Below are 144,179 nucleotides of genomic sequence, written 5' to 3'. Positions count from 1 at the left end.
AGCTCCAAAGAAAACCCTTCGGCAGTACAAGAAAGCCAACTGGGACGGTCCCAATAATTTCTCCAGGATCTTTAACTGGTCGCTATGTTTCTTCGGTAGCGTCGTAGACTCCAGTGCAGATATGATTTCTAGTATGATTCATCTGGGACTGGAAACGTTTATCCCGAATAGGGTTAAAAGTATTAAACCCAAGGTTAAATCATGGTTCGATTCAAACTGCAAAGAGGTTATCAAGGAAAAAAAGGTGAGCTTCCGGTGTTTTAAAGCCAACCCAACAGAGGAAAACCGGACAAGGTTTAAGCAAGCCAGTAAGGCTTGCAACGCCTATATTCGAAATACCAAATTTGTACATGACCAAAAATTACGGCGAAAACTGCAATGTCCCAAAGGCAGTAAGAATTTTTGGTCATTTGTAAAAACCAAGAGGATGAAGCCGACTAATTTGCAAAGCAGTTCGCCGAAAATTCCACCTTAACAGATAGTGTCATGACTCCCCCAGTTTTTGATTCTATGGGACCAATCTTTTTTCGTACTGGAACTTTGGCGTGAGTTCTTAAAGATCTCAAAATTCATAAATCCGCTGGCCCAGATGGTATCCCCACAATTGTTCTGAAGAGGTGTTTTTCCACGCTAGCAAAACCACTGCGTAAGCTTTTCCATCTATCCTATTCTTCTGAGCTCGTTCCGAGTAGTTGGCATTTGTTCAGCCAATCCCAACCAAAATGCGAATCTTCTTCTCCCACAAATTACCGACCGATAGCACTTACGTCCCTTCTTTCTATAGTGTTGAAAACGCTGATTAATTATCAGCTTAAGAAATATCTTGAGGAACGGAACCCCTTAATGTCAGTACGGCTTTCGTAGCAATAGGTCCACTTGTGATCACATGGTTCATCTCACATCTCACCGAACAGTAGAATAGATCTTTTCATCGTTTTGGAGAAAGTAAGATTATTGCACTTGATATTTCAAATGCATTTGATAAAGTCTGGCATCTTGCTCTCTTATCGAAAATACGTGTTTTCGGTATCGACGAATCTCTTCTTCGTTGGACTAGAAGTTTTTCTTGGAACCTTTCAATACAAGTTGTTTTGGACGGATTCAAGACTGAAACTCATAAACTAAATGCTCGTGTGCCCCAGAGCTCCGTTTTGTCTCCGACCCTCTTCCTCATTTCTTATAAATGATCTCCTGTCTGCTACTTCTAATCCAATACATTGTTTCGCTGACGACAGCACTCTTAGCTTTTCATATTCGTTTCCAAACTCACAACCCTGTTCTTCGGATGTGGAACTGCAACGGCAAAATATGATTAGCTCATTAAATTCCGACCTACGCAGCATTGAACAATGGGGAATAAAAAATCGTGTGGAATTTAATGCTTCGAAAACGCAATGCTGTCTTGCATCGTTAAAGCGAGATAAACCCTCTTTGCCACTATCTATGAGTGGCACTTGCGTCAACGAAACGGGAAATCTTGACATCCTCGGAATGTGCAGCAGCAACCACCTTTTGTGGAGCGATCACATACGCGATGTTGCCAAAAATGCCGCAAGATGTCTAGGTTTTTTGAGACGTTGCAGCAAATTGTTCTTTCCGTCTGATATGGCCACAATTTTAAAAACCTTATATACGTCCGAAACTTTAATAAAACTTTCATCTCTGGGCTGGTGCTCCAGTAACTTATTTAAGCCTGTTGGACAGTATTCTAAAAAGAGCTTTGAAAATGATAGGTGACATTAACATCATCAACTCGTTTACGTTACTCGAACATCGACGCAAGGTTTCTTGCCTCACCCTTTTTTACCGCTATTTTAACGGACTATGCTCTAGCAAAATAGACAGTTGCATTCCTCCACTTAAACAATTTAAACGTAATACCCGCGCTTCTATTAATGCCCATCAGTTTACCCTTGAGCCCAACTTCAGCCGTACAATGAAGTACAGAGATTCTTTTTTTAGCCGTATTACGCGAATGTGGAACGCCTTGCCACGCTCTATCTTTCCCTGTCATTAATTAATTTGAAATCAATGTACACCGAAACCTCTAACCCTTCCCTCTTTTCCTAATGCTCACACTGTGTCTTTGGCATATTAAAGGTATACAAAACCGTTTTAGTGTTCGCTAATTATAAAAAAAAGTCGCTTGGCAATCATTTAAATGATGTAGTGTTTTATTTACGTTCACTTTTTAAACCGCAAAATGGATAGCCCTGTATAACTTGTCACTTCACAGATATTTCTGAAAAGTTGTATTTACTCATATAGAGTAATTTTTTGATACTTTTGATAATTTTGAAACATTTTGAAACATTTTTAGAATTTACCAATTACCAACCATTTTAGCAAATGCAACTTACTCAAGACTTTACAGAAAATGCAAGGTTAACCAATCTGACAGTGACTATGACGTCTGTGTCATAGAAAACAATTTGGCGCCGAAAACATCAAAATGAAGCTACCGAAATTCGTATCTCATCGAATCTTATCACATTTTAAAATGTTGTCGCTACCTCAGAAAGTCTTGACACATTTTTTCCACCAAAAATAAAACAAGATTTTCGTTTCTTCTTAATTATACTAAGTTCTTTTGTCTGTACAATTCTTTTTGCAAAGATGTTTTATTTTCTGCACCAAGATAATCAGATTTTGAGATATTATGCCACTGAAATTTTAGTCTTATAAATACTTCGATATGGTTTGAGAATAGTCAGAGTCACCTTGTGAATTCTAAGAGAAACATTAGTTCCATTCATCAATATGCAAGGTTTGTTCAAAATAAACAAAATCTACTAATACTATTTTTTGGAAATTTCTGACATAACTTATTTCCTTGTAGGTTTTAAGATTTTGATAGCATTGTGCGTTCTTGTTGGCCTTGCAGCAGCAAGAGATGGAAAAGTAATTAAGCCAGATATCAGTTATTATCTTTTGACTTCAATTTATTTCTCTATTTTTTTTTCAGCTCACCTTTCCAAAACCCCAGAAGAAGAATATTTGCTCGAACAAGGAAGACGGTGTTTTCCTTCCAGTTGCTGGAAGTTGCTCAAAATACGTCATCTGCTATCAAGGAAAGACCCTGGAAAAGGACTGTGGTGAATATCATTTCAATTCAAAGATCTTAGTGTGTGATGTTCCTGAGCGTGCGGGCTGTTCTGTTCAATCGTATGCAAAATCCACCACTCCCTCGAAGGTTGTAACTGACAAAGATGTAATAATTCCCTATCCAACACTCCCAACCTGCTATGCAGTTGCCAATGGTATCAGATTACCGGTCCCTGGAAACCCAAGGCAATACTACATCTGCATGAATAACAAAGCATTCCTCAAGGACTGTGGAAACTTATATTTCGTCGCTAAGTACTCAGCTTGTGCTGTAAGGCAAGACAGCTCGGATTCATCGAACACCGTGACTCCAACAAAAGCCCCATCAAACCAAAATGGAGGTGAATCATCGGTTTGCTATGGCAAACCAGATGGCGCTCGTATACCCGTAGCAGAAAACTCACGCCAATACCACATCTGCATGAATGACAAGTCATTCCTCAAGGATTGTGGCAATAAGATGCTCTTCGATACTAAATACTCTGTTTGTACCCTGGCTTCCTCCAAGCCCGAAGAACCCATCCGTCCTGCCGAAGAACTAGAGCAAACGGATGCCTTCAAAGAAGTAGCCCAGAAAATGTGTGCAAACCGAATCTTTGGAGAAAGAATCAGTTTTCCCGGATATTGCTCGTTGTACATCGTCTGCACAATTAACTCTGGGTTCGTCAAAACTTGTGGCTGGAGGGAATTCAACTCGAAAACAGCATCCTGTGATTTACCCCAGAATGTCAAGTGCGAGTACAACAATCAACAACAACAAACAACTGCCAAACTCCCCGAAATCCAACCAACCTCAAGACCTTCGGTCGGCACATTATCCGATCGTATCTGTCTCAATCAAAAAGATGGCGTCTTCATTGCATCACCAGGAGTCTGCTCAGAGTTCTTCTTCTGTTTGAAGCAAAAGGGCTATCGCAAGAATTGCGGCAAGGATCGTCATTTCAATCCAAAATCCATGATCTGTGTGGATTTGAAATATTCAAAATGTATTGACATCTTTCCGCTAAAGAAATCTGAACGTGCCATTATTCCGAGAGCTGTTGATGACTCAAGTTGTATCAATAAACAAAGTGGAACTTTGTTGAATAGTTCAGAGAGTTGTGGAAAATTCATAATTTGTGACAATGGAGTTGCAAGGCAAATGGATTGTCCAGCTGGATTACATTTCAATTCTGTCGACAATATTTGTGATTGGCCAACAAATGTACAGTGTTCAATATAATTGTTGACAAGATAAAGTGTGCGAACTTATGAATTTAAAGAAATGTTTAACTTACAATTTCCAAAACACAAGAATTTTCAATCATAGGCTATTTTGCGAAAGCAAAACTGTGATATAATTTTGATGTGAAAATAAAATTTAAAAATACACTGAATCCAATTGTTTTTGACTTGGAATCTATTTGCGTCGATTGTTTGACATAATGAATGCATGTTCATAAAGGGTTTGACAGATGAACCTAAGTATCTTAATGTCGCTACATAAAGAACATATTTCTAAAGAAGTTAGGTCCGAACATACTCATTTGTCTAACCCACTTTACATCGGGCGCTTGGTCGAGCACATGAGTATTTTACGGTGATTATACTTATTCAACAATTGACAGAACTGTAATTTGTAAACCATTTTTAAATGAATTTCATCTTACTGTCAACTCTGACAATTAAATACCAATTAGTAACTTTGACAGTTGCTGCAAAAAACATAAGAATTGGTAAAATTTATCATCAATGAATGGTTACTCTAACAGTTGAATACCAATTAGTAACTTTGACAGTTGCTACAAAAAAAAACATAAGAATCGGTAAAATTTACCATCAATGAGTGTCTACTCTGACAGTTGAATATCAATCAGTGACTTTGACAGTTGCTACAAAAACATATACGAATTGATAAAATTTATCATCAATGAGTGGTTAATCTGACAGTTGAATACCAATTAGTAGCTTTGACAGTTGCTACAAAAAAACATAAGAATTGGTAAAATTTATCATCAACGAGTGGTAACTGTGACAGTTGAATACCAATTAGTAACTTTAATAGTGGATACAAAAGAAAAACGTAAGAATAAGTTAAATTTATCATCAATGGGTGGTAACTCTAACTGTTGAATACTAATTATTAACTTTGACAGTTGCTACAAAAAATCATAATAATTGGTAAAATTTATCATCAATGAGTGTCTACTCTGACAGTTGAATACCAATTAGTAACTTTGACAGTTGGTACAAAAAAACATAAGAATTGGTAAAATTAATCATCAATGAGTGGTTACTGTGACAGTTGAATACCAACTAGTAACTTTGACAGTTGCTACAATAGAAAAACGTAAGAATCATTAATGGCTGAAACACATACACGCTTCGGCTTCGTCTGCGTTACGTTAGGCTTGCTTCGAGGTTGCTTTGAATGACATTTCTATTATTTCATCCCTCCAAAGAGCAAATATATTGTTTGTTGACATTTTTTTACTGCTGATGAGCTGTCAGACAAAGCAAATGTTCAGAAAATGGAACTAGAGCTTCCGTTTGGAGTCACATTACGTTACATTACAGTCTTTTTCTTACGATTGTCAAACAAAACGTGAGGTCGAAGCTACATTGTGATAGCATGCATTGAATTCCTATGGCTGAACTCGTAAGCGTCAGGCGAAGCCGAAGCTGAAGCGTGTATGTGATTCAGCCATAAAATTTATCATCAATGTCTATTTACCCTATAGAACTTAATAATCATGGATTTTTATTTGACTTCCTCAAAACTGATGTTTCACTTAAAACCACGTTATGAAGTATTAAGCATCATTTTGCGTGATTTTAACACTTTGCGCAAAAACACAAAAGATTATAGCGCACTATTGAAGTGTGTATGACAACTGATTAAATATTTATAATATAATTATGCAATGCATTGTCTAAGGCGCTCTAAAATACAAATCTAAACAAAAAATAATAATTCGCAAGTTTTCGTTTAAACATTAAACACAGGAAATGATTAGCACGTTTTCGTTCAAATTTGATTTTGGCTATTCAGACGGTTTTAGTATTATTCGATTTATCGTTCCATTTTGACGTTGCCAAAGTTTTTTTTGTGACTGGAAAAAGATTTTAGTATGACAAAAGTTTTAAGATTATTGACATTAATTTCTGTGATAGTGAGTTTTATAGATTGTGCTTCCATGTTGAACCAAGTCAAAATATCTAATAATGGTAAGTTTTAATGAATACGTGTTAAACAAATATTTCATTGGGCCTCTCGAAAAATGTTGATCGAATTAGGCACGTTCACATTAGGTATAATCTCTTCATAAAATGTAACGTAAGTAAGAGCAAATAATTGACACTAAATTGTGAGTCCTTCAACATTTAAAATAGGAGCCAAATCTAAATTGTAATATTCCTCGAATTAGTATGGTAAGTACGTAGGAATGTCTTGGAAGAGGTTTGGATTCAATCTCTACCCGTACCATCTAAAAGACTTAAATTGACAAAATCCTCCAAGTGTTATTCTTGTCAGTAAGAGTTCTTTTTCATATTTTCTGTTTGGATTTGGCATAAAAATGATAGGTCCATCCCTGACATTACAATCACACAGAAATGGTTGAGAGTACGAGTCACTATATTTATGATTTTCATACTATTTTTTCTTGACTAAACCGAACGTAGTCCTTGGTACACCTTAATGGCTTAGTTATGTTAGTCACTGCACTAATAACTCAAGAGCGCCTGGAAAAATTCCGATTATAAGTATCAATTCAAATTGGTCTCCGGCCAAACAAGAACAATACTGAAGAAAATTTCCAAAAATAAAATTATGAACGATATTAATTTTCCCAAATATTTCTTTTGAGTTCCGAAAATACTTCTTAACACCTCTACAACACCACTTAACACTCAACTGTCACTATTTCCATCTGTCAATTTACTTGTTATTTTCTTCTACAGAAACTAAAAATACTTATAATCAATAATCAGTGTTTTTATTAAGTGCTTAAAGAAGATTCTGAAAAAAGGAGACCCTCTAAACAGCACCAACTATAGAGGTATCTACTATAGTTGGTCTACTTAATATCTTACAAACTCTTCTTTGTCGTAATATGTAAACGTTTAAAGCCCATCGTCAACAACCTGATAGGTCTTTATCAGTGTGGTCTTAGACCACGAAGTTCACAGTCGATCACACATTCACATTACGTCAGATCCTGGAAAAAACCCAAGAATATCAAATCGACACCCACCATCTACATCGATTTCAAGGCCGTATATAAAAACATGTCCGCCAAGCTCTTCCGTTGGTATAGGATGACCATGAAGAATTCGCGCTGCTTCATAAAGGTTAAAAAAAAAACTTAACAAAATCTTCGATGTCAAAAAAGGCTTTAGAACAGGTGATGAGCTGTCATGCGATTTTTTAACATCGTACTTGAAAGAATAGTAAAGAGCTTCCACGTCAACAATGGAGGAACTAACTTTTAAAAGCCTGTCGAACTACTAGCATATGCTGATTCACATAATTGGAAGAAATAAGTGCGATGTCAAAGGAGCTTTTGTGAGTATTGAGGCAGAGGCGGCAAAAATGTGTTAAATGGTTAATGAGGGCAAAACAGAGTACATGATGTCATCAAGAAAGGCCCTGCAACAGCGGCGGCGTCTCGGTTACGGACTTTGGCTACTTAGACTCCACTATGAACACAGAGAACAATACCAGCGCTGAGATAAAAGAAGAATTACTCATGCTTGTCGCTGTTTCTTTGGGCTACAAAAGTAATTGAGTAGCAAATCCCTCTCTATCGACCCACCAAAGTGTTGTTATATAAGACCCTCATCATCCCCGTCTTACTATACGGTTCAGAAGGTGAGTATATGAGAAGATGGAAGACTAGACCTAGCAAGAAGGGTAAAAGTCCAACGACTGAGATGGCTGGGTCAGGTAAAGCGCATGGAAGCCCATGCTCCGGTCCGCAAAGTCTTCAAATCCACACCTACAGGACAGCTCAGTAGGAAAAAAACAGTGGATCATGTGGGCCGTACCAGTGAAAAGTGACCTCAACCAGCTTAGAGTGCGACCCTGGAGACGTCTAGCTAGCGGCTGAGCTAAATGAAGAAGTTTGTTAGGTGAAGCTCCAGTTCACACAAGACTCTAGCGCCACCTTCTGTAAGCAGGATAAAAAAGTGTCTGTGAAAGTGAGCACGTTCAAACCGAAAAAGCAAAAATAAATTTGAAGCTCTGAATGTTCCAAGGTAAAAAAAAAAAAACAAAATTGTTGGACAGTTCAGGCTCTGCGCTGAATTGAAAACAGAAATGCCAATCTTGAAAGAAAGATCTTACGACCAGGTAGGGTGCTAATGCATAACGTTATGTTTACGTTACGTTCTGATAATTGTTTGTGGCAGTTTTCACCAAATTTGTGTAACAATTGCATTTATAGAAAAAACTAATGCCGAATTATTTCGGAATAAGAATTTAAATAATATTTTCACTTAGTTTTCTTAAATCGTCAATGATAATTTTTTTGTATTCAAAACAATCTTCTGATTACGATATTATTATTGAAGGATGTGGTGAAATATGCTGCCAAAAAATAATGCCGACAAAAAACTTAGAATTCCTGAACTAGTTTCAATTGCGTTTAAAAGAGTAGAATAACACCGAACTCCATTTGCCATCATTCGCCCTTATTGCATTTTATAAAATTAAAATAACAAATGGATGTTCAAGTGGTAGACATGTGCATTCAAGAGGACACATAAGCGTCCACAGGTTTTTCTCAAAACCCACCTCTGTCTATCAACTCCTACTCTCACATCCCCGTGGTGAACATCGAGTGCCTAGTAACTCAAATGGAGATTGAGTTCTAACCCCAGGGGAAAGGTTTTGGGGGCAGAAAACGAGAGAGGGGGAGGTGTTTCCACTAAGGCACCTCACTTTATCCAGACGGCAGCGGAGGAATTTCCGAGATGGAATAAACGGTGGCGTCTACAGTACCAGTAAGGTTGAACTACTTAGTGAACAGCTTATAGGGCTTTTATGACTTATTCCGAGGCCAGGCCTATAAGGAGCGGATATATCCGGCTCCCCGTCTTTGGAGTTATACTAAGTAGCTGACCCTCCAGGTTGGGGGTTGTGCCGTTCGGGGTGACTAAACCGCTGCAAGGCAGATATTACCGCCATCCAAGAAGTGCGATGGGATGGACCGGGCAAACGGGAACTAAAAGACTGCGTTGAAGCGCATAATGATAATCTGCATCAAGGCTAAATTCGCCAACATACACCTAACATGCGCGCATATCCCAACAAAGGAGAAAGATGAAGACACCAAAGAAATATTATTCGAGGTCTTGGACAAGACTTATGAGCAGTACTCTGTCTATGATATTAAAATTATCTTAGAAGATTTTAACGCCAAGCTAGGAAGAGAAGACATCTTTGGTGGCACAATCGGGAGATACACCCTGCACGACACTACCTCCGATAACGGAGGTAGGCTGATCGATTTCGGTGCGGGGCGAGACGTTCTGGTAGCTAGTACGCATTTCACACATATCAATATCCATAAGGGGACATGGAAATCTCCTAATCAATCAACAGTCAACCAGATTGACCACATTGCTATCGACGCACGACACTTCTACAGTATCCATGATATCCAAACATTCCGAGAGGCCGAGATTGACTCAGAACACTACTTCGTTGTAGCCAAGGTACGGCTACGGATATCCCGGTCCAAGCCAAAACAAGGAAGTACTGTGAGAAGTTTCAACATAAGAAGGCTACAATGGCAAGAGACTGCCATGTCCTTTTCCGATCGAGTCTCTAGTAACCTCGTAAGGAGTCGTATGTTGCCTGCATTAAGCATTAAAGACCAGTGGCAACATTGCCTTGCAGCCATATTAGATGCCGCCTCTGAAGTGCTAGATTTCACACGGCCACAACAGCGAAACCCCTGGTTTGATGACGAATGCCGAAAAAACAGGCATACAAAGCGGCGCTACACAGGAGGACCAGAGCTGCTCGCGAGCTCAGAGGAGGAGTGAGGAACACGCTTCTTAGATGGACAAAAAGAAAGCATGAGAAGCGCGCGATCAAGAAGATAGAGGGATGTCACAACAGGAATGAGGTTCGTATGTTTCAACAAAAGGTAAAAACAAAACCTCTTACCAGCCATTAACCGAAGCCTGTAAGGACGATCAGGGGAATATCGTAGTAAAACCGCAGTCTTTGTTGAAAAAGACCACTTCTCCAAATCTTATAACGGCGATGACGAACCGAATTCCCCTGTAAGGGAGATAGAACCGCTCAACCTCGGCGACGCAGATCAACAATTCCGCCTACCCGACCTTGACGAAGTGAAAATAGCTATATCTAAACTTAAGTGAAACAAAGTTGCTGGAGCTGACGGCATCGCTGCTGAACTATTCAAAGCAGCAGGCGATGACTTGGTAGGGAACATGCACACCAACTGATCTACTAAATATGGTCGGAAGAAAGCATGCCCGATGAGTAGAAGCTCAGCATAGTTTGTCCAATACATACAAATGGAGACCCTCTAAATTGCCCCAACTACAGAGGCATCAGTCTCCTTAACATTGCATCTAAGATCCTTTCGGCTATATATTATATGAACGTCTGAAGCCGTTCCTCAACAACCTGAAAGGTCCTTATCAGTGTGTCTTCAGACCTGGAAAGTCCACTATCGACCAAATATTCACAATACGGCAGATCTTGGAAAAAACCCAGGAGCTTCAAAGCGATACCCACTATTTTTTTATCGATTTTAAAGCTGTGTATGACAGCATCCATAGGGAAGAGCTCTACAGAGCAACGTCTAGTTTTGGCATCCCTGTCAAACTTATCCGTTTGTGCAGAATGACGATGGAAAATGCCCGCTGCTCTATCAAGGTCGGAAAAGATCTCACCGATGCATTTGATGTCAAAAAAGGTTATAGACAAGGCGATGCACTGTCATGCGACTTCTTCAATATCAGTATGGAGAGAGTTGTACAAAACTCAACCGTCAACACTAGAGGGACAATCTTCCAAAGGTCCATCCAATTACTCGGATACGCAGATGATTTTGACATAATTGGAAGATCAAAGCGTGATGTCAGTGGAGCGTTTTTGAGCATTGCGATGGAATCGAAAAAGATAGGTTTAGTTGTCAATGACTCCATGACCAAGTATATCCTGTCATCAAAAAAGGACACTGAACAACGACGTCTTGGACAAAACATCACCATAGTCAGCTATAACATTGAGGTAGTTAAGGACTTTGTCTACCTAGGCACCGCTATAAACACAGACAACGACACCAGTACTGAAATCAAACGAAGGTGATCTTTTGCAAGTCGCTGCTTCTTTGGATATAGAAGGCAAATGAGAAGCATCTAAATCACCATCTATAAGACACTCATCACCCCTTTTCTCATTTATGGCGCTAAGGCCTGGACCCTGTCAAAGAAATATGAGAGTGCCCTAGGATGTTTCGAGAGAAAAATTCTTCGGGTGATTTTTGGTCCCGTATGCATAGATGAAGAATGGAGCAGAAGGTAAACTACGAACTGTACGGGCTGTACAGTGACACTGACCTAGTTAACAGAATTAGAGTCCAACGGCTTAGATGGCTGGGACATGTAGAGTGAATGGACGTCAATGCTCCAGACAAGAAGGTCTTTAAATCCGATTCCAAGTGACGCGGACGGCGGCGCAGTAGGGGAATACCGCGACTCAGGTGGCGCACCCAATTAGGGGAGGACCTCAACTAACTTGGCGTGCGAAACTGGAGACATCTAGGTATGGACCGAGCTAGCTGGAGACGCATGTTGGTTGATGCCCAGGTCCACCCCGGACTGTAGCACCACAAGTAAGTAAAATAACGAATTCAAATTTTAAAATAACAAAACTGAATTAAATGAATTAACGAAAGAAGAAAATCGCCTTCATTTCGCATTAAGGCCAAATATTATTTCACTGGATGAGATTAATTGCTCATTTTAGAAACAAAGCTACGGTGCGGCGTGTAAACAAATGATTATCCAGCTGGAAGACATATTTTTCAGCAATTTCATCATGATAACATGAAATTTCCTATAAAATATTGAACCATAATATACCCGTTTATCAATATTGCTACCATTGTTATTGAAACATGCTGTTTGACGTATCATAATTTTTAAATCTACTTTTCACTTATAATACTTGACTTTATTTAGGGTCAACTGCTTTTTTTGAACGTACATTTTGCCAAGGAAGCGAGAGTTTTTTTAAGTACTTTACATCACTAACTTCTATTTTCAGTACATTGTACAATAACTTTAAACAAACATTATCGTCTACAAAACCACGCAAGCTGCAAGTCTATCAAGACTGTATTTTGTATTGCAAAAAATATTACACATTTAATATGGATTTGTGTAGAAAATAAATAAATCAAACAGAATTAAAAAATAACTTTAAGTTCAATGGAAAAACATGATCATCTGTCATGTTGACATAAATACTTTCCAGTTTTTTGGCAGCTGGCCAATCAGATACTAGAAACTTGTCTCACTTTCAAGTTCCATTTGCGACATTAGATTCAGAAGTGAGAAATTTAATCGAATACTTCCAAATCAAGGAAAACCAAAATTCGAAATTTTCCTCTTCGGAACGAAATCCAAATAAAAAAATATTTCACCTGATTAAATATTCAAAGTTGAGTTTTCGAATTTTTTTTCCAGATCCGATACGAATTTCGAAAAAATCAGTTTTTAAATAAATATTAACAACTTTACATGCCTAAACACACTCTTTACAAATAGTAACTGAATTCATAACCTAAATATTTTTAAATTGTTGTATTCTTAATAAGTGCGTCATATTTTGACAGCAAAGAGAGAAACAACTATATTTGCTCATTCAATATTTACTTTTTAGAAAACGCGCCTTGTTTGTTAACATATCGGGTGTATTGAAAAAGTGTGGACGGCTATGTATATAAGACGGTAAATGACTTAGGTTTGCGCAGAGCGCAGATACATAAATCGTAGGTACTTAATATCGATATTGAGTTTGAAAACAAAAATGACAACTGATCAAATAATTTACCAACAATGTCTCAGCAAAAAAACAATATTGGAAAAATTTAAGTATATTAAGACATAATATAGAACCTCCTCTGGGTTTTTGGTTAATTCAGAAATTTCAGTACTATTCGATCTTTTGTGAAATTTCGACGTCTTTTCAATGATGATTGATAAAATTAAAATTTTGTTGGTGAGTTTTTCACTAATTGTCAGCATTGTAGATTGTGCAGTTTTGGATCGAAGTAGAGTAGATGTCAATGGTAAGTTTTGAAAGATACCTTACTTGAAGAGTATAATGTTATTAAAATAATCCCAAGGAAACAACGGCTTGAATGTACTAGAATCTACTCAGAACTCAGAAAGTATTAGCCCATCACAATTACCCACGATTATTAATAATACAAGTTCAGAAAAAGATTCCACAAGTGAAGAAGATGAAAAACCAGCAGAGGACCTTAATAATTTGGCATCGATTATAATTGGTGAAATATTGAAAGGAATTTCAAAATCCACTAAAAATAAAACTGTGGAAAGTTCTGATTCCGATGAAGATAAGAAACTAAATTCTGATGAAATTCTTATTTTTGAACCAGAAATTACTAATAATGATGAAATTGAAAAATTTGGAGTTGATAATTCATCAGATGAAGAGATAACAATTTCTGAGAAAGATATTGAGGGAGATGATGATTCAAAAGAAGAAGAAGATTCAAAAGAATCAACTGAAAACTCAAATGAATTGACAACGTTAATAATTTCTCAAATTTTAGATGAATTTTCAAAACCTCGCATTACACGAAATGCGTCAAACGATGAAGATGAATCCCTTACAAGTGATGATCTTGTTGATAATGATGATGATGTAGATGAAAACAAGCCTGAAGAAGAAGTCGAAACTGAAGATAATTCAGAGTTGGCATCTCCTTTGGAAAATCTAGATGATGAAGAATCTTCTCAAAAAGATGACGAAATCGTTTCTAACATTGAAGAATTTTCAAGAAAAGATGGCTCACAAGTTGAAACAGAACCATTAACTGAATATGAATTAATAGAAGAAGAAGATTTCGACAATAATAATGAAGAAGGGACCGAAAGTGAAATTAAAGAAACCGTATCAATTTCAAATGAAGTTGATGATGAATAAGCAACAAGTGCTTGGATTTTAATTTTTGATGAAACATGAAAATAGCATCAAAAAGTTTCAAGTCCAGTATATTTGGATTAATTGCAAGTCCAGTTTTTGATTAATCATCGATTTTAGCTACTGAAAAATCCAATTCACCAATAATTTTTTCTGAAAGTCACTTCAGGACAAATTTTTCATTTTTTAACTTCAAAGCATTGTTCTACTGATTTCTTCTACATCTCTAATTTTCTGAACAACATTACTTTTAAAGAATTTCACATCTCCGAGTATTAATTAAATGCCAAGGCTGTTGGTTCTAATAATTAAATAGTCGATGTTTAAATATATTTTTTCAAGAAGCTGTTAATAAACTTAATCTATAATCAAGTTTAAAAAATGTTTTTTTTTTGTATTGAAGATAAAAGAATAATCGGTGGAGCAATATTCACATTAGGCTATACATTTTTTTTCTAGATTATTTACTTCCCATAGGAATGGGTCCAAATTGTCAAATTGAAAATTTTGACATTTCTCGACGTTTCAAGATCCCTAGAGTCGAAATAAAAGATTTTTGGAAAGATGTCTGTGCGTGCGTGTGTACGTACGTTTGTACGTCCATACGTCCGTACGTTCGCGACGTTTTTTTCGTCGTCCATAGCTCAAGAACCAGAAGAGATATCGACTTCAAATACATTTTGTTATACAGATAATAAGGCAGAAAGATGCATAAAGGGCTTTCAAGAAAATTGCGTGGGTGTTTTTTTTTACCACAACAGTTTGAAAAAAAGGTGAAAATTTTGGTTAACCCTAAATATCTTACGAACCAAAAACGCTAGAGACTTGAATTAAATTTTATATAATATATTGTAACGTGATACCAAACAGGTATATTTTTTGAAAAAAATCCAATATAACGGTTTTTTTAAAAATGATTAAACTGAAAAAAAAAATTTGATACCTTCAAAATTTTACGACTGGAATATGATTTTATCTCAAAAACAATTTTGTGCAACGAAGAATAATGTTTTTGACATCTGATAAAATTTTGAGAAAAATTGAATGGACAGTTTTTTCTTTTAAATAAAAACCTAAAAAAAAATGTATAAAAGTTGGTAAAAATTCATTTTGGACTCAAATATTTCTTCAAAACTTTTAAATATTATCTTCAAACTAATTTTATCTTATAAGAAATATTGTTTTCAACATTTGGTAAAATTTTAAAAAAATCGAATTGATAGTTTTTTTTACAAAAAATGAAACTCTAAAAAAAAAAAAAACAATACTAAAACTTCGTAAAAATTTACTTTCGATTCAAATAGCTTTTCGAAACTTAAAAATATTGGCTTGAAACTTATTTTATTTCTCAGAAAGTATTGTTTTCGATATTCAGTAATTTTTATATAAAAATCCAACAGTCCGTTTTTTAATAAAAATTAAAATCTACAAAAAAAGTCCGCAAATTTAGTAAAAATTGATACGATACATATAGACAAACTTTTAAGCAAGACAAATCGACAGACGGGATGGGAAGTTATCAGTGTGGGTCGCGTCCCAGCCTCTTTTTTGATAGGAAATTTACTTTATTCGAAAAAAAACGATTTCTCAAATCACATGAAGGAGCGTATAGATCTAAGAGTGCTAATAAAAAAGGACAGTTTATGTGATGCGATAAGAGTTCATGAATAAAAGTTATGGCATGCATACATCTTCTTTAGGTTCTCCAGAGACTGAATATCAATAAGTTGACATCTTACAATGTAAGAAGGTATTTTAATGTTGAATCTTTTTTAAATTGCTTCTATTCTACGGTTATCAGTGTTTTAAAAAGGTTTCTAAATAATGGAGCAGTATTCTAGAACTAACCTAACATAACTAGTAAAAGGCTCTTTAACATATACGGAATACGGATTATGTAAGAGTCAACAGTTTTGATTAATTCGTTTTCTTCATTAAAAATTCTATATTTTTGTTGAAGTTCAATTTACAGTAAAAAATAACTCCAAGATCTTTTAGTGTGGAATAAGGGCCGATCCAGACTTTGCATCAGGGGGGGGGTGTCGGACGCTTAGTTGAGTTTTTACTCACCGCTTAAAAATATTTTTTTTTAATGTTTTGTAAAGGAGGATAACAAAATTAAAATAACATAATGTGTACGAGTATCTTAACCTAAATTTTACACATTTCAATTGCTAAAATTATAGTTTAGTTATCAAATTATTTTAGAATACTGTTGTACAGCAAGTTACTCTGGATGACTCAATACACATGAAAACATAACTAGATTCCGAAAGTTTTCTTAAGATGCCATATTTAAGAGCTAAAAGACAATAGTTTAGGGGGTTTTGCTGCAATTCACGCAGAAATGTCAGAAATTGTTTTGAAACGTAGCTTTTTTCCAAAAATAAAATATGCTTTTCTTGTATCTATTTCTATTTATGCTAAGAACGCTAAAAAAATTAAAAAATCCAGAAAATGAAGAAATTTCGGTCTTTTGTTGATGAAGTTTTTTCGAACTCAATTTTCAGGAGTCTGTAATTACTATCGCTTACTCGTCGATCTTAAAGAAGTCAAGAAAACTTAAAGAGAGAAAAATGTTTGGTTCTTGAATTCAAGGAAATATGTGCTTTTAAGTAAATAATTTCTCTAAAAATTAAATTAAATTAAATCACAAATTACACGTTTCAGAATCTCTTTTCACTTCAAATCTCAAGAGATTCAAAGCTTGTATATCAATAAATATGACCCGTTTATTATTTTGAATTAGATATTAGTTTAACAAAAGTGTAACTTTTGCTATTTTTAAAACTCGTGCTTAAATGTTAGTTCTAGAGCATCCAAAGCAAATTACCACAAATGTAGATTCATTTAATTTCTTAAGATCTTTTGTGTTCAACAGAAAAACAATTTTGAAATAAATACAATGCACGACTGGGTCGCTAAAACTTGATAATGCTTTTCCAAAAAGTCTGTTTAAATATATTTCCTATATTTTAAGATTTATAAATGTACCTGCAAAATAACTTAAAAACTAAATAAAAACTAATAAAAGGAAAAAAGCCAAATTTCACAAATGAAAGTTTAAGAAAAATCACATGTTTTAACCAACAAATACGTATGGGGACTGTAATTTTTCGTATTAATAAAATGAAAAAAACGCCTTACGATAATCGGCTGAAAACCTTAATTTCAATCAACACAATTGTTTGGACTGTAGGAGCCAGGAAAGACCAACAGACGATGAAATCGGGGTACCAACATCTCTAGCGTCGTAATGTCATATTTGATTAAAAACTCTAGTTCGAAATTGATTACTTGCCATATAGTTCCTATAGGTCGCCAGTAACAATCACTTCAATGCTCACTATTTATGTGTCAAAAAAATTTAATAATAAAATTGAAGGCTAGTTTAAGGAATTTAAAGGCAACTTAATATAAAATTGATAATCTTTTATCCAAGGCTTTTTATTAAGAACCTAAATATTTGCTCTTCTTCTTAGAAACAGTTTTTATGTAAATAATTAAAAGCATTACTAAAGTTTTTTTTTCAAATTTTAAATTGAGTGAAAACAAAAATGTTAATTGTTTTGAACAGCAAACCACTTTTTGGCGAATGTCGTTAACTTACTAATAAATCTATACATGAAGTCTTTACTTATACAACTTAACTGTATAAGCTTTATGGCTCATATGATTCCCCCTGGCGAGTTGATGAATTATGCTGAATTTTCGATCCATATTATGTTCTTGGTCCACTCCTCAGTTAAAAGTAGTACTTTTAGTAATAAAGTTTAAGGAAGTAAAATATAAAAATTTTGTTTTCATATAAAAAAAAATAAATAATTTAAAATATAATGGGGGTCATATCCATTGACACAATACAATTAGTTTTGAATTGAAGGGAATTCCTACGAAAAAGCAAACAAATTATATCCCAGGGGGGGGTCATGACCCCTACGACCCCACCCCCCCTGGATCCGCCATTGATGTGGAAACGATTTGAAGTGTTTGATTTCCAAAGTTATAATAATTGTATTCAATGAATGATTGGCGGCGATTAAAAGATAGGAATGTTTGTTCTTTGAATACGTCAAAAAATGTTAGATTATCTGCAAACAGAAGACCCATTGAGTTTTGAAGTAAGTTGTTATAATTTCACCCAGTTAAGCATATTTGAAGGTACACCCATTCTTTAATGTTTTTTCACCAAATTATGGTAATGCACTTTTTCAAATGCTTAGCAAAATCTGTGTAAATAACATTTACTTGGTGACCCTTCTCCGTTTTATTCAGTACATAAATTAAAATTGCTGAATTTAAAGAAGTGTAACTACCAGATATCAAACGAACGTCTTGTTTGGACCATTTTTAACTTCCCATAGGAAGTTATTGAAGTCGGTCCGATTTGTCGAATTGAAAATGTTTACATTTCTTGACGTTTCAAGGTCCTTAGAGACGAAATAATAGATTTTTAGAGAGATGTCTGTACGTCCGTAAGGTCGCGACGTTTTTTCGTCATCCATAACTCAAGAACCAGAAGAGATATCGATTTAAAACAAATTTTGTTATACAGATAATAAGGCAGAAAGATGCAGAAAGAGCTCTCAAGAAAATTGCGTGGGTGTTTTTTTTTACCATAACAGTTTGACAAAAAAGGTTAACATTTTGGTTAACCCTAAATATCTTACGAACCAAAAACGCTAGAGACTTGAATTAAATTTTATATAATATATTGTAACGTGATGTGATATATATGAAATATATATTTTGAAAAAAATCCATTTAACGGTTTTTTTTTCATAAATCAAAAAAACTGAAAAAAATAATTTGTCACCTCTAACATTTTATGACTAAAATATGATTTCATCTTCAAAACAATTTTGTGCAACGAAGAATAATGATTTTGACACCTGGTAAAATTTTGTGAAAAATCGAATTGACACTTTTTTTTATAAAAAATAAAAATCTAAAAAAAAAACATTACTTGAATTTGGTAAAAATTGAATATCGATTCAAATATCTTTTCAAAAACTGGAAATTTAGAATTCAAACTTATTTTATCTTATAAGAAATATTGTTTTCAACATTCTGAAAAATGTTAAGAAAAATCGAATAGACAGTTTTCTTACAAAAAATAAAAACCTAAAAAAAATAATAAAAGTTGGTAAAAATTGATTTTCGACTGAAATATCTTTTCAAAAATTTGAAATATTGGCGTCAAATTTATTTTATTTCACAGAAAATATTGTTTTCGATATTCAGTAACTTTTATATAAAAATCCAACAGTCCGTTTTTTCATAAAAAATAAAATCTACAAAAAAATAGTACGCAAATTTGGTAAAAATTGTTACGAGTTCAAATAGACAAACTTTTAAGCAAGACAAATCGACAGACGGGATGAGAAGTTATCAGTGTGGGTCGCTTCCCAGTCTCTTTTTTCAGGATTTAAATGATCCTTGAAATGGGAAAGCAATACATTAGAAGACAGTTTTGACCAGGGTTCCAAGTTAAGTTAGCAAAGAAAACTCTTTGCTGAGATCATTTACACTCAAAACAATAGATCAAACAATCAATAGTTATAAGTATTTTGAAATAGAAATAGGTTAACTTTAGAACATGAATTGCACTTTCAAAATAATCTCAAGAAATATACAAGAAAATATAAGAAATTGTCTCGAATTCATTATCACTTAATTTAGTACAATCCTTGTGTAAACAATCACTAAAATATTCACATTAGATGTATTTAATATCTTTGGACCATTTGTTATGGTAAATTTTACCGCAACGAAAACAAGCCTTTGGCTGTCTCTTTTCCCTAGTTGTGGCTGCAAAATATCGGCAAAGTTGAGAGCAACCCATGGTCTCATCAGCCACAGGTGTACCTAGCCTTTATTTTGCAAAAGCAACAAAAGCAGGTGATCAAGTACGAGAACGAATTCTTTCGACAAGGTCGAAAATGCTGGCGGATGAGCCGAAGAAGTATGTGGTCAGGCGGACCCGACTTAAACAACAAGAACAACAACATATTTTTTTTAATTCAACATTTGTAATTCTTAACGTAGATTTAGAAATTAACATTTAATCGTTTATGTACAAAAATGGGTTTTAAAACGCCGCGTTTTTAAAGTTGCTTAATTTCATTTTTGGTACAAAACTCACAACTCAAATCTCGCGTGTAATTTTAATATAGTAATAGGAAAATGCCTAGTTTGGACTTCTTCACGATTTTTGTTTTTCTTTGAACTTTCTCGAGAAATAAGAATAGTTGGGAAGGGGTCTGAACTAGCCATTATGTTTCGGCAAGTTTTGGAAACTCATCCAACAACTTGTCGAAACCGTGTTTGTGTGTGTGAAAGTAAAGTTTCGCTAAGAGTCAACAACGGTGGCTTTCCTGATGAGCGTAAAGCTTCCAGGAAGCCGTGATGCTGTGACCTACAATCACGAAAACGAATGTTTGTGTTGTATGAATGTGTGTGTGTCTGGAATGGTCGAGGGAAGAAGAATTAGCTTGGAAGGCACTCTAGATAGAGCCTTAGGCCTCGGCCACGCAGTAAGCGGCTGAGCGGCTAAGCGGCTGAGCGGCAAGCGGCTGAGCGGCAACTCTAAGCGACGTATGGCCATGCACTAAGCGGCTGAGCGGCTGAGCGGCAACTCTTGCGACGTATGGCCAGGCACTGAGCGACTGCTTTTGAGCGATTAGTAGTTAAAATCAAAAACACTCTAATAAAGATATAAATCCTTCGTACGTATCACCCTCCAAAACCCATTTGTTTACATTGTTGTATTTGTAATGTGGACGAATTCAACGAGAAAAATTGACGTGTTTTCACGCATACATAGACACACTTACTGAGGTTTTTGGGGAAATTTAATAAATTAGAGGAGAAATTACACGCATACTATGAAAAAGTTTATGAGGCTGATTTCCGGTTTAGCTTGTAGGCAAACCAAGATGTCTACCGGGGATTTATATCTTTATATAGAGTGTTTTTGGTTAAAATGCCGTTGTCAAGAACAGTTCGCCGTATTTTACTGGCGGAAAATCGTTTGTTTTTGTACAAATTACTTAAACGTTTACAAAAAAGAAGACGATTTGGTGTTCATCCGATTAATCAATTAAGATCGGAGTTTGAAGAATTTAATCATTTATTTTTAAATCTACGAAAATTTCCAGATAGATTCTGGCAATATCTACGTATGTCTATCGAATCTTTTGATTTGCTGCTTGAAAAAGTGCGTCCTAGATTAATAAAACAAAGAATTGCTATTGCTATTGCTCCAGAAAACAGGTTTGGTTGCTGAGCGGCGCCGCTTAGCATTAAAACAGGTTTGGTTGCTGAGCGGCGCCGCTTAGCCGCTCAGAATTTTGTTTCGCCGCTCGCTCATTGCGTGGCCGCTTCTATGTGATTTCATATGTTTTATATTTTTTTTTCCGCTCAGCCGCTCAGCCGCTTACTGCGTGGCCGCGGCCTTACAAGCGATAAGAAACAGAGGGAAAAAGTGTTCGAGGATTGTGTTAAGGACAAAGAAAAGTCGAGAAGGAGGAAAAAAATTGGAGGTTATCGAGGAAATCGAGAAAAATAAAAAAAAGGAAATTGGAGATTCGAGGATAGAGGATCGAGTTGTGAGGATTTTGAAAGGAGTTAAATAGAAAAAAAAAATACAAAAGATAAGTAGCTATTTTTGTTTTGTTCTTTGATATTTTTCTCGGTACGCGTCCGGTGTTAAAAGCCCATTTTGCTTTGCCATTTGAATTTGTTTCTTTGTTTAATTTAAATTTCAATTTTATTGTACTTTCTCGAAGTTTTATTTTGAAAACATTTTGGGTTTTAGTCCAGGGATCTTCAATTCCACGGTTTCACAAGTAAATAAATTCTTAAATTAAAAATTAAACGTTTGTTATTTTTTTTAATCGCTTCACTCATCATAAGAGTTTTGGAATTTTCTTCTTCGGTTTGTTAAAAAAAATTCCTGGCGCCCACTTTTATTGCAACGTACCCCACTGTAGGTACTTGCAATAACATATTTCCAAATTATAGCAATTTGATTAATTATTATAAATCGATCAATATTGTTATAATTTTTATAAAAATAATTCTTCCAAAAGAACCCAGCCCAGCTGAGCAGCCGCGGTTACAGCTTCGTCAACGAGCTGTATTGTTGCACTTTTTTTTTGTTCTCAGCTTTGTGTCGCATTCGGTTGAGTGCGAGTTGCTTGAATCGTTTCGTGAGTCGTCGTCGTCGCTGCGCAGCCGTCGTCGGCTTTGTTTGTTTAATTGTGATTTTAATTAATAATAATAATAATAATAATAAAAAGTGTAACTAATAATAAGAGCAACAAAAAAAAGTGTAACACATTCTATAGGTTTATCGAACTTGGCATAACTTTTATGGCTGAAACACAAAAATGCTTTAGCTTCGTCTGCGTCACGATGGGCCTGCTTCGAGGTTGCTTTGAATGGCATTTCTTATATGACATTTCTAAAATGACACTTCTGTCATTAGCTGCTGTTTTTTTTTCTCAAAAGTTTGTTTTGATTTTTCGTGATGTAAAAAATACGAATTTTGAAATCGAAAAAAAAAAAATGTATCGCGAAAGTAGCTTACACAGCCTATCGTTGTTATGTTAAACTCATGAAGCAAGAAGAAGCGCAGATTGAGAGTCGGTGGGTCCGGGAGATCAATCTAGGGATTTCTTCATCTTCGAAACTCATTTTCTGTTCTACAAAACATTTTCTAATAACCAATTGTTGACTCTTTTTTACAGCTGTTGAGTTTTTAGACAAAGCAAATGTTCAGCAAGTTTGAACTAGAGCTTTTGCTTCGAGTCACATTACGTAACATTACGTTCTTTCAAACGAAACGTGAGGTCAAAGCATTATTGTGATAGCATGCATTGAATTTCTATGGCTGAACTCGTAAACGTCAGGCGAAACCGAAGCTGAAGTGTGTTTGTGTTTCAGCCATTATAGCCGTATATCAACTAACTAGTCGAATGTTATCCTCCTAATGGTTAATCATTATGGGTTTATAGGCACAAGCTAATGACTTTACATAATCCCCATAAAAACAATTGAAGTGGTGTTAAATCGCACAATCCTGGGCTATTTCAAGGGTCCGTATGTTGAAACTATGCAGTTATCACACGTTTTCTTATATTTTCAGTCTATGCATATTAAAATAATTCCAAACCAAATTAAAAACAAATTACTTGACACCTCACAAAATGGCAGCCAATTAAAATAGAACTTAAAGTTTGCCTTTTTATAAAGTTAAGTCCTTAACTGTTGCCCTTAAAATCACCTTTAAAACCCTACTGCCATAAACAACATGTGTAAAATATCACTTGAAGAATTGTATTCTCAGAAAACAACCAACCTTACATTCATGCTTCTCTTTAAAAATAGACCTTACAGTAACGCCGATAAAAACAGAACACTACTCGATATCTTCAAGAAACTAAAAGACAAATTTTGTCTGCATAACTTTAGGTGTTTATCAAAATCAATTCGATAAAACAATTTAATTGATTTGGCGCGTGTAGGGTTTTTATCGCAACCTACAAATCTTATCAAGAATAACTCTTAGAACAATTACCTATCTTAACTTCTTCTTCTTAAAGCTGATAAAAAATATAATTTTAATTTAATAACCTCATTCATTATTAAAGCAATGGAAATGTTCAAAATAAAAATAATAAACTCCTGAGATAAAGTTACGCATTAAACTTACCTTCCCAATAATTCTCTGATAACCAAAATATGTGCCATTAAATATTTTGACCAGAACAACGTGTGAACAGTTAAGGGTTCCAGGTAATTTTGTTTATTGCCAATCAGCCGAAATTTAAAGTGAATCATAACTATGCCAAGATAAACCAACTTATTTTTAAGTCCAAATCAATTGAATGATTAGAATCAAGCCGTTGAATAATAAAAAATTAATTAAATTAAATCTTATCAAAACTTGACAAAAATGAAAAATATATAAAATACTCTACCGCTTTAAAAATGTGAACCTATCGACAGTTAGTGTTTTTTAAGAAACGAGACCGAAAAGGAGCCATGAAAGGTAAGACAATACAAGAAAGTTCGCACTTTATAATTTTGATATCATTTTCATTGATATTCCTTATTTCTTCTTAAGGTCTCCTACTAGCGATATGTGTCATTGGAGCAGTGACTTGTTCACATTCTGCCAGAATCAAAATTTCATCGATTAAAAGTCAACGAGAGTTGATGGGAAATGAGTGCAAAGGTCATCCACATGGAGATCTCATTCCATACCCAGGAGATTGCGGAAAGTATTTGGTTTGTGAATATTTCAATGGAACTGTGATGTCATGCCCAGGTGGTCTTCATTTTAATCCGGTTTTAAAAGTGTGCGATTATCCAACATCAGCTGGGTGTAATGAAGGGGGCAATCCAGTAGAACCATCAACGGAACCAACTCTACCCACATCGTCCACAGAACCACCAACGGAACCGACAGAACCAACTCCACCAACAACGCCAAGCCCGACAACAGAACCACCGACAGAACCAACTATACCAACACCGCCAAGCCCGTCCTCGGAACCACCCACAGAACCAACTCCCCCAAGCCCACCAACAGAACCACCAACGGAAGCGCCAACTTCACCTTCAACTGAGCCAACATCCCAGCCATCAACCGAACCACCAACCGATCCATCTACAGAAACCACAACACACTCCTCAGAATTTCCAACCACCACCGAAACGGCTCCAACGTTAAGTCCTAATGAAAATGTTTGCGATGGAAAAGAAAATGGAGCTTTGGCCCCTTTTCCTTACGACTGCAACTGGTATATTCGTTGTGAAGATAACTCCCCATTGGTTAAGCGTTGTGCAGAAGGAAAGCTTTTTAATGCAATTCTTCTAATCTGTGATTATCCAGAAAATTTTAACTGTATTGCCACACCCTATCCCACCACAAGCACAACTGAAGCACCAACAGAGCCGCCAACTGAACCAGTCACGACAGTTGATCCTACCCCAACGCCAACAGAGCCCGCTCTGGACTATTGTATTGATCAGCCAAACGACACACTCTTGGAGTATCCTTGTGATTGTACGTGGTACATTCGATGTGTAAACAATGGTGGGCACTATGAACGTTGCAAAGATGGAAGAGTTTTCAATTCGGTTCTTCAAATCTGTGACTTTCCCGAAAATACCGACTGCAAGAACGGAACACGTCCATCGACTTCAACTTCAACCACCGAACCGTCAGCTGAAGTTCAACCCACAACGACTACCCTTAGTCCAGTCCAGGGATCAACTAATCCACCTTATGTGGGAACGGGTATATGCGAGAATATTGAACGTGGTACTTTCCTTCCATATCCTGGAAGATGTGATCTGTATATCGAGTGTATAGAACCTGCTCCAACAACTTTTTCCTGTCCATCCGGCATGGAATTCAATCCAGAAGTACGTCAATGTCAGAAATTAGAAGAAGCTGGTTGCTCAATTCCGAGAGTAACACCATCCGAAGCCGTAACCACCACTGAATCCACAAAACCTAGCCCTCCAATTCTTTCCGGAATATGTTCCTCAGTCCCGCCAGGTGATCTAATTCCATATCCAGGAAATTGTTCGCAATTCATCAACTGTGATAAACCGATTCCGACAGCTGAAGAATGTCCGATTGGTCTTGAATTTAACGCTCGCCTTAAGTTATGTGAATTATCTCAAGATGCTGGTTGTTCCTCTTCACCAGAACACCCGCCAAATACTCCCGCAACTCCAACAACACCACCAACTCCTTCGGGAGGACCTGCAGTATGTGAAGGTCGCGATGATGGTGAGTTAGTTGCTTATCCTGAAGACTGCAGAAAGTTCATCATATGCCAACAACCGATTCCGTCAGCCGGTCAATGCGCCAACGAATTGATATTCAATGCTGAGCTGGGTATTTGCGATGAGCCCACTGATACTGAATGTGTGCCCTCTACATTACCCCCCCATACAGAAAGTCCCAGTGATCCAACTTTGACGGGAATTTGTAAGGGCCATCAAGCTGGGGATCTTATAGCCTACCCAAGCAGTTGCACCAAATATGTTCGATGCATCACACCCGTTCCAATTGCTGGGACTTGCAGAGATGACCAGTTATTCAATGAAATTCTGGGAATTTGTGATACAGCAGATAGTGTGAATTGCCCAGGATACATTCCCAGTCCCACCCCAGAACCTGGTCAAGGTACAACCACTGAACCTCCCGTTTCAACAAACGGCGTATGCCAAGATCACAACACCGGCGATTTGCTTCCTTATCCCGAACAATGCAGCAAGTTCATTCAATGTGCAACTCCAGTTCCTTATGCCAAGACCTGTTCAAACGGTTTTCATTTCAATGCAAAACTTTCGATTTGTGATGATCCCGAAACAGCAGGATGTGAAGATGCTATCATTTCAACCACACCAGCCTCCCCGTCTGGCTCGAACATCTGTTGTGGTGTTGAAAATGGAACTCTTGTCCCATATCCAGAAGATTGCACTCAATACATCCGATGTGATTATCCGATTCCAGCGGCCCTCCAGTGTGACAATGGTCTTCATTTCAATTCTGTCAGCCAGAAATGTGAGTCCATAGAAAATGCGTCATGCCAATGGTACAAACCCATGTGTGAAGGTGAAGATGATGGAACAGTTTTTCCGTACAGTGAAGATTGCAAGCAATACTACTTCTGTAGTGAGGGTGCAGCTATTTTGTTGCCTTGTACCATAGGTGCTATCTTCGATTCAACTGTCGGGAAATGTGTTCCAGGAGATGCTTGTCCGTAAGCTGCGCTCAAGCTTGAATTAACCTTAGATATTATGTTATTTTTATTTAAGTTTGTGGAAGAATAAACTGTGTACATAAAAAAGTTGATGTTTAAATATTTGACAGTTCCTACCGGACAGGGAAATTTAATTTCCCAAAATCCACGGGATATTTATTTCTGTACAAAATGTCAGATTGTCATTTTTGGAAATTATCGCCGAAATAAATTTCCTTTGAATGAACAGCGAATGCGATGACAGTTTAATTTCCTGGGATTTTTTCTTAAATTTGAAGGAAGTTTTGAATTATGATTTATGTGTCAAATGAAATTTCAATCGCGATAAGAAATCGTTTGAAATAAAAAGTTCTAGTTTAACTTTCAATAAGAGATAAGAGATATCACCAAGTATTAAATAATAGAAGTCTTTTTGATGGCCTTAACTCTGTCGAGTGCATTCAATAAACATCAACAAATCTGACAGAAAAGTCATTGCAACTAACTCTATTACCTTGTTTAGAACCTTCAGTAAAATTAAAAACAGAAACTGTCAAAACCCGAATATCTACATCATCAACCTTTTCTAGAACTCTCTTACTAATTTTACTGAATGAATTGAATTACACAAAAGTTGTAAAGCTTAAATATGTGTACCTATAAAGTCTTGTTGCCTATCTAAAAACGTGCCTTTATATTATTGAACAACAACAATAAGACATAACATAGTCTAAACAGATAGAAGTCAATGTCAACATGATATGCCTACTTGAAGATGTTTTTATTTATTTCTTGAAACCGAAAACCACTTAAAATTGACATGATTTCTTTTTTTTATTGAAAAATTATACAAGAAACAATTAAAAATTGAAGCTACATATCAAAATAAATGAAGGTATATTGGCGGTAAAAATTTGTAATCAAATATTAATAATAAGTTTTTAGTTTTTAAATGTTTATCTATTTTTCTGATAAGTCGGTTATTTATTTTCTTGAGCAGATTTTGTAGTGACGTTTTGAAAGCAATATTTAATTTTATATGTGTTATCTAGTTTTAGTAAAAATGAGACTAAATGTCAAACGTCAAAACAAATGTTGGTGTTATTTAAATCAGTTAAGAAACCGAATTTAATGTCAAAATGAAATCGAATTTAATGTCAAAATGAAATCGAGTTATTTATGAGTTTTGAGAGTTTATTTGACACTTATTTATTTTGGGTAGGTTCAGACAACTTAAGGGACTTTATTTGCAGTGTTTTTTGAAAGTAAATTGAGACAAAGCCAACTAGTTAGTTTTGCAAGAGTCATAAACTTCAAATTCGGATCTTTACTTCTCAAAACTCTACTCGTACCTTCAGTTGACAGTGCTAAAACTCCCAAAAACTTAATTGTCTACGAAACACCTCTCAGTCAATCTACAATTCCATCTGGACTTGAATTTTGTATTTTTAATTCCCTTTTCAATTTGACAAAGAATCTTTTTATATAAAACGTCAAAATAAATAAATCAAAAACTTATAAAGTTCACCTCTCATTGAATTAAAAACTATGATAAATTGTCATATTGACAAAAATTGAATTGACTTGGTAAGTGAGATTTTTCTTGACTAACCTTCCAGTTAACTTTAAAAAATAAGTTGCCTTAATTGGAAGGCAGTTTTTGGAAGCAGCTGGCCAATCAGATTTTAGATGATCAATGGGCAGGTTTGGACGACATAAGGGACTTGAAAGTAAGGCAAGTTTCTAGCATGTGATTGGCCAGTTGTCAAAAAATTGCATTCAATTACTAAACACTTACTTATGGTGGCGCTACAGTCCTGTGTGGACTAGGGCCTCACCCAACAAACTTCTCCATCTAGCTCAGTCCCTAGCTAAATGTGTCCAGTTTTGCGCTCTAAGTTGGGTGAGGCCACTTTCCACTTGTGCGCGCCACCTGATCCGCGGTCTTCCTCTACTGCGTTGTCCTGTAGGTATGGATTCGAATACTTTTCGGGCCGGAGCATTGGTTTTCATACGGTCTACGGGACCCAGCCATCTTAGTTCTTCTGGCTAAGTCTACGTCGCTATACAGCCCGTAGAGCTTGTCGTTCCATCTTCTCCTCCACTCCTCTTCGATGCATACGGGACCGTAGATCACATTGAGAGCTTTTTCTTTTGAACCGACCCAAGGTGCTTTCATCCGCTTTTGACATGCTACTGCACCGTATATCAGGAAGGGGATGATAAGGGTCTTATATAGCAACACTTTGGTCCCTCGAGAGAGGACTTTACCCCTCAATTGCTTTCTTAGCCCAAGGAAACAGCGGTTAGCAAGAGTTATTCTGCATTTGATCTCAGCGCTGGTGTTGTTATCTGCGTTTACAGCGGAGCCTAGGTAGACGAAGTCCTTGACTACCTTAAAATTAAGTCTTTCGATAGTGCCGTTTTGACCAAGACGTCGGTGTTGTAGGTGATTTCTTGACGTCAGCATGTACTTTCTTTTGCCCTCATTACCCGTTAAACCCATTTTTGCCGCCTCTGCCTCAATACTCACAAAAGCTCCATTGACGTCACGCTGAGTTCTTTCGATTATGTCAATGTCATCAGCATATGCCAGTAAGTGGACAGCCTTTGAAAGATGTGTTGACATGAGAGCTCTGCTCTATTCTTTCAAGCATGATGTTAAAAAAATCGCATGACAGCGCATCACCTTGTCTAAAACTTTTTTGACACCGAAAGGTTCTGTTAAGTTGTTTCCAGCCTTTATGGAGCAGCGTGAATTCTCCATGGTCATCCTGCACAAACGGAAGAGTTTGGCAGGGATGCCAAAACTAGACATTTATCTATACTGCTCATCCTTGTAGATGCTGTCCTATGCGGCCTTGAAATCGATGAAAAGATGGTGGCTGTAGATTTGGTGTTCTTGGGTTGTTTTTACGATCTGCCGTAATGTGAATATTTGATCGACTGTGGACTTTCCTGGTCTAAAACCACACTGATAAGGACCTATCAGATTGTTGACGATGCCTTTTAGACGTTTACATATTACGGCAGAGAAGATCTTATACTCGTCTTATATAAGTCGGAAGAATGGGATTGTTGGCTTTTGTAGTCTATGTTGATTGGATCATCCTGCCTGACAGCGGAATTAGGTTCGTCGTCGCCGTTATACAGTCTGGAGAAGTGGTCCTTCCATATCCTCAGCATTGACTGCGGTTCCACTATGATGTTTCCACTTTCGTCTTTGCAGCCTTCGGTTCTAGGTCTATGTACCTGTGAAATTCGTTTCACCTGTTCATAAAACTTTAAAACTTTATTCCTGCTTTTAAACCTCTCAACATCTTCGACCGCACGCTTTCATGCACTCTCTTTTTCCTTCTGAGAAGTCGGCGTTCCTCTCGCCTCTTCTGCTCATAGATCTCATGAGCAGCTCTTTGCATGCCTGTTGTTTGCTTGCATTTGCCTGCTGACATTTCTCATCAAATCAGGGGTTCCTTGTTGGTGGCTGCTTAAAACCCAGCACATCAGAGGCGGCTTCTCTGGTTGCATCTTGGCAATGTTGCCATTGGTTTTTGATGCATTGTGTTGGCGGCAGAGATCTTCGAGGGAGGTTACTTGTAACTCGGTCGGAAAAGGATTTGGCGATCCCTTGCGATTGTAGCCGTTCGACGTTGTACCTTCTCCAAGCACCTCCCTGTTTTGTCTTGGGTTTGGAAATTCTTGGCTACCTTGGCTACAACAAGATAGAGGTCCGAATCGATGCTAGCTCCTCGGAAAGTTTGTATACCCATGATGCTGGGATCGTGTCTGGCATCGATCGCATTATAGTCCATCTGGTTGACGGTAGATTGATCTGGAGAAGTTCAAGTTCCTTTGTGGATGTTGAGGTGTGAAAATTAAGGCAACTTTATTGGAAAGTTGACTGAAACTTTAGTCAAGAAAAATCTCCTTAACTGTCAAGTCAAGTCAACTTCTGTCAGAATGACAATGATCATGTTTTTTCATTCAACCGAAAGCTGAACTTTATTACTTTATGATTAATTTATTTTCTGCATGCGTTCATTTGATGCTTTCTGTAAAAAGCTTCCCTCTAAGTTTGGAAAAGAAATAAGTACTATTTCTTTAAAATGCAAAATACAAATCGTATTGGTCTTGTAGCTTTCCTGAGGAGTGTACTGTAGACAATAATGATTTTGTTAGTTTTGTACTATGAACTTGAAATAGAGGTTTGTGAAGTAAAGTTCTGAATTTGAAATGTATGACACTTAGAAAACTAACTGGTTTCCTTGGTCAAAATGTACGTTCAAAGAATGAAGTTGACTGGAAATTAAGCCTGAACCTACCCATTTACACACATTTAAGAACACTTAATGTCACACATTTGTTTGCGTGACACTGAAAAAAGAGGACTCTTTAAACTAGGTAGCTTCTGAACGTCTAAAGTCCAATGTCAATAAAGTAATAGGTCGTTATCAGTGCGGTCTTTGACCGAAAAGTCTACAGTCGATCACACATTCACATTATGGCAGATTCTAGACAAAACTCAAGAACATCAAATCGGCACTCACCTTTTATTTTTATCGATTTCAAGGCCGCACAGTATGAACAGAGACGAGCTGTATGACCCATGCCAAGTTTTAACTTTCCTGACAAACTCTTCAATTTGTGCAGGATAGCCATGAAGAAGTTGTTTGTCATGCCATTTCTTTACCATCGTACTTGAAAGAATAGTACAGGGCTTAAACGTCAACAATAGAGGAACTAACTTTCAAAAGTCACTCCACTCACTAGCATATGGTGATGACATTGACATAAATGGAAGAACTGAGCGTGATGTCAATGGGGCATCTGCGAATATTGATGCAGAGGCGGCAATAATAGGTTTATAAGTTAATCTCTGCAAAAGAAAGTACATGCTCTCATCAAGAAAGAATCTACAACACCAAGGCCTCGGTCAAAATGTCACCAATGACAGACGTAACTTTAAACTAGGTAAGGACTTTTTCTTTCTACGCTTCGCTATGAATGAGAAAAATAACACCAGCGCTGAGATCAAAGGAATGGTCACTATTGACAAACACCTTTTTTTGGGCTAAATGAGCAATTCAGTAGTAAAGTCTTCTCTAGAGCGACCAAAGTGTTGCTATATGAGACCCTAATAACTCCCTTCTGCTATACGGTTCAGAAACATGGATCTTGGGTCGTTTCGAGAGAAAATTTCTTCGCGTGTTCTACAGTCCCGTATGCATAAAAGATGAGTGAAGGAGAAAATGGAATGACCAGCTGCTGTAAGGCGATGTACACTTAGCCAGAAGGGTAAAAGTCCAACAAAAAGATGGTTGTGTCACGTAAAACGCATGGAAACCAATGCTCCGGCCCGAAAAAACTTTGAATCTACGCCCAAAGGACAGCGCAGTAGAGGAAGATCGCGAATCAGGTGTCACGCTCAAGTGGAAAGTGACTCACCCAAATTAGAGTGCGCAATTGGTGACATCTGGCTAGGGACAGCTAAATTGAGAAGTTTGTTGGGTGAGGCCCTAGTTCACACAGGACTGTCGAGCCACTTTAATGACTGAATCACAAACACGCTCCAGATTCGTCTTCTTCTGCGTTTCGGTGGGCCTGCTTCGAGGTTGCTTTGAATGACAATTCTATTATTGATTTCATCCCTCCAAAGAGCAAATATTTTGGTTGTTGACATTTTTTTACAGCTGTTGAGCTGTCAAACAATGCAAATGTTCAGATAATTGAACCAGATCTTACGTTTGGAGTCACATTAGGATATATTATGTTCTTTTCCTTACGATTGCCAAACGAAACATGAGGTAGAAGCCCCATTGTTATAACATGCATTGAATTCCTATGGCTGTACTCGTAAACGTCAAGTGAAGCCGAAGCTGAAGCGTGTAAGTAAGTAAGTAAATGTCAAACGTCAAAATTAATGTTGAGTTAATTTTAATAAAATTCGAAATCAAGTTCAGCTTCGAAATTACTTCGAGTTAATTTTTGAATGTTGGCAGTTTCTTTGACATTTCTCGCTTAAAAACAATAAAAATGTCGAATGTGGCATTTGATGTCGAGTTAATTTAAGTACAATTCCAGATTACATTCAACATCAAAATCCACTCAGAGTAAATTTGTATATTTTCGCAGTTGACAAACATTAATGTACATAAGACATCAAAATGGAACTCCACGTCAAAATCGATCGGAAGTTAAGTTTAAAATGTTGGCAATTTCTCCCTGTACCAACGCCCAGAAACACTTATTGTCAAAAATCGAAATTAAATTTTATTTGAGGACTAAAACATAAACAGATAGTATGCCATTTAAGCTTTAGATGTGTCCCACATTACCGAATATGATTGCTTCCCATCTTTAACTTGATGAATTTCATACAAAAATGACATTATGGTTATTGAATTGACATTTAAAGTCCCGATAATTAGAACTTCACTTACACATAGATTGTTTTTCAATTTGACGATGAAGAAGATGTAAGAGAAAGGTAAAGAAAATTCCGAGTCGCTTTTCACTTTTTTCTTATGTTTTATGCATTGAAAGACAAATAAAAAAGAAACTATCTCCATTTTTTAAGTACACTCACTCACATCCAGATGGTGTAGAAGGCAACTTGCCAGGTTTCAATATGAATTAAACTGTCAGATGAACTATATTATCAATCACTAAAACTACCTTACCATCACTCGTGTAAAACACATGAATACAAGTTTGTCAGCAAAAATTGAAATTCACATGGATTTTTCAGACCTTTAAGCCATTCAAGATTGTGAAAATTGTGTAACTTTATGTTTCCGAACTATATAAGCTTTAATATCGCCTAATGATTTTCGCAGGTTTATCAATTTTAATTAACCAAAAACATGCATCAATAATCTTATCCTCAAAACTACAAAATTATCTTCATTAAAATAGCTCAAAAGTCATATGAATGTATGATATCGTTCCTTGTAATTTTTGGAATTAACTTTACCTACATATACATACCTCGAGATAACAGCTCTTTGTTTAATGTTATAAATACCGAAATTCTTTTGGCAAATCTTTTAGTTTTCAAACAACATATTTGTCCGAACACTGAAGTTTTGAGCGATATTATGAACGGTAGCTTAATCTTCCCAGAATTTAGTTCAAAAGTATAATCTTTTAAGACTAATAATATTTTTTGTTTTTATAGCCCTAATATCAGTGACATTTTTAGCCGTTTTAGGCTTGTCAAATGGTCAATTTGCGTCGGTATGTCAAAACAAAAAAGCGTGGTTTTAAATTCAGATTGACATATTATTCTTTTTTTTCTTACTTTTAGCTTTGTAAGAAAGCGTCGGGCAAGTATTCAGTGGTTAATCCATACAATTGCTCCTCCTTCATCGAGTGTGATGGTCACATTGGAACAGAGCTTCCTTGCCTGGATGGCAAGTGGTTCGATGCTAAACTCCTAATCTGCCGTTCGCCATCTGTCGCAGTGTGTGCATCTTCTGATATTCCCAACTATGTTCGTGATTTATGCAGCGGACTTCCCAAAAATGAACTTGTCCCCGGTGTAGAATGCAACAAATACTACAAATGCAATGGCAGCAATACCACAGCTTTTACGTGTCCAAATGGACAGCATTACTCGAGAGCTTACTCAACTTGTATGGCCTCATTAGAAGCCGGATGTAAGGCTCTAAGTACAATGTGTTCTGATGAGTATAACGGCTTTGCATTTGCATCTTTGGCCTGTGATCAATACTACGTTTGCGACCGTAAACTGAAACCGGAATTGAAATCATGCGAGAGAGGTCTATACTTCAGTGCAGATCAACAGAAATGTACAGAACCAGCACTATCGGGTTGTTCAAATAATGGAGGCAGCACTCCCAGTCCAAACGGCAATTGTGATAATGTACCTGTACCGATATGCGATTCAAATAATTCAGGTGCATTTTACCCCCATCGAAAACCCGACTCGTTTTACTTGTGCTTTAATACCTTACGGTTTGAGTTGCAGTGTGAACCTGGATTGACTTTCGATACTTTGCTAAAGTATTGCGTGAAGTATGGAGCCAATCGTGTATGCTAAAAATAAAAATTGATTACAACCAATATCAAAATATGTTTTTGAATAATTTTTTGAAACCCTTTTTAAGAAAGAAGGAGAAATCATAATATTTAGAATATTCCAAACCATTTCAGGCTTACTGTGATGTACAAAAAACTAGATTCGCAGCACAGTTATTTTTCTATCCACTCACTTATGTGTTTAAATGGTAAACATGTGCATTCAAGAGGACACAAGCGTCCACAGGTTTTTCTCAAAACCCACCTCTGTCTATCAACTCCTACTCTCGCCTTCCCGTGGTGAACATCGGGTGCCTAGTACCTCAACTGTAGATTGGAAAGTTGTTGGGGGCAGCAAACGAGAGAAGGGGGAGAGGTGTTTCCACTAAGGCACCTTTCCTTATCCAGATTGCAGCGGAGGAATTCCCGAGATGGAATCAACGGTGGCATCTACAGTTTCAGTAGGGTTGAACTACTTAGTGAACACCTTCCTTCTTCGACTTATTCGGAGCTCAGGCCTATAAGGAGCGGTTTAATCCGGCTCCCATGTTTTGAATTATACTAAGGATCTGGCCCTCCAGGTTGGGGGTTGTGCATTTGGGGTGACTTCCCAGCCACGTAAAAACACCGTAGTTTCGAAGCACTAACAATTCTCGGATACGGACGGATTTACTGTACTTGGAGTTCTCCAGATCAATCTACCCTCAACCAGACGGAGTACAATCGCAAGAGATCGCCAAATTCTTTTCCTACTGAGTTACAAGTAACCTCTCTCGAAGTTCTCTGCCGTCAACACAACATTGCCAAGATGCAATCAGACTAGCCGCCTCTGATGTGCTGGGTTTCAAGCAGCCACCAACAAGGAACCCCTGATTTGATGAGGAATGTCGGCAGGCAAACAACAGGCACGCAAAGTGGCGCTGCATAAAGGCACGAGAGATGCTCATAAGCTCTATGAGCAGAAGAGGCGAGAGGAACGCCGACTTCTCTCCGCTGGAGCGGATGGCTTGAATGCCGAGCTCTTTAAAGCAGCTGGAGATAAGTTGGTTAGGAGCATGCACCAACTTATCTGAAAGATATGGTCGGAAGAAAGCATGCCCGAATGGAACCTCAGTATTGTTTGCCCGATTCTCAAAAAAGGAGACCCTCTAAACTGCACCAACTATAGAGGAATCAGTCTACTTAACATCGCCTATAAAATATTTTCTGCTGTAGTAAGTGAACGTCTAAAGCCCATCGTCAACAACTTGATAGGTCCTTATCAGTGTAGTTTTAGACCAGGAAAGTCCACAGTTGATCAAATATTCACATTACAGCAAATCCTGTAAAAAACCCAAGAACACCAAATCGACACCCACCATCTTTTTATCGATTTCAAGGCCGCATATGACAGCATTTACAGGGACGAGCTGTATAGAACCATGTCTAGTTTTGGCATCCCTGCCAAACTCGTCCGTTTGTGCAGGATGACCGCTCGTAAAGGTTGGAAACAACATAACAGAACTTTTCAATGTCAAAAAAGGTTTTAGACAAGGTGATCTTTTAACATCGTGCTTGAAAGAATAGTGCAGAGCTCACATGTCATCACTTGAGACACTATCTTTGAAAAGACTGTCCAATTACTAGCACATGCTGATGACATTGACATAATCGGAAGAACTCAGAGTGATGTCAATGAGGCTTTTGTGAGTATCGAGGCAGAGGCGACAAAAATGGGTTTAACGGGTTTGAGGGCAAAACAAAGTACATGCTGTCGTCAAGAAAGGGCTTACAACACTGACGTCTTGGTCAAAACGTCATCATCGACAGACGAAACTTTGAGGTAGTCAAGGACTTCGTCAACGTCGCTGTTTCTTTGGGCTAAGAAAGCAATTGAGTGGTAAGGTCCTCTTTCGAGGGACCAAAGTGTCGCTATATAAGACCCTTATCATCCCCGTCCTGCTATACGGTGCAGAAGCATGGACTATGACAAAAGCGGATGAAGGCACCTTGGGTCGGTTCGAGAGAAAAATTCTTCGTGTGATCTACGGTCCCGTATGCATCGAAGGGGATTGGAGGAGAAGATGGAACGACGAGCTCTGAGGGCTGTACAGCGACGTAGACTTAGCCAGAAGAGTAAAAGCCTAACGACTAAGATGGATTGGTCACGTAAGCCGCATGGAAACCAATGCTCCGGCCCGGAAAGTCTTCGAATCCACACCTACAGGACAGTGCAATAGAGGCAGACCGCTGATCAGGTGGCGCACATAAGTGGAAAGTGACCTCACCCAACTTGGAGCTCGAAACTGGAGACATTTAGCTAGGGACCGAGCTAGATAGAGAATTTTGTTGGGTGAGGCCCTGGTTTTCACAGGACTGTAGCGCCACCTTAAGTAAGTAAGTATCTTGATTTACGATTTCCTACGGATTCAGTAATGCGAATTTCGTAGTCATCATATTGTTACAGTAGAAACGTCAAAATTGACATTTGACTCTTATCACATTGGATGTGTTGTGCACTTCAGAATTTCACAAGCTGGGCAACATCAGGATTTTTTGAAGCATCAAATTAAATTCCAAATGTTGTCAAAAACATTTATTTGCATCAAGAATGCAATTCCAAAAACCCAAAGTAGATTTTTATTGAAACGCATTATTTTCGATAACGTAATTTGACGAAGTCAAATGTCAAACATTATAGAACTAACGAGAAATGCATAAACGTCACATAGATTTTCTATTGAACTTAATCGCTGTCCAACAGCTCAACAATTGCGTCAAAAAATTATAATAATTTACGATTAATTTGACGTTTTCGAATTGACGTTTTTAAGGCCAGCCATTTTGACATAATATGATCTCAAAGAGCATTCGTACTTTCCTATTTCACTGAACCGATCCTTTTTTAAAGTTTTGTATTAAATCAAATGTTTTTTAAAAAGATACAAAATATTTTAAATATTGATTTATTAAAATGTAGAAGGATTTAAATTTATTTATACAAATATTTTAGATATTCATAATTGGGTCAAGCACATTTACGAGTGCAAACGCCCCTTTTTGAATTGAAAAATAGATTTCCGGGACAAGAATAAATTGTACCCATGCCATTGACACACCGAATATATCGCACACAGTTTCCAGGATATGAAATAAACGCTGATACTTTATCTTTGCACAAGGAATCAACCTCTGTGGTTGAAAGGTGTATTGCAGGAGTTGGTGCTGGACGTGGAGTGGTTGATGCTGGAGTTGGTGGTGGAGTTGGAGCTGGAGTCGGCGCTGGAGTCGGTACTGCACCTGGAGTTGGAGATGGAGTCGGTGGTGAAGGAGCTGAAGTTGGAGCTGGAGTTGGAGCTATTGTCGGAGCTGCAGTAGGTGCTAAAGTTCGTGGTGGAGTTGGCGGTGTTGTAGTTGCTGGTGTTGGTGATGGTGTTGATTCGGAATATCCGCTTGGTATCGTAGCAACACCTTTAACGCACTTTGCAACTTCTGGCCAATCACAACGATTCAGAACCACACTCCAATGCAACCCGTACGGACAACTCAATGCACGTGCCTTTCCAACTTCACACTTGAAAAATTTCCTACAATCACCTGGATAAGGCAGATGCGTTGGGTCTTCTGGATTCTCTCCGCTTGGACAATTTAGTACAATGATTCCCTTATCATCGTCTCTACCACCACCTCCGGGCGATACTGTTGTTCTTGGCGTCGGTAACGTCGTCGTTCGTAAAACGTCAGTACCACCACTACCCGCCTTACAATCAGCTACCGCAGGAAATTCACAACGATCAAATTTAACGCTCCAATGAAGACCTTGTGGGCAACTCAATGTAAAAGCGTATCCCCCAGAGCATTTGTAAAATTTCGTGCAATCATTCGGATAAGGTAGTTGAGTTGGTTGCGATGCATCCTCATATTCATTGCACTCGGGATGTAAAATTGGTAGATCGAGCTAAAAATATAAAATAATTATATTTCAAATTTCCGAAAACTGGAAGAAATATATACACTTACAGCTTGAATTATCTGAACCGATATCAAGCAACTTAATGCCAAAGTTAAAATAAATGACATTTCAAAAAGGTAAGGTAGTTAAAAGTTAAAACAATTCTAGACGCGCGTATAAATTTAAAAGCTTACCACTCATAATTCAACAACCTTTCAATATCAAATAGCTTCTGTGAAGAGGTTTCGATTTCTTTTATAATCGTAGAACCAATATAAACTTGTACTTATGTTTGTATAAATATTCTACGTAGAAACTCAAAACTTGAAGTACCTTGTAAAGTAGGTGCACTACCAAATGTTGGAAATAGAAGTTGAATTGCTCATGGTCAAGAGATTTGGGTCTTGGTTTTTAAGGTTGATAAATCTGTGAGGGTTAGATTTGAAAACGAAGCTTGTTTGCCCTGGAAATTAACGTGGAAGTGTTATGAAACCAGTCTAACATGCATTTTTAGAAACATAAACACTATAAAATTTGTTGTTATCTTTGTTTCCTTTTCAAACATTTTCTGCCTCTTTTCTTCCAACTACAGTTCACACTACTTTACCATTTAGAACAAAAAACGTCATTTTCCCATGTAACTAATTTTTAGGTTTTTGAAATAAACTCAGATGGAAACCAAGATCTCTAACCCAGTTGGATTTTTTTTTTACAATTAAACGCAGATGTGATGCCATTTTTGTTTTTAGCTCACAAAGATTTCTAAACAAATTTCGAGCATATGCTCTGAACATCCTCTTCAACAAACCGTGTTCTTAGCGCTTTGAACTATTTTTGAAACACATCAGAAAACTTCACTTTTTGATATTTGTCAATTTACTTGACATTTTTCATCCAAAGAAAAAAATGTAATTTTAATTGTCAAATGGTTGTGTTCAGCATTCACCTCGGTCTACTCTGTTATTTCATTCTGAGCTCATAGAGTTAAAAAAGAACTACAATTTTATGTTTATGACAAAAAAACTATTATATTGTAAGTTACTGACACCTTACACCCTATTTTATCGAAGACGATGTTTAAAAAAAAAAAATGATAAGATAGATGTTTCTTTTAGAAACATAGTTTTAGTTGGCAACACTATTTTATCTGGTGGTCATATTGTCAGCTGTCAAGTTATTCATTTTTAGTTTGATATTCAAGAACAAAAACTGACTTTTTAGTGTGCCTTATGGGTTGATGGACTTTTTCATTGACCATTTAAACAACCATGAGCTGTAAGAACTGTGGTTATAAAAAATGGCGCAACATGTCAAACAGTTCTTGGCACAATTGATTTACTTAAGGAAACCAAAAAGTTCCACGTTACTTACTTAATTAAGGTGGCGCTATAGTCCTGCGTGAACTAGGGCCTCACCCAACAAAATTCTCTATCTAGCTCGATCTTTACCTAGATGTCTCCAGTCTCCAATCTCCAAGTTGGGTGCAGTCACTTTCCACTTGTTCGCGCCACCTGATCCGCGATCATCCTCTACTGAACTGTTTTGAATTCGAAGACTTCCCGGGCCGGAGCATTGGTATCCATGCGCTCTACGTGACCCAGACATTTTAATCGTTGGGCTTTTAAACTTCTGGCTAAGTCTACTTCTCGCTATAAAGCCGTACAGCGTTGCATCTTCTCCTCCCACTCCCCTTCGATGCATACGGGACCGCAGATCAGACGAAGAACTTTTCTCTCGAACCGACCCAAGATGCTTTCATCCGCTTTAGCCATAGTTCATGCTTCTGCACCGTATAGCAGGACGGGAATGACAAGAGTCTTATATAGCGACACTTTGGTCCCTCAAGAGAGGACTTTACCACTAAATTGCTTTCTTAGCCCAAAGAAACAGCGGTTAGCAAGAGTTATTCTGCTTTTGATCTCAGCGCTGGTGTAGTTTTCTGCGTATACAGCGGAGCCTAGGTAGACGAAGTCCTTGACTACCTCAAAGTTAAGTCTGTCGATGGTGACGTTCTGACCAAGACGTCGGTGTTGTTTGTCCTTTCTTAACGATAGAATGTACTTTGTTTTTGTTTTTGCCAACTCTGCCTCAATATTCACAAAAGCCCCACTGACATCACGCCGAGTCCTCCCGATTATGTCAATGTCATCAGCATATGCTAGTAATTGGACTGACTTTTGAAAGATAGTGTACCTAGTGTTGACGTCTGAGCTCTGCACTATTCTTTCAAGCGCGATGTTAAAAAATCGTATGACAGCCATCACCTTGTCTAAAACCTTTTTTGACTTCGAAAGGTTCTGTTAAGTTGTTTTAAACCTTAATGGAGCAGCCTGAATTCTTCATGGTCATCCTGCACAAACGGACGAGTTTGGCAGGGATGCCAAAACATACGGCTGTGGACTTTCCTGGTCTAAAACCACACTGATAAGGTCATATCAGGTTGTTGACGATACCTTTTAGACGTTCGAATATTACGGCAGAGAAGATTTTATAGGCAATGTTAAGTAGACTGATTGCTCTCCTTTTTTCAGGACCGGGCAAACAACACTGGGGTTCCATTCATCGGGCATGCTTTCTACTGACATATCTTACAGATAAGTTTGTGCATGCTCCTAACCAACTTATCTCAAGCTGCTTTAAAGAGCTCGGCCTTCAAGCCATCCACTCTAGCGGCTTTATTAGACTTCAGCTTAGATATGGTAATCTTTACTTCGTCTAAGTCGGGAGGACCCGATTGTTGGCTTTCGTCGTCTATGTTGAATGGATCATCGTCGCCATTATAAAGTTTTCAGAAGTGGTCCTTCCATATCCTCAGCATTGACTGCGGTTCCACTGTGATGTTTCCACTTTCGTCTTTGCAACCTTCGGTTCTGGGTTTATGTACCTTTCAATTTCTTTTCACCTGTTCATTAAACTTTCGAACTTCATTCCTGCTTTTAAACCTCTTAAAATCTTCGACCGCACGCTTCTCATGCCCTCTCTTTTTCCTTGTGGAAAGTCGGTGGCTTTGCATGCCTGTTGTTTGGCTGTATTTGCCTGCGAGATTCCTCGTCAAACCAGGTGTTCCTTGTTGGTGGCTGTTTGAAACCCAGCACATCAGAGGCGGCATCTTGGCAATGTTGCCACTGGTTTTCGATACATTGTGTTGGCGGCAGAGAACTTCGAGAGAGGCTACTTGTAACTCGGTCGCAAAAGGATTCGGCGAAGTCGGACATCCTTGATGCTGGAAGCGTGTCTGGCGTCGATCGCAATATGGTCAATCTGGTTGAGGGTAGATTGATCTGAAGAACTCCAAGTATAGCAAATCTGTCCGTAACCCAGGCTTGATGTTTTTACGTGGTCAGGAAGTCACCCCGACGGCACAACCCTCAACCTAGAGAGCCAGATCCTTAGTATAACTCCAAGAATGGGAAGCCGGATAAAACCGCTCCTTATAGGCCAGGGCTCTGAATAAGTCGAAGAAGCCTTATGAGGTGTTCATTAAGTAGTTCAACCTTCCTGGAACTTTAGACGCCACCGTTGATTCCATCTCAGGAATTCCTCTGCTGCCGTCTGATAGACAGAGGTGGGTTTTTGAGAAAAAGCTGTGGACGCACACCACAAAGTTTGACGTAACAGTTACGAATTGGCCTCCAAAATCGTGCGATATAACACAGTTTTATTGGACCTACAGATGTTAGACGTTATATTCCAGAAATTATAATTCCAGAAGATTATATAATCTTCTTTGTAGTACGTAGCACAGCCGGTCGTCCTGCTCAAGCCACATGTCGTCTAGGTCCATATGGTTAAATTTGGGCCATAAGATATTAGTTATCAAAGTTGCACTCGCTGTTGACGTTGACCGCAGCACTAATGGCTGAATCACAAACACGCTTCAGAATCGGTTTCGTCTGCGTTACGGTGGGCCTACTTTAAGGATGCTTTGAATGACATTTCTATTATTTCATCCCTCCAAAGAGCAAATATTTTACTTGTTGACAATTGTTTACAACTGTTGAGCTGTCAGTCAAAGCAAATGTTCAGATAATTGAACTAGAGCTTCCGTTTGGAGTCACATTACGTAACATTACGTTCTTTTCCTTACGATTGCCAAACGAAACGTGAGGTCGAAGCTTCATTGTGATAGCATGCATTGAATTCCTACAGCTGAACTCGTAAACGTCAGGTGAAGCCAAAGCTGAAGCGTGTTTGTGATTCACCCATAACGTCGATTTTAAAAAAGTACGGACCAGTTACGCCGCCAGCCCAAAATCCACACCAAACGGTAACTTTTTAAGAATGCATTATCACCTGGTGAGCTTCGCGTGGGTTGGTGTCGTCCCATATACATAGGTACGGCAGTTTTGCTTGTTAACACAGCCATTAATTTTTCGGCCAAAATAGGGGTACTCTTCCACACACTTCGAAGCCCAGTCAGTAACAAACGGCGTTGTCTATGGTCATGAACTTTAAGCTCTTGAGTCAGTTGTATCTTGTACGGGAGTAGGCCAAAGTCTCGACACAAAATTCGACAAGTTGAAGCCTGTGAAAGACCGAGTTCTTGTGCACGGCGAGGAATGGAGTGCGTCGGGTTCTGCACTTTCACGGACCGCGGCGATGTTCCGAGCCGACCTTGCGTTCCTTGAACGTACGGGTGTTGGCTGATTGTTGACTGAACCAGTCGTCTCAAATTTGGCCACCAAAAATTGAAGAGTCGTCTGTAAAGGGCCACCGTAAAATGGGCGCAATGCGTTCAACGTTCAATTTAACGAACACTTATTTTGATTATAAAGTTTTATCATTTGAACGTTGTGTTCAATCGTGTAACTTGCCATGATGATTTGGCATAAACGACTGATTAATAAACAAAATATTTGACAGATGTCATCAAAATAAAATAGCCGCTAAAGGCTACCAAAATCTCCCGCGTTTTTTAAATAAAGTACATTTTATGTCAAATAAAATTAAAATATCTTTTTTCTAACCCATTCCAAGTTCTATACCTCTAAAAAAACACCCTTAGCATAAATTAAGAGAGAAGGTCTCTGGCAAGTGTGCCCTTTCCTCTCAAAGTTTTGTCGATGATTCTTTTTAATATCTATCTTAAATAATTCATTTTAAAATACCTAGAAATTAAATGATATCAAGCGGAAGCATTTTTTTCAAAATCGAAGTTTGAGTACCTAAACAAAATTCAAATAAGTCAGTTTCTCTATTTAATATATCGAAACAATATTTACAGCCTCAAGTTGAATGTTTGAGCTACTTGAGCACAAAATTTACTACACATATCGGCATGTTTCTTTGAATGTCAAGCCAATTTTGAATGCGTAAATAAAGTAGTTGTTACACCTTGAATAACTTCCTCCATGTTGAACTTGTATTATTTTTATTTAAAAAAAAGAAACAAATAAACAAATATTTATGAAAAAATGTTCATTGAAAAAAACACAATATTCATCATCAGTTTGTTAATAATAGTAATTTCCTTTTAATAAATGAATTGCCTCTCCAGATCGTCAATGTTAGCATTGTGATGAATTTATATTATTATTCAACTATGCATCACGACGCGTAACATTTCCAGTGCTGTAAGTAGGTACTTAAAATAAATTAATTTAACCGTTATCTATAACCAATATTTGCATCTGTTCAAAAACTAAAAATAAACTTGAAAAACAACGCGTCCATGGCATATAAATTAATGTGGATCCTAGTGGATTGCATCAGGACGGTTTAAGAAATTGCCAAAGAAACAATTATGTTCAGTAAGTTCGATTTTATATTTTTTCGTTTAGTTCTGTTTTGAAACTTAAAAAATTGACTAATCGTTCTTTTGTGTTTTTGGCTTCTTTTTTTCAACTCAGGAATAACTAGCAGTATCCTTTTGGTAGCACTATTGATTAATTTCACTTGTGGATTAGAGCGATGGGTCAAAAGTGCCGGTGTTGCCAATTTGGACTGTCCATTGGACGATAATCCAGATGAACCTACACTTTTAGCATTCTCCGGAGATTGTTCAAAATTCATTAAGTGTTCTTACGGATTGGGATACACTCTATCATGTCCTAGAGGTTTACACTTTTCAACTGCTTTGCTACGATGTGAAGCACCAACAATTGCCAAGTGCAATTCAAATGGAACTCCTTCTAATCCACAAGTTGGCGGTGGAACATGCACCTTCATGTATAAATCTCATCCTACTGACTGTTCAAAGGCTATTCAATGCGTAAATGGAGTTGAAATAGAATTAGATTGTCCTGCAGGTTCAAAGTGGGATAAATCTAATTCCAAATGTTCTTTTGGTAACGTTGTTTGTTAAAAGTTTTCTACTACAATATATCTTTGGAAAAAAAGTGCCTAACATGATTCTGCAACTATTATACTTAAAAATATACATAAATATATAAAATTAATTGCAATTGTTTTTTTAAATTTTATTTTCAAACACTTTTAAGAATGACTTGTTTCAAAATTGTTAATTTTTGAATTGACATAAATTAGTTTTGGATATCCAATTTTCGATGACCTTTTTTCAACATTTGTGGCCATATCATCAACAACGCGGTGAATGTTGAGCTTCAAGTTGTCAATCGTTTCGGGCAATTCGATGTAGAATAGAAACTTCACATCTTGTTGCACAGTCTTGTTGAAAAAAGAACACCTACTGCACATCATGGCTGTTCAATTTATCAATTAAACAGTAGTATTACCAACACACAAAGCACACTAAATAGTCAATTTTTGTGGATGTAATGGTGCCTCAATATACACTTGAGGATTATTATCAACCCTTCAATTCTTGAAATGTCAATTCAAATTAAAAACAGATCACTTGACAGATGGCAAAATGGCCAGCAAATAAATGAATGCGTTCATTCATTAATCTAGTGATTACGTAGTCAAAATTGATCAAGCTTTGTGAATGCAAAATATGTTGGGGGTATTCAGTAAGCTACTGGCTACGTAGCCAAGGGATTCTGATGGGCTTAATGAAACTACAAAAATTGTTTAAATTTCCCTACTACGTGCGTACAAATTTCGGCTACAAAGTTAGTACACACTGGTTTTGACGTTTCACAATCAGCTGCTCGATAAAGCCTAGTACATACTTCCTCGTGAAGTGAACGTTCGCCAGTGGAGAAAGTGAACTTTTGACATTGCTCACTGGTACACACTTGTGAGTACACGTTGTGAACATGCGGAAACCAAATGTCAAAGCTTCACCAACAGTTCCCGTACATTTTGCACGTGAATTGCCCGTGAACGAAAACTCTCCACTTTGTTCTCCACTCAGCTTCACGAGCAAGTTCACGGGTGAACCAAAAACTGAAATTTGTATGGGTTCACGAGATGGTTCACAAGTATGTACTAGGCTTAAGGACACAAGAATTCACAATGGAATTAATCTTTCGGTAATTAAATACAAATATAAATCAGTCATTTTATAACTTGTATTTGGTTTTATTGAATTAAAAAAAAAACTATTTAAAAGTTCTTAAACCCAAATGTTTCTTATTTGATATACATATATTTTCATATGTCATTAATATGACAGTTCTGAATTGACATTCTTTGTAATGTAACGTTTTATTTACAAAGCTAGTTGAATTTTGACACCGTAGCTACTAGCTATATGAATGCACCCATTGTGAATGTTAAAAATGAACGATTAATTCCCTTTTGAACATTTTGTGTCCATTAAGCTTGTAGCTAAAATTTTGACACTGTGCACAAGGGCAATTTTTTAACTCATTTTTAAGTTGCTTTTAGCCAATCAGAATGACTTTACTACATTGCCACTAACTTCATAAATGCCTGCCCCTCTATATTGGTGGGCTGCTGAAATAGAAGGCTTTTTAATCGTGCAAAAAAGACTCGATATCGCCAAGACTGGCACTCCTATAAGGGATCTCTCAAAAAGTATAAACAAAAACTGCGAATAGCCAAAAGATCGTCATGGAGATCCTTCTGTAGCTCAATAGAAGAATCCTCAGAGGCATCAAGGATAAGGAAGAATCTCTCGACAAATTCAACCATGCCTAGTTGTCTTAAGAACTCGGATGATACATGAACTAACTCTTGCGAAGAAACGCTAAACCTGCTACTAGACACCCACTTCCCAGATAGCTCCAAATCCGTTAATACAACAAACCGTCCTGGGTCGTGTATTACTTAACTGTTCCTCAAAGTCTTGTTACAAACAAAAAAATTGACATGGGCTCTGAATAGTTTCGAACTTTATAAATCTCCAGGTCCAGATCAAATCGAACCAGCTGAGCTACAACTTACTAATGCTAAAAACCACGATCATCAACTCTAATATGGGGGATTTTTGTTCGAAAAGGTCTGTCTGTAGAGGCACATCACAAGGTGGTGTTCTGTCCCCTCTCCTGTGGATAATATTCGTTAACGAACTACTAATATCCCTTGAGAGGGAAGGCTACAGAGTGGTTGCGTATGCCGATGATGTTGCTATCGCCGCTGTCACAGGAGAACATCCTAATACACTGAGAGACTTCCTGCAAAATGCACTCATTATGCTCACTAGATAAGCTGATCACTACGGGCTTAGTATTAATCCTCAAAAAACAGACTTCGTCCTTTTTACTCGGAAATACAAGATCCCAGTAATTGTACCTCCTTCAATACATGGTAAACCACTAATTTAAACCAATGAAGCCAAATATCTTGGTCTGATATTGGACAAAAAAATAAGTTGGAAACCTAATATGCAGGAAAGGGTTAAAGAAGCTACTGTAGTAGTAACAGACCAATACTTATGTACGGGGTTGCAGTATGGTGGACTGCACTGGAGAAAGTCACATACTACGACAAACTCAGCAGAGCCCAACCCACTGCATGTCTCTGCATAAGCGGGGCATTAAGAACTACACCCTCAGCAGCGTTAGACACTCTCCTCCATATGACACCCCTCGACATCTTCTGCAAACAAGTGGCAGCGAGTACAGCTATAAGACTCAACGCATCATCTTAATGGACCAACAAGAATGTGGGGCGCTCCATCGTTTTGAACCTCTTTAGTTCTATACCAAAGTACATAGACTACACTATTCCAAAACCCCAATTTCCAGGTATCCATTCCATCCAGAGATGAATGGGAAGGGAAAAAACTCCTGGATGACAAAAGCATTCATTTTTATACAGATGTGTACTCAGAAAAGCTAATCTAAGCATCTCATTCCGCCTCCCTAATCATTGTAGCGTCTTCCAAAGCCGAAATTTTAGCGATCATAGATGTTCTCTCTTAGCTTAGAGGAAACATGATATCAACTTCTAATATCCGCATCTTCTCTGACAGTCAGGCTGCTATTAAATCTCTTGACGGTGTCTCAACCAAATCTCAAACGGCCCTCGATTGTCGATCGTTTCTTATGGACATGGCGCAGCAATTTAACATTCACCTATGTTGGGTGCCGGGCCACAGAGACATCACGGGAAATTTTAGAGCCGATGAACTCGCTAAAAATGGAACCGTCATGCCTATTTCACCTGAAATGGAGGAGATAGGTATACCGATAGATGCATGTAAACTTATGCTAAAAGAAATAGCTTTTGCGATAGCTAACTCTAGGTGGCACAATTTACCAACATGCGCAGCACCAAACCTCATATTGCCTTCACTGGACCTAAAGCGCTCTAAAGACTTGTTATCTCAAAGCCGACTTCATATTTGCTCCCTAATAGATGTCCTTACGGGACACTGTTTTATAGGCAGACATGCAATACGACTTGGTGTAGCCGCAAATGACTTCTGCAGGAGCGGTATGGACGAAAAAGAAGAGGAAACAATCTCTGACCTTCTCTGCACTTGACCTGTTCTTTCACTAAAATGCAAACTTCATCCGGGAGACTACTCTTTTGATAATCCCACTACTAGCTAAAAAAGATATCAAATATCTCCTTCGCTTTATAAAAAGCTCAAAATGGTTCTACTAGTGGGAAGTAATTCTCTAGATTCATGTGGTATCACAATGGGCATTTCTTTTGGCCTAAGTGTGTGGATTATGAATTCGCAGCCATTTTAACCTAACCTAACCTGTAGCTATAAAAAATAAATAATTAGGTGGCTTAACAGTCCGCAGAGAACCAGGGCCTACTGACAACTCTCAACCATTTCTGTGTGCGAGTAATTGCAGGAATGGAGGGGCCTACAGTTTTCATGCCAAATCCGAAACGTTAATTTGAGAAAGCACTTTTTCATGACAAGAATTACTCTTGTAAAATTTGTCAATTCCTCACAAGAGGCAGTACCCGTTAATAAAACTTTAGGTGGCACAGGCAAGGATCGAACCCAAGATCTCTCGCATGACAGACTAAAGTTGTTGCTACTTGTTTGTACATATTATATTCGGGAACAATTCAGTACGGTATTTCTGATTTGATTTTTCTAACCATTACATTAGATGTCAAAAACGTTACTTTTCGTTAAGTTATTCTTATGTGAAAATTCTCTTTGGATATCGTTATATTAATATTAGCTGTAAAACTAAATTAATTTAAAGTTTATTTATGTATGTAGATTTGCCAAAGCCTTTTTTATTTTAAGTATATTTTAAAGAGGGTCATGTACGTTTTTAATAATATAAAGGGTGATTTTTTTGAGGTTAGGATTTTCATGCATTTGACAGATCACGTGGGATTTCAGACATGGTTTCAGAGAGAAAGATGCTCAGTATGCTTTGACATTTCATCATGAATAGACTTACTAACGAGCAACGCTTGCAAATCATTGAATTTTATTACCAAAATCAGTGTTCGGTTCGAAATGTGTTTCGCGCTTTACGTCCGATTTATGGTCTACATAATCGACCAAGTGAGCAAACAATTAATGCGATTGTGACCAAGTTTCGCACTCAGTTTACTTTATTGGACATTAAACCAACCACACGAATGCGTACAGTGCGTACAGAAGAGAATATTGCGTCTGTTTCTGAGAGTGTTGCTGAAGACGGTGAAATGTCGATTCGTCGCCGTTCGCAGCAATTGGGTTTGTGTTATTCGACCACATGGAAGATTTTACGCAAAGATCTTGGTGTAAAACCGTATAAAATACAGCTCGTGCAAGAACTGAAGCCGAACGATCTGCCACAACGTCAAATTTTCAGTGAATGGGCCCTAGAAAAGTTGGCAGAAAATCCGCTTTTTTATCGATAAGCAAAATTGCCGCATTTGGAGTGAAGAGCAACCAGAAGCCGTTCAAGAACTGCGCATGCATCCCGAAAAATGCACTGTTTGGTGTGGTTTGTACGCTGGTGGAATCATTGGACCGTATTTTTTCAAAGATGCTGTTGGACGCAACGTTACGGTGAATGGCGATCGCTATCGTTCAATGCTAACAAACTTTTTGTTGCCAAAAATGGAAGAACTGAACTTCGTTGACATGTGGTTTCAACAAGATGGCGCTACATGCCACACAGCTCTCGATTCTATGGCCATTTTGAGGGAAAACTTCGGAGAACAATTCATCTCAAGGAATGGACCGGTAAGTTGGCCACCAAGATCATGTGATTTGACGCCTTTAGACTATTTTTTGTGGGGCTACGTCAAGTCTAAAGTCTACACAAATAAGCCAGCAACTATTCCAGCTTTGGAAGACAACATTTTCGAAGAAATTCGGGCTATTCCGGCCGAAATGCTCGAAAAAGTTACCCAAAATTGGACTTTCTGAATGGATCAACTAAGACGCAGCCGCGGTCAACATTTAAATGAAATTATCTTCAAAAAGTAAATGTCAATCTAACGTTTCAAATAAAGAATCGATGAGATTTTGCAAATTTTATGCGTTTTTTCAAGTTCTCAAGCTCTTAAAAAATCACCGTTTATTTCTTTTTGTAATTTTAACGGAAACGTTTTATAAATTGTAAAGAGAATCTTGAAAATATTTCGCTGCATCCAAATTAACTGCATTGAAATAGCACTGATAAATTTTGTCACAATTAACCCAGGATTAATACCAAGTTGTAAGATCACTTAATTAATTTCGCAAAATCTCCTTGTAAGATCGAAATCATCCTTCAAATTTTCTTAATTTGGCAATTATTCAGCCTAAACTATGGTTGCCATACCTAAGAACAAGAAATTTTAAACACAATAAAGTTAAGAAAATGTAAAAGTTACTGAACATATTATTTCCTTGACCTCTTTCTCTAACTGTCAACATGCATTCCACTATGATCCACATAATTTTATGCTCCACTTCCACCATATTATTATTAATTTATATTTGTCAAGGAATACACAACTCATCTCTAACATGGCTTATAAATATCGTTACATAAAATATCAACACCCATTCATTTCCGGTGACAATCACGGAAGAAAACAACATGACACTACACTTTTACGTTAATTTTCTTAATCACTTATATGTATGATCCAATCTTCTAGGTATCTGAAATTTCATAATATTGTATAAATATTTGGACTTCTCTACCACATGGTGATCATTGTAAGACTAAACGAGTCATTCAAAATGACCAATACAAAGTATTGACTCTTTTTTCAATTCGATTCCGCCATTAATCATGTTCCAAGTTGAGTGTTGGGCACTCTAAAATTATTAATTTTTCCAATGTCAATCAGATCAGTATCAAAAGTCAATATTTACATCTATGTTTACGATAAAAATAAACTTGAAAAATATCGCGTCCATGGCATATAAATTAATGTGGATCATAGTGGATTGCATCAGGGCAGTTTGAGAAATTGCCAAAGAATGTTTAGTAAATTAGGTAAATATAAATGTTTTGTTTTTTCTTATAATTTGTTTGTTTTTTAATTGATTTGTTTTTTTTTCACAGAAAATAAATCAAACATCATTTTGGTGGTGTTACTTTTGATAAATTTCACTTGTGGATTAGAAAAATGGGTCAAAAGTGCTGGTGTTGCCAATTTGGATTGTCCATTGGACGATGATCCATTTAATCCAACATGTCTTCCATACCCAGGAGATTGTACAAAATTCATTAAGTGCTCTTATGGCTTGGGATACACTCTTTCATGCCCCGCCGGTTTGCACTGGTCAAAACCATTGTCACGATGTGAAGCACCAGGCGTTGCCTGCTGCAATTCCAATGCAGTAACAACCCCTCCGGTTATAGGTGGAGGAGGCTGCACTTTTCAATATAAACCTCATCCAACTGACTGTAACAAGCTGATTCAGTGTGTTAATGGAATTGAATACGAATTAACCTGCCCTCAAGGTTCATTTTGGGATAAACGTACATCAAAATGTTCATTTACAGACTATGTTTGCTAATTTTTTTTTGTATAATTTGAAAGAAAAAGTGTGCTTTATGTGATTTTGCAGTTTTATAATAAAACCAGTAAAACTCTAATGTTTCTTCTCTTTTAAAGAACTAAAATACAATTTTAAAATAAGGCTATGAGTGTTTTTGAAAACGTTGAAATTCTGCAAAAATACAATCGTCGTTCGGCTCTTTTTCCATTAATGAACACACTTATTGTTTACAACGTGTATTGCTTAGCTTAAGTATAATTTTAAGCATTATTCACATGAACACGGCCAACGATTGAACAAATATTCGTCGATTTTGACATGTCTTTCACACGAGAGTTTTTAATTCGTCTCGAAAATTTTTTCAAGGAGCCACATCCGAAAACCATTCACTACCGAAAACAGAACAAGAATGACTATTTAGGTTACGTACGTGCGATTATTTTATTCTTGCAAGTGTGGATAATGTGGAACGCGAAGAAAGTTTGACAGTTCGTATCAACTATAATTTTTTTCGCGACGAATAAATTTGTTTTCTTAAATTTATTAATATATTATATTGAAAAGTAAAAGTATGTATCATAAATCAAATAGAAACTATATTGCTATCGTTTTGTTAAGAATTTGTGTGGAAATATGTCTTCAAATGTATATAAACTCACATTTTGTAATTCATTCGTCGTTCGTTGGTTGCGCTCATGTGAATACTACTTTAAGTATTCACTGAATGTAAACGTCAGATATAAATGGCGGCCATGTAATGTTTTTCATATCCAAAAAGAAAAAGAATGAATCAACTTTCTCAATTTCAAAGAACACTCTCCTTCCCTATCACTTTTTCAAAATAATGGAAATAACTTTAATCCTATTTAGAAAGCAATAAGTTTTCACTTCCGGGGCTCCGCTCCCGCCGCCTGCCGGCGCCGCCGGCACCCGCCCCATTGTGATGACTTCTCACTTGGACTTTCTGTTTGTTTATTCTTATAAAATATACATTTTATTTACTTTAAATTGGAAGTTATTTTAATCAGTCCTATTTGTTCCGCTCCGGATATCTTGTTTCGTTGGCTAGGTATATCTCAAGAATAAACATTTTTCGAATCCCTTAAAAGAGTCTACAAACGAATTCTTTCCTAATAAGAATATTTACGATATGTTTACTACAATGCTCTAAGATAAGGTGCCATTAAATATAAGTGTGACAAAGTTAAAATGACATAATGTTAATCTCAACCTTACAATACATATTTGTAGGGCTAAAGTCTGATCACCTTATAGGGCTTCTACGACATATTCGGAGCACAGACCTACAAGGAGCGGTTTACACGGCTCCCCGTCCGTGGAGTTATACTAGAGATCTGTCCCTCCAGGTTGGTGGTTGTGCCGTCGGGGTGACTTCCTGATCACGTAAAAAATACCTTATTTGCGAAGCACCAACAAGTCTCGGATACGGACGGATTCACTGTTGACAAGCCAACGGAATAAGGACAACGAACTTCGGATGTGTACGTGGAATGTTAGCTCCCTTAACAGACCATGGGCAGCCGAACAATTAGCGGAAGCTCTTAACGGCTGCAAGGCAGATATTACCGCCATCCAAGAAGTGCGATGGGATGGACTGGGCAAACTAAAAGACCGCGATGCAACCGATAACAAACGCAGCGTCTATTTGTGTGTGGATTTGTTGTTCGAACTAGACTCAGGCAAAAAGTCTTGATTTTCAACAGTTTGACCAAGCACATCACTACAATCCGTATCAAGGTTAAATTCGCCATCATAAGCCTAATATACTCGCATACCCCAGGTAAGGTTAGGTTGAAGCGGCTGTCCATGATGGAATTGAGCACACTTAAGCAAGTTTAATGGCCCATTGTAATACCAAATGCATCTTGAGGTTTCCTCCTAAGCTCAATGGAATCAGTTTAAGTCCCTTACGAAACATGAGAGGCTGATTATGCTGATACGATTTACATCGTTTAGATCGTTAAAGAAGAATTCTCCTACGTAATTCATGCGTTTTCGGGCATGTACAGAGAAGATGAAAAACTGTTTCCTCCTCTTCCTCGTCCATACAGCTTCTGCAAAAGTCATTTGAGAATACGCCTAGTCTCGCGGCGTGCTGTCATATTAGACAGTGCACGGTTATGACACTTATTATCGAGAATATATGCGATCTGCTTAGAGATAGCAAGCACCTTGAACGTTTTAAATCCAGTTTTGGCCAAATGTTTTTTGTGACCTGACACGTGGTGATGTTGTCCCACCTGGTGCCTGCCCTCCTCGCAGCGTCTTGCATTAACAACAGTTTACAAGTAGCGATTGGTATGCCAGTACTTGCCAAACGTGGTAGGATGGGCTGTACTGAACCGTTCCTGGCGAGTTCATCTGCCTTATAGTTACCTGGAATGTCTCTATGGCCCGGCACCCAGCAAAGGTGAATATTAAACTGTTGCGCCATCTCCATTAGCGATAATCGAAAGTTATGGACTGTTATAGAGATTGTAGAGACAGAGTCCAGTGATTTCATAGAAGCCTGACTATCTGAGAAAATACGAATATCAGATGTTGATATCACGTTTTCTTTAAGCTAGGACAAGACATCCTTCATCGCCAAAATATCCGCCTGGAACAAGCTATAATGATTGGGAAGGCGGAATGAAAGACTTAATTTCAGCCGTTCAGAGTACACACCTCAACCAACCCATTCTTTAGTTTTTCAACCATCTGTATCAAAATGAATTGACCCATCTTCCAGGAATGTCCTATCCTCCCAGAAAGATCTGGCAGGCATAGAAATCTTGAAATTTCTGTCCAACTGCTGTTGGGGGATAGTGTAGTCTGTGTGTTTTGAAATTGATTCTAAGTACCTTAGAATTACGTAGTGGCCGATGTTGCTCTTAGTTAACTGCGACGAAGCTTTGAGGGGAATAGCAGAGCTTGCAGTTATTTGTTTTCTAAAGTGTCAAGACCAAGAGGTGTTAGGTAGAGTAAGATGTCCAGTGCCGCAGATGGGGTCGTGCGAAAATATCCGCTTATACATAGACATCGACTTAATTTAATTTACCGCGGTTTATAGCTTTCTCTAAAGCAGTCCACCATACTGGTACACCGTACATTGAAATCGGACGGATTACCGATGTGTATAGCCAATGCGTGATTGTGGGTTGTAAGCCCCATTTATAATCAATAGCTTTTTTGCAAGAAAAGAGAACAACACTAGCTTTTTCGACTCTTTCCTGTACGTTGAGTTTCCAATTTAGTTTTTTATCTAAAACAAGACCCAAGTATATAGCCTCGTCTGAGAATTTTAATTCGATTCCTAGAGGGAGGGTTGACAAATGAAATTTTAAATCTCCTCAAAACTAAGACTAAATCGGTTGCGTGTGGGTTAACACCCAGTCCGCACCGATCAGCCCAAAATTTTAGTCTGTCTAAGGCATTTTGTAAGAGTTCTTTTAAGGTGTTAATATGCTTTCCTGACACTGCTATAGCAACGTCGCATGCCCCAACAGAGGAGAAAGATGAAGACACCAATGAATTATTTTTCGAGCTCTTGGGGAAGACAAATGAGCTGTGCCCTAGCTATGACATTAAAATTGTCTTATTATAGATTTTAACGCCAAGCTAGGAAGAGAAGATATTTTTGGTGGCACAATCAGGAGATACAGCCTGCACGACACCACCTCCGACAACGGATTCAGACTGATCTATTTCGCTGGGTTGCGAGACGTTCTGGTAGCTAGTACGCAGTTCACATGTCTTACGTCTACAAGGGGATACGAACATTTCCTGATCAATCAACAGTCAACCAGATTGACCACTTTGCGATCGACACACGACACTTCTCTAGTATACAGGATGTCCGAACATTCCGAGGGGCCAACATTGACCCGGACCACTACCTTGTTGTAGCCAAGGTACGGTTTCGGATATAACGGTCCAAGCCAAAATAAAAAAGTACTGTGTGAAGTTTCGACGTTAGGCGGCTACAATCACAATCATAATCTTTTCCGATCGAAACTCTAATAATCTAATAACCTCTTAAAGAGTCCGATGCTGCCTGCACTGCATTGAGCATTGAAACCCAGTGGCATTATAGTCTTGCAGCCATTAGATATGCCGCCTCTGAAGTGCTAGGTTTCACATGGCCACAGCAGCGAAACCCCTGGTTTGACGACGAATGCCGGCAAGAAACAAGAGGCATAAAAAACGACGCTGCAAAAAAGGAGCAGAGCTGCTCGCGAGCTCTATGAGCAGAAGAAGAGAGAAGAACACCGGCTTCTTAGATGGAAAAAAGAAAGCACGAGAAGCGCGCGATTGAGGAGATAGAGGGATATCACAACAGGAATGAGGTTCGTAAATTTAACCAAAAGATAAAAAAAACCTCCCAAGGGTACAAGCCACGAACCGAAGCCTGTAAAGACGATCAGGGGAACATCGTAGTAGAACTACAGTCTATGTTGAGAATATGAAAAGACCAGTTCTCCAAATTATATAACGGCGATGACGAACCGAATTCCGCTGTGAAGGAGATAGAACCACTCAACCTCGGCGAAACGACCTAGACGATGTGAAGATAGCTACATATATCTAAACTGAAGTCAATCAAATCTTCTGGAGTTGACGGCATCGTTGCCGAACAGCAGCAGGCAATGACTTGGTAGATAGCATGCACCAACTACAAAATATGGTCGGAAGAAAGCATGCCCGATGAGTGGAATCTCAGCATAGTTTGCCCGGAACATAAAAATAGAGACCCTCTTAATTGCGCCAACTACAGAGGTAGCAGTCCCCTTAACATTGCATGTAAGATCCTCCCTACCGTATTATGTGAACGTCTGAAGCCTTTGTTTAACAACCTTATCAGTGTGGCTTCAGGCCAGAAAGTACACTATCGATCAAATTTTCACACTACGGCACCGCTAATAACACAGACAACGACAACAGCGCTGAAATAAAATGAAGAATAACTCTTGCAAATCGCTGCTTCTTTTGACTTAGAAGGCAATTGAGAAATAAAGTCCCCTCTCGAGCATCTAAAATCACCATCTATAAGACACTCATCATCCCGGTTCTCATTTATAACGCTGAGGAGTGAGGCCTGGACCCTGTCAAAGAAAGATGAGAGCGTCTTAAAAAAGAAGAAGAAAAAATTCTTCGGGTGATTTTTGGTCCCGTAGGCATAGGTTGAGAAAGGAGGAGAAGATATAACGACGAACTGTATGGGTTGTACAGCGACACTGACCTAGTGTTAGCAGAATTAAAGTCCAACGGCTTATAAGGTCAAGTAGAACGAATGGACATCAACGCTCCAGCCCGGAAGGTCTTCGAATCCACTCAGGTGGAACACGCTGTTGGGTGAAGACCTCTACCAATTTGGCGTGTGAAACTGAAGACAGCTAGCTAGAGACCGAGCTGCCTGGAGACCTGTGTTGGTTGAGGCACAGGTCGGCCTGGACTGTAGTGCCACCTTAAGTAAGTAAGTACAAATTAGATTTGATTTTAACATAAAGTTATGAAAAGTCTCTTATTTCTCAAAATTATTTGGCCTTATTTTATTTGTGTTAAAGTGAAGTAACAAAAGCACCTTAAACATCAATTAAATATCGCATATTTTTGAGTTTGGGGCACATAATTAGCCTACTGATAGCTTTTAGCTCCTTTTAAATCTACTCTGGTATAAGGTTTAGGTTTACCTTCAAGCCAAAGCAAACAGCTGATTTTGGAATGTGTGCGTGAAGTTTTACTGAAAAACTCAGGACTGAATTTTGTGTACATATGCTTAAATTCAAATTCATCTTACTACAAATACAAAAAGAGGCTGGGATGCGACCCACACTGATAACTTCCCATTCCGTCTGTCGATTTGTCTTGCTTCTAAGTTTGTCTATATGTACTCGTACCAATTTTTACCAAATTTGCGTACTATTTTTTGTAGATTTTTTTTAATGAAAAAACGGACTGTTGGATTTTTATATACAAATTACTGAATATCGAAAACAATATTTTCTGTGAAATAAAATAAGTTTGAAGCCAATATTTTTAATTTTTGAAAAGCTATTTAAATTGAAAGTAAATTTTTACCAAGTGAATTGTTTTTTTTAGAGTTTTATTTTTTGTAAAAAAAACTGTCAATTCGATTTTTTTTCAAAATTTAATCGAATATTGAAAACAATATTTCTTATAAGATAAAATTAGTTTAAAGAAAATATTTCAAGTTTTTGAAAAGATATTTGAGTCAAAAATCAATTTTCACCAACTTTTGGTAAATTTTTATTAGGTTTTTAATTTTTTGCACAAAAACTGTCAATTCGATTTTTTTCAAAATTTTATTAAATGTTGACAACAATATTTGTTGAAAGATAAAAGTTGTTCAAAGCCAATATCTACAATTTTTGGAAAAATATTTGTGTCGAAAATCAATTTTTACCAACTTTTATACATTTTTTTTTAATGTTTTTATTTTTTGTAAAAAAACTGTAAATTCGATATTTCTCAAAATTTGTCCTAATGTTTAAAACAATATTTCTTATAAGCAAAAATTAATTAGAAGCTATTATCTCAAAGTTTTCAAAAGATATTTGAGTCGAAAATCAATTTTTACCAACTTTTATACATTTTTTTTTTAGGTTTTTATTTTTTGTAAAAAAATTGTCCATTCGATTTTTCTCAACATTTTTCAAAATGATGAAAACAATATTTCTTATAAGATAAAATAAGCTTGAAGCCTTAATTTCAAGTTTTTGAAAAGATATTTGAATCGATATTCAATTTTTACGAACTTTGAGTAATGTTTTTTTTTTTAGATTTTTATTTTTTCTAAAAAAAAAATGTAAATTAGATTTTTCTCAAAATTTTATCAGATGTCAAAAACATTATTCTTCGTTGCACAAAATTGTTTTAGAGATGAAATCATATTTCAGTCGTAAAATTTTGGAGGTGACAAATTTTTTTTTCAGTTTTATTGATTTAAAAAAAAACCGTTATATTGATTTTTTTCAAAAAATATACCTGTTTGGTATCACGTTACAATATATTATATAAAATTTAATTCAAGTCTCTAGCGTTTTTGGTTCGTAAGATATTTAGGGTTAACCAAAATTTTTTACCTTTTTTCAAACTGCTATGGTAAAAAAACCACCCACGCAATTTTGTTGAGAGCCCTTTCCGCATCTTTCTGCCTTATTATCTGTATAACAAAATTTATTTGAAGTCGATATCTCTTCTGGTTCTTGAGCTATGGGCGACGAAAAAACGTCGCAAACGTAAGGACGTACGGACGTACAAACGTACGTACACATCTTTCTAAAAATCTTTTATTTCGACTCTAGGGACCTTGAAACGTCGAGAAATGTCAAAATTTTCAATTTGACAAATCGGACCCATTACTATAACTTCCTATGGGAAGTTAATAAATTCTTAAGAAAATAAAAAAAAATCCGGGGGGATCATGACCCCTACATCGAAGATTCATCAAATTATTTGAAAATACAAATATTGTGTGTTTAGACAAGTTCAAATGATTGCAAGAAGTCGAACAAGTTTTGATAGAAAATTGGACAGATTTCTGTCACTTTTGACAGACAAAAATGGATGTTTACAAAGTTGATAGAATATTGGTTAAAACTATTCGCGAAAAATTTCTTGATATTGAAATATCTTCCAACAGTGTATACATAGCCTAAGTATAATTGGGCCTGAATGCATTTTGTTAAAGTAAAATAAAGCCGAATACCAATAAAGAAAACAGAAATCTGATTAAAAGAAGAATTTCAAAGAGAATTAAGGCCAAATATTATTCCACTTAACGTAAGATTACCTGCTCTTTGCTAAGATATGCACTCATCCGCTTAGTAGGTAGCGGGGAAGTGAAGTTTGATTTGCATTAAAAAAAAAACATTAGGTAGGTCCTAATCAGTGTGGCTTGAGACCAGGAAAGTCCAACATTGATCAAATATTCACATTACGTCAAGCCGCTTATGATAGAATCTATGGGGAAGGACTTCAGAGAAATGTCTAGTTTTGACATCCCTGTCAAACTAATCCGTTTATGCAGAATGACAATGGAGAACGCTAGCTGCTTTCTATGAAGGTCGAAAAAGATCTCACCGATGCATTTCATGTCAAAAAAGGTTTTAGACTGTCATGCGACTTTTTCAACATCTTTCTGAAAAGATTTGTGTAAAAATCAACCGTCAACACTAGAGGCACAATCTTCCAAGGGTCAAAGCTAGATGTCAGTTAAGCGTTTTTGATTACTGCGACAGAAGCGGAGAAGATGGGTTTAGTGGTCAATTAAGGCGAGATGAAGTATATGCTGTTATCAAAAATGGACATTAAACGACGACGTCTTGGACAAAACGTCACTATGGACAGCAATAACTTTGTCTAACTAGGCACCACTATAAACTCAGATAACGACACCAGCACTAAAATCAGAGGAAGAATAACTCTTGAAAATTGCTACTTCTTGGAACTTAGAAGGCAATTGAGTAGTAAAGTCCTCTCTCGAGCATCTAAAATCACCATCTATAAAACACTAATCATCCCGGGTCTTATTTATGGCGCTGACGCTTAGACCCTGTAAAAGATAGATAAAGCTTCTTGGGATGCTTCAAAAGAAAAATTCTGCGGGTGCAGTAGAGGAAGACCGCGATTCAGGTGGAGCACGCAGGTGGTAGAAGACCTTAATCAACTTGGCGTACGAAACTGGAGACAGCTAGCTAGAGCCCAGGTCCGCTCGGGACTGTTGATACAAGCAGGACTTATTCCTAAAAATTATTAGCCTTATAAAGTAAAGTAAAGTGACAAAAGCACCTTAAACATAAATTGAATATTGCATATTTTTTATCTACTCTGGTATCTGAGCGAAAGCACTCTACATTTAGATATATATACTAGGTAGCAATCTTGGCTTACCTTCATGCCAAAGCAAACAGCTGAAAACTCAGAACTGAATTCTGTGTACACATGCTTAAATATAAAAGTCAAATAATTTCATCTAAACTGCAAATACAAAAACAGGCGTTTTTCCTTTGAAGCTCAGAGCAGTGAACTGAGCTGTCAAAAAAAGATCTGTTTGTTTTATTGTTTAGCTCAGGGCGTATCACAGAGCTCGGGTTGTGTTTTTTTAGTAAATGCTAGCTCGGAGTGCGCTGTATGAGATCTGAAGAAATTGACCGAGGTAATGGAGTAAAGAGTTGATTGAGCCTAATGGGAAATTCAAAAACTTTTGACAGTTCAGCTCTCCAGCGTGTTTATAAATAAATCGGATAAATTTGGTGAAACTCTACACAGAGCGTACTCGACGCGTTCTGCTTAGGCTTTGCGCAGGCCCTCCTAAAGCTTTGCTCAACCACTGCTCTGATTCTGCTCAGTGCTCTGCTTCTAGCTCAAACCGATTTAAAAGTCAACTTTGTGAATAATATTAATTAAATTGAAGTTGATACCGTCATTATTACCTAGGGTATGTATGTTGGAAGACTTTGAAATATAAAAATGTTTAATTTGAAAACTCTCACCGAATACAATAACTTCCAATTGGATATGAATAATACTTTCTTGGAACTTATCAAAATTTGTGAATTTTACTTGCCTGGAAAATAAAATTATTATCTTGATGATTCACACGAAACAAGTATCATTGAATCATATGAAACAGGTAGCAATCGCGTTCTAACCTCTACAAGATATAAAATCAATTACTTTAAGTTATTGAATGCGGCTAAACAAAAAGTTTGTTAAGTGGACTTATTTTCAAACACCACAACACAATTACCTTGTGTACAATCTGATGTTTTTCTATTAAAATGTAATTATTTACTTTTCACAGTCTTGACCCAAATTGCACATTAAAACTCAAGTACCTACTTTTAGAGAAGTAATAGTTTCCTATAAATATCAGTTACAAAGCCTCGATTAAATGAGTCTTATTTAAGAAAATACATTATGCTGCGTTTAGAAAAGAGAGGTTCGGGTTTCAGTATTTTTAATAGTTATTTTTTTAACTAAAAAACATTTGAATCAAAACTTTCATATTACAGAATGTTTTTGGATAATTTTAACGATCTTCACGAGCGTATCCGCAGGACTTGCTGCTGAGGAAACAGCTTTGACACCAACTTGTTCTAAATCTTCTGGAAGTACTTTGAGCTTTATTCCACATCCCGTCGACTGTAGGAAATATTATGTTTGTGTTCAAGGAATCGCCTATCTGCTCTCATGTTCATTTGGACTAAATTGGGTTCCTTCCTTAGGCAAATGTTCGGCACTATCAAGTTGTGCAAATAAACAAATTAACAAACCACCAACATACAATCCACTTTGTCCAATTGGTGCGAATCCAACATATTTACCAGACAATCATGATTGTGGTAAGTTTTTCGAATGTCATGGTGGTCTTGCATCTCATATGAAATGTCCTGAGCAATATCATTGGAGTGTGGAACATCGTAGATGTGTGGATCCATCTGTGGCAAATTGTAAGAGCTTGTCCGAAACTATTAGTAATGGACAATTGAATCCAGCATGTCCACTTAACGATGACTCATACCATCCTATTCATCTTCCTCATCCTGGAGATTGTACTAAATTCTTAAAATGTTCGTTTGGAAGAAGCTTTATTGTATCTTGTCCGTATGGATTACATTGGAATCTTGAAGCTAACCGTTGTGATAGTCCTTTTGTTGCTCAATGTGGAGAGACAATAGACACGATTGTGCCCCCAACAACACCATCAGTCTCAACCATTAAACCATCAACTTCTCAGCCCAGTTCTAACGCAAAACCCAACGCAAACATTCCAATATGTCCCACGAATGGAGTCAAAAACTTTGGCATACCCGGTCAGTGTGATAAATACTTCTCTTGCAGTCAGGGTAAGCTGTACGTCACGACTTGCCGTGCGGGGCGTCAATGGAGTGAAAAGGCTAACGGGTGCGTAGATTCTAGTATCGCTAAATGCACAGGCTTATTCAGTGCGCCAATTACTACTCTCACAACACTAGGGGCACCTAGCAGCATATCGGCTTCCTCTTCTTCCTCTTTACTTGTTCCACGCCCACAAACCGCTTTAGGACCAACAATGTGCACTCCAGGTGTTAGATTTTTACCACATCCCACAGATTGTCAAAAGCATTTCTTATGCGATAACGGCAGGCCAGTAGAAATGCCATGCCCCGAAGGGTTGTATTTTAGTCGGTCCAGTTCAAACTGTCAGTGGACTAATGTTGATTGTTAACCTAATTATAAATAATATTGATATAAAATAATGTCAAGAAATATAAATATTACAGAATATAACTCATTTGAATATTTGGTGAGGTCTTTTATTTTAACTTTATTACATATTTAAAAGAACTTCCGATAGCCCAACTTATAAAGCGTGTTAGGTGGTTCCTAAATCTGCTCAAAGGTGGACGGTTAAAGTTTCTTCTTAACCTTTAAAGCATGGGATTGCATTTTTCCTTGCCAAAGTGCGTCCTTAAATTATTTTTATCTATTTAAATCTGTACAGATCGGCAGGGGATAACAAACTAACTATTTTTTGAAGGAGTTGCGCTGAATACGTCCATTATTTTAACTTCTTTGTCATCTCAAAAGGGATCGTTAAATAAAAAGTGATTGGGTTTAAAAAGAGAGCGAAGGGGGCTATACTAGCCGATATAGGTGAAGAGCAGAGCTCCATACCGTGACACAATACCGCCATAACATATAAAGCGGCCCATAGACACCACACTTGTGTCAGTGTACAGAAATGTGTTTTTTGGAGCACCGATTTTCGGTAGCAGACACGAAGAGAGTAAAATTAAAAGTTGTTGATGTTACTGTGTCGGTGTCTCGATCGTTTTGATGTGTGTGGGGAAACGCGCACGCATTTACTATCCAGTTGCATGTTTATTAAGTGCAGTGCGTTGCAAGTTGTTTCAATAAGAGATTTAAGCTTCAACGTTAGTCATTCTGATGTTTTCTCCTTGAGATCTTTTTTACAACTACTGTGTGAACGATTTGGTGTGTGGAATACAAAACCGGGTGTCAATACACCGGTGTGCACGCAAATGTGGTTTCTATGGGCCGCTTAATGCAAAAAAGTTTTAAGAACATAATGAAGTAAGCTAGTTTGGATAAGAGGAAGACACCAAGAAGTCTTTTTTTTTGTAAAATGTTGAAATCAAAAATACTTCATTTAACAAGATGCGAATATCAGACTGACAGTTAGATTGCCTATAAGCTAACTGCAAAAAGTGTGCGTGAAATGATGCAAAAACCAAACTCATTCTCACATTTATGGCTGAATCACAAACACGCTTCAGCTTCAGCTTGCTTATGCCAAGTCTGCTCAGTTTTAGGTAAAGACCCTCTAACAATATGGTGTCAAAAGCCTTTTCCAAATCAACCAGAACAGCACCTGTGCATTGTTGTTTTGATTTATTCCATTGAATATCAGAAACGAGTTTAGACGCAGCATGAATTGTGTCATGGCTCGCCTTGAACCCGAACTGTTTATCCGGAATAATTTTGTTGTCCGCAGCCCACTTAGTCAGAGCCCTATTAATGACTTTTTCGAAAACTTTGCTGATGCTCGGAAGAAGACTTATCGACCGAAGATTTGATGGGTTGGAGTTGTCCTTTCCCTTTTTCGGGAGAGGATGAACCACAGCGGTCTTCCAATGCACTGGATAATATACATTATTCAGTGCATTGTTGAAGAGTATGGTGTAAATGTCAATTGCTTCCATCGGTAAATGACTTAGTACAACGTTGGATATACCATCGACACCTGCTGACTTTTGTTTTTTTATTGAATTGAAGATGAGCTGAAGCTCAACCTTCGTCACTAACAAGGGACTTGGTCCCGTTTGCTCGGCGATTATGGCATTTGCCAAGGAATCGTCGTTGAACCGCTTGAAACCGCGGTTCTCAGATCGCCATTGTGTCATATCATTTCGAAGGTAAAAGTGATTAAGTAGGGCTCTGTTTTCCAGGTCGTGGTTGGGGCAAATGCTAACATTCACCTTGTACACTTGCTGGAAAGCAGCTCCCACCGCCTCCACTTTTTCCTTCGGATCTTCAATTATATAAAAGTCTATTTGCGCTGTCATGAGTACGTCTCTGTTTTCTTCGGTTCTTTGGAGTTTCAGACTCGGAAGGTCATTGTCGTTCTTTTTTCTGAATATCTTGTTGATTTTAGGGAACATACTAGGGTCGCTCGAGTTAACTGACCGGATCTTGCGGTCCCAGTACTTGTTAATTGATAGCCTGTAGTTCTCCTTAATCAACAGATTGACATTTTTTATTGACGATTTCAGTGTCCTAACTTCCAAGTCGTGTGGGTCTGTAAGTCGTCTGTACAAGTTTTTGAGTCTTGTAAGTGCGTCAATTGTCGCGTTTCTGTAAGCGTCCATTTGGTCCCGTTCTCTGTACTTTGGAATTGTTCGTTCCATCGTTCGTTTTATTGTTTCGTCCATCTGTTGTAAATGTTGGTCAATTTCTGTATTTGTCAGGTTTCTGTTGTTTGGTGGGGCTATGTCACTCGAACGAAGTTCTCTTACTAAGGCGTTGGTGAAACGAGGCCAACGCATCTTACTGTAATTGTAAGAGTGCGTTGCAGCGTATTCTTCCAATTCCACACGTTCGTTCGGAATCTGCATTACAGCAGCCAGTGTGCAGTGATCACTGTCGTACTCGACTGTCTGTAAGCAGTTTCGAGGGTGATTACCCACTCTGTCTGTAACTGTTAGTCTGGTGACGTACAGCAAAAGATCCAGATAGGAGCCGCTTCTTGAATACGATGGCTTTTCAGTAGCCAGCAGGTCGACGCCATATTCAACGCTGTAAAGATTCATCAAATTAAATTACTTTGTTGATTTCCCCAATCTTCATGTTTTGCGTTCAAGTCACCGGCCAAGATGAAATAGTTTTCTTCCAAGCTCAGTTTCAGTTCCCTAAAAAGAATCTCGAGTTCTGAAGCAAAGTAAGTAACCTGGGTATTACATGTTTGCTAGTTAGTTGTAAGAAAATCGAAAATCATTTTGTGTATTTAAAATTCATTAATAAGTCTTGGAGGTCTTTAGAGAAATTGTTTTGTGAGAGTATTCGAAGTAAGAAAACTCAGATAATTTGTGGAGGAGTTGAAAATGCACCGAAAGAGTGACTATAAACAATTAGAGCTAATTTTAGATTAATTTATATTTCGAAATATTTTAAAGTCTCTCTCTCCATTCAAAATTTTGATTACTTCGTCTAGACCAAGAGACTCCACTGCAAAGAAACGCCTTCGAAATTCCTTGAGTATTGGACTGATTCCCAAAAAGTGGAAAACATCAATGACTTTAACTTTTATTTTAAATCGCATACTAATTTTTTCTGTTGTATTTTGTGCCAAGAAATACGTGTTTCTATTTAAAAAATGATTCAGCTTGTTGTAGTAGGTTCTGTATTGCGACGACTTTGCTTCAATAGATCATCATATTTCCAACTTTCCTTAGCAAATCTTTGAATTTTAACTTCATGGCTTCATTATTATCGGTGGTTGATACTGAAAAATCTGCTGAAGATTCGTTAGCCCATTTTTTGTTCCCCTCAGTAACACGAGTTCCCCAAGAATGTATCAGCTGCATGAGAACCAGTCTTGCAATCGAAATGTATTTTTAGCGTATCTAAAAATAGCGGTGCTATACCTGTTTCTTAGTATAACATTTAATTTGGTAAACTACCAGGCAGCGGAAAGTATTCCGTATAAAAAAACGGAGACATTTTTCCACAGCTTCAAAGGAAATATATCCCCAAAATTGAGCTCCGTAGAAGAGAATTGATAATGCAGCTGTACGAAAGATTTGATACTTTGCTCTATGTGATATGTTTTTCCTTCCAATACAACTTCTCCTCACAACAATTTTGTGCAACGAAGAATAATGTTTTTAAAATCTGATAAAATTTTGAGAAAAATCTAATTGACATTTTTTTTATAAAAAATAAAAATCTGAAAAAAACATTACTCAAAGTTCGTAAAAATTGAAAATCGATACAAATATCTTTTCAAAAACTTGAAATTTAAGCTTCAAGCTTATTTTATCTTATAAGAAATATTGTTTTTAACAGTTGGAAAAATGTTGAGAAAAATCGAATGGACAGGCTTCTTACAAAAAATAAATATTGGCTTCAAACTAATTTTATCGTATAAGAAATATTGTTTGGGATGGGAAGTTATCAGTGTGGCTCGCATCCCAGCCTCCTCCTCCTCCTCAAACGTCTTTTTACTCCTCGAAAACCTGCCACCCCCCTTCTCATAATCATAATTTTTGACTTGGCAAGATTAACCGATAAATTCTAGGTTTTGCAGTAGCGTTCGAGTCGGTTTATCATTAGCTGCATACCGTTTATAATCTCTGATAGGAAGAATAAATCATCTGCAAACATTAAGCCAGAGATGTTTTTTTCCACTCAAAACAATTCCCCCCAAAAAATAGAGTACTAAGAACACAACCTTGTTTAACGCTCATTGAAATTTCAAACTCGTCTGAGAGGAATTTACCATCCCATACCCTTGAAACATTTTGCTGTGATGACAGATATCAATTTTTGTAGAGATTCCGTATCCGTAGAGTTTGTAGAAAAGTGCTTCTCTGGGGTTTGAGTCGAAAGCTGTTAGGAAATCTGCAAAAAAGTCATACAGATCCTTTTTTATCCTGAAACCCGCTTGAAATTCAAGCAAAATCGCTTGTTTTCGACCCACTCGCTTAACCGGTTGAACAGTATTGCTCCAAATACTGCGTTGAGAAGTGAACTGCCTCTATAATAAGTCGGATCTTCAGGGTCTCCTTTCTTGTGTAGTACATATAGCAATTTGACCTGACAGTTGTTGGTCGTTCTTACTAGTTTCAGAAAAGCAAAAGTTGCATTTCTAGCTCTCAAACATTCACTGTCGAACCATTTTTGCTTCTGTTCTAAAACGTTTCTTCTTGATGTTTTTTTGTGGTATTGTTTTTTTGATTATATTAATTAGGATTTCTACGTCTGGAATCTTAAACTGCTGTTGGTTACCTGGTAATGAAGCTCTTTTCCTAGATTTCGATGAAATATCGGTCGGAATTCGTCTCTCCATATAAGTTTTGGAAGAAGCTCAGGCACAGACAGCTTCACTTGAATATTATCTTACTTTGAATGTTACATCTAATGGCATATGATCTGAAAACCCTTTAACTGCTACTCTTAAATCGTTAAAACACGAGTACCAATCTCCAGAAATTAAACAATAATCTATTACTGAGCATGCTGAACCACGATTAAAAGTAAGTTCTCCTCTACGATCACCTTCACAGCTTCCATTCAATACACCACAGTCAAAAGCATCTGCTAATTTAAGAATTTTTTCTCCATATACTTCATCATGATGTGTCGATTTCACTACTGAAATTATTTTGTGAAAAGCCTATTCTTCCATTGAAGTCTCCTATCAGCACCAAATTTGTTGGTTCTAATGCATTTAAGGGTCTTCCAGTTTTTCGAAGTCGCGTTGCCAATGACTACAATTTAGATAAATTGGATTGATGTGGTGAATTTTTCCTTCTAATTTGATTTCTATAATTCGAACTTCGTTTATACTAATGAACTCCATTCATTCCTATATCCGAAGAGCTCTCCACCACTTCCTCTCCCAAATACACTGGTCTAAACAGCTGATAAAAATACTAATTCGTAATTTATGAAAATATTCTCATAACTATTTTCATCATAATCTATTTTTAAGCCCGGCGACATTGTAGCTTAATATTTTTAACGTTGAAAAGCTTAAGTTCGCCTGGCAGACTGTTTCTTCTCAATTGAATGATGCGCCGTGTGAACTCCTACCTGAAAATCCACCTGAAAAGTGTACAGCTGCTTCTTCTTCACTTCTGTTTCCTTTTTCAATCTGTAAAAACTATACACTGTATGTAGTGATGGGACATCTGAACAAAAACTGACTCGAAATTTACAACAAATAATAAAATGCTCCCTGATTTTAAATTTTGTAATGTAGTCCAAAGAAAGAACTCTTTCTAGCAGCTGTCAGTTGCATCTTTCTTTACATCAATTAACTGACTTTGACCTTGTATACTTTTTGCTATCGCTCAATATAACATCTCTACAAACTGATACTCAAAATGATTAAAATCTAAGACTCTAGAATGTCATAACTATAAAAAACTTCATCTGATAACAAATTATACTTTCTTTTTTTCCGTCAAAAACACAATGATAAAGTACACATTTAAGATCGACAAGGAAAACTCTAGTAGAACACTAATTTATCGATAAAAACTCATCTAGCCATAGTTCCAGCAATTAGCTCTTTAAAAATAAAAGTATGTAAGACGCAAAGTGCCGCTCTCCTTGTTTGACATGAAATTTTACCAAAAAATCTCTGATAACCTAATTGAGGTGTGGGTTGCTGGCATCAATCTCGATATCATATAAAAGACCTCAAACTCCCAAAAACTGATGAGTTCCCTCGAATTATACTCGTGAGCGTACAACTAACTAAGGAATAAATATAAATTGAATAGGATCCACACCAAAAGACCTAAAGGAATAATTTTAAAACTAGGACAATGAGAGGTAGTGATGAAGTGTTCATTATTTGTGCTTTTGTGAAATTTAGTTCGTTGAGTTCTATGAAGACCTAATGTTGATTTTTAATTGCAGTTGTCACTTTAACAACGGTTCTTGCTGTTGTCCTCAGTGTTGATGCCATTAAATCATCAGGAACTCAAGAAGTGAGTATACACCATAAAGTGGATTCTAGTAAAAAGGTTTGTTTGATTACCAATTTTGTTTTTATTTTTAGAATGTGTGTCGGAATCGAGACGATGGAACATTTTTGGCTGACAGTAATTCATGTTCAAGCTTTATAGTTTGTTACGGTGGAAAACCTGTAAGCCAAAATTGCGATCCAGGTAGTTACTTCGACACTAAGAAACTATACTGCATGCCAGACACGAAAAATACTTGCTCTCAATCTGAATGTAAGGAGGACGGAGCATATTCAGCCCACCCGACCAATTGCTCACTTTTCTATATTTGCAACGCGGGAAAACTTGTTGAGCAATCATGCGGAAAGGGAAGTTATTTTGATAGCAAAAATTTGTTTTGCAAGCCTGATGTGGACAATATTTGTTGGCCATCAACGCCAGAACCAGAACCTTGCACGTGCGCTGGAGACTATACGGAAGGTGATCTTGTGAAAGATCCTGACAGCTGTCATTCCTACTATTTATGCCACAAAGGAGATTTAATACATAAAACTTGTGGATATGGAAATTATTTTGATACTTCTAAGAACCTCTGTCAAAGAGATACAACCGGAAAGTGCTGGCCTCAGAGTAGCCCTCCTTGTACTGGAGGCTTAGCAGAAGGCGACAGAATTTCCAGTTCTATTAATTGCTCAGTTTACTTGGAGTGCACTAAGGGAAAACTCGTCGAACAAAATTGCCCTTATCAATATCTTTTTGACAGCTCAACAAAACAGTGCGAGCGAGATGAAGATGGAAAGTGCTGGGAAATGTGTTATTGCGAGGGCGGTTACAAACAAGGCGATTTAATCGGAAATGACGAGAGTTGTAGTTCTTACTTCCGTTGCGATAACGGCAAACTAATTCCAGACGACTGTGGTGTCGGTAACTACTTTGACACTACCACCAACAATTGCGTTCGCGATATTAATGGCGTATGCGGCTGCAAAGACAAACCTTGTACTTGTCCAGGCGGTTACGAAGAAGGTGACTTCGTTGAAAACGAAGACAAGTGCTATTCCTATTATGTTTGCTTGCACGGAGAGTTGGTAGCTCAAAGTTGTGGAACCGGAAACTACTTTGACAAAGCAAGCAAAAGATGTGAACGTGATTATGACGGCAAATGTTGGCCAAAGTGTAAGGAAGGAGATCGCGTGGCAAATGAAACCAGTTGCTATAGTTACTCAGTCTGTAAAAATGGTGAGCTGATAGCTCAAACCTGTGGAGATGATGAATACTTTGACAAACAAAGTAAAAAGTGTGTCCGTGATGATGAGCACATCTGTAGGCCCCAATGCGTTTGTGAGGATGGTTCTAAGGACGGTGATTTGGTAGCTAACAGTGCAAACTGTAGCTCTTACTTCATCTGCACTGAAGGCAAGCTTATACCCGGAGACTGTGGATATGGAAATTATTTTGACAAGGAAAGTAAAAATTGCGTGCGTGATGAAGACGGTATTCACTGTCCTCGTCCGTGCCCAGGAGGTTTATTGGAAGGCGATCGAATTCCTGATAAGAACAGCTGTTATAGTTACTTAGTCTGCAAAAAGGGTAAAATAGTAGGAAGGACATGTGGCGATACGGAATACTTTGATGTTGAAAGTAAAAAGTGTGTTCGTGACGATAAGAACATCTGCAGGCCTCGAGTGTGCCCAGGAGGATTATTGGAAGACGATCGAATTCCTGATGAAAGCAACTGCTACAGTTACTTAGTCTGCAAAAAGGGTGAACTGGTAGCAAAGACCTGTGGGGATAAGGATTACTTTGATGTTGTAACTAAAAAGTGTGTCCGTGACGATAAGAACATCTGCAGGCCTCGAGTGTGTCCAGGAGGCTTATTGGAAGACGATCGAATTCCTGATGAGAGCAACTGCTATAGTTACTTGGTCTGCAAAAAGGGCGAACTTATTTCAGAAAGCTGTGGAGAAGAAGATTACTTTGACAAACAAAGCAAAAAATGTGTCCGTGATGATGAGCACATCTGTAGGCCCCAATGCGTTTGTGAGGATGGTTCTAAAGATGGTGATTTGGTTGCTGACAGTGCAAACTGTAGCTCGTACTTTATCTGCACTGAAGGCAAACTTATCCCCGGAGACTGTGGATATGGAAACTATTTTGACAATGAGAGCAAAAATTGTGTGCGTGATGAAGACGGTATTCACTGTCCTCGTCCGTGCCCAGGAGGTTTATTGGAAGGCGAACGAGTTCCTGATATTAACAGCTGTTATAGTTACTTAGTCTGCATAAAGGGTAAAATAGTAGGAAAGACATGTGGAGATAAAGACTACTTTGATGTTGAAACTAAAAAGTGTGTCCGTGACGATAAGAACATTTGCAGGCCTCGTGTGTGTCCAGGAGGCTTATTGGAAGATGAACGAATTCCTGACAAGACCAACTGCTACAGTTACTTAGTCTGCAAAAAGGGTGAACTGATAGCAAAGACCTGTGGGGATAAGGATTACTTTGATGTTGTAACTAAAAAGTGTGTCCGTGACGATAAGAACATCTGCAGGCCTCGAGTGTGTCCAGGAGGCTTATTGGAAGACGATCGAATTCCTGCTGAGAGCAACTGCTACAGTTACTTAGTCTGCAAAAAGGGTGAACTGATAGCAAAGACCTGTGGGGATAAGGATTACTTTGATGTTGTAACTAAAAAGTGTGTCCGTGACGATAAGAACATCTGCAGGCCTCGAGTGTGTCCAGGAGGCTTATTGGAAGACGATCGAATTCCTGATGAGAGCAACTGCTACAGTTACTTAGTCTGCAAAAAGGGCGAACTTATTGCAGAAAGCTGTGGAGAAGAAGATTACTTTGACAAACAAAGCAAAAAATGTGTCCGTGATGATGAGCATATCTGTAGGCCCCAATGCGTTTGTGAGGATGGTTCTAAAGATGGTGATTTGGTTGCTGACAGTGCAAACTGTAGCTCGTACTTTATCTGCACTGAAGGCAAACTTATCCCCGGAGACTGTGGATATGGAAACTATTTTGACAATGAGAGCAAAAATTGTGTGCGTGATGAAGACGGTATTCACTGTCCTCGTCCGTGCCCAGGAGGTTTATTGGAAGGCGAACGAGTTCCTGATATTAACAGCTGTTATAGTTACTTAGTCTGCATAAAGGGTAAAATAGTAGGAAAGACATGTGGAGATAAAGACTACTTTGATGTTGAAACTAAAAAGTGTGTCCGTGACGATAAGAACATTTGCAGGCCTCGTGTGTGTCCAGGAGGCTTATTGGAAGATGAACGAATTCCTGACAAGACCAACTGCTACAGTTACTTAGTCTGCAAAAAGGGTGAACTGATAGCAAAGACCTGTGGGTATAAGGATTACTTTGATGTTGTAACTAAAAAGTGTGTCCGTGACGATAAGAACATCTGCAGGCCTCGAGTGTGTCCAGGAGGCTTATTGGAAGACGATCGAATTCCTGCTGAGAGCAACTGCTACAGTTACTTAGTCTGCAAAAAGGGTGAACTGATAGCAAAGACCTGTGGGGATAAGGATTACTTTGATGTTGTAACTAAAAAGTGTGTCCGTGACGATAAGAACATCTGCAGGCCTCGAGTGTGTCCAGGAGGCTTATTGGAAGACGATCGAATTCCTGATGAGAGCAACTGCTACAGTTACTTAGTCTGCAAAAAGGGCGAACTTATTGCAGAAAGCTGTGGAGAAGAAGATTACTTTGACAAACAAAGCAAAAAATGTGTCCGTGATGATGAGCATATCTGTAGGCCCCGATGCGTTTGTGAGGATGGTTCTAAAGATGGTGATTTGGTTGCTAACAGTGCAAACTGTAGCTCGTACTTTATCTGCACTGAAGGCAAACTTATCCCCGGAGACTGTGGATATGGAAACTATTTTGACAATGAGAGCAAAAATTGTGTGCGTGATGAAGACGGTATTCACTGTCCTCGTCCGTGCCCAGGAGGTTTATTGGAAGGCGACCGAGTTCCTGATAAGAACAGCTGTTATAGTTACTTAGTCTGCATAAAGGGTAAAATAGTAGGAAAGACATGTGGGGATAAGGATTACTTTGATGTTGAAACTAAAAAGTGTGTCCGTGATGATAAGAACATTTGCAGACCTCGAGTGTGTCCAGGAGGAATATTGGAAGGCGAACGAATTCCTGATGAGAACAACTGCTACAGTTACTTAGTCTGCAAAAAGGGAGAACTGGTACCAAAGACCTGTGGGGATAAGGATTACTTTGATGTTGTAACTAAAAAGTGTGTCCCCGATAAGGAAAACATTTGCAGGCCTCACCCATGTGTTTGTGAGGATGGGTCTCAAGATGGAGATTTAGTTGCAAACAGTGCAAACTGTAGCTCATACTTCATCTGCTATCAAGGTGAACTTATTCCCGGTGACTGTGGATATGGAAACTACTTCGATGCAGAAAGTAAAAATTGTGTGCGTGATGAAGGCGGTATTCACTGTGCTCGCCCGTGCCCAGGAGGTTTATTGGATGGCGATCGAGTTGCAAACGAAACCAGCTGTTATAGTTATTTAGTCTGTAACAAAGGTGAACTCGTAGCAGAAAGCTGTGCAGATGGAGATTATTTTGACAATCAAAGTAAAAAGTGTGTCCCCGATGTTGAAAATGTTTGCAGGCCCAAGCCATGCGATTGTGAGGATGGTTCTAAGGATGGTGATTTGGTTGCCAATAGTGCAAATTGTAGCTCATACTTGATCTGCTATCAAGGTAAGCTTATTCCTGGTGAGTGCGGATACGGAAACTATTTCGATGAAGAAAGTAAAAATTGTGTACGAGATATTGATGGAAAATGTTGGAGGCAAGAAACAACTTCATCTTCTTCAACAACAACAACAACAACAACTACAACAAGGAAGCCAACCAAAACAACTAAATCAACAACAACGACCACAACACAAAAACCGACCAAAACAACAAAATCAACAACAAGATCAACGACAACAACAACTTCAACTTCAACACCAAAACCAACAACCACCACTTCCTCGACCACACCATCAACTACAACAGAAATTAAATGTCCCGGTGGTTTTGAAAATGGCGATCTGATTCCAAGTTCATCTAACTGCTACTCTTTCTTGGTTTGCTCTAATGGTAAGTTCATGGAGAAATCATGTGGAGTAGGAAAATATTTCGATATTGTGACAAAAACATGCGTAGTTGACAAAACAGGAGTTTGTTGGCCACTGTCAACCTCGTCATCTACTTCAACAACCTCAACAAAAAAACCAACAACTACAACAACAAAATCCACAACAACATCAACTACAACTCAAGGACCATGTACTTGTGAAGGTGGCTATGAAGATGGACAGTTTGTACCACATCCAAGTGAATGCTATTTGTTCTACATGTGCTATAATGGTGAACTAGTGAAACAGTCTTGTGGATATGGAAACTATTTCGACGCCCTATCTCAGAGCTGTGTCTTAGATACAAATGGAATATGCTGGTCGAAATCGACGACAACTTCCACAAGAAAACCAACAACAACAACAACATCAACCACAACACCAACTACCACAACTACACGTTCAACAACGACAACTTCTACCAGAAAGCCTACAACAACAACTTCAACCACAACACCATCTACAACAACGACAACTACCACCAGAAAACCAACAACAACTTCAACCACAACAACTACCACAAGAAAACCTACAACAACAACAACTTCAACCACAACACCTTCTACAACAACGACAACTACCACCAGAAAACCAACAACAACTTCAACCACAACAACTACCACCAGAAAACCCACAACAACGACTTCAACCACAACACCATCTACTACAACTACTCGTTCTACAACAACAACTTCTACCAAAAAACCAACAACAACAACAACAAAATCTTCAACAACGACACCATCCACAACAACTTCCACAACTACTTTAAGTCCTCCAACTACACCTTGCACTTGCCTAGGTGGCCATGAAGAAGGCGATTTCGTCCCTCATCCTGATAGCTGCTACAAATTCTACATATGCTCTAAAGGCGAGCTTTCAGAAGTATCGTGTGGAAAAGGAAACTATTTCAATAACGAGACCAAAAGCTGCACGCTTGATACAGACGGTATTTGCTGGCCTAAGCCCGCTCCTTGTGAATGTCCAAATAATTTGAAGGATGGCCAGTTTACTGCCGATCCTGAGTCTTGCTTCAAGTACTCAATATGCCATAATGGAGTGCTTATAGGAGGCAATTGTGGAACAGGAAACTTATTTAACAATGCCACAAAGGTCTGTGAGCCTGACACTGCTGGAGTGTGTTGGCCCAAAGAACAATGTGACTGTGAAAATGGATTAAACGAAGGAGAACGCATAGACAATCCAGAATCATGCTTTATGTACTTCACTTGTAGCCAGGGCAATATCATTAAGGGCAATTGTGGAACAGGAAACTTATTTAACAATGCCACAAAGGTCTGTGAACCTGACACTGCTGGAGTGTGCTGGCCCAAGGAACAATGTGACTGTGAAAATGGATTAAACGAAGGAGAACGAATTGACAACCCAGAGTTTTGCTACATGTACTTCACTTGCAGCCAGGGAAATCTTGTTAAAGGCAATTGTGGCACTGGAAACTTCTTTAACAACGACACAAAAACCTGTGATCGCGATACCAACAATTGCTGTTGGCCTTGCACCAATGGCGAAATGATTGCTGATATTGAAGAATGCGATAAATTCTCCATCTGCAATGACGGCAAATTTATTGAACAACAATGTGGAACTGGATACTATTTCGACGCCTATCAAAAGTACTGCGTGCGTGACGTTAATGGAACATGTTGGAAAGTACAGCCTCCAAGCAATACCTGCCAAGGAGCTAAGGATGGAACCCTTCTTCCCGACCCAACAGCTTGTGAAAAATACTTTGTTTGCCAAAATAATATGCCTGTTGCTCAGGAATGTGGAATGGGAAATCTTTTCAATAGCACAACTCTATCATGTGTCCATGATACCTGCGGGGAATGTTGGACGAAAATTCCAAATGTCTGTGCCAACAAAAAAACTGGTACATTCTTGCCCAATTCTGAACACTGCGACCAATTTATTGTATGCCACGAAAACCATGCCATTATTCAGCAGTGCGGAAGTGGTAATTGGTTCAATAATAGAACTGGTCTTTGCGAGCAAGACTTGTATGCAAAATGTATCAACGTATGTCAAAACACCAAGGGTACAGCACAATTGCCCCATCCTAACTGTGATGAGTTCTATCTTTGCCAAGATGGATTAACTAAAGGCGTTCGCAAATGTCTAAAGGGAACAAACTACGATGCAGTCCGCGGAATTTGCTTAGCTTCAGCATTGTGTGAAGAAAACTTATGTTTGTCATCACCAAATGGTGTAAATTATCCAGTTAGAAATGACCCTTCAAGTTTCTACACGTGCTTCAACAGGAAGCCTGTGAAACTTAGCTGCCCCAGTGGAACTGTATTTGACTCTGACCGTTTAATATGCATGCCTGATACTGGTGTAAGTATAGAAAATGTTTTGAAGTAGCGCTCTAACGCAGGCAAATAACGGTTTATGAACTATTTCAGCTCTGCATTGGCCAAACCAACGGCTTTACGATAGCTTCGAGGAAAAACGCTAATGCCTACTACGTGTGCAAGGACAATGCTGCCATTTTCGAGCAATGTCCAGCACATACCGTATACGATGAAAACAAGGGAATCTGCGTTCATGCTTTGCGCAAGCGCGTTGTCAATAATGTATATGATTTGACACTTTATTTGACAGTATGGCAGCTAACGTGTTTTTCGTTTTAGATTTGCTCAACTGAAGCTGACGGAACTATGATTTCGGGAAATGTTTGTAATAAGTATTACCTTTGCTTGGATGGAGAAAGTACTGAGCAAAATTGCGGAGCTTATGCTTCGTTTGATCCTAAGCTAAGATCTTGTGTGTTCAATGCAACTTGCTTCAATCCCAAAGAGATATGTGGAAAATCTGGGGACATTGAAAAGTTCCCTGATGCAAGAAATGAAGCTTCCTTTGTATCGTGCAAACGAGGCGTAGCAACTTTGGAAAAATGCCCCAAAAATACAATTTACAGTCAAGACATCGGAAGTTGTGTTCCAATCCAAATGGCAATAACGAAAAAAGAACTATCAGCAGTAAGTCAATTATCAAATAAATACCGGCGAATGTAATCTTATAAAAGCTTTTTATCTTCCAGATTTGCAGTCAAGTTCCTGATAAGACAATAGCACCTGCTTTAGACTGTCGCAAGTTCTACATTTGCAGCAACCGAATTGCAATTCTTCAACAGTGCGCCATTGATCAAGTGTTTAATTTGACAACTGGAAGCTGTCAAGCCGACACAAAACGTCAATGCTGGATGCGAAGTGAGACACTTCGAAAGAGTAGCTTCTTACGAATGATTGATGAAAACGATAATTATAAAATAGTAAGGAAAACATATTAACAAAGAAATTATGACGAAAAAATTTGCAATAAATAAACAAATTTCCTAAAAGCGAAGTTCAGTATATTTTCTTGCTAAATTCACTTCATTATAAAACTTTACAAAAAAAAAATATTTAAGGGTTTCAACAAAAATTTTTAACTTCGCCAGTTTGGAATATTCGATTAAAATATTGAATTTCGCCTGGAACACACATATTACGCTGCACATGTGACCATGACCATTTTACTCTTTTGACAGGTCTGTCAACATTGTCAAAATCATCCTGAGCCGAAAAAACTTTCTGAACATAAAGTTTCACTTGATAAAGTCGACATTGCCTTTCCACAAAGTCCACGATCCACAGGGTGTTCTTCAAAATATCTGTCAAACATTCGTCAGTCTGAAGATTCCTGCACCGAATTTTATCGTTGCATAGACGACGAATGGAAAGTGAAGATTTGTCCCCCGGGAACATTTTTCAACAGTAAACTAGAAACCTGTACTTCTGACAGCAGCATATGTGGGATAAAATCTGCAGAAAACAGTTCTTGCCCATCAAATGCGACCAAATCAGATAAAATGAATTGTGGATCGTATTACGTTTGCTTAGGAGGGAAATGGAATCGATTGAACTGTGCAGAAGGGACTTATTTCAATCAAACTCATGGAAAATGTGTCAACAATACTGATGGATTGTGTCAATCAAATTCCAAGCTCCAGCAGCCATGCAACAATGGAACAGTTATGAAAATGAATATGAGTTCATGTTCAGCATATTATCTTTGTATCAATGAGAGCTGGGTTGTCAAAAATTGCCCAAGTGGACATTATTTCAATGAAACTTTAAGGGTCTGTATGCAAGACAACAAAAGACAGTGTTCAGATTACATCGAACAGGAATATGTGGAGAGTGGTAGAAAATTCAATCCAACTGATTGCACTGCATTCCAAATTCTCCAAAACAATGCATGGTTATCAGTGCGTTGTCCGGCTGGTTTTTACTTTGACATTTCTTTAAGCAAATGCCTTGTTAACAGTGGTGAATGCTCTTCGAACGGTTTAATACGCCACAACTGTACTGACAGATCATTAAAACCTAGTTTCAGTAACTTTTCGGAGTTCTTCCAACGTTTGAATAATAGATGGCATCAAGAAAATTGCTTGCAAAATTTCAAATTTGATACAGATTTACAAAAATGTGTAGTTTCGAACACCTCCTCAAGTGAATTAATGCCAGTGTCACAGTGTTCTAATGTTATTCCACGGAGTGAATTCTATTTCTCAGATGAAATAGATTGCACGAAGTTTCATTTTTGTGAAAATGGGATTCGTATTGATGGTGTTTGTGGCAAAGAGAAATTTTTCAATAGTAAAAGCCAACGATGTGAACATGACAAAAATATGTGTGGCTCTAAACGGATGACACATGACAGCATCTGTCAAAGTGTTTCAAACGGAACGATTCAAAAGAATCCCTTCGATTGCTCAACATTTTACAAATGTGTTGATATGTCGGCATTATTGTCAAGCTGTCCACAAGGAGAGTATTTTGATTCTGATGCTGGCGTCTGTCAAAATGACATACAAAAGTGCCACTGCGACGAAACTAATGTGAGACAATATCCTCACGAAACGTATTGCAGCTTATACTACACATGCATTAGTGGGAAAATAATGGCCATCGCTTGTGAAGATGACTTTATGTTCGACACTGTTTCCAATAAGTGCATATCTGATATAGACAGCCTTTGTATCGACGGTCTTTTAAAAACTTCAAATTTCACTGACGAAACAATCACCAACACAAGCATAACTCCAAATTCAAATTCTTGCATCGGCAGGCATGGGGATATCATACCGGATCCTCATAATTGCAACAAGTTCTATGTATGCATAAACGAGCAACTTCGACATGAAATATGTTTTGATGGTGATTTTTTCAATGCCACTAAAAACAGCTGCAGTCACAAAACTTCTAACGACATCTGTCAAAATATCACTGAAGTCACAATCAATTGCTCCACAAGCGATCCCAAAGTAAACTATGTGGATCACAGTGATTGTAGAAAATACTACCAGTGCAACGAAGATGGTGAACTCACATCGAAAAAGTGTCGAAATGGTGAAAGTTTTGACAACTTATTGGGATTTTGCAAACAAAATGATGGAACGTGTTTGATTGAAAATGGTCAGAGAGTTGGAGCGTGCGCTGGTAAACATGGTGTAGTAGTTGCAGATGCTGACAACTGCCACCAATATTATACATGCGTTAATGGACAGAAAATTTTGAAAATTTGTAAGCTTGGAGAATATTTTGACAGATCGAAAAGTAAGTGTCAAGAAGATATTGATAAGACGTGCACTGTTTTGGAAGATAACAAGTTTGCACATAAAACTTTACTAGAGACCTAAAACGGTGAAGTAGATTACAAAATATATTTTTCAAAAGTAAATTTTCAGAATTCTTTTTATTTTTAAACGTTTCATTGTGCAAAGTGACCTCACCCAATTGGGGCGTGAAACTGGAGACATCTAGCTAGGGACCAAACAAGTTGGAGAAGTTAGTTCGTTGAGGCCAACATTTTTTTTTTGGGCTAGCGGCAAAAATAATATGTGGAGGTTACTAAGTTTTTTTCAGATTTTTTATTTCACTTTTTTCTTTGAAAAAGTCAGTTTTAATCTTTAGTTTTGCACTCACTCATTTACAGCAATCACTACGAAATTCTTTAAATTTCGTAATGAACTTCGGATTATTGTATCAAAGATGCGTTCGAAGAACCATCAAGTTAAGGGTGCGAGCGCAATTTATTGAATTCTAATAAATTTTCGTTAACGAACGGCACAAATTTTTTTTGCAAGTATAATTAAAATCTGTATCAATTTAATTAATCCATATAGCTGTCCATGGTGACGTTTTGTCCAAGACGTCGTCGTTCAGTGTCCTTTTTTGATGACAGCATATACTTGGTCTTGCCCTCATTGACCACTAAACCTTTCTTCTTCACTTCCGTCTCAAAGCTTAAATACGCTCCACTGATATCACGCTTTGATCTTCCAATTATGTCAATATCATCTGTGTATCCGAGTAATTGGATGGACATTTGGAAGATTGTGAATCTAGTGTTGACGGTTGACTTTTGCACAATTCTTTCCAGAACGATGTTGAAGAAGTCACATGACAGTGCATCGCCTTGTCTAAAACCTTTTTTAACATCAAATGTATCGGTGAGATCTTTTCCGACCTTGATAGAGCAGCGAGCATTCTCCATCGTCATTCTGCACAAACAGATAAGTTTGACAGGGATGCCAAAACTAGACATTGCTCTGTTAAGCTCTTCCCTATGGATGCTGTTATACGCGGCTTTAAAATCGATAAAGAAATGGTGGGTAACGATTTGAAGCTATTGGGTTCTTCCCAAGATCTGCCGAATATTTGGTCGATAGTGGAATTTCCTTGTCTGAAGCCACACTGATAAGGATCTATCAGGTTGTTGACGAATGGCTTCAGAATTTCATATAATACGGCAGAGAGGATCACTATGCTAAGATTCGACTCATCGAGCACGCCTTCTTCCTACTATATTTTGCAGTTGGATTGCATGCTTCCTGCCAAGGCATTGCCTGCTGCTTTAAATAGTTTGGCAGCAATTCCCTCTAGGTTGGGTAGGCGAAATTGTTGATCTGCGTCGTCGAGGTTGAGTGGTTCTACCTCCCTTACAGCGGAATTCGAGTCGTCATCGCCGTTATATAATTTGGAGAAGTGGTATTTCCATATTCTGAACATAGACTGCGGCTCCCCTACGATGTTCCCCTGATCGTCCTTACAGGCTTTGGTTCGTGGCTTGTAACCTTGGGAGGTTTTTTTTACCTTTAGGTAAAAGTAACGAACCTCATTTCTGTTCATCCGTCTATCTCCTAGATCACGCATTCCTCATGTTTTTTTCCATATAAGAAGCCGGTGTTCCTCTCTCTTCTTCCGCTCGTGAGCAGTTCTGGTCCTTCTGTGTGCTTGCCAGCATTCGTCGTCAAAACAGTGGTTTCACTGTGGTGGCCGGGTGAAACCTAGCACTTCAGAGGCGGCATCTCTGATAGCTGCTTGTTGCCACTGGTTTTCAATGCTTAATGCAGGCAGCATAGGACTCCTTAAGAGGTTATTAGAGATTCGATCGGAAAAGGACATGGCAGTCTCTTGCGATTGTAGCCGTCTAACTTCGAATCTTCTCACAGTACTTCCTTGTTTTGGCTCGGTTCAGGATATCCGTAGACGTACCTTGGCTACATCGAGGTAGTGGTCCAAGTCAATGTTGGCCTCTCGGAATGTTCGGATATCCTGTATACTGGAGAAGTGTCGTGCGTCGATCGCAATGTGGTCAATCTGGTTGAAGGTTGATTGATCAGGAGATTTCCATGTCGCCTTGTGGATATTGACATGTGTGACCTGCGTACTAGCTACAATGAATCCGTTATCGGAGGTGGTGTCGTGCAGGCTGTATCTCAAGATTATGCCACCAAAGATGTATTCTCTTCCTAGCTTGGCATTCAAATCTCCTAAGAACATTTTAATGTCATAGCTAGGGCACTACTCATATGTCTTGCCCAAGAGCTCGAAGAATATGTCTTTGGTGTCCTCATCTTTCTCCTCTGTTGGGGCATGCGCGCATTTTAGGCTTATGTTGGCGAATTTAGCCTTTATGCGGATTTTCGTGATGCACTCGCTCACACTGTTGAAAATCAAGACTTTTTGGAAGCCGGGAAGTCACCCCGACGGCACAACCCCCAACCTGAAGGCCAGATCCTTAGTATGACTCCAAGGAAGGGGAGCCGGATAAATCGCTGCTTAAAGGCCTGGGCTCCCAATATGTCGAAGAAGCCCTATAAGGTGTTCACTAAGTAGTTCAACCTTACTGGAACTGTAGACGCTACCGTTGATTCCATCTCGAGAAATCGTCCGCTGCCGTCTGGATAAGCAGAGGTTCCTTAGTGGAAACTGTCCCCCTCTCTCGTTTGCTGCCCCCAACAACTTTCCACTGGGGTTGGAACCCAATCTCCAGTTGACGTACTAGGCACCCGATGTTCACCACAGGGAGTTGATAGACAGAGCTGGGTTTTGAGAAAAACCTGTGGACGCTTGTGTCCTCTTGAATGCACATGTCTACTATTTGAACATCATGTTATTGTTTTATTTAATATAATAAATACTACCGTAGATTACATTTTATAAATGCAAAACATGAACAATAGTTTTCAGATATAAAGTAGAGGTTAGCGTAGAACAAATATTTTTCAGAAAGCCAATAATATTCTAACTCTAACATAGTCCCTTAAAAAGAAATGTTCAGAAATATTTGTACAGCAAACAAAACTAAAATTTGGTCTTGCAATTATCGAACTGCTTCAATGATGAAAATGCTAATCTAATTGAGGAATCTGAAGTAAAGTTGGCAATGGAACTTCACATGTATGCTTCTCGTAGCATTGTCTGTACAAAAAAAAAATGGAGGCACCCGCCTATTGTTTCCACATGAATTTCTAACTTCGCAAAAAAAATGCTATAAGCTGCTCTAAGCAAACTACATCTGAAAAAATGTTGTGTTGTGTTGTTTTACAAAGTATTGAGTTACACATTGACCATTTCCAATTATACTTAACCAGTTGCAGTGCATATTGCGTTCGCAAATAATTTAAGTAAACAAAATACAGCACTAATAAATCATTTATTATGTATTTGGTCAATATTATTTTATTTAACATACATTAACAACATTTATTTTATACAAATCTTCCAATTTTAGACCATGTCAGCACTTCAGATTCTGTTCGTTAGGATTGTTTAGTTTTTGGACGAGGCCATAAAACATTCAAAATGAAGCATTTAGATGTGCCTGAACACTAAATGTGAGAATGTGTTCGGTTTTTGCATTATTTCACGTACACTTTCTCACATTTAGTCTGCAGTTAGCTGGTAGGCAATGCTGTCGAACGTACTGCAAAACCAATATTTGTATTACTTTAGCTTGGTACGTACTGCTGTACTGCACACTTTTTATTTGTACTGCATTTTCATTTTTGTATTGTTTCTTCAAATTCGTCGTTCATAAGAAATCTTCCAAGCTAAAATTTAAGTTTGCTTTTGGGGCTAAACAGGTGAAGTTATACAAAATATAAAAAAAAGTGTAGAGATAATGCAAATAAGAAAATGAATAAGTTCCAAGATAAAGTTTAGAAGCCTTGCAAATAATTGATCCAAAAAATAAATCCCCAATAATTTCCCCGCTTATGCAATTGTTTCTAAATACATCAAAGTATGATAAGTATGGACTTGAAATTTCAAGACTATTGAAGCGTTATCTTTAATTTAAAAACGCATTGAATGCTTCAATGTTTTCCTTGTTTGGTTCATTTAATGCTTTCCAAATAGCAGTGCAGATGCAGAGCGCATATTTTAGCAAGTAGCTAAAAGATACAAAAAGAAACTCTTTCTTTACTGGCATCCACAGTCAATTCAATTTTAATGTCAGAGGAATTAATAAGTTTAAAAACTCACAAATATTAATTGAAATTTACTGCGATATTTTTATTAATTTAATTTTGTATAATAGTTACATGGCTTTCATAAATTTTTTTTTTATTATAAAAAAGTTCCTATTTTATTAAAAGTGAAATTAATAAAAATATTAATGTTAAAATAAGACTAAGAAATTGAACTTAAATATATACATATAAAGTAGTTATGTATATACATATGTAAGTGGATTTTTTGTTATAAAGAAAAATAAAAATAAATATGAATTTAAAAAAAATGTATGCGTATTGCTTTTGTCCAAAAATTATGCAAAATTTTTTAGAATGTACTGCTTTGGACTTTTATAAAATGACAGCACTGCTTGCAGGCAAACCGAAATGTCAGTCTGAGATTCCCATCTTGTTAAATCGAGTATTTTTGGGTGAAGCCCTAATGGCCTAACTATAATAGACTTAACCGAAAGTAAGGTAATGTCAAAACCGAACGAAAAGTTATCAGAAGTTATCATCAAAAAAAAAGTAACCATAATGGATTCAAGTAACTTTGAATTAAAGTTTGACATTTGCTTAAGATCGAGCCGTTTAAATGGCTCTTTCTTGCGTAATTGCGCGAAAGTTAGCGAAATTTAACGAAACTGAGCAAAACGTCTTTTTTGGTTAGTGACATATAAGGCTGCGTATTGGTTCGTTCCCTTAAGCTGGCTTAAGCTCGGTTAAGTCTATTATAGTTGGGCCTTAATTCACAGAGGACTGTAGCGCCACCTAAAGTAAGTACTTTAGAAGATTATCTTTCGGGAAAATTGAATTGCATGTCAGTTAAAAATAAATATTTTTTTTTTAAAACACCCTTTGATAACAGAACGCGTTTTAACGCCGAGTTAAGTCAAGTTAAGCGTCAAATTATTTGAATTTGACCATCACATTAAATGCCGTAGAAAACTTATAAATACGATTTTCAAATCTAAAAAATTCAGAAAAACTGTCAATACTTTAAATGGATTAAGTGTCATTTCAAACAAATTCTGTAACTTTTTGCGTTTGAATTTGAACTTGAACTTAGATTGCCTTACGTCAAAACTCAAGTTGTATTTTGTTTCGATTTACAAAAGTGTTGAAAACGAACCGCATGTGACTAACGCGGCGGGTAAAACGCCGTGTTAAGTCTTAAAACAATTGAACAGCAAGTTATTTGTTCTTCACGTTTGACATCACAGTTAAGTTAAGAATAAGAACTAGTTCCATTTTATGACGGACTAAATATACTATTTTTGTAGCACAACCAATTATTTCTAATTTTAACTCAATCCAAAAATAAAACCGTCTAATTTTAATCGAAATACTTAAATAACACGAACGGGCATTGGGCGCTGTGTATACGCATTTCCGAATCCTTAAATCTATTTTTAAATTTATTTAAGAAAACCCATAATCAAAGTTCAATAACTCAATTAAATCAAATTCTGTACTGAAACTTAAACAACCTATTTGCTGTTCAATTTATCTTAAGTCACAAAAACTACAAAACAAAAATCAAAATCGAATTCGAAATGAAAGAACAAATCACGCAGAGTTTACGAGTGTATATTTATTGCAAATTGACCGTTGTTGCGTGTTCTTTTGGCTTTTTTTGATAGTCCCTTCTATAAAAATAACACTATGGAGGGGGGTTTTAATATGAAAACGTCACTAGGACTGAATGAAATTAATTGGCGGGAAGACTTTCCTTCTATACTCTCGTAGGTGTAATACTCACAATTCAAAAAATACTGAACTATCGACGACGTAAATACGTTTTAGAATGACAATAACCTAATCATACCGTCATTGTTAAATAGGTTGGTACTTTTATGTATTGTCTTTTACAGTTAAGTGTTTTGACCAATATTTGGTTACCATGGATGACTCCAGCCTGGAATAAAGAGATAAAACGGTTAGTGGAAGATACAAAACCATGTGTGATTCTCACGTATGTAGCAGCAGGTATATGTCATTCGAATGTGCATTTTAAATGATCTTAGATGGGGAAGGCCTTCCATGTCAACTGTGGATATTGACTCGATGACGTTAGTAACGTCATGAAGATTTCATAGTATCAAAATCTACCATTCGTATTTTACATTTTGTGTAAAGTGTCACAAGTGTTTTTGTGCGTTCAGATTTTAAAATTAATCTAAGTTTTGGAGAGTTAAAAATTCGTAAAGTGGAACGTATGTTTGTGTTAAGATCCACATCCAAGTTTTTCATGAAAGACAAAGGCAATTGAATTTTTAATAGTGGCATTGGTCCCTAGAAATATTGGTGCGTTTTTTGAAATGTCAAAATAATTACCATTTCCTTCAAATCTCAATCACAGTGATTATGTTGAGAGTTTTTGAAATTATATTCTATTGAAGCTTGTGGAATTATTTGACATTTTTTGAAAGTTATTGTTGAATCAACAAATTAACCTTTTTTTTCAATGCGATTTCGTGTCAAGGAATCAATTTACACATTTCCAATAACAATTAGGGGAAATAACCTAACAAATCCAGTAATCCATTCTCATATGTGGATTCCATGTTGATATGTCATGGAAGTGATTTTGGTATTTTAGCTTACTCCGAAACGGACCGTTGTTGAAGACTGTAGCGTATTGAACACTATCGGGTCGTACCATCCCAAGAGCAGTGATAAATTAAAGTAATGTGATATATGTACTCATACTGTGCTGGTGAATAAAACCATAAAATTTAACCAAAGGAATATTTAACGCAACAATAACAACAAAAAAAAAAGAAGAAATATTGATTGATTTCATATTCGTGAATGTGAAGTGTGTGAATTTGAAAAAGTGTTTTTTGAAAATCGATGTTTCTAAATTAGCAGGTTTCTTGCAAACTGAATGCAGTACGCAGTAATTTTAAAATAATAATTAATTAAATAGTAAGCATGTTGTATATCTATGTATATTGGTAGATGTATATGAAATTACAAGGATTGGATTTAATAACTTATTGGATTTTGTAGATAGATTTGAAATTTCAATGCAATAAATGGTGAGTTCTTTTTTGGATTCACATTCTTGATGTTAAAAATGTACACCTTATCATTTTCATCCAAATACAAAATAAATCTTTTCTTCTCTGTATGAAATAATTGTTGTTGAACAAGTTGTAGTGTGATAGTGACCTTATGGACTCGTTTCATTGAAAGCTGTCACCACTGACATTCTAGAACAAACAATTAACAGGTGGCGGTGACATAGACCTACAACATTGACGTTTGTTTTAATTTTTAATCAGAATCTTTGTGATTATAAATTTGAGATATTTAAAAAATTATATTAAAGTAAACTTTACAATAATTTGATTAATCTTAAATGTGACATTCAACCTAAATTAACACTTAAAGTTAAAAAGTGTTTTAAACGTCAAATTAATTTTATTACTCTCAAAATTTACTTTTTAAAAAGATTTTATTTAATTAAAAGTACTTCGAGTTTCGCGATCGATGGTAGACTGCCGTTAATTCCTCCACTCATTCTCTTTCTTGGTATTATTAACTTCCCATAGGAAGTTATTGTAATGGGTCCGATTTGTCAAATTTGAAAATTTTGACATTTCTCGACGTTTCAAGGTCTCTAGAGTCGAAATAAAAGATTTTTAGAAAGATGTCTGTGCGTGCGTGTGTACGTACGTTCGTACGTTCGCGACGTTTTTATCTCGTCCATAGCTCAAGAACCAGAAGAGATATGGATTTCAAATAAATTTTGTTATACAGATAACAAGGCAGAAAGATGCAGAAATGGCTCTCAAGAAAATTGCGTGGGTGGTTTTTTTATCATAGCAGTTTGAAAAAAGGTGAACATTTTGGTTGACCCTAAATATCTTACGAACCAAAAACGCTAGAGACTTGAATTAAATTTTATATAATATATTGTAACGTGATATCAAAGAAATATATTTTTTGAAAAAAAAATATACTGTTTTTTTTTATAAATCAAAAAAATTGAAAAAAGAAATTTGTCACCTCCAAAATTTTACGACTAAAATATGATTTCATCTCCAAAACAATTTTGTGCAACGAAGAATAATGTTTTTGACATCTGATAAAATTTTGAGAAAAATCGAATTGACAATTTTCTTACAAAAAATTAAAAACCGAAAAAATATTAACAAAAGTTCGTAATAAATTATTTTCGACTCAAATATCTGTTCAAAAATTTGAGATAATAGCTTCTTATTAATTTTTACTTATAAGAAATATTGTTTTCAACATTAGGACAAAGTTTAAGAAAAATCGAATTGACAGTTTTTTTTACAATAAATAAAAACCTAAAAAAACAATTAATAAAAGTTGTTAAAAATTGATTTTCGACTTAAATATCTTTTCGAAAATTGTAGTTATTGGCTTCAAACTAATTTTATCTTATAAGAAATATTATTTTCAACATTCGATACGTACGCAAATTTGGTAAAAATTAATACGAGTACATAGAGACAAACTTTTAAGCAAGACAAATCGACAGATGGGATGGGAAGTTATCAGTGTGGGTCGCATCCCAGCCTCTTTTTTGCGAAATGGATTGGGTCATCATTAAATTTGCTAGTCAGATGAAAATTGTGCCATTGATTACTTGTTTCTTAAGATAACTTGGGGACTGGAGAGTATTTTGCTTGGGGTGATTTATAGTCCAAACAAAAACATAAATATTTTTCTGGTTATTTACTCTTAAGAAAAAATCTCTTTTATTGCTCCAAACACAGTTGTGTGTGGAGATATTAATTGCAACTTCCTAAATACTCGTTCCTACGCTTCTTTAATTGATAAATTTAAAAGATTGAACCTTTTGCCTGTAAATGCGTCGATGGCATCTCATTTTGCAAATAATGAAAGCCCCACTCTTCTTGACGTGTTCCTTGTTGGCAATGACGAGAAATGGCTATTTTACAACCAACTTTCCGCGTCAGGTTTCTTTAAACATGACTTAATATATTTAACCTACGATATACAATTTGATTAAGCAGAAACTATTATAAGCTATAGTGATTTTCAGGCGATTGACTATGAGAATCTGGAATATGACGTTGAGAATATAGCGTGGAAACAAATTTATCAAATGCAGTCTATAAACCAACAGGCAGAGTTTCTGCAGGGTCATTTGTATGAGCTCTGTGGTCGTCATGTACCTCCTAAGTTCAAAAGGATTGCTTGCAGCTCTCCGGCTTTGCTGAATAGATCTATAATTGATTTAATTCGAAAACGAAATCTTATCTATAAACTGAATACCGTCCTATTGCTATATTGCCTGTCAAAATTTTTCGAAAAGTCGATTTTAAAACAAATCCAAGCATACCTAAATACAAACCGCCTTTTAAGATCAAACCAATCAGGTTTTCGAGAAAGCAGAAGTTGCAAAACTGCTCTTCTACTTGTTGTAGATAATATTCGAAGATCAATAGACACTAATTGCGCTACTTTTTTAAACTTTTCCAAAGTGTTTGACAAGGTTGATCACTTTACACTTTGTAACAAGCTTAGAGATGATTTCGGTTTTTCTTATTATGCAGTAAAACTTTGGCACTCATATTTAACTGATCGTCAGCAATGTGTGGCTGTGGGAAGCCAGTTGTCGGCATATCTTGCAGTCTCTGCAGAAGTGCCACAGGGTTCCATTCTTGGGCCGCTATTTTTTTCGCTATATGTCAATGAAATTTCTCATCTAGTTAAGTCCTGCAACGTTCATATGTTCGCAGACGACGTCCAATCATACATTGCAGTCCGTTTAATGGCATAAGTAATGCTTTCAGCCATATAAATGAAGACCTAGAAATTATTCTGCAGTGGGCTCTAAACCATAACCTTTCTCTCAACTTGGGAAGTCAAAGTCACTAAGCATTTAAAAACGCATTTCAGATATGTCAAGTTTTCCACCAGTTTGACTCGGTAGATCGATAATTGACTATGTCTGCCAGGAACCTGGGGATGATTTTCAACGAAACTTTAACTTGGACTGATCATGCAGCTACTACAGTTGGTAAACTATATAGTGCTTTGCGCCTATTATGGTCAACCCAAAAGTATGTTCCTGTCAAAGATACATCTTCAATATAAGATATTTCGAGCATATTTCTAGTTACTCAAAACAAATAATGGGTCTGACTTTCGATAATCTCTTAAAGTTTAGGTCACTTATCCATTTTTTGGAAGTTCACTTAGAACCGCGGTCCTAATTCAACCCATATTTTATTGAGCGGTCCTAATTCAAGCCATATTTTGTTATTATGCATATCTTGCTTTGTTAAACATTTTCGAACATTCTTAAATATTGTAAAGCCTTCACTTATAATAATATTGTAATCTTAATGTGAAAGTGTCATTAATAAATACGAAATTGATGATATTGATTTCAGATAATAACATTTCAAAAATGCAGAAAGGACTTTAAAAAATTTAAGTGATTGTTTTTTTTTACAAATTGAAAAAAAAAGTTGAAAATATTGTTTAACAGGCCTATTCTGCTATTCATCGGGGGGAATATTACTTGAGTTTTCACTAAGCTATTCTGCTATTCATTTGAAGTGAATCTGGGTATGTCGGTAACGTCGGTAATACATCGTGGTGTTCTTCTATTCACGTGAAAGCATTAATTTTATACAATTCAGATCCACATATAAAATGCAGCGGATTTTTCATTTAATGTCTGGTTTGTTAATTTTTGTAAGCAAAATGTAAGTGAAAACTAATTTATTGCTAAATTTAGAATATTTGTTTTATAAATAAGAGAATATTAACATTTTTAGAAGACACTTTTTAACATTTCTCCGAAGATCTCTGTTTGAGGATCCTATCATTCCTCTGCTTACAATTGGAATACAAAATCCAATCCAATTATTGATTGATTAAACTTAATGTTTGTGTGAATCAAAATAATTTATCCAACATTTCCAAGATTTTTACATGAACAGCTGTTAATTTGAATGTCAAATTGGTTTGGGATAATGTAGTTCACCCGATGGATAGCAAAATGCAAAGGCAGTGTGAAAGGGAATCGAATGGGTGAATGGAATATACGATCCACGTGAATAGCAAAATAGGGCTGTAAATTTGGCAGTGATGCCGAATAAATAAAACTAATTTTAAATCAAAAAACTTTAAAAATGTATATGTATAAATAATATTACCTCCAGATCCAGACACACGCGCACAGACATCTTTTTAGAAATCTTAAACGTTGAGAAATTTCAAAACTGTCAATTTGAAAAAACCGGACAGATTGCAAAAACTTCCTATTTGAAGTAAATAATAATTCTAACGGGTTATTAATTTTGCGGTTGCAAAAACGTAGGACTGGAATTTGACATCTGTCAAACTAAATTGTTAAACTTATTTTGTTTTCATTTCAAAGTCTGACATTTAATTAAATGGATCGCTTAACTCTCGCACGTATACAAATTGTTAAGACCTGCTACAAAAATGGTGATTCGGCCACAGCCTGATAAGTACACTGTTAGTGTTCTATCTCCTCTAGGCACATTTGACCATTGTGTTATATCAGCAAAATTCTCGTGTCAAAACTGCTCAGTTAAAAAAAGAGCACCTAAGAGAACCGTTTGGCAATACGAGAAAGCCAACTGGGACGGTCTCAATAACTACTTCAGGATCTTTAACTGGTCACTATGCTTTCTCGATAGTGACGTTGACGTCAGCGCTGATATGATCACAAGTTTAATTCTCCTGGGAATGAGAACTTTTATACCGAACAGGGATAAAAGTATCAGACCCAAGGAAAACGCATGGTGTGATAAGAGCTGTAAAGAGGCTATTAGGGCCAAAGAGGTGAGTTTCTTTTGCTGTATAGCCAATCTAACTGAGGAAAGCCGGAAAAAGTTCAAACAAGCCAGGAAGGCCTGCAACGCCCATATTCAACAGAGCAAATTTTTACATGACCAAAAGTTACGTAAAAAAATACTGCAATGTCCCAAAGGCAGTACAATTGTTTGGTCATTTGTAAAAACATGAGGAATTCTTCCTCTTCTTCGGTTCCTACGATCGTTGTCAATGACGCTCCTTTTGTTAGCTCTTTGGAGAAAGCTAATCTCTTTGCTAGGCAGTTGGCCGCCAATTCTACGCTGCCAGTGAGTGAGTGATTCTATGGGACCAATCTTTTTTCACACTGGTAATGGTGCAAGAGTCCTTAGATATTTAAAGACACATAAATCCGCTGGTATACATGGTATCCCCGCTATTGTTCTGAAGAGGTGTTCTTCATCGCTGGCAAAACCACTGCGTAAGCTTTTTCATCTGTCCTACTCCCCAGGTCTCGTTCCGAGAGGATGGAAAACTGCATTTGTACAGGCCATCCCCAAAAAAGGCGAATCTTCCTCACCCTCTAATTACCGACCGATTGCAGTTACGTCCCTTCCTTCCAAGGTCATAGAAACGCTGATTAATTATCAGCCCAAGAAATATCCCGAAGACTGAAAGCTTCTGAATGACCGGCAATACGGCTTTCGAAGCAATAGGTCCACTGGTGATCTCATGGTTCATCTCACCAAACAGTGGAGCAAATCTTTACATCGCTTTGGAGAAAGTAAGATTATTGTACTTTATACTTCAAAAGCATTTGATAGGGTTTGGCATCAGGCTCTCTTATCGAAAATGCGTGCTTTCGGTTTTCATGAATCCCTGCTTCATTGGATTAGTAATTACATACATTTCGGATTGTCTGAAAACCATAAAATAAATGCTGGTGTGCCCCAGGGCTCTGTTCTATATCCAACACTCTTCATAATTTTTATTAATGATCTCCTGTCTGCAACATCTAATCCAATACATAGTTTCACTGACGATAGTACTCTTAGCTTTTCATATTCGTTTTCAGACTCACATCCCTCTTTTTCGGATGTGGAACTGCAACAGCAAAATATGATAAGCTCATTAATTTCCGACCTAAGGAGCATTGTTCAATGGGGATTAAAAAACCGCGTGGACTTTAATGCTTCGAAAACGCAATGCTGTCTTGTATCGTTAAAGCGAGATATACCCTCATTGCCATTATCCATGGACAGCACTTGCATCAATGAGACTGGAATGCTCACATATGCGATGTCGCCAAAAATGCCGCAAGGTGTTTGGGTTTGCTTAGGCGATGCAAGAAATATTTCTCCCCTTCTGATCTGGCTGTTATCTACAAGACTTATATACGTCCGAAGCTTGAGTATAAATCCCATCTCTGAGCTGGTGCTCCTGCAACTTACTTAAGCCTTTTGGATAGTATTGAACGTAGAACATTTAAATTGATAGATGATAATATCATCATAAGTTCATTTACTTCGCTTGAACATCGTCGTAAGGTCTCTTGTCTGACCCTTGTTTACCGTTATTTTAAAGGCTTATGCTCTAGTGAAATAGCCAGTTGCATTCCTCCCCTTAAACAGTTCAACCGTAATACTTGCGCTTGAGTCCAACTCCGGCCTTGCTGTCAAATACAGAGATTCGTACTTTAGCCGTACTACGCGAATGTGGAATGCCTTACCACACTCTGTCTTTCCTAGTCATTGCAATATTCAGGCATTCAAAACCAATGTGCACCGATATCTCCTTTTAAACCCTCTCTCCTCTTCCTAGTGCCCACACTGTGCCTGTGCATAATAAGGGTAGTAATATTCCCTTGAGTGTATGCTTATTATAAAAAAAAGCTGACCGTTCACAACGTCGTAGATAAGTCGAATGGGAGCTTAAACAACGGTGTGTTAACAAAGAAAATTGTTGAATTTGGGGTTCTGAGAATCCTCGAGTAATTGAAGAGAGGCCATTACATCCACAAAAAGTCACTGTTTGGTGCGCTTTTTAGTCCAGAGTACTGTGATTGGAGCTTTAATTCTACGGAAACGACGATGGAATGACTGTCACTGTCAATTCGGAGCATTATGGTCATATGATAACCGACTTTTTTTTTAACTGCTATTGAAGAATGCGACCTGGACAATATTTGGTTTCAACAAGAGGGTGCCACATGCTACACAACTTGAGGGAATATGGCCTTATTGAAAGAGACATTTCCTGGTCGCGTAATTTCTCGTCTTGGCGATAATAACTGGCCGCTGAGATCATGCGATTTGACATCGCTGGACTTGATTTTGTGGGGCTCGACTTAAACCCAACATTCGTCAAGATATGGCTGAGATACCGCAACAACACTTGTAGTGGTCATTTAAGTGATAAAGTGCTTCACGTCCAAACTTTATAATACAAAAAAAATATCATGAAATAGAATATTTTATATGGAAATTGATAACCCTGTGCCTGTATACTGTTAGGAAAATTCAATTTAATAATTTCTTTCACCTGAAACAAAAAATGTCAGCTTAAACTTTGTGACATCTCAAATATCTCCACAAAAAAACAACATAAACTTCAATTTTTACTTGCGACATATAGGAACTATATGGCAAGTTTTGCATTCGTGCAAAATTTCGAACTCGAGATTTTAATCAAACATGATATTACGATGGTAGACAAGTCGAAAAAAGTGGGTCCCGCGATTCCGTCCGGTCGGTTTTGTCTGTCTGTCCACGCTCCTACAGCCTAAACCATTGGGTCGATTGAGTTCAAACTTGGAAGTTAAGGTTTTGAGCAGATTCGCGTTAGGCGTTTTTTTCATTTTTTTTTAAAGATCAAAACTAACAGTGGCCACCATACAATATTTTTGGGCAAAAAACGAAAATTCGAATTTTCTCAAAAACAAACCGATAGATTTTTTGTAAATTTTCTCTAAAATTTTATTTTTTAACTTGGCTTCTTTTAATAAGAAAAACAATTTTTTGTATTGCTCAGGAAAGGTACCGCTCATAGAACCGTTATTTTGTTTTTTAATTTTCTCAGTAATTTAAAAACCGATTTCAATAATTTTTTTTCTGAATAAGCTCTTATATTGCTTTAACAATATTTGATTATCAAAAGTGCAATTTTTTATTGTTTGGATTTTTAAAAAAATATTGAATTTTATTTTTTCAAAATTCGATATCTCAAGAAGAGGTCAACATTTTTTTACGAAATTCAAACGTATAGCGTATATTAACAATCTCTAAGCAACTGCGTACCAAAAATATTTTTAGAACAAAATTGAAAAATTTTATATATAAAAAATTAATTTAAAAAAAAACCGCTCTAACGATTTTCATAAAAAAATTTTGAAAAATAAAATGTTTTTTTATTTATAAAATGGCATTTAAATTTTTGAAGACAAACTTATTTTTCGGGCGAAATTTTGAATATTAAAATAATTTTTTTTTAATATTTTAACTGTGCATGAGCCCGAAAAAGCGCATTATTTTGACAAAATTGTAATTACATTCCTAGCTTTTATCTAAATTAGTGCATTTGGTGCATATTTATGTATTTTTATAACTAAAATTATTGTAAATACCAACGATATGGCCGCCCATGTAGCGCAACTGTATCGAATTAACGAATATGATAGATTTAATCAACAATCTATTTTAAAGTGTCTATCAAGAAGTAATATCTTGGTAACTTTGTATATGTGATTTTAAAATATTATTCTTTACGAATAAGGTTCTTTCACACATGATTTACTTGCCTTCGCCTATATAAAAGAATAAATACTTAGTAAAAGTTAAAGAAACGTGCCAGAAAGAGTATATGTATTTTCTATTAGAATCACTTTTTCAACGTATACACATTATACCTACTTATAAAGGTATTACGTACAACTTCTACAACTACTGCTTACGTGTCACTTCATAACTAAAATCCAAAACGCTCAAAAGCCTGACCTTAAACAACACATGAATAACAATTTCTTGTACCTGTACGTATGCTTGTTATTTTTTTAAACTTTAACAAAATAAATAAACTGAACGTAAAAACTCCATGTTAGCGCTGAAAACTTGTAGTAAAAAAGGAATGTAGTATGTACCTTCTAGCCACCAATAACATTCCTTCATTATCGTCATAAACATGTCCTTATCTATCTATCTGCATAAAGCTATGCACGCCAAGTGAACTATTCTATGATCGTTTTAGACATCTACCTGCTTCCTAACTACACAACCAATAGGCGATCGCTTTACAATTTAAACATTCATGGTCTGCCTCTTTCTTATCTTATTTATTTTCCATCCTGATTCTTCTAATATGAAATTACAATAAAGCTCTATCTAAGAGAAAAAAGCTTTGAATCGCATCGTAGCCTTATACAAACCATTTTTCATATACAAAGATCGTACCGAAGTAAAAGCAGACTTATGAATGTAAATAAAAACAAATATCGGTAAAAGATCCTAAACAGCTGACGTAAGCATACAAAAGTTTGTTTCATCCCCTTATTAGATACAATATTAAGCCATTTTGTTTTTTATATAAAGTTCATTGATATAAATAAAACAAAAACAAATTCATCAACCTTCATATGGAAGCTCTTTATGTGAATATATATACAAGGATAGACTCAAATATAATGAAGGAAATTGTGTAGACTTTTTGGGTCGAAAATTAATTATCTCCCTTATTCTGCTGGCTGCTTATGGGAATGGAAATAATATTTTTCTCTCGCTCCCGCTGAATTTCTCCACTTTCGATACTAAAGCCACGCCAACGACTATGCATCTCAAATCAAATGGGGTGGCGCAACAGTCCGTTGTGAACCAGGGCCTAGTGACTTACAACTCTCAACCATTCCTGTGTGCGAGTAATGTTGTCAGGAATGGAGGGGACCTACATTTTCATGCCGAATCCGAACGGCTAGTTTAAGAAAGCACTTTTTCATGACAAGAATTACTCTTGAAGGATTTGTTAATTCCTCGCAAGAGGCAGTACCCGCGAAATTTTCTTTTTTAAATTAAGGTGGCACAGGCAGGGATTGAACCCAAGACCCCTTGCATGACAGTCCAACGCACAAACCATCATGCCACGGGTACGACTATGCATCTGGTCGCCCTAAAAGTTTCTGCTCATGAGAGTACTATGGTTTTCATTATGTACAATTGTACATAATGGCATTTACATATATCTTTGAAGACAAACTTAATTTACAGGTATATTTTTAAATCTTATATAAGTACTTTTTTAAACATACTCTTAGCATACAGGAGCAAGTTCGTGCGACCCAGTCGTGCATTTTATTTGTTGCATACTTCTGATATTCTTCTAACAACAAATTGATAGAAAGTTTGTTTGTTTGAACGCTCTAAACTCATTAACTCATGGTCCGATTTAAAAAATTCTTTCACTGTAAGATAGTTATAGGTCATTTATTGAGAACGTAAGCATGCGAGTACGCAGCGGGCTGCAACTACTTTATAAAGGGTTTTTAAATTGGTGCGGGTAGATTTTGACACCCGCGGCGGCGGTAGGTGACAACCGTCAAATCTTTTGTTTCTTATTCAGTTGCTTATGCCACATCCTCATGGCAAGTAATACGATTGAACAGCACGTTCAAATGATAAATCTTTATTATTGAAATGAGTGCTCGTTAACGCAAACGTTGCCCGCATTGCGCCCATTTTACGGTAGATGTGGTGACCCTTCACAGTCGGCTCATCAAATTTTGATAGCCAAATTTGAGACGACCGGTTAAATAAACAGAACATCGCCGCGGTCCGTAAAAGTGTACATTAGAGTCCGAGGCAGTCTATTTCTCATCGTGCACAAGAACTCGGCCTTACACAGGCTTCAACTTGGCAAATTTTACCTTGGGACTTGAGCCTACACCCGTACAAGATTCATCTGACTCAAGAGCTCAAAGTTCATGACAATAGACAAGGCCGTTTGTTCGCTGACTGGGCTTCGAATCATTTTTAAGAGGACCCCAGTTTTGGCTGAAAAACCATGTTTAGTGACGAGGCACATTTTTGTATGAATGGCTGTGTTAACAAGCAAATTTTCCGTATATGATACCAACCAATGCGAGGTTCACCAAGTGATAATGCATTCTCAAAAAGTTACCGTTTGAGGAGGGTTTTGAGCCGGAGGAGTCGTAATTAGTCCGAACTTTTTTAAAAACGACGTTAGTGAGGCGAAAATCATCTGTTGTTTAACTCAGTTAAAAAATTTGGTTCTTTAGATAAGACATCAAATTCACTTCGAAACGGGAAGTTCTGTATTCAAACAAAACTCAAACGAATCAAAATCGATTAAGTCGTTCTGAATTGCCAAGTGAAGTCGTCATTAATAGTCAATCTATTTATGTATTTGTTGGATTGAGCTAAGTGTTTTTTATTTAATTGTTTCATTAAAACGGAATTTCTCTACATATTCGGTAGTACATATACATACATATATGTTCATTATATACTGACATTTCCATCTTTATCAATTTCCATAATAAAGTGAACATTTCCCCTTTTTTTGGAAAAGAAAACATATTTACCCACGAAAAAAAAACAAGGTCAAATTCAAACAATATTCGATTCAAAAACATGACCCCGATTGTTATTTATCAAAGTTACTATATTTTTATTTACATTACAAACATAAAAACGTACCATAACATCATTTTGCTCTAATTGCATAAATGATTCAATAAACAATTTATAAGAAAACGCAATGCGTAGCATGTGTTATGGAGATATAAAAAGTTTCATTCGATTTATTCATACTTCATTAATTGAAATCTATCAGGGAAAGTGTTTTACTTAAGTTATTGATTTAATTTTTTTTATCTAACAGATGTCAATCAAAGTAATAGAAATATTCATACGAACTCAATGATACTCATAGGCGTAGGTAAATGCTTCTAAATGGTTTTGGTCAGTAAAAGATAGAGTGCGATATAAAGTGTAATGCACGGACTAGAGAAAGAAAAAATCCAAGGTATTTAATTGTTATGCTTTTTTTTCTTCTAAAGGTCAAATATTTAGTTGATATGTTTGACCTAGCTCCGAATAGGTTAAAATTATGAACAACTGTCCTATAGTTAAAGTATCTGTTTTTGTAGAAAATATATGCAAACTATTTTATTCGAAAAAAGTGGGTCCGGCGCCAGCCTGTCTGTCTTCGCCTCTACAACTTAAGTTACATTCGAACTAGACTCTTTATCTAAGACCGAAAATAACAGCATACCCCATAAACTATTAGCGCGATACTTAGGTTGATTTTTTTTATTATTAACCAAACTAAGAGTACGTTTCTTTAGAAAAAGTCATTGACTGACATTTAATTGGGTTGAGGTTTAACCTATTCATTTGGCACCAAATAACAAGACTGTTAATATCCTTTTAAAATTGTAATCAATCGTTAAGAGACTTTACGCTTTTGAAAATTTTCATATCGTACGCATAGGGTAAAATATTGATAACTAAAATAGAGAGTAAGGGTCCTAAGTAACAACCCTGAGGCACTCCTGATTTGGCAATGAAATGGTTGGAGTAAGAACTTTTGAACTTCACTTAAAATGACCTACTTTCAAGGTTAAAAGAACTTATGTAATGAATTGCCTAGGAAACCTAATTGCTTTCAGCTTAAATGTGATTATATTATGAGAAAGTTGATCAAAAGCTCCATAATATTCGGAAAAAGACGAGTTCTAGGGTATTTTAGTAATTATGCAAAAAGTAGATAATTAGTTGTCGAAAGTTTTTACAGTTTTCTTACAGAGTACAAAGAGTAATTGTTGTCATGAAAAGTGCTTTCTCAAATTAGCCGTTTGGATTCGACTTAAAAGTGTATAAGCAGAGAGAAAAAACTAATCGAAGAGTCAAATTTCCTCGTCTCCGTCTCTTCGAAACCCCTTACATCTCGGAGAGCAGAGAGAGAAAAAACTTCATTTGATATTTCTTTCTCTCTCTGGTTTTCACAAATTAATTCTAGCAAACAAATTTCGTTTATCAATAAATTACGGTAAACGTTATAACAGGAGATCTTGGTGATTTGTTTTTCCCTTCTATTTCGCTGAGTTACAGATAGATGGCATTAACATAAAAAACAAGAAAAGATGTGTTCAGAAAGAGTGTAACAAGGTTTAGGTTTCTTAGATTAGACTTTATTTGTATATACAGTGGTGGAAAAAATAATAATTGTAAATGAAAAATGCGAACAAACTTGATTTTTTATTGATAATTATTTTAATTTTTAATTTTTTTTCATATTTCGATTTTTTTTTTTAAATCAATTGTTATCAATAAAAAAGAATTTTGTGGTAAGCATGAAAATTGTTGATTTTTTAAAAATAATAAAATAAAACAAGACAGACTTGGAAAAAACATAGGTGCAAGTTCTGGCATAGATTAATAACTCAAAATTAAGATCCTTCATAAAAGAAATTGGTAAAAAAACTTATCGCATATTTTAATTATATTAATATTTTGTTGGATTTCCATTAGCTTTTATTACTGCTTCGTAACGTCGCGGCAGGGATTCTACAAGGTTCCTACAAGTTTCTTCAGGAATTTTTTCCCAAGATTCCCTGATTCCATTCCATAAGGCATACTTGTTTGAAAAATTTTTAAAGCTAGAGATCATTCTTGACCACAGACCACAAATTCTCGATTGGGTTTAGGTCAAGTAATTGAGCAGGCCAATCGAAAATTTTAATTTGTCTTGCTTGAAACCAGGCTTTTGCTTTTTTCGAGGTATGTTTTGGATCATTGTCCTGTTGGAACTCCCAAATCAGTGGCATCTCGTCATCAGCGTAAGGCAGCATAACATTTTCCAAGATTTCCACATATTTTTCTTGATCCATAATGTTCTTTATCCAGAACAATGGTCCAACTCCATACCAAGGGAAGAAACCCCATACCATGATGCTTCCACCACCGTGATTAATGGTCTTTTTTGTGTACTTAGGGTTGTATTCTTGACAAGGAGGTCGTCTTACATAATGCTTGCTATCCAAACCAAACAAGTTCACCTTGGTTTCATCGCTCCACAAAATATTCTTGAAGCTCTTTATGCCAGTTTCATTAAAATTTTCAATCTGACCTTTAGCAAATAGTTTTCTCTTCTTCCTATCCTTTTCGGAACCTAATGGGTTCTTTCTAGAAGAGCAAGCAGAAAGTTAAACTTCTATTAACCGGTTTCTACCTGTTCTTGTTGTTACCGTTAATCTAAGGGTCTTCTTTATTTCTGTAGAAGTAATGAAAGGGTAATCACTTTTAAATATGTGGAAAACTAATATAACACCTTTTTTTTCACTGCAAATTGATGACACGTATTATTCTAATAGGATGGCTTTTAATGATAAAATATTTTTAGCGTGCTCTAATTATAAAACTAAAAAAATAACCGTTATGATATGCAAAGATAAATGTCATTTGTAAGACGTTATAGGGTAACTGCTCATGCACACTTATTATTTTTTCCACAACTGTCCATATGAACGAGTACATGTTTTGTATATATGTGTGTAATAGTAATACCTTAACTAATAACTTAACTACTGTATTAGCTAAAATATACTGCATTAAATTATTTTACATTGAATTATAAAAGGCGGAAATAATAAAGTTCTACAGTTTACCGGGAATATTTATATAAAATTTCCATATCTTCTGCAATTGCGGTATCAATCGATATTTTCTGGAGCTTAGTGTTAACGTAACATTAATTTGTCATGAATTACTCTACAGCTTTTTTATACAATAAAAAATCAATTATAAAATCTGGCTTCGATAAAAATTACTTGAACACAGCATTTTCTATGTATATAGTTGTTCAGGTTAAGCACTTAACTTTGATTTACGTTTATCTATGAATAGCCTACAAAGTTTAGCAAACATCTATGAATAAGCCACAGTGCACTTTCAAAAAAAACTGTAGGTAGAACTTTCAAACACAGATTTTTCCTTGTAGCTATATAACTGAAAGATACGATACAAACATTTAGAACTGGGAAACTTATAAAAATGATGCATAAGACTTAAATTTTGGTTGAAGAACAAATTTGTATATTCTTTTTACAAAACCAATGACCTAGCGAGAATACAAATATTTTTAATTTTATACAAAAGTACTTTTCGGCTTATGTAGTTAAGCCTTTAAAAACAACACACTAGCTAAGTGGAAAGCAGTAAGAATAACTTATCACCTATTCACAAATCTTATGCAATGAAAATTGGCAATAGAAGTAACAAGTTGACGGTCTTTTTATGTAGTCTCTACTTAAATAGCTTATTTATAGCATTTTGGAAATGTCGTAAATAATGTAAAGAAAAAAAGAGGCTGGGATGCGACCAACACTGATAACTTCCCATCCCGTCTATCGATTTGTCTTGCTTAAAAGTTTGTCTTTATGTACTCGTATCAATTTTTACCAAATTTGCGTACTATTTTTTGTAGATTTTATTTTTTATGAAAAAACGGACTGTTGGATTTTTATATAAAAATTACTGAATATCGAAAACAATATTTTCTGTGAAATAAAATAAGTTTGAAGCCAATATTTGTAATTTTTGAAAGCTATTTGAGTCGAAAGTAAATTTTTACCAAGCTTTAGTATTGTTTTTTTATTATAGTTTTATTTTTTATAAAAAAACTGTTGATTCGATTTTTCTCAAAATTTTATCAAATCTTTGCACAAAATTGTTTTGAAAATGAAATCATATTTTAGTCGTAGAATTTTAGAGGTGACACATTTTTTTATTCAGTTTTTCTGATTTACAAATAAAAAAAAAAACCGTTATAATGATTTTTTTCAAAAAATATACTTCTTTGATATCACGTTACAATATATTATATAAAATTTAATTCAAGTCTATAGCGTTTTTCGTTCGTAAGATATTTAGGGTTAACCAAAATGTTCACCTTTTTTTCAAACTGCTATGGTAAAAAAACCACCCACGCAATTTTCTTGAGAGCCCTTTCTTCATCTTTCTGCCTTATTATCTGTATAAAAAAATTTATTTGAAGTCGATATCTCTTCTGGTTCTTGAGCTATGGAGGACGAAAAAAACGTCGCGAACGTACGGACGTACGGACGTACAAACGTACGTACACATGCACGCACAGACATCTATCTAAAAATCTTTTATTTCGGCTCTAGGGACCTTAAAACGTCGAGAAATATCAAAATTTTCAATTTGACAAATCGGACCCATTACAATAACTTCCTATGGGAAGTTAATAAAAATCTAAAATAAAACATTACTCAAAGTTCGTAAAAATTGAATATCGATTCAAATATCTTTTCAAAAACTTGAAATTTAGGTTTCAAGCTTATTTTATCTTATAAGAAATATTGTTTTCAACATTTTGAAAAATGTTGAGAAAAATTGAATTAAACGTTTTCTTACAAAAAATAAAAACCTAAAAAAAAAATGTATAAAAGTTGGTAGAAATTGATTTTCGACTCGAATATCTTTTCAAAATTTTGAGATATTGGCTTTAATTAACTTTTATTTTTCAAAAAATCTTGTTGTCAACATTCAGTTAAAGTTTGAAAAAAATCGAATTGACAGTTTTTTTACAAAAAATAAAAACCTAACAAAAAAAAATTATAAAAGTTGGTAAAAATTAATTTTCGACTCAAATATCTTTTCAAAACTTTGAGATATTGGCTTTAATTTACTTTTATCTTTCAAAAAATCTTGTTGTCAACATTTAGTTGAAGTTTGAAAAAAATCGAATTGACAGTTTTCTTACAAAAAATAAAAACCTAAAAAAAATGTATAAAAGTTGGTAAAAATTGATTTTCGACTCAAATATCTTTTCAAAACTTTGAGATATTGGCTTTAATTTACTTTTATCTTTCAAAAAATCTTGTTGTCAACATTCAGTTAAAGTTTGGAAAAAATCGAATTGACAGTTTTTTTTACAAAAAATAAAAAGCCGAAAAAAAAATTAACAAAAGTTGGTAAAAATTGATTTTCGTCTCAAATATCTTTTCAAAAATTGTAGATATTGGCTTTTAACTACTTTTATCTTTCAAAAAATATTGTTGTTAACATTTAGTAAAATTTTGAAAAAATTCGAATTGATAATTTTTGTAAAAAAAAAATAAAAATACTGGCTAAAAAATTATTTTATTTTACAGAAAATATTGTTTTCGATATTCTGTGATTTTTATATAAAAATCCAACAGTCCGTTTTTTCATAAAAAAAAACAAAATCTACAAAAAATAGTACCTACGCAAATTTGGTAAAATTGATACGAGTACATATAGACAAACTTTGAAGCAAGACAAATCGACAGACGGGATGGGAAGTTATCAGTGTGGGTCGCATCCCAGCCTCTTTTATTTATTTTTATGTCTTTGCTCCACGGAACAACCATTGAAATTGTTAGCAAATACAAGTAACTTGGTATATGGCTAACTTCCGGACTAAGCCTTACGGAGCACTTCAAAGAACGAGCTAAACAAGCTAGGCAGAGCTTAAATTTTACGTGGAATATGTTTACCACTAATAAAGTACTGGGTCTGCCCAGTGTGATGCCTAACTAGGTCTTGAAGAAAATTTTAAACTAAAAGTCCGGGTAAATGAAAACGAAAATGTCCAAATTATAACAAGTTTTATTTTATTAAGTTAAATTTAACCGAATGATATCGGGTCAAAGAAAATCGTTAACTGTCTGGAATTCATAGTTTGCATGGGTTTATATAATGCTCAAACTTACAGTTTTACTTTTAATATAATGTACATACATATAAATGTATAAAGTTTAAAGAGATGAACATAATTTGCAAAATTTCAATATATAAGAAATAATTGAAAATGAAAAGTGATGAAACTTTAAAACAATTAAAGGAAATAGTATTCAATTTTTAACAGGTCTTGAACATTGAATGCCAGTTGAAACCTGTCGCCTGATACTGAAAGCAAGAGCAGGGCTCATTATGCTCAATGGAACACTAAAAATCTAAACTGTACGCTCTGCAATTAAAACGAAGAAAAGACCCTTGCACATTTTATGGGAACTTGCCCAATTGTAAGAAGTTTTCGCCGAGAGACATTAGGAAGTGGTTTAGGAAGATTTCTTAAATGGATTAAGGATTGAAACTGCATCATCAAATACTTACAAATAGCACTGAACCATCGCCAACAACTCATAAATGAATTTAACAACTAGAATTTGAAACGTATCTTAATTATATTTTTGTCTTGAAAATAATTATAATTCTAGGGAACAAAAGTCATTGTTGAACCTTTTTGTTTAAAGAAATAATAACACATTTCCTAAATCATTACTAATTCTATAAGAACTGAATCAAATCATAAAAATATAAGAAACAATTTAAAGTATGGATAAATCAAAATAACAACATTACTTGTACTTACCAGAGGACAACTTAATTCTTCAAAAAAAGTATTTCACTATTTTGTAGTCCAGTGTTACTGACACACAAAAGTCATAATGTAACTGATTTAAAAGGACAATAGCATTGCACATTAGGGTGCAGTAACTATGAAGGAGTTTAAATATTGACAAATAGCAATTTCTTTCGAACTACGTTTATGTTGTTGGGGGCACCTCTAAATATAGAGTTTTTCAATAATGGCGGGTAGATGTTGTGTGGCGTTTGCTGTGTGGCACTAAGCGCCCATATGGTTCAATTTGGGCCGCAAGAAATTAGTTATCATCTTTATGTAGCGCTCACTGTTGACGGTGACCTCCTCACTAACAAAGTTTTCAAAAAATAATGACCAAATACGCGCCCACCCAAAATCCACACCAAAAGCGAACTTTTTGAGGATGCATTATAACCTGGTGATTCTCACGTGGGTTGGTGTCGTGGTCGTTCCATATACGGCAAAATTTACTTGTTAACTCAGCCATTCATCCAAAAATTCACCAAGCCACTAAAGATGATTTTTTGTCCGGATGTAAGGCCAAGTCGCGAAGCAAATTCCGCCAGTTAAAGTATTAGAAAAGCCGAGTTCTTGCAAGTAGAGGAATAGACTGCTCTGGGTTCTGCTGTACACTTTCGCGGACCGTGACGATATGCTCGGCCGATCTAGCGTTCCTTGAGCGTGATGTTCAACAGTGTAACTTGCCATGATGGTTTGGCATAGTTAAAATTAAGGTGGGTGGTGCAACAGTCCGTAGAGAACCAGGGCCTAGTGAATTACAACTCTCAACCGATCTCTGCCTGTGCCACCTAAAGATTTATTCACGGGTACTTTCTCTTGCTAGAAATTGAAAAATTCTCCAAGAGTAATTCTTGTATTGAAAAAGATGATTTGGCATACAAAACTGAATAATGAATAAAAGATTTGACAGATGTCACCAAAACAAAATGGCCAATACGGGGCGTCAAAATCTACCCACGCCAAAAAAACCTATATATCATAACCTAACTAAAATTTAAGTTATACATTTGTGGTTTGAGAGAGAAACTTTTTACAGGTATTCCAAGGCAATTTAAAGATTGTTTAAAAATCACTCCACCCTATTGCACATGTAACGCGGACTCGTGTAAGGTCAGTCAAAAAACGAAAACAAAATCACAATCCTTCAAAAAGTAAACATCAACAGGATAACATGAAGCCCTTGTGGTTGGTTGAAGCTTATGTCCTTATACTTAAATTTTGCTCAAACCTTACTATTACTTTTCGATTACTATATAATGTCGTAACCCTGGAATATTGATGACTCCTTTGGAGTAATTTAATTTTTTTGTTATCTTCTGTCATTTTCATTTTGTACCTGAGTTACTATAGTTCACTTTTATACAATGTACGAGTATAAATGACGTTATAGCTCTGTAGAAGTGCAACTACAACAAACTGTCAACGTTTATAAGTAATGATAAATTTGCATGGCAATTTATTTATATTTGTTGAGTATGAATTTAATATCGTTTGTTGAATAAATACATCCAATTATATGTTTTTGAATACACACTTATCTAATTTATATCTTTTGAAGATAGGTATGGGGATATTTCGAATTATAAACATCTATAAATAAAAAATGAATTAACACATGTACATTTACAGTTATGGCCAAAATAATAAGAACAAAACTTTTTTTTTGGGAAATATGCCTAAAGCACTTCCGTGTTAAGTTACAAATCGAAAACTAAACAATTTATTTTAAATGTTAAATAATTTGATAGTTTCCAAAAAAAGGCTGGAATGCGACCCTCACTGATAACATTCCATCCTCAGCCGTCTGTTGATTTGTCTAAAACTTTAACAAAATATTAATAAAAAACATTTTGTGCGAGATTCAAAATTTGGAGAAAAGTGTGTTGGATTTTTATAAAAATTCTACTCAATTTTCAAAACAACATTTTATCTTAGATGAAATAAGTTTAAGCCCATAATTTATAATTTTTTAAATGGTCAACCAAAATTTTTACTATTTTTTAAATCTGATAGTCGTCTACAAATTTTTGACTTTGAAATGTCGATAAATTTCAAATTTTCAATTCGACAAATTGGACCGATTCCAATTAATTCCAATGGGAAGTTAATAACACTTGTTGTCAAGACTCATTTGCTTCAGATTTCAAAAGAGGAAAGAAAATTTTGTATAGATCCTTTTTCTTAAGGAGTTTGTGGCGACTCCACGACATCTATCAATCAAGAAAACTATCTAATCTAACAAACCATCCCTGATTTAATAATTCTGTATTTTTATGTTTGAATGTTGAGAACCCCTGTAAATAGCTTTTAATTTAATTTTATTTTTAAATAAACGAACATTCTAGAAAAGACAACGAAACTAACAAGACGTGCATTTTTATTGTGGAAATATAAACTTCCACATTTGGTGACCCCGAAATCAAATTAACACGCAAGCATCAAGCTAAAATTCATATTTTAATTCTTTTGCATCGTTTGCAAAATCGATTTAAAATAATTTTTAATTGAACAGCATCATCACTTCTAAAAAACATGCCGAATACGAAAAACGGTGAGCAACCCAAAAACGAGGATGAGCAAACTACATCAGCAGCTAGCATCAGCGAATTTGCAGCACGAGTTCAAGTTCCACAGCTGCAAGGATACTCAATACACAACATTGAATCATGGTTTACTCGTTTGGAAGCATTTTTCAGGATTCATGGCTTCGGTAAAATGAACCAAGAGCAACGTGACCAGGTTAAATTCAACATTGCCGTGATGTACATGGATGAACGCCTTCACGAACAAGTTTACGAAGTCGTAAAAAATCCTCCTGAAGAGGGCAAGTATGAAGCATTACGACGTTCCATAATTAATAAGTTTTCAGCATCTCCAATGGTCAGACTCGAACAACTTACATCTGGAATACAGTTGGGTGACAACAAACCAAGCCACATGCTCTCGCAACTCAAACGCACTGACGTCACAAACGACCAACACCTCATCAAGGATTTCTGGATGCAACGACTTCCAATTTCGGCAAGAGCAGTGATTGCGGGCGTTTCCAAAAGCAACCCAAACACTTCATTGGAACAACTCGCCTCCATAGCTGATGAAATTATCGACGCGGTTCGGATTAACTCAGTTGATGCTGTACAAAAAAAGTCCAAACCAACAAGTGGAAGCTGTGAATTTCAACAACAAGAAATCAATAGAAGATCGGGTCAAACAATTAGAAAAAACACTAGTTCGCATCGAAGCAAAAGTCGACGAAATGCACGACCATCGTTCCCGATCCCACTCTCAAACGCACAGTCAAAATAACCAACCAAAAACATCACAGCAAAACCAAACTCATGACAAAAACATCTGTTGGTTTCACAGACGATATGGCTCACAGGCGAGGAAATGTGACACCCCGTGCAGTTACAACGAGATGTCGCAAAAAAACTAGTTTTGTCGGCAGCATCGAAACAAAATGCTGTCGACATACCTACACCTCGTCCAACATTCAAGCCCACATCCATATCAACAACAACATCAGCTTTAAAACAATTTGACGACACATCAACTAAATTGAGGTCGAGTAGCCGTCTTTTTATCCAAGACCGTAACTCAAAACGCCAATTTTTGATCGATACTGGTGCTGATATATCTATAATTACTACCAAAGAACATAAACATCTTCAACGCCAGAATGCAGCAACAAAACTATTCGCCGCAAATAATTCCACAATCGATACATACGGACACGTCAGACTTACTCTGGACATCGGACTTCGACGTCCTTTCGATTGGATTTTCATTGCTGCGAATACTACACACAACATTATTGGGGCAGATTTCCTGCACCATTTTAATCTTCTGGTAGATATTAAGAATTCTTTAATCATCGACACCACCACCAAACTAAAGAGCCACGCCATTTGCACCATCGCCGATCCACTTCTATCTCCTAAGATGTACATCGTTAATGACAAGTTTTCTCAAATACTCCACGAATTTAAGGGCATCAGACTCATTAATCCTACGAACTCTACATCATCATCAACAAATATTGTGACACACTGCATTGAAACACATGGCCAACCCACTTTTGCAAAGCCTCGTCGTTTAACACAAAAAAAATACGGTGCAGCAAAGGATGAATTTGAGTATTTGATGAAAATTGGAGTCTGTCGGCCATCCAAAAGCTCATACGCTTCACCACTCCATGTCGTACGCAAAGCAAACAACACTTGGAGACCTTGCGGTGACTACCGTGCCCTAAATGCCCAAACAGTTCCCGACAGATATCCGTTGCCACATCTACAAGACCTATCAAACGGATTGCATGGTAAGCAATTATTTTCTAAAATAGATTTAGCTCGTGGTTATCACCAAATACCGATGGAAGAGAAAGATATACCAAAGACTGCAATTACGACACCGTTTGGCCTCTACGAATTTTTACGAATGCCATTCGGACTCCGAAACGCAGCACAAACCTTCCAGCGTTCTATGGACCAAACTCTCCGTGGTCTTGATTTTGTCTTTTGTTACATCGACGACATTTGCATCGCCTCAAAGACTCTACAACAGCACGAGCAGCACATCCGCTTGGTATTCGATAGACTTCGAAAATTTAAGCTAACAATATGTCCATCAAAATGCGTTTTCGGTCAGTCGGAGATAGAGTTTTTGGGACATCTCATCACTCCAGATGGTCTTAAGCCAAGGCCTGAAAAAAGCGAAGTCATCAAGTCATTTCCGCTCCCCAAGTTAGCATGCGAACTCAAACGTTTTCTAGCTATGGTAAATTTTTATCGTCGATTTATTCCGCACGCAATAGAACATCAACAACCGTTAATTGCGCTTTTAAATGGGAACAAAAAAAAATGATCGAACACCTATCTCCTGGAATGAAGAAACAACCGGTTTTTTCCAAAAATGCAAAAACGACCTCATTAATGCTACGGTTCTTGCACATCCAGTTCCCGAAGCAAATATAATTCTGTGTACAGACGCAAGTGACATCGCAATGGGAGCAGTGATACATCAAATTGTCGAAAACTCACATCAACCACTAGCATTTTTTTCAAAAAAGTTCAGCAAGGCTCAAACCAAGTACAGTACATACGATCGTGAACTGCTTGCAGTATACTCAGCCATTAAACACTTCAGATATTTACTAGAAGGACGTGACTTTACCATAGCAACGGACCACAAGCCACTCATCTTCGCATTTACCAGCAAAACTAACAATGCATCGCCCAGACAGATTCGCCATCTCGATTTCATTTCACAGTTCTCAACACAAATCGTTCACTTAGCTGGCTCTGACAATATTACAGCAGATACTCTTTCTCGAATCAACGCTCTCCATATAAACTCGGACGAACCAATTGACTACGAGGAAATCGCTAATCAACAAAAATCTTGCGATGAGTAAAAAATTTGCTCAGATCTAGTACAACATCACTCCAGCTCAAATCAATTCAACTTCCCCAAAGCACATCAACAATCATCTGCGATGTTTCCGGCTCAGCAGCACGCCCATTCGTGCCACAAGCTTGCCGCCTAGAAGTCATCTCTAAGTTTCATAACATGGCACACCCTGGAAAAAAAGTTACATCACACATTATAAAACAACGTTTCGTCTGGAGCAAGATGGACCATGACATAAACAAAAAAAATCAAAAAAAAAAAATCAGTGAAAGTTATTTAAAGAGCCGTTTTGTTCAAAGACTTATGTCTACTCTCTATAATATTTTCTGCAATAAAACGGATTTCAATAAGATTCAGGTCCACACTGAACCAAATCGATGGTTAAAAAAGATGAAAAAGATCGTCAATTTGACGAAAACTTCATCATTTTTAGTCCAATGAACCTGTTCATGTATAATATGAACAACAATTCGTGCATATAAGAAAATGTCTCTCTAAATTTTTCATCGTATATAAATATAAAGACCGTTTTTGAAGAATTCTAAATTTTACGAAATATTCACAAAGATTATGAATGAAATTTCTTCAGTATTTTGATTATATGAGTTATATTGACGATCGCATTTATCAATATGATGATTGATTTCGTCAATATGATAAACATTGTTTTTTCAATATTATCTATGAATAAATTCGTCAACATTAAACACATTTTTTAATTAAATGTTAAAATTATTAATATAATATGAGCTTTTAAAATAATTTACAAATATGATTATTACTTACTTACTTAAAATAGCACTACAATCCTGTGTGAACTAGGGCCTCACCCAACAAATTTCTCCATCTAGCTTGGTCCCTAGCTAGACGTCTCCAGTTTCGAGCTTCAAGTTGGGTGAGATCACTTTCCACTTGAGCGCGCCACCTGATCCGCGGTCTTCCTCTACTGCGCTGTCCTGTGAGTGTGGATTCAAAGGCTTTTCGGGCCGGAGCATAGCGCTCTACGTGACCCAGCCATCTTAGTTGTTGAACTTTTACCCTTCTGGCTAAGTCTACGTCGCTGTAAAGCCTGTACAGCTCGTCTTTCCATCTTCTCCTCCAATCCCCTTCGATGCATACGGGACCGTAGATCACACGAAAAACTTTTCTCTCGAAGCGACCCAAGGTGCTTTCATCCGCTTTTGTCATAGTCCATGCTTCTGCACCGTATAGCAGGACGGGGATGATAAGGGGACTTTACCACTCAATTGCTTTCTTAGTCCAAAGAAACAGGGGTTAGCAAAAGTTATTCTGCGTTTGATCTCAGCGCTGATGTTGTTTTCTGCGTTTACAGCGGAGCCTAGGTAGACGAAGTCCTTGACTACTTCAAAGTTACGTCTGTCGATGATGACGTTTTGACCAAGACGTCGGTGTTGTAGGTGATTTCTTGTACTGTGTTTTGCCTTCATTAACCGTTGAACCCAATTTTGCCGCCTCTGCCTTAATACTTACAAAATCCACATTGACATCACGCTGAGTTCTTTCCATTATGTCAATGTCATCAGCATATGCTAGTAATTGGACTGACTATTGAAAGATAGTGTACCTAGTGTTGACGTGAGCTCTGCACTATTCTTTCAATCACGATGTTAAAAAAATCACATGACAGCGCATCACCTTGTCTAAAACCTTTTTTGACATCGAAAGGTTCTGTTAAGTTGTTTACAACCTTTATGGAGCATGAATTCTCCATAGTCATCCTGCACAAACGGACTAGTTTGGCAGGGTTGCCAAAACTAGACATGGCTCTATAGAACTCGTCCCTGTATATGCTGTCATATGCCGCCTTGAATTCGATGAAAAGATGGTGAGTGTCGATTTGGTGTTCTTGGGTTTTTTCCAGGATCTGCCGTAATGTGAATATTTGATCGACTTTCCTGGTCTACAACCACACTGATAAGGAGCTATCAGGTTGTTGACGATGGGCTTTAAACTTTCACATATTACGGCAGAGATGATTTTATAGGCAATGTTAAGTAGACTGATTGCTCTCCTTTTTTCAGGATCGGGCAAACAATACTGAAGTTCCATTCATCGGGCATGCTTTCTTCCGACCATATCTTACAGATAAGTTGGTGCATGCTCCTAACCAACTTATCTCCACCAGCTTTAAAGAGATCGGCATTCAAGCCATCCGCTCCAGCGGCAAGACTTCAGCTTAGATATGTCAATCTTTACTTCGTCTAAGTCGGGAGGACGGGATTGTTGGCTTTCGTCGTCTATGTTGAATGGATCATCATGCCTGACAGCGGAATTTAGTTCGTCCTCGCCGTTATACAGTCTGCAGAAGTGGTCCTTCCATATCCCAGCATTGACTGCGGTTCCACTATGATGTTTCCTCTTTCATCTTTGCAGCCTTCGGTTCTAGGTTTATGTACCTGTGAATTTCGTTTCACCTGTTCATGAAATATTCGAACTTCATTCCTGCTTTTAAACCTCTCAATATCTTCGACCGCACGCTTTTCATGCCCTCTCGATGTCTGCGTTCTTCTCGCCTCTTCTGCTCATAGAGCTCATGAGCAGCTCTCGCCCTTTTATGCAGAGCCGCTTTGTTTGCCTGTTGTTTAGCTCCATTTGCTTGCCGATATTCCTCATCAAACCAGGGGTTCCTTGTTGGGGGCTGTTTGAAACCCAGCACATCAGAGAAGCTTTTCTATATTATACATATTTTAGTCATGCAATTTTGGAGGTGAACATTTTTGTTTTCAGTTTTTTTGATTTAAAAAAAAAAAACGTTAAATGGACCCACAAACAAAACAAAATTTATTTGAAATCGATATCTCTTCTGGTTCTTGAGCTATGGACGATGAAAAAACGTCGCGAACGTACCGAGGTACAAACTTACGTACACATGCACGCACAGACATCTTTCTAACAATCTTTTGTTTCGACTCTAGGGACATTTGACAAATCGGACCCATTACAATTACTTCCTATGGGAAGTTAGTAAACAACATTTTTTCAGAATTTCGGTCTTTTGGTGCTAAAATGACTCCAAAATATGTGAAATATTGAAGAAAAACAAAGTAATTAATTGATACTTGTTTGTTTTATAATCTTAAAATCTTTAAAATTTCTCAAAAACGAAATTAGCTTATTAATGTTTAAAAAAAGAATTCGTTGCGAGTAATTAAATAAAATACAAATCGGCTTATGATTAAAGTTATTGCCCTCCGCCATATCCTAATGATGTACACAGATACCAATAAAGGAGATCCCCTCACAATAATACTTATAATTCTTTTATATTTTGTTCCAAAGCTACTTATCTTTTTTGACTTATTACATCAATTTTATTCAGATGGAACTAGTAATTAAATTTTTAGTGTACTTGGTTCACATGTCAAATTTTAATACCTACCTACGAGTATGCACATAAGTATATTCTGAGGAGGAATGTTGATTACAAGATTATAACGTGCTCATGTCTAATTTATTTTTATAGTCACTACTTAATGGAAGTACAATAATAATTCATAAGCAATAATAAGTATGTACATATATATGTAAGTCAATATTGAATTAAATTTATAAATAAAATAAGAACATTTAATTGTTGTGTACATTGTTTTGCTCCATATTAATAAACAATTAAATAATCTAGCTATTATCTTTTTGGCAACACTGGTTGGAACAGCTGACGCACGTTTCGTGTTTAACTTTATTTTCAAACATCTTCATTTTGGTCTTCAATTTAACCATGAATCGTCTTACAAACGAAAAACGCTTGGCCATTATTTTTTTGTGGTGCTATCGTCACCTCCTAGTGGTGCCCGCTGAATAGCCGAAAGGTGAACTAACGACGAACGTTGGATCCATCGGATCCAGAGCTGTGTTACCTGAGTTACCTTCTCAGGAAGTAGGAGCAAAAGACCAAATATCGCTCTGAAGAACCAGGTCTAACGAATTTAGTCATGCGCAGGCTTCACAAGCCAGCCATGATAGGTGATGAGCCCAACCATTACATCGGGGCGAAACGCATATATGAACACAATTATGCTTGTTTGATTTTAAATGATATTTATTAATTTTTTTTTTGACAGGAGGTGTCTTCAAAAGACACTTGACAGTATTCGAAACCTAGTAGTGTGGGACTCTTAACCACTAAAATCACCTTTTCATCTGGACCAATCTTGAAGGATCGACTTACTATTTTTCTTTCTTTACTTTGTACAATCACTTCGGGGGAAGTTTAAACTTTTAATACTTTCCCTTGTTTTTTTAGACCATAAGCTAATGAGACTTGGTTCTTCTTAATCTCCGAACATGGTTTTTTATATTCAAGACGGAATCCATTTCAAAATTAGTATGACTTTGCAGTCGATACAGCGTATTTTTTAACAACTTCTGTAACCATTTCTATTTGTAAGTCACGATGTAAATCGGTATTTCTTATGTACCAAGGTGCATTAACTCTTCCACGAAGGACTTTTTTTTAGAATTTTTGGATGATTTCGGTATTTGTTTCCTTTGTACAGCCCCATAATTGGATTCCATAGGTCCAAACAGGCTTTAGTACTTGATTATACAGCATTATTTTGTTTTGGATTGATACGAGTAAATCAGAGTTGTTACCAAGTATCGAGTTCATTTTTCTATATTTCAAGTTTAGTTCTTCTCTTTTCTTTTTGGTGTGCTCTTTCCACTTTAGCTTTGCATCCAAGGTCATTCCAAAGTATTTGGCCGTATTGGCGTAAGGTAAAGCTTGATTTTTAATGAATATTGGAATATTGTTTATCTTTTTATTTGTAAAGTTTATATGTGAAGATTTTGTTTCATTGAGTTTGATACGCCATTTTTCGTTCCAAGCTCTCACTGTGTCGACGGCATTTTGTAGTTTTACTGATACCAAAATTGCGGTATCATCTGCAAAAGTAGCCATTATGGTGTCATTACCAACTGGAATATCCCCTGTGTATAGTAAATACAGGGTAGGACCTAGGACAATTCCTTGTGGTACACCGGCTTCTATTTTCTTCAATTGCGAGTATTCTTGATCGTACCTTACTCTAAACAATCGATCTGAGATGTACGATTTTAATATTTCAAAGTACTGCGTGAGAAGATCAGTTTGCAGTTTGTACTCAAGTCCCTCATGCCAAACCTTGTCAAAAGCTTGAGCAATATCTAAGAATATAGCTGAACATACTTGTTTTTCTTCTAATGGTTTTTCTATTACATCCGACATTCTATCAACTTCGTCTATCATGGAATGTTTATTTCTAAAGCCACACTGATGGTTTGGGATTAACCTTCTTCTATGATTTTGCTAAGTCTCTTTAAAGGCAGTTTTTTAAAAACGTTTGCCGTAATTGGTATAAGCGATATTGGTCTGTAAACCGTCACTTCTGTAGGTGGTTGACCTTGCTTTGGCATGACAATTACTTCAGCAATTTTCCAATGGTGCGGGACATACCGGTGCTTAAGGCATGCATTTATTATATATTGGAGTTTTATGAAGGCTTTCAATGGCATTTCTTTCATAACCTGAGCAGTAATTAGATCGTAACCTGGTGATTTTTTATTTGATAGTTGATGTAAACACATACTTTTTATTTCTTTAAGTCTTACAATTGGTATTTCACTTTCATCTATGTTATCAACAAACTGTAATCTATTTTCATCTGCGTTTGATAAGTTTGGCTAAAAATCATTTGCAAGATGTTCAGCGAAAAGGTTAGCTTTTTCTTTCGGGTTACCGATCCATTTCCCATCTTGAAATTTCAAGGGCGAGTTTTGTAACTGCGGCCTTTTCAGGCGCAAAAGCGGTTAAAGCATCAGTCCTTAGGAATGTACTGAATGAATAATTTTTGAATTTGTAAATCTGTTTTTTAAGATTGTTGCGTATACGGTTAAACTTTGTTTTGTCATCTGAAAATCTAGTATTTTGCCATTTTCTCCTAGCTCTTCTTTTCTCCATTATTAACTCTCTTATCTCTAAAGGATATTTTATTTCATTTTGTCTTCTATTAGAAAATGTTGGAGTACTTTATTCAGCGGCCTGCTTCACATCAGCAATAAATTGTCCCACTTCATGGTCAATTTGCTCGATTGTATGCATGAGAGATCTTAAATTTATAAAACTTAAAAGCCTTTCTCTAAAATCACTCCAGTTTCTTTTCTTATTTACAAGCTTTGGATTACTTTTTTCTTGTACTTCCGATTCACTTTGTGATAGAATCACTAGAGTATGATCTGATGACAGGTCATAGTTACCTTAGACACTAATGTGATTTCCTTTGATTCCTTTAGCTACGAAAAAGTCAATAAGGTCTGGTATTTTGTTAGTATAGGCATCGGAAGGCCAGTAAGTTGGCGACCTGGAAGAATAGTTTTCGCAATTGTATTTACGGCCTGCTTGGAAAAGTCTTTTGCCTTTTGTTGATATAAGTATAGTCATCTTTTATTAAAATGATAGGCCAAAGCAGATATTACCGCCCTCCAGGAAATGCGATGGAATGGGCAAGGCAGTAGGAAGATTGAAAGCTGTGATTTCTACTACGGGAAGTGTCTCCTCGGAGATTTTAACGCCAAAATTGGTAAAGATGGTATCTTTGGTACGCCAATCGGAAAACATAGCCTACACAACATTACATCTGGAAACGGACTCAGGCTTATCGACTTCCTAGCAGACAAAAAAATGGTGTTGAGTAGCACTAGATTCCTTCACCCAGATATCCCCAAAGGTACTTGGCGGTCCCCAAATCGATCAAGTTACTATTGACGAAAGACACTCCTCTAGCATGCTTGGCGTTCGTACGTACAGATCAGCCAACATAAATTCCGACCACCACCTAGTTGGTGCGCGTACGAGTATCCATGGAAGCTCTTAGACGAACAACAACCTCAAGGAGAAGATTCAACGATTGCAGCAGGAGGTTACCGCCAATGCCTTTGCCGACAGAGTATCCTTAGAGCTTGTGAGAAACCCTACAACGGACAAGATGTACCCACAGTCCCACTGGCAGCTTTGCAAACAATCCATCAGGAATGCTGCAAAAGAGGTGTTAGGTTTCTCACAGCCACCACCAAGGAACCCCTGGTTCTACTAGAAATGTGCTCAGGCAAACAAAGCCAAAACGGAGGCATATAGATTGTGTCAGTAAAGGAGGACACGACCTTCCCGCCAGCTCTACGCCGACAATAGAAGGGATGGGAACCGCTTGCTCAGAAGAAAGAAAAAGTCCATGAGCAGCTTGAAGTCGAGAAAATCCAGGGATGTTTTAATAGGAAACAGTTGAGGAGCTTTTATAGAAGAGTCAAAAAGAAAACAACGGGATTCACCCCTGGAGCCTGCAAAGATAAGGAGAAGAATACCGTAGTCGAGACGCAGTCAATGCTAAAAATCTGGATAGATCATTTCAACCAGATGCTTAATGGTGATGAAGTCAACGTTTCCGCCAGCGAGCAGCTATGTCAAGTAGATTTGGTTGATGATTGATGAACTATAGTTTCACCTGACCATAGTGAGATCAAACTAGCCATCACCAGGCTGAAGTCGAACAAAACGGCAGGTGATGACGATCTGCAGGCGGAGCTTTTTAAGTATGCTGGAGCAGATCTGGTAAGGATCATGCACCAGCTAGTTACTAAAATTTGGTCGGAAGAAATAGCCCGACGAGTGGAATTTAAGCACCATTTGCCCGATCCGTAAAAAAGGACACCACCTTCTCTGCGCCAACTACAGAGACATTAGCCTTTTAAACATCGCATACAAGATCTTGTCCAGCGTATTACGCTTGCAAATTACTGAATTTTATTATCAAAATTCGTGCTCTGTTAAGAATGTTTATCGTGCGCTTCTTCCATTTTATGGTCAGTTTAAACTACCCACTGAAGCGGCTATTCGGGATTAAATTTTGCCCCAAATTTACATTGTTGGACATTAAACCACTAACACGCTTACGTAAAGTGCGAAAGTGCGAACTGAAGAAAATATGGCGGCTGTATTGGCCCGTTTTAATGATGACCATCAATTATCGATTTGTCGCCGCTCGCAGAAATTGGGCCTCTGTTACTCAACAACGTTGAAAATTTTGCGGAGGGATTTAGGTGTGATGCCTTTCAAAAACAGCTGTGGCAAGAATTAAAGCCGAACGACCTACTGCAACGTAAAATTTTTGGTGAATGGGCTCTTCGCTAGTTAGCCCAAGATCTACTTTTATATACCGAAAAATTGTGTTCAGCAACAAAGCTCATTTTTGGCTTAATGGGTACGTAAATAAGCAGAATTGTCGATTTTGGAGTGAATATCAGCCAGGACCATTGCAAGAGCTACTAACGCATCCAGAAAAAGTCACAGTTTGGTGCGGTTTATGGGCTGGTGGCATCATTGGACCGTACATCTTCAAAGATGACGCGAATCGTAATGTAACTGTGAATGGTGAGCGCTACCGTGAGATGATATCCAACTTTTTTTTGCCCAAAATGGAAGAGCTTGACTTGCATGACATTAACCTTCAACAAGAAGGATCCAAATACCACACAGCATGCGCAAAAATGCACTTATTGAGAGGCGAGTTCGGTGAACGTTCGGGACCGGTCAATTGGCCGCCTAGATCGTGCGATTTAACGCCTTTAGACAAATTTGTAGGCTATGTTAAAGCTCATGTCTATACACCTAAGCCCGCTTCAATTGACGCATTGCAAGACAACATTGAAGCATTTATTCGTGAGATACCGGCTGAAATGTTTTAAAGTGTATGCCACAATTGGACTAAGCGGATGAACCTTTTGAGGCGCAGTTAAGGTCAATATTTGCATGAAATATTCTTTAAACCTTAATATCGACCGTACTATTGATTCAAATAAATATTTCATGCATTTTTTTGAATTATATATGTTTTTTTGAAAAACTTTCCTTTGCTTTTAAAAAAATCACCCATGAAAGACCAACTAATATTGTTAATGCTTACAGCTTAATTTTGATAAAGTATCTACATAAGGCTTTTATGCTGTATGAATGTTAACCCATAGTTTTTAAATAATTACAAAAAAATCATTTTTAACTTTCCATAAGAAGTAATCAGTCCAAATTGTCGAATTCAAATGTCTATATTTCCCGACATTTCAAGGTCTCTGGAATGAAAATCAAAGATTTTTAGAGAGATGTTTATGTGTGTACGTACGGTGAAACCATTTTTCGTCGTCCATATCACCAAAAGCAGTAGAAATGTCGACTTGAAATAAATTTTATTGTACAAATAATAACTCAGAAGGAACATTTTGGTGAGCCCCAAATATCTCACAGACCAATAGCGTTACCGTCTTCCAAAAATCTGATTTGCCGATTGTCAATAATTCTACGCAACATGTTGCTTTAGAAGGTAACTTTAATTTTTATGACATTATTAAAAAAATAATTGTATCAATTCTTTTGTTCCAAACTTTAGTAAAGCTAACTTCCTTTCCTTCCTTACAATTCTTCTTTCTTATACGTGATTTAGAATTATAAATCGCTTATGAAAACCTAATGAAAGCTGAATCTATTTGTTCTTTAGATTGCTTTTCTAATTTTGAATAGCCAACTGTCTCTAAACTTTTTGATATAGGTTCTACGTATTTTATGGTCAGTAGAAGAAGAAAAAATGATGGTATTCCTTCGATACTCTTTTAAAAATGTCCTACTTCACTGGCTTAACCATGCTAAATATTGTGGCTAAATTTTAGTTAATTTTATAGAAAAATTCAATTGCCAAATCGAAAGAGGGGTACGGACGGCAAGTTATCAATTTATCGCATTCCACTCTCTTTTTACTTGCGATCTATAGGAACTATATCGCAAGTTTTGTATTCGTAAAAAGCTTCGAACACGACATTTTAATCAAACATGATATTAAGATGGTGTGAGGAAGTCGAAAAACTAAAAATATTTTATTAACTGGGTATCTTTTAATAAAAAAAATATTTTTGTATGGCTCCAGAAGAGTACCCCCAGAGAACCGTTAATTTTTTTTAAGTTATTTCAAGAAGATTTCAGTATTTAAAAAAGATGCTTTAAATACTTTAACAAAATATTCATAACATTTGTAGGAGTACTTTAAACTTATCATAATATTAAAATCTAGTTTAATAACTTTTGTTTTGACGAATAAAATTATTTAATAAATTCATTCGAAATAAAAGATTCAAATAAAAACATCATAAATATTTTGTTAATGAGAAATTTGGTTTTTAATTAAAGAACCTTTACATTATTTTGTGTGAGATCAATAATTTGAAGTCAATATCTTTCTTTGTTCTCAAAATACTTGAGTCTAAAACCATTTCTTTTCAGCTTTTTGTTGTTTTTGTAGGTGTTCGTGTTTTGTACAAAAAGTACACAATAAAATTTTTCAAACAAATTAAAAACAATATTAATGATCATGATTTTCATGATGAACTAGTTTGATATCAAACATTTTTTTGCTAACGAGATTTTCAGTTGAAAACCATTTTTTATCAATTTTAATAGCATTTCTTGAAAATTTGTATTTCATATATTATAGTCAAGTACAGATTGGATTTTTCTTAAAACAATATCTTAAGTTAACAACAAAATATAGCACAGAATGAAATGCACAAGATATCGATAACCGATGCCAATTTTTACCAATTTTGCTCACTATTTTTTTATGAAAAAACTAACTTTTGTATTTTTATACAAATTTTATTGAACTTCGAAAATAACGTTTTCTAGGAAATAAGTTTGAAGCCAATATCTTAAATTTTCAAAAAGATATTTGAGTTGAAAATCAATTTTTATGAAGTTTTAGTAATTTTTAATTAAAAAAAAAAAAAAAACAATCAATTCAATATTTCGTAAAATTGTACTGAATGTTGAAAACAATATTTTTTAATAAGATACAATTAGTTTAAATTTTTAAAAAGATTTTTAAGTCTTAAATCAATTCTTACCAACTTTTAGAGATGTTTTTTTTTAGATTTTTTGTTTTGTAACAAAACTGTCAATTCGGGTTTTATCAAAATGTTACCAGATTAAAACACGTTATTATTCGTTGCGTAAAATTCTTTTAATGCGGAAATCATTTTTTATTCATAAAATATTCAACTTGGCTAATGTTTTTTTTCAGTTTATTTGATTTATAAAAAAACCCTTAACTGATTTTTGTTTCAAAAATTTACTAGTTTCGTATCACGTCACAATATAAAGGATGATTTTTATAAGCTATAAGAAAGTTTAAAAAAACACATAAAATTAAAAAAAAAAATCATGAAATGTTTATTTGAATCGATAGTACGGTCCATATAATTTTGTGTTTGATGATTATTTCATGCAAATCTTGACCTTGACTGAGCCTCGAATGGTCCATCTGCTTAGTCCAATTTTGGCATACTCCTTAAACATTTCGGCCGGTATCTCTGTATAGACATGAGCTTTAAAACATAGCCCCACACAAATAATGTAAAGGCGTTAAATAGCACGATTTAGGCGGCCACTTAACCGGTCCCGAACATTGAAGAAAATGTTCACCGAACTCAATAAGTCCATTGTTGAGTGTACTGTGTGGCATGTGGCACCGTCTTGTTGAAAAGCCAAGCTCTTGCATTTTGGGCAAAAAAAAAGTTGGATAACATCTCACGGTAGCGCTCACCGTTCACAGTTACGTTACGATTCGCATCATCTTTGAAGAAGTAAGTTCCAATGGTGCCACCAGCCCATAAACAGCACCAAACTGTGACTTTGATTTGACTTTGTGATGGATTCATTAGTAGTTCTTGCAATGTTTCTGGCTCATATTCACTCCAAAATAGACTATTCTGCTTATTTACGTACTCTTTGAGCCAAAAATGAGTTTTGTAGCTGAACACAATTTTTCGGTAAAAAAGTGGATCTTCGGCCAACTTTCCTAGAGCCCATTCACCAAAAAATTTACATTGCAGTAGGTCGTTCAGCTTCAATTCTTGCACCAGCTGTTTTTTGAAAGGCAAAACACCTAAAACCATCCTCAAAATTTTCGACGTTGTTGAGTAACAGAGACCAATACAGCTGCAATATTTTCTTCAGTTCGCACTCTCCGTAAGCGTGTTGGTGGTTTAATGTCCAACAATGTAAATTTGGTGCGATATTTAGTCACAATAGCCCGAATAGCCGCTTCAATGGGTCGATTAAACTGACCATCAAATGAAAGAAGTGCGCCATGATTTTTCTTAACAGAGCACCCATTTTGTTAATAAAATTCAATAATTTAAAAGTGTTGTTTGTAAGACGGTTTATGGTTAAATTATAGACCAAACTGAAGATGTTTGACAGTGAAACAAAACACGAAACGTGTGTCAGCTGTTTAAACCATTATTGCCAAAAAGAGAATAGCTAAAAAATCACCCTTTATAATACAAAACTTAATTCGAATTGCTACAACTTTTAACTTGTTTTTAATTTCTGCGGCACAAATTTAACAATATTTTCAAACTAAAATTGAAAAATGTTATTACTAAAAAAATTGATTTAAGAAATAATAATAAATCATGTTGTTTTTGATTAATTAAATTTTATTTAAAATTTTGAAGACAAACTCAATTTATTTTTAAATTTTTAAATTCTAGAATATACATTTTATTTGTAAACAGAGTCTTTGAATGCAGGAACAAGTTCGTGCGATCCAGTCGTGAACTTTATTTATTTTTCAAAGTGAATCCAAAAAATTACTTGCTTAAACTTTAAGATAGAAAAAATACATCATATGAATTGTTTCTACATGTTTTAACCCCTCTCTCTCTGTCTTTCTTTCTCTCTCTCACAAATATAGATGGCTTTCAATTATAAGTTAACAGCTATCTATATTGCCACTATTAATTCAATTCTCAGTTAATTTGACCATAGCGGATATTAAACCATAGATAGAACTATCTTGTATCGCCTGTTAGTATGCAATTATTACAACTTGATAAAAAACCTTATTAACAAGATAAACACAAAGTTTTTGAATGCAATAACTGCACAATGCACATATAATAACGTACATACAATAGGTTTTAATTGAATTGTCACGTTAGTTTATTTTTAAATATGCAAACCAAACATTAATAAGGAAAAATAGTACGTATACGCCATAATGAACACAAATAAATATCTATACAGTGCATTCTCGATTATCGCAACTAATTAAAACAAGGTTGGTTGCAATAACCGAGTAAATATTTGTTTAGGCTCAATTTGAGATGCAAAGTGAAATTCAGAACACGAACACTTATAGATATACATGTATGTATATATATATGTATAAACATATATGATATATTTAATGCAACGTGAATAATAAGAAACAAAACTAAAATAAGTTAATTCATTATAAGATATAAATGTACATAAATACATAATAATGTTAAGATAATTATTTTGTTTTGGGAAAATTGGACACTTTTGTCTAGATTTTTTGGATTTTTAGATTGTTCCATTGCTCCAAGCCTTTATTTTCAGAGCAGGAATCTCAAACTCGGACCCACTTTCAATTGATATTTCACCTGTTTTATTGTCTTCGTAGGTTTCCTCATTGTTGTAAATGGTTTCGCGTACCCATAATCATACGTTTTTTCATTTTCACTTCCTATGGAAAGTTAAAAATGACTTCTTCTACACTACATTTGCGAAACTATATCTACTTACTAATAGCTAATAAGTTAAAAAAAAAAATTAATTGGATTTTTTCTTAAAGTCACACATCATAAAATAGACGAGCAGAAAAAATTGTATCAAAGGTACTTAGCACAGCAAACAACATATATGTTATGTACATACCTAAAAACCTAAATATATACTACATTTTTAAAATTAAAAATTATACCTACAACAAAAGTAGGATTGGAACATAAATAAAAGACATACATTTCAACTATTAAATTATTTAAATTATTTGGACCAGCATAAAGAATTAATTTTTCTTTTTATTTTAAACTACATATTTATAAAAAATGTACCTACCCATCTACTAAACTCAAACAAATTGCTAAGTGTACGGATATTATCACTGTCCGGATACTAGTAGAAATTCCCTATGAAATGCCTTCCTACCTACAAAAACCCTTTATATCTTAAATTTGAAGTTGAGATCAAACTCACAGCCTGAAAAAAAATTATCTACCAATTTATCTACAAAAAAAGTGTACGGGTCAAACAATTCTAATCTTCAAATAATGCAGAAAAACTTAATGCCAAATAAAAGCAAAATACCTACCAGCCAAAATATACATAACTATGTATATGCAAACGTATAACTCCGTTTGCATATAGTCTTCTTCTTTACAAAGATCTGCAATACAAAAATCGCATCATAGCTTCGTATACATAATACAAACCATTGTGCATATATGTATGTATGCATAAAGATCACACACTATAGGAGCAGCAGCCTTATGAATGTAAATAAAAACAAAAATCGGTAAACGATCCTTAACAGGTGATGTAAGAATACAAAAATTTCATTCATCCCCTTATAAGACACAATGTTCAGCCATTTTTGTTTTACTCTACCGTTTTTCATATAAAAGTGCATTGATATAAAGAAATAACAAAAACAAATTCATCGACCTTCATATGGAAGACTTGTATATGAAAACATATACAAGGATAGACTCAATAGAATGAAGGAAATTGTGTAGACATTTAAGGTGGAAAAATAATTATCTCCCTTATTGTGCTGGCTGTATATGGAAATTGAAATAATATTTTTCTCTCGCTCCCCCGAAATGTCTCTATTTTCGATACTAGCGCCAATGGGTCGGCATCCGGTGGCCCTAAAAAATTTTTCTCATGAGAGTACTATAGTTTTCATATACAAAGATTCAACTAAAAGCTGAACTTCATTAACCTATGATTTATTTATTTTCTGCATAACTTAATGTAATGCTTTCTGTAAAAGGGTTCCTTGTCAATTTGGAAAAGAAAAAAGAGGCTGGGATGCGACCCACACTGATAACTTCCCATCCCGTCTGTCGATTTGTCTTGCTTAAAAGTTTGTCTATATGTACTAGTATCAATTTTACCAAATTTGCGTACTACTTTTTGTAGATTTTATTTTTTATGAAAAAACGGACTGTTGGATTTTTATATAAAAATCATTGAATATTGAAAACAATATTTTTTGTAAAATAAATAAGTTTGAAGCCAATATCTAAAATTTCTGAAAAGATATTTGAGTCGAAAATCAATTTTTACCAACTTTTGTTAAATTTTTTTAGGTTTTTATTTTTTGTAAGAAAACTGTCAATTCGATTTTTCTCAAAATTTTACCGAATATTGAAAACAATATTTCTTATAAGATAAAATTACTTTGAAGCCAATATTTCAAAGTTTTGAAAAGATATTTGAGTCGAAAATCAATTTTTACCAACTTTTATTAATTTTTTTTCGGTTTTTAATTTTTTGTAAAAAAACTATCAATTCGATTTTTTTCAAAATCTTACTGCACGTTGAAAATAATTGTTTTTGAAAGATAAAAGTGAATTTAAGCCAATATCTCAAAGTTTTGAAAAGATATTTGAGTCGAAAATGAATTTTTACCAACTTTTAATATTTTTTTTTTAGGTTTTTATTTTTTGTAAAAAAACTGTCAATTTGTTTTTTTTTTTCAAAATTTTATCGAATGTTGAAAACAATATTTCTTATAAGATAAAATAAGTTTAAAGCCTAAATTTCAAGTTTTTGAAAAGATATTTGAATCGATATTCAATTTTTACCAACTTTGAGTAATGTTTTTTTTATGCCTCATCACTAAGCACAATTCTTAGTCAGAACGCTGTATGAACTTAACAAACAGATTAAGTTTATAATTTTAAAGTCAATTTCCACAATTTGGTGCATGATGAATTGGAAAACCATACTGACTTCAATTTGGTGAACCAATTGCAGCGTTTAATAAAATTGCAAAATTGTTTATGTTTTTGTTTGTAATCTTTATATGCGTCGAAACTGTTTCGTTAAATTGGATACGCCATTTTGCATTATTTGTGTGGCCTTCATCCAGTACAATCAGCAAAATTGACCACGATATCTTTAATATCCTCTAGAATATCATTGCATATATCAGATATAGAGCAGGCCCTAGCACAATTCCTTTTGATATAGTGGCTTAAATTGTCTAGTAGCTTGTACCAAAATCACGCCTGTGCCAAACCTTATCCAAAGCTTTCACAACGGCTAAAAGTACAAAGCTGAGCATATACTTATTAAATATTGAACAAATTCTGAAACTCTGATTTCCAATACTGAACGGTTTAAATTGTCTTGAGTCCATCTGGTTAAATTCAAAGTATGCAAATAATCGAACTCATGCTATCAAATCATGTAATTAAGTGTACCTGTAACGCTCTCCTTCTCCGTCCATTTCCATCTTCATTAATAAATCATAAACATCATATAATTAACACACAAATATGTTTTCAAAATATATTAAACAATAATTCTTTATTTTTTATAGGTTAAAACAACGAGCAGTGCATTATTAGGACAGTAAATAATCACGCACTCACAATCAGGTTCTCTTATGGAAAACTTCGTTTAATATTTTGTCTGCTATTATTTTCTGAAGGACATCAATAAAACCGAAGCAGTTATAATAATATAATAATAAAATAATAATTTAAGACGCAACATGCAGAGAGGAAGAGTGTCCTTTAGCAGATATATGTAAAACAACAACACCCTCCATTTGTGAGAATATGTACTACAACGACAGAACTAACAGCCAATATGGTATTTATTCAACAACCTACGCACCGACAAACATGGAAATCACCGTTGAAAATGCTGACACCGACGACACAACTGCCATTGCTTTAAATTCCACTGAAGACCTTACAGAGGATGTTGGCAACAAACGGAAGTTCAAGCGCCACCGGAACTCCATAGATAGCAGTTATTTATCGGTGCCATCATTACGTAAAGCACGACCACGTTCGTCTATAATTCGACGACAGATTTCGTCGAGTCCGGCCAAGACGGGTTTGCAAAGATTTGGTAGTAAATTCCGTGCGACGAGACGTTCGAGTCAGGATTCGGGTATTGGAACTGCCGGACAGGGTTTTGTTGCTGGGGTGAGTTTCAGTATTGTTTTGTGAATAATGTATTTCTTTTGTTTCATTGCGCCTTGGTCAGTAGTGTGGTGTGCCTTATACCTTTATAGACTATAGGCTTAGACGGTAGGCTGTATTTAAAGGGTAGTTAATAGTTTGTGTGATATATTTTTGGAAAAGTAGAATACAAGTGGGTGGAAAATTGACTTTTATATGGAATCTATCTATAAATATTGGTTTTGGGTGGATTTCATAAATAAGGTCAATATATTTTGTTAGGGTAAGGTCATATGCAGCGGTGGTGATTTAAAGTAGAACTGTTTGCTTTTTGAATGTCACATGTAATTACTGTATGATTTTGACGCTATTTACCTTTGAATATATATTATTTAAGTATTATATCTAATTCATATAGTAGATACAATGAAGGACGTGTTTTTTTGTAGGTTCACGTAAAATACAATAGAGAACTTAACGAAACTTTCAATGTCAAATTGACAGCTAAACTACAAATGTCAAGACTATTTACTTCCAAGATATAAGATCTAATTAATTGATATTTTTGATTGGTCCCGAAACATAACCTATCTTCTTTTGATATTGACGCTTTCAACAATACTCATTTGATTCTGAAGTTTGCGTACTTTAGAATTATGCTGAAACACAAAAACGCTTCAGCTTCGGCTTTGCCTGAATCAAAACAAACTTTTGAGAAAAAATAACAGCTGGTAATGACAGAAGTGTCATTTTATTGAAGTGTCATATTAGAAATGTCATTCAAAGCAAACTCGATGCGGGCCCATCGTAACGCAGACGAAGCCGAAGCTGAAGCGTGGCTGTGTTTCAGCCATTATTCATTTTTCCTAGAAGAGGAACTGTCATTTTCAAAGTGTTTAGGTGACTTACCTGAACGATCAATCCAAAATGCCATCAATGAGTGAATTCATGTTAATTAAAAAATGATCGAGAAGAAAACAAACAAATGTCAGATTCTACAACATCATATTTTTGACGTTTATAAATATAAAATGGCCACCGAACTTCAATTAAAGAAAAACTTAAATTTTTGTATAGGAAATTCAATTTAGGGACGCAAATGCCCAGCATCATAAAAGCAGTGACAACATTTTTAATTTCATCAATGAATACGATTCTAATGTTGACGAAATGTACAACAAATGTCAGATTCTACAACATCATATTTTTGACGTTTATAAATATAAAATGGCCACTGAACTTCAATTAAAGAAAAACTTTAATTTTTGTATAGGAAATTCAATTTAGGGACGCCAATGCCCAGCATCATAAAAGCAGTGACAACATTTTTAATTTCATCAATGAATACGATTCTAATGTTGACGAAATGTATACATCTTCAAATAATAATACAAAGGATAAATTCGAATCAATGCATAAATCGAACTCGCATTCTATAAAACTCCCACCATTTATGGAGGATGACAGTGAACGAAGGTTAGTAGTTTTTTTGTTTTTTACTAAAAATTCAGGATTTCTTTAAGTTTAATAACTACAGTCCAACTCTTGCATTTGGGCCAAGGATTAATGATGAAAATATCCCAGGAACTGCAATGCAGATTGATCTAGATCTTGAATTGGATCCAATGACAAGTGATGTGTCTAATGCTCGTCCTACCGACTCAACACAATCTAATGTCATATCGGACAATCATTTGTTTATGTACAAACAACAATCACCCAACGATAAGAACAAAAACAATTCCTCTCCACTTGACAGCAGTGGAAATAGCTATTTCAACAGCAGGAAAACCAGCAAAAGGAACAGTACTAATGATGACAATGAAGAAAAACGGACCAGCAAACAGGATACAGAGGTAGAATATTTATATGTTTGCCTCTCCTGGTTCTGAGGGTGTTAACAGAATTCTAAATTTATTTGTGTTTAGGGTCTCGATCCAGAGTCACTAATGTTTCGTGATGGACGACGACGAATTGACATGGTATTAGCTTGGGAAGAAGAAAATGAAGGTGTTATGACAGAAGCCGAGGCTAAACGTCGTGATAATCGAAGAATTTTCATGGAAAATCTGATAAAAGAGGGCCTTGAAGTGGAGTTAGAAGATAAGACTCAATCGTTTAATGAAAAGACTTTCTTTCTCAAAATTCATCTGCCTTGGAGGCTTGAAGTACGATTGGCCGAGGTTATGAACCTTAAACTACCTGTGAAACGATTTATTACAATTAGTGTCAAAGCTTGGGTAAGTTTCTATAAAATTTCGTTCAGTTTATAACTTATGGTTGAAAATTAATCGCAATAAATATCTAATGTCACTTGCAAAAATGTAAATGTCATAACAGATTAATACACCCATTTATATCTTTGACATTAACTTAACGAAAAACAGTGTTGTATCACTCTGAATGGTGCCATTTGGAGTTTAACGAATCAATGTTATTGAATTAATTTAAAACTGATGTAAGTTTTTTCAATTTTTAGGATGAAGAAAATTTAATGGCACGAAGAATTCAGGTTTTGAAAAATATTTGGGCTCGTTTAACTAAGGTGATACAGCTTGAAAGCTCCGTATTAGAGGGTGAAACAACATATAAAGCATCAACTGCCGGAGGAAATCCCGAAGAACAGTAAAATATTTTTTTGAAAACTGTCTTGATCAAATATTTTTAAAAGTGGTTTATGTTTTTTTAAAATTAATTTTTAGATTTATAGTGAAAGATCGTTGTACAACCTACACAAGTGCTCAACGAAGCCTAATGGTAATGCAAGTCCTGCTTAGAACACGCTTCGACGACAGCGATCGATTGGGAATTAGAAGGCTTCTCAATGACAAAACATACCTAGCATGCTTTCCACTTCACGAAGGCCGTTACGACCGTCCCCACTCGAGTGGTGTTGTTTTTGATCGGCGAGTTCTTCATCAGACCTGGGCACATCCCTCCCAATGGTATAAAAAGCAGCCTCTCTGTTTGGTTCGAAAGTACTTCGGCGATAAGATCGCTTTGTATTTTTGCTGGCTTGGTTTCTATACGGAAATGTTAGTGTATCCGGCTGTAGTGGGAACCCTGTGTTTTCTCTATGGACTCGCTTCAATCGAGTCTAAAGACAACATACCCAGCAAAGAGATCTGTGATTTATCCGGGACAGGAAATTTAACCTTATGCCCGTTATGTGATAAAGCATGCAGCTACCAAAGACTGTCCGATTCGTGCCTGTTTGCAAAGATAACATATCTTTTTGACAATCCTGCCACAGTATTTTTTGCGATATTCATGTCCTTTTGGGGTAAGTATAAAAATTTATTAAAACCTTTTTTGCAAAGATTAAGATTTTTGTCATTTTATTTTATAGCCACAACTTTTCTAGAATTATGGAAACGGAAACAATCAGTTATTGTATGGGAATGGGATTTACATAATATTGAATCAGATGAAGAGAATCGACCAGAATTTGAAACTAGTGCAACAACATTTCGAATGAATCCCGTTACAAGGGAAAAGGAGCCGTATATGTCATTTTCTAGTCGAGCACTGCGATTTACAATCACTGGAAGTGCTGTTGCTTTTATGGTAAACATTTGGTATTTATCTGAACTCAAATTTGACAATATGTCACTCAATCTGACGTCTCATCATTTTGTCTCGCTGCCACTTGATGGTTGGAAAAAGACAGAACACATAGATTCGAGCCAATAGTGTCAAAATTATCAAATGTCAAAATGACAGTTTTAAAAAATTGATTTTAGGACTGCACTATCCACCCAGCTCATAATGAAAAAAGCTTTTGACAGTTTAACGCATTTCGTGACAGTTGAGCAATCTAAATTTTTTGTCTGTTTATTCTAGATATGCATCGTTCTGGGTGCGGTTTTAGGAACAATCATTTACCGTATATCACTAGTAACCGTGATCTATGGTGGTGGAGGATTTTTCGTTAAAAAACACGCCAAACTTTTTACCACCGTTACTGCTGCCCTTATCAATTTGGTTGTCATAATGATTTTAACGAAGGTATTTAAGTTTAAACAAATTATCTCTAACCAAATATTTGACAGCTAATGCTATTGTTCATAGATCTACCACCGGATGGCGCTAAGATTAACTCACATGGAAAATCCACGTACACACACCGAATTCGAAGACTCATACACATTTAAGATTTTCTTTTTCGAATTTATGAACTTTTACAGTTCACTTATTTATATAGCATTTTTTAAGGGAAGATTTTTTGATTATCCCGGCGATGAAATTGCCCGTAGAACTGAATTTTCTCGACTTAAAAATGATATTTGTGATCCGGTTGGTTGTTTATCGGAGTTATGTATACAATTAGCTATTATAATGGTCGGCAAGCAATGTTGGAACAATTTTATGGAATATTTATTTCCAAAATTTTACAATTGGTGGCGTCAAAGAAAGCATAAACATGAAACTAAAGACGAATCACATTTGCATATGTCATGGGAACAGGATTATCATATGCAAGATCCCGGGCGATTGGCTCTGTTCGATGAATATTTGGAAATGGGTGAGTTCGTGTTTGTTGGATAATATGATATGGGATTTTATAGTATGTTTTTAGTGTGTTTTCCATTTGACTCTTAAATTGACACATATGTCATAAGAATGTGAAATAGAAGATACTTAATAAATACACATTTGATCTGACAGTTCATCTTTCAGAATTCTACAATAAGCAGCTACATATTATGTCATATTGAATCCATTTAGAATGAATACATTAGGGGCATGTTACACATAGAATCCCATTAACCTTTTTTAATTTGACATTTTAAATGAATAGCTTGCCAGAAAATTGTTTCCACATTTAAGCATTTGTCAGTTTAAGTTATGTATATGGAGTTATTATCTGCTTATTACTTCGTTGCTTGTCTTATTGACATTTAATTTTGGATCAGTTCATAAATACGAGTGTCTTTTTTCAGTTCTTCAATATGGATTCGTAACACTGTTTGTTGCTGCTTTCCCATTGGCCCCACTTTTCGCTCTTCTCAACAATGTTGCTGAAATTCGACTTGACGCGTATAAAATGGTAACCCAAGCTCGACGACCGCTGGCCGAAAGAATAGAGGATATCGGTGCTTGGTATGGAATCCTTCGCATCATAACGTACACAGCTGTTGTTTCGAATGCTTTTGTCATTGCCTACACAAGCGACTTTATACCGCGAATGGTTTATAAATTTGTCTATTCGGAAACAAACACTCTTGCTGGATATATTGAACACTCTTTGTCGATTTTCAATACCTCTGATTATAAGGAGGAATGGGGAGCCACAAGTAGTGAACACGATCCTGATACCTGTCACTACAGAGGTTATAGGTAGGAAAAGATTTTTAAAAAATGTTTGACACATTCAAAATTCTTCTTTTGACAACTTCTTTCATTTCTAGAAATGGTCCAAACGATCGGGATCCTTACGGCCTGAGTCCGCATTATTGGCATGTTTTTGCAGCTCGATTGGCATTTGTGGTGGTCTTTGAGGTGAATTTCCAGCTGTCAAAACTAAGATTTGTTTTTTTTTTATATTATTTTTAAAATGTCTTTATCAGCATATAGTATTTGTTGTGACTGGAGTCATGCAGTTTATGATTCCTGACGTTCCAGCTGAAGTTAAGACACAAATGCAACGTGAACAATTATTGGCTAAAGAAGCGAAATTTCAACATGGCTTGAAAAAAGCTCAACAAGGTGACAACCAAGACTTACTAAATATGTTCCGTGAGGCAAGTAGTCGCATTGGAACTTCATCCTTGGGAGGACGTGGAAGTTGGGCCAGACGTTTAAGTCGCATGAGTGATGGTCTGGATGCTCATGTCGATGTAGCATCTAGACCACGAAGATCTATGGAATCAACTGTCTGGGAAGTTTCCTGACACGAGGAGGAAGAAGAAACTCCAGAGCAGAGAAATGGAGTTTAAAATGTTAATATACTGTTTTACTATTTGTTTAAACTTATTAATTTATATGTATTTGTATGTTACTCAGTTTATATCGGTTTCATAGAGATAAAGTTTGTATATAAATTTATAAAATATATAAAACTCTCATAAAATAAAAAAAACACTGAAGTACCTGCAGAGCAGAAAAAGGTTTATGAATTTTATTGAATTTCCAGAACTCTATTTAATGTTTTGTCTTCTGTGGTGGTTTGGCAGCCTTTGGTTTGGCTCGGAATATATTTGTATCCAAGATATTACAAGGATGCTCAGCAGCAGGTTGGATAGAACGTCCCCGTCGTACTTCGTTATCTTCCAATAAATGTGGTGCCAAAAGAAGAAACAATTGCTAAAATGTTTAGTTATTCTTTAAATGCAAATAAAAGTATTATTTTAAGTCCTTACCTCAGTCCATGAAGGCAGACCACAAGTTGAAAAACAGAGCTCCCAATAGGGAAGTCCCAAATGGGCAACTGCCATACGCAGATATTCGCTAAAAGTCTCGGATAAAAATTGCCACTTTAATTTGTTCAATTCAAGTAAATAGATTTTAGGATTGCTCATTCCGCTTGTTTCATATACCAAACAAACCTAAAAAAATCAGTACATTTATTAAATTTAAACAATCTTTAGCTGAAAGTTGAGGTGTACAAACTTTTGCAATATCATTGACGCTATTTAGTTCGAATATTTTACTTTTTGGTGTTAATAAGGGTCCCGTATTGGGCGCCATTGTTGAATCCTTCGATAAAGCATCAGCTTGTTGATTGGTATATAACGGTTCTATATTCTCACGCAATAGTGTTATTTGTAAAAGATGTGGAAAGTTGATGCATCCAACACGTCGAATATCATTAGCTTAAGAAGTTTTTTGTGCCAAATTTAATAAATGATTATGATTTTAAAAAATCTTTCTTACGAGCGTATTGATAGCTCCAGTAAAAAATAAATCCATCAGTAGATAAATAGAATTTTTTCATATCTTCAGGAAGATAAACACAATGTCTCTGTTCCCAATTAAGAACTTGAGCTTTTTCGCATGGTTGACGTTTCTCAATTGACACATTGCAAATCCGAGGAACGTTAGCTTAAACATTTTTTAAAACACATATTATTAATAAATTTTAATATTTAATTTTGATTCCAATAACTTACAGAGAGTTTTTATAAGACCTAAAGTAAGATTATCATAAAATGCATCTTCTGGGAGTTGTTTTTGTGACATTTTAAAATTAAAAACTTGTAATGATAAAGTGATAATATTATCGTTTCCTACTTATTTTTTTTGTTTAATTCTGTTTTATTTACATAAACACAGTAACTTGGTAACCATTTTTACGATTGAGCTGTGCTACATGCGCTTTAAGGGCCTTACACATGAGAGCGAACAACGAATGGACGAACAAAAGTGGTTTTACACATTTGAAAAAGTCAATTTCAAACAAAATCACATTTAAATTATAAGAAACCAATTGGCACCTTATGTATGTTAGGATAAAAAAAATTGCATTTTGTTTTTTAAAACAAGACAATTTTGTAAAAACAATTTGGTAGCAAGGAATTGCAGTGAGTTGCTGCGAACTGTCAAACTCTATTCGCGTTCCATATACCATCCACACTGCAACAAATCAATTGTTCGCGCTCAACTTCACCTCAAAATTGTGGTATAATTTTTTTTTGTTGAAAAGGGTAATTATGAATTGACAATTCGTCGTTGTCTGCGGATATAAATAAAGGTCATGTGAAAGAAAAGTCAAAATATGCAAACATCCACAGTTCGCAGTTCGTAGCTCATGTGTAAGATGCTTTACTTAAAAATGGTATATAAAAGACAACTAATAAGTGTTTACATGGGGCATAGGGGATGTTTAAAAAGAATAATGGTCAATACAAAATTTAAAAAAAAAACAAAAGTTGTTGGTGCAAACATGTTTTCAGTAAAAACAGGTCTTGTCAAACTGACAACTGTCAGGTTATCTGAAAAAGATATAGTGGTATCAGTAAAAATGCAGTAGATCTCAAAACAAATTTTAAATCTGCAAAATCATTTGACAGTTTATATTTCTAAGATCACGGAGAATTTTCTTAGCCATGTTGACATATAAGGAGAATTTTACTCTCTGAGCAAATCTATGATAGATCAGAACACATATCTATGCAGATTAAATTCAGAGCCCTCTGATGTAAATATGAAACACACCTAAGTCTCGAACTGTCATTAGAATTTGGTGACAATGTTACAATCCAATTTTTGAAATGTGTATATGCTCTAATTGGGCTGGCGACTGTGATTGCGATCCATTTTGAATTTTCGCTTCAAATCACAAAAAAAAAATAAAAAGACGCTGGAATGCGACCCACACTGATAACTTCCCATCCCGTCTGTCGATTTGTCTTGCTTAAGAGTTTGTCTACATGTACTCGTATCAATTTTTACCAAATTTGCGTACTTTTTTTGCTAGATTTTATTTCTTATGAAAAAACGGACTGTTGGATTTTCATATAAAAATTACTGAATATCGAAAACAATATTTTCTGTGAAAAATAAGTTTGAAGACAATATTTCAAATTTTTGAAAAGCTATTTGAGTCGAAAATACATTTTTACCAACTTTTATAAATTTTTTTAGGTTTTTATTTTTTGTTTAAAAACTGTCAATTCGATTTTTTTCAAAATTTTATCGAATGTTGAACACAATATTTCTTATAAGTACAAATTAGTTAGAAGCTATAATCTCAAATTTTTGAAAAGACATTTGAGTCGAAAATCATTTTTTACCAACTTTTAATAATTTTTTTCGGTTTTTAATTTTTTGTACAAAAACTGTCAATTCGATTTTTTCAAAATTTTACTGAATATTGACAACAATATTTTTTGAAAGATAAAATTGAATTAAAGCCAATATCTCAAATTTTTGAAAAGATATTTGAGTCGAAAATCAATTTTTACCAACTTTTATTATTTTTTTTTAGGTTTTTATTTTTGGTACAAAAACTGTCAATTCGATTTTTTTCAAAATGTTACTGAATGTTGACAACAATATTTTTTGAAAGATAAAAGTAAATTAAAGCCAATATCTCAAAGTTTTGAAAAGATATTTGCGTCGAAAATCAATTTTTACCAACTTTTATTATTTTTTTTAGGTTTTTATTTTTTGTAAGAAAACTGTTAATTCGATTTTTTCAAAATGTTAATGAATGTTGACAACAATATTTCTTATAAGATAAAATAAGTTTAAAGCCTAAATTTCAAGTTCTTGAAAAGATATTTCAATCGATATTCAATTTTTACCAACTTTGAGTAATGTTTTTTTTAGATTTTTTTTATAAAAAAACTGTCAATTCGATTTTTCGCAAAATTTTATCAGATGTCAAAAACGATGTCGTTGCACAAAATTGTTTTGGAGATGAAATCATATTTTAGTCCTAAAATTTTGGAGGTGACAAATTTTTTTTTCAGTTTTTTTGATTTAAAAAAAAAAACCTTTAAATGATTTTTTTTCAAAAATATATCGGATTGGTATAACGTTACAATTTATTATATAAAATTTAGTTCAAGTCTCTAGCGTTTTCGGTTCGTAAGATATTTAGCGTTAACTAAAATGTTCACCTTTTTTTCAAACTGCTATGGTAAAAAAAACCACCCACACAATTTTCTTGAGAGCCCTTTCTGCATCTTTCTGCCGTATTATCTGTATAACAAATTGTATATGAAATCGATATCTCCTCTGGTTCTTGAGCTATGGAGGACGAAAAAAACGTCGCGAACGTACGGACGTACGAACGTACGTACACACGCACGCACAGGCATCTTTCTAAAAATATTTTATTTCGACTCTAGGGACCATGAAACGACGAGAAATGTCAAAATTTTCAATTTAACAAATCGGACCCATTACAATAACTTCCTATGGGAAGTTAATAATTCACCATTTATTCTAACGTTAGATCAAATTGACTTTTCTTTTCTTCTTTTTGGAATTGTACGATTGAATAAACTTGGGAGATCGAATTATAAAAATTCAATGTTTGTATTAAAACAATAAAACCGAGAAACTTGATTGAGAAATGTTATTTTTATATATCTGAGAATACAGAAACATCTGAGATCTAGGAACTATAAACGGACCAAATATCCGACACACAAAAATGTCCGCTTTTAGTGCTAATTGACATTTTGACAGATCTGAATAAAAACGGAGTTTATGAATAACTTTGAAATAAATCTAAAAAATACCTGAAATTTCAGTAAAATTTATGACCAACTTCCAAATAAACATTTTAAACTCAAAATAAACTATTTTTGCCGCTGTTTTATGTGAAGAATTGAACTTAAAAAATCAATTAGAAATGGAAATAAATGTTTCCTCGTCATAAAATTGGAAAAAAGGAAAGTTTAGTTGTAAATGAACGGCTTATAGTTTTCTCTCATATTTGAAGTTATCTTGTTGTGTTTTTCCAAAATTTCAGAAAACAATCCAGTACCAGTAGTGATTAAATTAAATATTTAAAACACTATTTATTCGAAAAATTTAAATTTAAAGTTGCTTGACAACGAATTAAAATTAAAAGTTACTTATTTCCTCGTGTGAATGGGAATTTTCTTGTGGGAAATATTAAATATTCCCTCTCTGTTTAAGTGGTATATTGGCATCACTGTTTCTGCAAATGACATTTGTTTGACATTTCTCATATCTCTTTTTTGTTCTTTCTTTTTGAAATTAGTCACGATTCACCGAACCAAATACATTTTGTATATTTTTTATTAAATAATAAATCGTATTTGATTTAATAATAATTATTATTAGTATAACTTAATACTAAAGAATCTTAAGATCTTTTGTACTTACTTTCCGTAAATCGAACTACTTTAAAAATGCAGGTAAAAATTGAAATATAAGCGAACTTGCCATCGCCCAAGCACCCATGACCATATATGGTCATCAAAATATTTTCGTCTCTCAAAGTGTATTTCGAAATTTAATGATTGAATTTTCAGGATCCAAATGAAGATACCGAATGGAACGATGTCCTCCGTGCCAAAGGAATCCTTCCAGCCAAACAAAAAGAAGCTGAAATCACCGAAGATCAAATTGTCTCAATGCTCGAGAATGCCATAGAGAAGCGTACTGGTGGTGAGAAGCAGAAAAATGTTGAAGACATGAATCTGGACGAATTGGACGAACTTGAAGACTCCGAAGATGAGAGTGTTCTAGAGGAATATCGTCGCAAACGAATGGCAGAGATGCGGGCATTCGCAGAAAAGGCGCTTTTCGGCTCAGTGAGGGAAATCTCCGGACAAGATTATGTCAACGAAGTAACCAAAGCTGGAGAAGGGATCTGGGTTGTGCTGCACTTGTACGCAAATGGTGTGCCGCTCTGTTCGCTCATACACCATCATATGCAACAATTGGCCATAAAGTTCCCACAAACTAAGTTCCTGCGGTCAATAGCCACTACCTGCATCCCAAACTTCCCAGAGAAGAACCTGCCAACAGTTTTTATCTATTACGAAGGCCAAATGAGAAAGCAATTCATTGGTGCCTTGGAGCTTCGTGGTGAAAAATTGACCACCGATGAATTGGAGTTCATGTTGGGTCAGTGTGGTGCAATTCCAACGGAAATCAAAGAAGATCCCAAGCAACAAATTCGTGACAAAATGCTCAGCGACCTGGAATCCGTTGATTTCTATTGATTTCGAAATTAAAAAGCAATGTGTTTAGGTTTTAAATATTTATTTTTGTGTTCGAATTTTTATATTCAAATAATAAAAAAAAGAAAATGGAACCACAGGCTCCACGAATAATGATTAGAGTTGTTTGTTTTAGTTTTTACAATGAGACTATTTGATTGAGCCTTAAGGATGAAAAATAGAGAAGGCAGTGGTTTCTACATGCAACTATAAGTAAATTGACTGGTTCTCGCTTCTTCATGGATGAACCTTTATGCTTTTAAATTATTGGCTGGGCTTGCTTAGAGGCTCTCGATGTAGTCAACTTGACTTTGGTCGGATTAAACGGTTGACGCTACCATCCATTTAATCATCATTTACAAAGAATAAACAAATTCTATTTCAGAGACTTATTTATTTTAGAATTAAAGCATAATTTTTGAAGGACTTATTTGACTTCAATCTTTGTCCCCCGAAAAAAAGCCCGTACTGGATTTACTTTTTCTAAAAAATTGTTTAGTTACTCACCGAGGAAGGTCATCCAAAATCAGTTGTCGGCAAAGCAATCTTAAACATTGGTATGACTAGCATCAATCTTAATTTGCTACTCTTTAAAAAAAAATTATATTCCATTATAAGGGATCATATCTGAGGAGTCATAGTGCCAAAAACTGGCATGGAGTCTTTTAGAGGAATCCTCATTTCGGTGGAAGATGTGATTTCCTACAAGAACCACTATTTAAAACTTTTTCTCAAAACCTGTTCTGCATTTTAATTAAGAATGCAAACAGTTTTCAAATGAATCCCAATCCCAATATCTCTGGTTAGGTTGAAACTGTTGCAAAATTACAATAAGAACTATCGTAAAGGACACTTGTGAAAAATGTATGTAGTCGGATAAGCAAACATTTTTCGAAAATTGGAAAAAAACGTAGGTATCTATAGTATTCTTGCGCTGAGTGGAACGAAGTGGAGGGGAAGAGGAGAGCACAGATCAGCAACAAATCGGTCGTGAATGCTGTATTTTGGGGAGGTTGAGGCAGGTAGCGGGCAAAGATTGAATAGTGTTGGCATAATGCTGAATAATAAGGCCAACAAATTTTGATTTCCTGGGAACCAGTTTCGGTTAGGTTAATGACAGCAAGGTTTAGGTCCAGAATTCGCAAACTCACATCATCCAGTGTTCGCTCCGATGAATGACGCAGCAGAAGAAAACAAAATCTCATTCTACGCTCAACTGAACTCGGTCTACAGCAGAGTTCCAAAGAGTGACATAACTATCATCATGGGGGACCTTAATGCCAAAGTTGGCTCGGATAACACAGGCCTTGAGCGTGTCATGGTGATGACAATGGTGATATGCTTGTCGACTTTTGTAATACCCTTCAGATGGTGGTAGATAAAATCCTTTTCCCGCATAAGACCTGCCACAAAGTTACCTCAGTATCCCCTGATGGTCGAACAGAAAATCAAATCCACTATTTTATAATACAACAACGATGGAGGAAATCACTTTGCGATGTTAGGAACGAGAGACGTGCAGATGCAGGAAGCGATCATCATCTGCTATTAGCGACAATTTGACTGCGAACATCTGCTATACCGAGACGTACCTACAGACACTGCAACCAGACAAAAATCCAATAGGTACATCGCTTTTAGTGACCCAAATACTTGTCGTGATTTTGCAAACATTCTTAACGACAAGGTGTCAAATGAGGGGTTAACGGTATGTCTCCCGCAGAAGCGAACTCAGAACTCATGTAAATGAATTTGAATGTATTAGTGAAAGATCGTTACTCTCTTCATTATCAAATTCAAAATTTGAATTTCCAATTACTCTATATTTGCCTCTTGATCTTTTTTGTCTCTCAGAGCGAGGGATATATTTCCGCACAAGCAGCCAATCAAAGAAATAAGAAATAGAACAACGTTGCATGATAAACCGGTTTTTTTTTGTATGGCTAGTTAGGTAGATTTGTTGTTGTATTTTGCATATGGTTCGAATTTTATGAAGCAAGTGGGTATTTTGCTATCGAAGGAGATGTTTTTTTCTTGAATTTAATTTAATTATTGAAAATACCTATTTTATTTTAATATTTTTTAACTTCCCATTGAAAGTTATTGTAATGGGTCCGATTTGTCAAATTGAAAATTTTGACATTTCTCGACGTTTCAAGGTCCCTAGAGTCGAAATAAAAGGTTTTTAGAAAGATGTCTGTGCGTGCGTGTGTACGTACGTTCGTAAGTCCGTACTTTCGCGACGTTTTTTTCGTCGTCCATAGCTCAAGAACCAGAAGAGATATCGACTTCAAATAAATTTTGTTATACAGATAATAAGGCAGAAAGATGCAGAAAGGGCTCTCAAGAAAATTGCAAAGGTGTTTTTTTTTACCATAGCAGTTTGAAAAAAGGTGAACATTTTGGTTAACCCGCTTAATATCTTACGAACCAAAAACGCTAGAGACTTGAATTAAATTTTATATAATATATTGTAACGTGATATCAACCAAATATATTTTTTGAAAAAAAATCCATTTAACGGTTTTTTTTATAAATCAAAAAAACTGAGAAAAAATGTGTCACCTACCAAATTTTACGACTAAATATGATTTCATCTCCAAAACAATTTTGTGCAACGAAGAATAATGTTTTTGACATCTGATAAAATTTTGAGAAAAATCGAATTGACAGTTTTTTTTATACAAAATAAAAATCTAAAAAAACTTTACTCAAAGTTGGTAAAAATTGAATATCGATTCAAATATCTTTTCAAAAAGTTGAAATTTAGGCTTCAAACTAATTTTATCTTATTTTCAACATTCAGTCAAATTTTGAACAAAATCAAATTGACAGTTTTTGTACAAAAAATTAAAAACCTAAAAAAAAATTTAACAAAAGTTGGTAAAAATTGATTTTCACCTCAAATATCTTTTCAAAAATTTGAAATATTGGCTTCAAACTAATTTTATCTTATATGAAATATTGTTTTCAACATTTGATAGAAATTTGAAGAAAATCTCATTGACAGTTTTTTTTACAAAAAATAAAACTCTAAAAAAAACAATACTAAAACTTGGTAAACATTTACTTTCGACTCAAATAGCTTTTCAAAAATTAAAAATATTGGCTTCAAACCTTTTTTTATTTCACAGAAAATGTTGTTTTCGATATTTAGTGGTTTTTATATAAAAATCCAACAGTCCGTTTTTTCATAAAAATAAAATCTACAAAAAATAAAACGCAAATTTGCTAAAAATTGATAAACAAACTTTTAAGCAAGACAAATCGACAGACGGGTTGGGACGTTATCAGTGTGGGTCGCATCCCAGCCTCTTTTTTTGATTTTGTTTATGGTCAGCTGCTTTCCTTAGATAAAAGAAAAGGCAGAAGTTAAATAAAATAAGGAAGATAGCTATGTAGGTATGTATGTTCTTTTTTTTCAACGCGTATGTAATACACCTACCTACATACTTGATAGAATTTTGCTGTCACTTAGCATGGTTTGACCGTTATTTCATTGAATTTGTGTAATACATCTGTATGTACGTTAAAATAACCACTTGCCACGAAAAAAATTCTTAAAAAAGAGGCTGGGATGCGACCCACACTGATAACGTCCCAACCCGTCTGTCGATTTGTTTTGCTTAAAAGTTTGTTTATCAATTTTTAGCAAATTTGCGTTTTATTTTTTGTAGATTTTATTTTTATGAAAAAACGGACTGTTGGATTTTTATATAAAAACCACTAAATATCGAAAACAACATTTTCTGTGAAATAAAAAAAGGTTTGAAGCCAATATTTTTAATTTTTGAAAAGCTATTTGAGTCGAAAGTAAATGTTTACCA

At 36.0% G+C, this 144,179-nt stretch overlaps 11 protein-coding genes across 11 annotated transcripts; 9 read left to right on the top strand and 2 right to left on the bottom strand.

Annotated features, from left to right (window-relative positions):
- The first annotated feature begins 2,680 nt into the window (after positions 1–2,680).
- Positions 2,681–27,278, top strand: LOC129951734 (uncharacterized). The gene is made up of 5 exons (XM_056064042.1): positions 2,681–2,767; positions 2,840–2,901; positions 2,966–4,322; positions 13,482–14,258; positions 24,438–27,278. Exons 1-5 carry the CDS (start codon positions 2,761–2,763, stop codon positions 27,098–27,100), a joined length of 4,866 nt encoding a protein of 1,621 aa, XP_055920017.1. The 5' UTR covers positions 2,681–2,760; the 3' UTR covers positions 27,101–27,278.
- Positions 13,267–14,677, top strand: LOC129941224 (uncharacterized). Its single transcript, XM_056049810.1, has 2 exons — positions 13,267–13,424; positions 13,482–14,677. The coding sequence occupies exons 1-2, from the start codon at positions 13,325–13,327 to the stop codon at positions 14,306–14,308; spliced, it is 927 nt and encodes a 308-aa protein (XP_055905785.1). The 5' UTR covers positions 13,267–13,324; the 3' UTR covers positions 14,309–14,677.
- Positions 27,279–34,079: 6,801 nt separating the features above from the next.
- On the top strand, positions 34,080–35,160 carry LOC129941228 (uncharacterized). Its single transcript, XM_056049815.1, has 3 exons — positions 34,080–34,179; positions 34,253–34,311; positions 34,382–35,160. The coding sequence occupies exons 1-3, from the start codon at positions 34,173–34,175 to the stop codon at positions 35,135–35,137; spliced, it is 822 nt and encodes a 273-aa protein (XP_055905790.1). The 5' UTR covers positions 34,080–34,172; the 3' UTR covers positions 35,138–35,160.
- Positions 35,161–38,044: 2,884 nt separating this feature from the next.
- LOC129941223 (probable chitinase 10) lies at positions 38,045–39,290 on the bottom strand. Its single transcript, XM_056049809.1, has 2 exons — positions 39,115–39,290; positions 38,045–39,052 (listed from the first exon to the last, which is right to left on the bottom strand). Exons 1-2 carry the CDS (start codon positions 39,172–39,174, stop codon positions 38,123–38,125), a joined length of 990 nt encoding a protein of 329 aa, XP_055905784.1. The 5' UTR covers positions 39,175–39,290; the 3' UTR covers positions 38,045–38,122.
- A 5,372-nt stretch (positions 39,291–44,662) lies between these two features.
- On the top strand, positions 44,663–45,444 carry LOC129941233 (peritrophin-1-like). Its single transcript, XM_056049820.1, has 2 exons — positions 44,663–44,796; positions 44,896–45,444. The coding sequence occupies exons 1-2, from the start codon at positions 44,790–44,792 to the stop codon at positions 45,348–45,350; spliced, it is 462 nt and encodes a 153-aa protein (XP_055905795.1). The 5' UTR covers positions 44,663–44,789; the 3' UTR covers positions 45,351–45,444.
- A 6,184-nt stretch (positions 45,445–51,628) lies between these two features.
- LOC129951723 (uncharacterized) lies at positions 51,629–63,605 on the top strand. Its single transcript, XM_056064031.1, has 4 exons — positions 51,629–51,783; positions 51,853–52,301; positions 62,202–62,259; positions 62,333–63,605. Exons 1-4 carry the CDS (start codon positions 51,768–51,770, stop codon positions 63,526–63,528), a joined length of 1,719 nt encoding a protein of 572 aa, XP_055920006.1. The 5' UTR covers positions 51,629–51,767; the 3' UTR covers positions 63,529–63,605.
- Positions 63,606–69,765: 6,160 nt separating this feature from the next.
- Positions 69,766–78,552, top strand: LOC129941219 (uncharacterized). Its single transcript, XM_056049798.1, has 6 exons — positions 69,766–69,884; positions 69,972–70,042; positions 70,114–77,541; positions 77,610–77,780; positions 77,838–78,185; positions 78,248–78,552. Exons 1-6 carry the CDS (start codon positions 69,878–69,880, stop codon positions 78,494–78,496), a joined length of 8,274 nt encoding a protein of 2,757 aa, XP_055905773.1. The 5' UTR covers positions 69,766–69,877; the 3' UTR covers positions 78,497–78,552.
- Positions 78,553–79,057: 505 nt separating this feature from the next.
- Positions 79,058–80,890, top strand: LOC129951717 (peritrophin-48-like). Its single transcript, XM_056064018.1, has 2 exons — positions 79,058–79,607; positions 79,665–80,890. The coding sequence occupies exons 1-2, from the start codon at positions 79,058–79,060 to the stop codon at positions 80,888–80,890; spliced, it is 1,776 nt and encodes a 591-aa protein (XP_055919993.1).
- Positions 80,891–87,546: 6,656 nt separating this feature from the next.
- On the top strand, positions 87,547–134,814 carry LOC129941220 (anoctamin-4). The gene is made up of 13 exons (XM_056049799.1): positions 87,547–88,035; positions 128,113–128,728; positions 129,978–130,180; positions 130,242–130,560; positions 130,633–130,944; positions 131,184–131,329; positions 131,407–131,987; positions 132,054–132,271; positions 132,548–132,712; positions 132,776–133,229; positions 133,648–134,044; positions 134,116–134,206; positions 134,275–134,814. Exons 2-13 carry the CDS (start codon positions 128,354–128,356, stop codon positions 134,596–134,598), a joined length of 3,585 nt encoding a protein of 1,194 aa, XP_055905774.1. The 5' UTR covers positions 87,547–88,035; positions 128,113–128,353; the 3' UTR covers positions 134,599–134,814.
- On the bottom strand, positions 134,812–135,902 carry LOC129941229 (tubulin polyglutamylase complex subunit 2). The gene is made up of 5 exons (XM_056049816.1): positions 135,817–135,902; positions 135,581–135,748; positions 135,317–135,519; positions 135,067–135,252; positions 134,812–135,010 (listed from the first exon to the last, which is right to left on the bottom strand). The coding sequence occupies exons 1-5, from the start codon at positions 135,884–135,886 to the stop codon at positions 134,849–134,851; spliced, it is 789 nt and encodes a 262-aa protein (XP_055905791.1). The 5' UTR covers positions 135,887–135,902; the 3' UTR covers positions 134,812–134,848.
- A 3,454-nt stretch (positions 135,903–139,356) lies between these two features.
- On the top strand, positions 139,357–140,469 carry LOC129941231 (viral IAP-associated factor homolog). Its single transcript, XM_056049818.1, has 2 exons — positions 139,357–139,542; positions 139,660–140,469. Exons 1-2 carry the CDS (start codon positions 139,537–139,539, stop codon positions 140,353–140,355), a joined length of 702 nt encoding a protein of 233 aa, XP_055905793.1. The 5' UTR covers positions 139,357–139,536; the 3' UTR covers positions 140,356–140,469.
- Positions 140,470–144,179: the final 3,710 nt, after the last annotated feature.

Source organism: Eupeodes corollae, chromosome 1, assembly GCF_945859685.1.
Source record: "Eupeodes corollae chromosome 1, idEupCoro1.1, whole genome shotgun sequence".
Taxonomy (NCBI): domain Eukaryota; kingdom Metazoa; phylum Arthropoda; class Insecta; order Diptera; family Syrphidae; genus Eupeodes; species Eupeodes corollae.
This window is presented reverse-complemented; position numbering and strand designations above follow the sequence as displayed.

Excerpts from the sequence above, each read along its gene's own strand:
- LOC129951717 (XM_056064018.1), top strand. The coding sequence starts at position 79,058 with ATGAATTGTGGATCGTATTACGTTTGCTTAGGAGGGAAATGGAATCGA. Across the intron at positions 79,608-79,664 it reads CTTTTCGGAGTTCTTCCAAC|ATTTACAAAAATGTGTAGTT; the intron begins GTTTGAATAATA and ends AATTTGATACAG.
- LOC129941229 (XM_056049816.1), bottom strand. The coding sequence starts at position 135,886 with ATGTCACAAAAACAACTCCCAGAAGATGCATTTTATGATAATCTTACT. Across the intron at positions 135,749-135,816 it reads AGGTCTTATAAAAACTCTCT|CTAACGTTCCTCGGATTTGC; the intron begins GTAAGTTATTGG and ends AAAATGTTTAAG. Across the intron at positions 135,011-135,066 it reads GTCTGCCTTCATGGACTGAG|CAATTGTTTCTTCTTTTGGC; the intron begins GTAAGGACTTAA and ends TAAACATTTTAG.
- LOC129951734 (XM_056064042.1), top strand. Across the intron at positions 2,902-2,965 it reads CAGCAGCAAGAGATGGAAAA|CTCACCTTTCCAAAACCCCA; the intron begins GTAATTAAGCCA and ends TTTTTTTTTCAG. Across the intron at positions 14,259-24,437 it reads TAATGAAGAAGGGACCGAAA|GTCTCCTACTAGCGATATGT; the intron begins GTGAAATTAAAG and ends TTTCTTCTTAAG.
- LOC129941219 (XM_056049798.1), top strand. Across the intron at positions 70,043-70,113 it reads AATCATCAGGAACTCAAGAA|AATGTGTGTCGGAATCGAGA; the intron begins GTGAGTATACAC and ends TTTTATTTTTAG. Across the intron at positions 77,542-77,609 it reads TATGCATGCCTGATACTGGT|CTCTGCATTGGCCAAACCAA; the intron begins GTAAGTATAGAA and ends GAACTATTTCAG.
- LOC129941220 (XM_056049799.1), top strand. The coding sequence starts at position 128,354 with ATGTACTACAACGACAGAACTAACAGCCAATATGGTATTTATTCAACA. Across the intron at positions 133,230-133,647 it reads CGATGAATATTTGGAAATGG|TTCTTCAATATGGATTCGTA; the intron begins GTGAGTTCGTGT and ends GTCTTTTTTCAG. Across the intron at positions 134,045-134,115 it reads TGTCACTACAGAGGTTATAG|AAATGGTCCAAACGATCGGG; the intron begins GTAGGAAAAGAT and ends TTTCATTTCTAG.
- LOC129941224 (XM_056049810.1), top strand. The coding sequence starts at position 13,325 with ATGATGATTGATAAAATTAAAATTTTGTTGGTGAGTTTTTCACTAATT. Across the intron at positions 13,425-13,481 it reads AAGTAGAGTAGATGTCAATG|GAAACAACGGCTTGAATGTA; the intron begins GTAAGTTTTGAA and ends AATAATCCCAAG.
- LOC129941228 (XM_056049815.1), top strand. Across the intron at positions 34,312-34,381 it reads CAAATGGTCAATTTGCGTCG|CTTTGTAAGAAAGCGTCGGG; the intron begins GTATGTCAAAAC and ends TCTTACTTTTAG.
- LOC129951723 (XM_056064031.1), top strand. Across the intron at positions 52,302-62,201 it reads AATGTTCATTTACAGACTAT|CCTCGATTAAATGAGTCTTA; the intron begins GTTTGCTAATTT and ends TCAGTTACAAAG. Across the intron at positions 62,260-62,332 it reads GCTGCGTTTAGAAAAGAGAG|AATGTTTTTGGATAATTTTA; the intron begins GTTCGGGTTTCA and ends TTCATATTACAG.
- LOC129941223 (XM_056049809.1), bottom strand. The coding sequence starts at position 39,174 with ATGTCATTTATTTTAACTTTGGCATTAAGTTGCTTGATATCGGTTCAG. Across the intron at positions 39,053-39,114 it reads CGGTTCAGATAATTCAAGCT|CTCGATCTACCAATTTTACA; the intron begins GTAAGTGTATAT and ends TTATATTTTTAG.